General features: G+C 36.2%; 1 protein-coding gene across 1 annotated transcript; it reads right to left on the minus strand.

Moving 5' to 3' along the window:
- Positions 1-12825: 12825 nt before the first annotated feature.
- GNAI1 (G protein subunit alpha i1) lies at positions 12826-96080 on the minus strand. The gene is made up of 8 exons (XM_081079881.1): positions 95657-96080; positions 44909-44951; positions 44676-44817; positions 36619-36776; positions 33456-33584; positions 27535-27664; positions 26301-26454; positions 12826-17004 (listed from the first exon to the last, which is right to left on the minus strand). The coding sequence occupies exons 1-8, from the start codon at positions 95772-95774 to the stop codon at positions 16814-16816; spliced, it is 1065 nt and encodes a 354-aa protein (XP_080936007.1). The 5' UTR covers positions 95775-96080; the 3' UTR covers positions 12826-16813.
- Between the last annotated feature and the right edge of the window lie 48099 nt (positions 96081-144179).

Raw genomic sequence — 144179 nt, forward strand, 5'->3', positions numbered from 1 at the left:
CCTTCATCTAATTTCCCCTCCCTCCAACCTACCTCTGGTAACCACAGATTTGATTTTTTTCTATAACATTAGTTGGGATTTTTTTGGTTTGTTCTAAGTACTATGTTGAATAAGAGCAGTGAGAGTGGACACCCCTGTTCCTGATTTTAAAAGAAAAGCTCTCAGCCTTTCATTATTGAGTATGATATTAGCTGTGGGCTTGTCATATACGACTTTTATTATCTTGAGGCTGTTCCTTTTATACTTAATTTGTTAAGAATCTTTACTATGAAGAGATGTTGAACTATGTCAAATGCTTTTTCTACATCTATGGAAATGATCATATAATTTTTTTTCTTTTCATTCTACTAATGTAATGTGCCACATCGATTTGCATATGTTGAACCATCTTTGCATCCTTGGGATAAATCCCATTTGATCATGGTAAATGATCTTTTTAATGTGCTACTGAATTCAGTTTGCTAGTACGTTGGCTCTGGAACAACATAAGCATGAATTGTATGAATCCACTAAAACTCAGATTTTTAAAATATGCATTTAAGTGAGGATACACAGTTCAAACTGACATTGTTCAACGGTCAACTGTATTTTCTTTTTTTAAAGGTTCAACTATATTTCAGTTATGAATCCACATATTTGGAGGGATGACTTAAGTTATAACTGGATTTTCGATGGTGCAGATGGTGGGTTTCCCAACCCCCATGCCATTCAAGTGTCAGTTATATTTCATTGAGAATTTGGGCATCTATATTCATCAGAGATATTGAATTGTAGTTTTCTTGCTTTATCGTATCCTTTTCTGGCTTTGGTATCAGGGTAATGGTGGCTTTATAATATGATTTTGGGAGTATTCCCTCCTCTTCAATATATTGGAAAAGTTTGGAAGAATTAATTATACTTTAAATGTTTGGTAAAATTCAACAGCAAAGCCGTCTGATCCTTGACTTTCCTTCATTGAAAGATTTTTGATTACTTATTCAATCTCCTGATCAGTAATTGTTTGAATCTCTATTCCTTGCTGATTCAGTCTTAGTAGACGGTATGTTTGTAGAAATGTTTTCATTTATTCTAGGTTGTCCAGTTTCTTGGCATATACCCTGTTTGCCTGAAAATAAGACCTACCCAGACAATGAGCTCTAATGTGTCCTTTGGAGCAAAAATTAATAAAAAACCTGTCTTATTTTACTACAATATAAGACTGGATCTTATCTAACGTAATATAATATAAGACCGGGTCTTATATTAATTTTTGCTCCAAGAGGTGCATTAGAGCTGATTGTCAGGCAAGGTCTTATTTTCAGGGAAACACGGTAGTTATTCATAGGAGACTCTTAATAAAATCCTTTCTATTTCTGTGATGTCCTTATAATATCCCCTTTTTTCATTTATAATTTTCTCAATTTGGGTTCTCTTTTTTCCCCCCTTAGTTAGCCTAACTAAAGGTTTGTCAATTGTATTTCTTTTCAAAGAACTAACTCTTATTTGGTTAATCTTTTCTATTGTTTTTCTGTTCTCAATTTCATTTATTTTTGCTCTCAGCTTTATAATTTTATTTCTTCTGCTAACTTTCAGCTCAACTTGGTCTTTTTTTACTTTCTTGTGGCATAGATTTAGGTTTTTTATTTGAGATCTTTCTTGTTTCTTAATGTAGGTATTCACTGCTATAAACTTCCCTCTTAGAACTGCTTTCATTATATCCCATACATTTGGGTAAGATATGTTTCCATTTTTGTTTGTCACAAGATACTTCTATATTTCCCTTTTAATTTCTTTTTGATCCATTGACAGCTCAGGAAGTATTGTTTAATTTTCATATATTTAGTATTTGTTTTCCACCTGTTACTGATTTCTAGTTATACCGTGGTAGTCATAGAAGATACATGGTATTAGTTCAGTGTTATGAATTTATTAAGACTTGTTATGTGGCCTAACATATCCAAGAATATGTTTATCCTAGAATATGTTCCATGTTTCATGAGCTTGTGAAGAATGCATGTTCTGCTGTTGTCAGATAGCATGTACTGTGTACGTCTGTTAGGTCCATTTGGTCTACAGTGTTAGTCAAATCCATTGCTTCTTTATTTATTGCCTGGATGATCTATCCATTGTTGAGAATAGGATATTAAAGTTCCTAACTATTATTGTAATACTGTTCATTTCTCTTTTTAGCTCTGTTTCTTTTTGTTTTATTTAGCAGCTCGAATGTTGGGTGCATAAACATTTACAATTGTTATATCTTTTTGATCGATTCACAACTTTATCATTTTTAATGATCTTCTTTATCTCTTTTTACAATTTTTACTTTAGAGCGTCTATCTAGTCGGTATAAGTAGAGCAACCCCTACTTTTTTTTTTATCATTCGCTTGAAATATTTTTCAATTCCTTCACTCTCCATCTATGTGTACCTTTAAGACTAAAGTGAGTCTCTTGTAGGCAGCATATTGTTGGATCTCGTTTTCATTCATTCAGATATTCTATGTCTTTTGATTGGAGAAGTTTAATACATTTACGTAAGGACTTTCTATTGCCTATTTGTTAATTGTGTTCTGTTTTGTAGATTATTTCTTATTTCTTATCCTGCTGTCTTATTTATGTTTTCATATTTTTTGGTATCAGTATGCTTTGACTACTTTATCATAATTTTTTTTTGTAATTACTACAGGTCTTTCCCTGTGGTTACCAGGAGACTTAAATATTTTAAAATTATAACACCTTGTTTTAAACTGGTAACAACTTAACTTCAATAGCATTCCTAAACTTTACAATTTTACCTTTTCTCCCCCTCACATTTTAAGTTATTGCTGTTACAATATATGTATTTTTTATATTGTACCCAATAACAGATTGTTGTAGCTATGGTTATTTTTACTACATTTGTTTTTAACTTTTAAACTAGAGTTGTAAGCGAATTATGCACCACTACTACCTTATTATAGAATCTACCTTTGACTACATATTATTACCTGTGATTTTGCACTAGTTTCTTATGTTGTTATGAAGTTAATTAGCATCATTTTACTTCCACTCAAAGAACTTACTTTAGCATTTCCTGTAAAGCATCTCTAGTGATAGTTAACTCCCTCATCTTTTGTTTGAAGAACAATTTTGCCAGGTATAGAATTCTTGGTTGCATTTTTTTCTTGCAATATTTTTAACATATGATTCTATTCACTTTTGGCCTAAAAGAAATTCTGCCAAGAAATCTGCTCATAGTTTTATGGGGATTCTCTTATAAGTAACTTCTATTTTCTCTTGCTTGCTGCTTTCAAAATTTTTTGTCTTGACATTTGACATTTTAATTATACTATGTCTTGGTATAACCTTATTCAGGTTCAACCTGTATGGGGTCTTTCGGGCCTCATGGATTTGTATGTCCTTTTATTTCCCCAGTATTGAGACGTCATCAGTCATTATTGCTTTAAATATACTTTCTGTCTCTCTTGTTTTGGAATTCACATAATGAGGATATTGTTTCATTTGATTGTGTCCCATAAGTCCCATAGACTTTCTTCATTTTTTTTCTTTTTGTTCCTCTGACTGGGCAATTTCCAATATCCTGCTTTTGAGGTTACTTGTTCTTTCTTCTGCATGGTCAAGGCTGCTTTTGAAGCTCTCTATTGAGTTTTTCAGTTCAGTCATTATATTGTTCAGCTCTAAGATTTCTGTTTTGTTTTTGATGGATTCTATTTCTTCTTTTTTTTGGTTTTCATTTCTTTGTTGAGTTTATCTTGCCATGCATATTTTCCTAATTTTGTTTAGTTGTTTGTCTGTGTGTTCTTGTAATTCACTATTCTTTAAGAGGATTTTACTGAATTCTCTGGCAGTTCATGAATTTCTGTTTCTTTAGTATCAGTTATTGGAGCTTTATTGGTTTCTTTTGGTCATGCCATTTTACCTGAATTTTCTTTTTTTCTTTTTTTTTTTTTTGTGATCCTTAATTTCTTACATTGGTATCTGTGCATTTGAATTAGCAGTCTTTTCTTTTAGACTGTACAGGTTCACTTTGACAGAGATAGTTCTTCATCAGTGAACTCAGTTTGCGCTTCAGGATATATTTATTTGTAATGTTCTTGGGCAATGGAGCTTCCTATCAGGGTTCACTTTCATGTAAAGCCACTGTCTGAGCTCTGATGTTGGTGGGAAGAGGGAGTTGTAGGTGCTGATGTCTGAGAATGGTTGGATAAGATTGCTGCCTTTGTTCCCTGCCCAAGTGAGGCTGTAGGACGTGTCCCACAGTTGCCTGGGTTCAAGGTCAGGTTTACTAGATGCTTGGAACTGGGTACTATACTCAGTAGTAGGCAGGGCTAAGAATTAGTTTCCCTGCTCTGGATCTGGCAGAACAGTCCCAAAGCCTTTCATGGCTTATTTTGGGGGTACCTGAGTCAGACAAGACTATGCACTGAATTTCCTGACCAAATGGGGTCACCATTTTTACTCTGCAAATGGGGAAAGCCCCAGGCTGTGCTATCTGTTCAAGTACCACTGTCAGCAGGGATTGCGGGTGAGTTACATAGCTTCCTGTATGTTCTAGTTAGGATCCCTGCTCAGGAGGGCTGTAGGCTGTATTCACCAATGGGCAGGTCTAAAAATTAGGTTTTCTCCCTAAGCTAAGTGGAATAACTGGCTCCAAGACCAGAAAGGCTCTTTAATTGTGGTCTTAACTCAAGCTGATCTGTGACCCAAGTTCCCTGGCAAAACAGGGCCACTGGTTTTGCTCTGTGGACAATCAGTTCTGCCTAGCAGACTCTCTGCTTAAATGTTTCTGGGCTACACAGATTTCCAGGTGTCTCAGCCAGGCTTTCCAGTCAGACAGAGCTGGGAGCTACACTTAGCAATGGGCTGAGCTATGACTCAACTGTCCTGTCTGGGTGGGGATACCAGTCTTCAGTACCAGCAGAATCTTTATCTGAGGACCCAAATCAGACAGACCTGTACCCTGTCAAGTTCTCTAGTCAAACTGCACCACCATTTTGGCTTTACCTATGAGCAAAGGTGCTCATAGGGACTACTGCTTGGGCATTTGGGGACTACTACTTGGGCATTGCAGGTGGGAACTCAGTCTATCAATATCCAAGTGCAGGTTGTTACAAGCCCCTCTCCTTTCCTCCATCACAATCAGATTCCCTGTGGGGAAGCCCTGTAGTTCCCCTACAATATCTCTGAGGAAAGATCAGAAGTGGGGCTGACAACAAGAGCTGGATGTGTACTCTGGCTTATTTTCCACCAGAGGAACCGTAGGCTCAGGGAAGACCTCTCAGCATGGTGCTGCACTGGCCTGGGGGAGAGGCAATGCCATCAGCACGGAGCTGCTCCTCTTACCTTTCTAGCACAGTCTTTCTTGTTCTCCGTGGTACAGGGGGGTGCTTCAGCACCACCTCCATGTTCCAGGATCTTCTCAGTGCTGTCTTTTCCATGAATAGTTAAGTTATTAATTGTTCTTGTGAAGGAGAGCATAGTTGGGAGTGACCTCTGTCACAATCTTGGTGACATCACGCCTACATTTTTAATTTGCTTTTTGATTAGAGATTAACCACAATGTCCATTAAGTAGAGCTGGAAGCTGTATTTTCCTTAAGAGTTCAAATGCTTCCCAACGATCCTTGACAATAACTACACAGAAAGGGCATTTTTGCCAAAGGCTTAAGGAAAAGAGGGATACTATTTAATTTAAAAATAATGGAACATTTATATGACTTACGAAATGAATTTTTTTTTACCACATTTGAGACAATTCATGTTGAGAAAGAGCCCTGGGTTGGGACTAACAGCCAAGAATGTGAAGTCTTCTGCTGCTTAGTCAGCAGAATAACAATTGATTTTGATTATTGGCACACTTATGCCAAGAAAATTCAGACCTGAAAGATAGAGTTGGAATCTAAGAAATCAGGTAGCACGATTAAGACAGCTTCTTCTCCATGTAAGAGTACTACTCCAATGTGAACTATGATGTATTAGAGTAAAGGTGAGTGCTTTCTACTGATTTAGTGATATGAGTGGTAGAAACAGGTAGAATTACTGGAATGAAGATAGGACTTGTATTAGCAGTAGCATGATGATACGATTTAAAAAAATTGATTCCTTCAAATATTAGATTGTTTGATATAAAATACATGGATATAAATATACATGAATCTTATGTCTTCATGGGACACATAATCATTCAATCAAATGATGATTAAGTCAATATAAAACCTAGTCTTATATATAAAGTTATATATATAAAACTTAAATCAGCTTCAATAATTTAGGCTCTTCCAAACTTACCAAAGAAACTAGCCATATATCTAAAATGTGTCTTGATAATTTCAACTACAAATTGTCTTTATAATTTAATTACAAATGAAATTGCTAACTTATTCCAAAATAGTTAACTTCTATTTAGTGTACATTGAGCCTAGCAGAAAATCATCATATTTGTTATGGAACAATTTTTATATGTATATATATTCTAATGAGAAGCAGAGCTTAGATATGTACATATAAAATAGCCTTTCTCAGATTGATAATATTAAACTAATGAACTCAAATCATTAGGGAATATAGAAAGCTTAAATTATACAGATAAACAGATGTGATTTTATTAAAATTTAAAGAACAGATGTGATTTTATTGCTGTCTTCTGCCTTTATCAAAAATCAAAATATAAATTTAAGGCTTTGGAATATTTGATATGTTATCCTGACTCAGTCCTGCAGAATATAAAATTCCTGTCCTCCTCCACAGCTCCGGAAGCTATTCTTTCCGAAAAAAGTTTGGAAGCTTCTTTAATGCATGACTGTGCTCAGCCCAGTCCTGTGGGAGGGATGGAGGAAGAAAGGAATTTGGCTGGAGGAATTGAAACACATTAAAAAACAAAACACAACACAATAACATTAAAACAACAACTAATCTTGTGATTTGGATAAAGAACACTAAAGAGATGGTTTGTAAACCAGGGCTTAGCAATTTTCCAGTACCCTGGTGGATCAACTCCTATTCCATGTATTGGAACTAAAACTAAAGATACAACTAATTAAAAAAAAAATTAAAAAAAAAAAACCTCAGTTTTAGAGCATGTATTTTAAAGAGTGTATTGCTTTCTTTTATTATAGCTGATGTATTTGAAGTAAGAATGAAATAGCCTCCTCCCCGCCCTCCGCCCCCCATCCCCCACACAGACACAGTAAAGGCCATATTACGTCAAACCAAAGTATAGATTTTTGGAACTGGCACAGTCTTCAAATGTTAGCTTTTTCTCCATGGTATCTGCTTCTCTAAAACTTGGGAACTCTTCCATGGAATGCAAATAGAGTTGTTGTGGGGAAAAAAAAAAGTTTTGCTTTTCAAATAGAAACATAATGCAAGATGTTTGAATATTTTATATATTCCAGTAGTTACAATGTAAGAAGACACACGTGGAATTTTAATGATATATTTAATTTAACTCGATATATCCCAAATGTTAGTTTAACATGTACATTCTTTTTTTGTATAAGTCTTTGAATTCGTGTGTGCATTTTACACTTGCTTGCAGCCTCTGTCAGTTTGGACTAGCTGCATTTCAAGTGCTCTGTAGTCACATAGGGGTAGGGGCTGCTGTGGTAGCTCAGCTCTAGTGTTTGTAGAACAGCGGGTTAACACACATCGATTTCTTCACTGCAGGATTTTCCTACCCACTGACATGTTCTTATCCACTGGCACACTTCTTAACTTCTGCTTAGGCAACATCATTTGGGACATGCTGAGCTACACCAGGTGGAACTCTTATGTACAACTTCTTTAAGTCACTGGATTTTGAAGACATGGCTAACAAATGATTTATAGTCCTGGAGTTTACTACCATCTCTGCCCCTAACTAGGTAGTCAACATACAACAGATATTTAACCTTTTTTAATTTGTCTTCTTATCTGAAAAATGGAACTTTTACTGATGACATTGCAGGACAGCTCTGATTACTAAATGAGAGCAGTAGTAAAGCACCATGAGAGGTATCTGGCACATAGTAGGCACTCAGTAAATGTATTATGTGTGCATTTTTTCTTTATATTTTTGATATTAGAAGGGGCAGTTTATCTGCAATAAGAGATCTGACAATTACATTTGTGAACTTGCCACAATGCGCTTACGTTAGCAGCACTGTACAAACAGCTCGGTAAAGTTTCTTTTTTTACTGGGGTGATGGTTGTCAGTAAAGCTACATAGGTTTCAGGTGTACAATTCTGTGATACATCTTCTATATGTCACATTGTGTGTTTACCACCCAGAGTCAGTTCTTCTTCCATCACCATGTATTTGATCCCTTTTACCCTCATCTACCAACCCACTACCCTCTGGTAACTACTAAACTATTTTCTGTGTCTATGAGTTTTGTTTCTTAGTTTGTCTTGTTCCTTTGTTGTTTTCTGTTTTATACCTCACATGTCAGTGAAATCATACAGTTCTCGACTTTTTCTGTCTGACTTATTTCTCTTAGCATTATAATCTCAAGATCCATCCATGTTGTTGCAAATGGCACAATTTCATCTTTTCTTATGGCAGAATAGTATTCCATTGTGTATATATACCACGACTTCTTTATCCAATTATCTATCAAAGTACACTGGTTGTTTCCATGTCTTGGCCACCGTAAATAAAGCTGCACATATATCTTTACAGATAAAAGTTTTCAGATTTTTTGGGTAGATACCTAAGAGATGGATTGCTAGGTCATATGGTAATTCTATTTTTAATGTTTTGAGGAACGTCCACACTGCCTTCCATAGCGGCTGCACCAGTCTGCATTCCCAACAACAGTGGATGAGTGTTCCCTTTTCTCCACAGCCTCTCCAACACTTGTTACTATTTGTCTTGTTGATGATAGCCATTCTGACTGGGGTGAGGCGATATCTTATTTGCATTTCTGGTTTTTATTTGCATTTCTCTGATGATTAGTGAGGATAAACATTTTTTCATATGTCTATTGGCCATTTGTATGTCCTTTTTGTCTATTCAGGTTTCATAACCTTGGTGTATCAGTGTCTCACAGCTGTGTTCGTGTCGACGTGTGGTGGTGTCTTGCTGAGTGGTGTTCATTATTGTTGTTGCGTGTTTTTGTGTGCTGTCGTGAGAATGTCTGAGCTTGAATTAGAGCAATAAACAAACATTAATTTTTTTGTTAAACTTGGCAAGAGTGGAAGTGAAATCAGGGACATGTTAGTCCAAGTTTATGGGGATAACGCCAGAAGAAAATGGCAGTGTACAAATGGATTAAACGTTTTTCTGAGGGGACAGAACACATCACTAATGAAAAGAGTTTGGAGTGACCAAAATGAGCAGAACTAACAAAGACATTGCAAAAATTTGTTGAATTGTTTGTCAAAATCATTGGCTGACTGTGAGAAGCATAGCAGACAAAATAAACATCAATAGAGAAACAGGAAAATCTTAACTGAAAATCTTGACATGAGAAAGGTATGTGCAAAAATGGTCCTGAAGAAGCTCACTGATGAACAAAAGAAAAGGAGAGTCAAAGTTGCCAAGACTTTTCAGAGAATCTTGACTATGCTTTGGGCCGTGTTATCACTGGTGATGAAACAAGAGTGTACCAATACGACCCTGAAACAAAGCGTCAAAGTGCACAATGGAAGTCAGCCAATTCTCCATGACCAAAAAAGTTTTGTCAGTCCAAATCAAGTGTCAAAACGATGTTGCTAACCTTTTTTGATATCAGAGGGATTATTCATTGTGAATTTGTACCAACTGGACAGTTAACCAAGTTTACTATTTGGAAGTGTTGAAAAGGCTGTGTGAAAAAGTTAGACGACCTGAACTTTTCACCAACAATTCATGGCTCTTGCATCACGACAATACACCAGCTCACACGGCACTGTCTGTGAGGGAGTTTTTAGCCAGTAAACAAATAACTGTATTGGAACACCCTCCCTACTCACCCGATCTGGCCCCCAATGACTTTTTTCTTTACTCAAAGATAAAGGAAATATTGAAAGGAAGACATTTTGATGACATTCATTAAGGGTAATGCAAAGACAGCCCTGGTGGCAATTCCAGAAAAAGAGGTGTTCCAAAATTGCTTTGAAGGGTGGACTGGGTGCTGGCATTGGTTTATAGCTTCCCAAGGGGAGTACTTCAAAGGTGGCCGTAGTTATATTCAAAAATGAGGTATGTAGCACTTTTTCGAGGCTGAGTTCGCGAACTTAATTGAGGATGAATTCGCGAACTTAATTGTACATTTGAAATTACATATGATTTTATAGTTTTGAATGAATCCTACATTAGCAAAACTTTTCAAGTAACTAAATTTAGAACTATGTCATTTTAAATCCTCACATAGAAGCCTTAGGTTCAGGAGATCAGAGGTGGCAGTCTCCGAGGGAGGAAAGGGCACTTTATACTGTCTCTACATTTTCTCTCCACCTTGAGTCAGAAAAACTCTTTAATTATTAGTCTTTAGATGAGCTTCCCTTTCAAGAAAAAAAACACAGTTAAAATTAATTGGTATGTAAGAATGGAGTGAAATGTATGTCTAAGCCTGCAAAAATTTCTATTCTTAAAGGTCAATTGCCTTGTGAAGTAGGTTGCTATGAGAAATGGTGACTTATATTGACAGGTACTAATGCTTGTAAAAAGGGAAAACATATGTTATAATCCAGTCAAAAGCTGCAAAACAAGTCCTGCATAAATAAATGAATTTGTTCCCTGGGATGGTCTGCACTCTGCAAGCTACAGAATTGGTAATTCAGTGCTATTTATTTTTTTTGCTTAAATTAGTATATTTTTATTCATAGAAAAAGAGAATTTTAAAGCTGAAAGGACCTCAGACAGCTATTCCTTTTTCATTTATATTTTTATTGAGATATAATTGACATATATTTGTTTCATCAGTACAACATATTTAATATCGGTACATATTAAAAAATGATCACAGTTTGAGGTATGACCAAAAATATGATGTTTAAATTAAAAAAAAAATATATATATATATATATTACAATAAAAGCACATTGCCATTAATTCCTCTCAAAATACTCCCCCTCACTCCGAACACACTTATCCCATTTTTCTTGCCACTTTCCGAAGCAGTTCTGGAAGTCTTCTTTTGTGAGTGTCTTTACTTCATCCTCCATCATGACAATGCTCCATGTCACACATTGCTTCTGGTATGGCAATTTCTGTCAATAAAAACATTACAGTGTGTCCTCATCCACCTTATTTACCGGATCTGGTATCATGTGCTTCTGGCTCTTTCCCAAAGTCAAAATGACCATGAAAGGTAAACCTTTTGAATCAATTCAGGACATCAAGACAGCCATGACAGCACAACTAAAAACACAAAAGAGGACTTCCAGAACTGCTTCAGAAAGTGGCAAGAACGATGGCGTGTGTTCAGAGAGGGAGTATTTTGAGGAGGATTCATGGCAATGTGTCTTTTACTGTAATACTTTTTTTTAAAACATTCATCGTATATTTGATCACACCTTGTAAGTGTAGTTTACATACATATTTTTTTCGTATGAGAACTTTCAAGATTTACTCTTAGCAACTTTGAAATATTGCTATACAGTATAATTAACTATAGTCACCATGCTGCACATTGCATTCCCAAGACTTATTTTATAACTGCAAGTCTGTACCTTTGACCAGCTTCACCCATTTTGCCCAATCCCCATCCCCAACCTCTGGAAATCACAGATTTGTTCTTTATCTATGAGCTTATTTTGTTTTAAGATTCCATATACAAGTGAGATCATACTGTATTTTTCTCTGACTTATTTCGCTTAGCATAATGCCCTATAAAGGTCGAACTATGTTGCCATAAATGGAAGGATTTCCTTCTTCTTCTGTATTACTGCATATAGAATATAGAATTAATGCATATATTGCTTTACTGCATATATATATATATGCATATACATATATATGTATATGTGTATATATATATATACATATATATATATATATATATATATATATATATATGTATGTATATATATGTATGCCCAGGGGTGCCGAAAAATGTATACAAGTGGACACAAGCAGTTTGCCATAATCAGAAGTGTCTGGATGCTGATGGTAACCACTTTAAGCACCTCTTGTAACTGCAGAAGTCAAACCTGACTTATACTCATCTTTTGTTATCGGTATATATTATTACAATTTTAATAATTTTCCTTTCTTAAAATATGTATACTTTTTTTCGCACCCTCTGTATATCACGTTCTTTATCCATTCATCCATTTATGGACACTTAGGTTGATCCATGTCTTGGCTATTGCAAATAGTGCTGCAATAAATATGAGGGTGCAGAGTTTTTGTTTCCTTCAGACATATTCCCAGGAATGATATTACTGGATCATAATCATACAATTTTGAATTTTTTGAGGAACCACATTCTTTTCCATAGTGGCTGCACCAATTTACATTTCCACCAAGAGTGCACAAGGGTTCCTTTTTCTCTGCATCCTTGCTGACTCTTGTTTTCTTGTCTTTTTGACAATAACTATTCTAACAGGTGTGAGGTGATATCTCATTGTGGTTTTGATTTGCATTTACCTGATTAGTGATGTGAAAATCTTTTCATGTACCTGTCAGCCATTTGTATGGCCTCTTTGGAAAAATATCCACTCTGATCCTCTACCCATTTTAAAACCACGTTGTGTTTTCTTTTGCTATTGATTTGTGTGAGTTCTTTATATTTTTTGGATATTAACCCCTTAGCAGATATATGATTGTCAAATATGTTCTCCCATTCCGTAGGTTGCTTTTTCATTTTATTGATGGTTTCCTTTGCTGGGCAGAAGCCTTTCTGGTTTTAACTACTTATTTTTGCTTTTGTTGCCTTTGTTTTTGGTGTGAAATCCAAAAAAATCACCAAGACTGATGTCAAGGAGCTTGACACCTGTTTTATTCTATGAGTTTTATGGTTTTATTCTATGAGTTTTATGGTTATGTTCAAGTCTTAAATCCATTTTGAATTAATTTTTGTTTATGGTGTAAGATAGTGGTCCAGTTTTTGCAACAGCATTTATTGAAGAGACAGCCCTTTCCCCATTGTAAAATAATTGGTCATATACGCATGGATTTATTTCTGGGCTCTTTATTCTGTACCATTGATCTCCGTGTCTTTTTATATGCTGATACCATATTGTTTTGATTACTGTAGCATTGTAATACAGTTTGAAATCAATGAGCAGGCCACCTCGTTTTGTTCTCTTATGTAGTTTTACAGTTGACCCTGAACAATTTGGGCATTAGAGGTGCTGACACCACTGCAATTGAAAATCCACATAAATTTTGACTCCCCAACAACTTAACTAAGAGCCTACTGTTGATCAGAAGCCTTACTGAGAACATAAACAGCTGATTAACATATATTTTGCATGTTATGTATTATATACTGTATCCTTACAATAAGGTAAGATACAGAATAGAAAATGTTATTAAATTGTAAGGAAAATACATTTACAGTATTTATTGGAAAAAATCCACATATGGACATGTACAGTTCAAACATGTTATTCAAGGGTCAACTGTAATCTAAAAATGTATTATGGTTCAGATAAAGTCAGAAGGTGAAACTGGGGGTAGACCACTTATTTTCTGGAAATAACGCAGCATTCTTTGGCATTCTATGACAGACATGAAGTCGGAAATCATAGGTTTGAAACCTTGATCTGATCTTTCTCAAGTTAATTTTCCTCTATGGGCTTTTTTCATCTCACAGTTACTGTTGGCTTTCAGCAAGAACATATGAACTTCAGTCAGGACTTTTTCAGTAAGAGATTAAACCTGAATAATTAAGTATAAAACGAGTTTTTCAGAGGGTATGAAAATGAATGAAGGGAATCTTAGGCATCAGAACAGCTTTAGGAACATTAGGAATGGGGTTGGGACTATGACTGGTTCTGTTCAGGTCCCTTGCCCAGTGACAGGAGGACTGGTGAGGCCGAGCCTATGGCCAGGAAGGTGAGAAATGTGACTGGCAATCCTACCAGAACCATGCAGTTCCCAAAAGGGCAGACTGAAGGACAAATGCCAGTTGAATTTACGAAAGATACCACAAAGTGCTAATAAAAATGGTGACATTGACACAAATAGACATTTCCTCCCACGTTCTGGGTATTGTTTTAAGCATATCTCAAGTAGTATAATGCTTGGAGGAAAGCCCCCAGCTTTGCACAAAGCACTGTTAGGATGTAGTGTGGGAGAGAAGTAGGAATGTAGTGAAGTAGGCTCAGATGATGAAGAGCCTTGAAGGGGAGTCTACGTTATTAGGTTGCAAAAGTCATTGAGGTTTAAAAGGTTAAAAATAATTGCAAAAACTGCAATGACTTTTGTACCAACCTAATAATTTTATTGAGAAAGTCAAAGCCAATGCAAGTCAATGCAGAGAAAACAGAGAAAACAGCCACAATTCTATATTAGGATAACTAACCTGGATTAGAGAAGGGAGAAATGGGGGTGGGGTGGGGTGCAGAATATCATTAATAAGACATTTCAAGTGAAAGTTAAGCAAAGACCTGAATTCAGTAAGTGGTCCTGGGATAGAAAGGAAAAATAAAACAGAAAAAAACATGGGTGAGGCACTGGACAAGTAGAATTGTAAGAAATGGTGGTTTATTAGAGATGGGTGAGGACTAAGGAGAGTTGTAAATGGCTAGAAAGCACCCTACTGAGGGATTAAATGAATGATGGCACCGAGTGGCTATAATGGCAGTCAGGGGATTAGAACTGATTTAAAGGGAGAAGGATGATGAATTTGGTTTTCGGCATCTGGGTTGGAGCAGTGATAAATTCTCAGCAGGAGATATCAAGTAGAAATTCCAAATGTGATACCAAATCTCATGAAAAAAATTGGGACAGGAAGCAAACACTCAATCTTCTGCAGTAGATGAAACTGAAGTAAGATAGCACAGATAAAAAAGAAATGAACATACTATAGACTGATACTTAAATCCTAATGCAAAATGTGTTTAGCCAACAGGTTTGTAAAATTTTAAAAATTTAAATTTATTGGTATTTATCAGTAACACAATTACACAGAATAAAGTTCAGAAATTCATCAATGATGATAACCAATATGTGCTTCTTTGTGGCTTTTGAAACCGTATTTCTTATGATTCAAATTTATTCATATAGTTGAATTTCATACATACCTTTACAATATGGATATTATAGGTCTTCAATTGGTAAAATTAATTAAAACATCTTTCATGAAAGGCACATAAAGAATCTAACACATTTAAGAAATTTTAATAATTTTGAATTTCTTTACATTACAAAGAAAAGCAAATCCCCCAAATGAAACAGATATAAATGTAGTTTGTGTTTACCCATCCACACATATACACATACAGTAACAAATACACTTCAACAAAATTCAACAAATGACAGCATGTAGCTAAACTTAAAAACTACTTACCCATGAAGCTTATTGAAAGGCTTTTTCAAGATGAGTGAAAAAGGCAAGTAGGGTGAGGAATTTTGATTAAACAAGGTCACAAGACACATCGTGAATAATCAAAGAAAAATGACTATCGAAGTTCAGTATCTAGCTGATATGTAACACTTATTTGAGCATACATAACAATCACTGACTTTATTAAATACTATCACTAATTTTCTAAGTGTAATTGCCTGTTTCATTCTCAGAAATAGTACAATTTTGAAAAGAAATTTAAACTCAAGAAAGTGGAGGAAATTTGAATAACGTAAGGGAAAAAAGTAATTTAATATAGTGTGATAATTAAATTTGAGACTAGCTGCATACATAAATTAAAAGCTTGCATTATATCAGGAGCAGAATTAAAGATCTTTCTTGTTATCTTGCAAACAAAGAGCTATCATATATGCTAGGTACAAGGGATTTCCCAAAGGAAATACACAAATGAATGTCTCCAAATTCATTATGCTGACATATTTTTTTACGCCTAAAATCTCTCACCATCCACCTAAACTTAGTTATAAATAAAATGGCAGTTATTTAAAATATATAAAAATTAATCTGGCATCACCTTTAAGGTTAATGCATGAATACCATCCAAATATTAAAATTCAAAGTGAAAACAAACCAACTGAATAAAAATTAAGCATAAGATAGTATATCCTCAAAATATGAAAATTTAGTTTATACCAAATCTAATGTAGAATCAGATCAACATGCACTCTTAAAAGAAAACATGAAATGCACATAACGTTTAAATAACTGATTTGAAGGCAGGAATATTCAATCCTCTTTTTGAACATTAAATTTAAAGAACAAATCATGTTATTAAAATAAACTGTGCAATGTTTGTACAAATAACATTTTTATGATTACAAGTATACATATAGTCAAGATAAGGGCTGCAATGTGTCCTAATATTACTGTACTTAAAAATTTACAGGACATGAACATAAATAAAGCTGTTTGAAACTGGCACGCATGGTAATAGTCTGTCATTCAGTACAAAGTACTTAGTGTATCTGTTATTTCCAAAACCATCACACTAGAATTGTAAGTTGCCACTCTTAAAACCTAAAAGTAATGTGGAAAAGTAAAGTTATAAATAAATGTATACATACATTTGCATATTTACACTTACGCAGAAATCATCAATACACTAGAGCCTAGCTTTAACACTGTCCTGGTTTCACACTACCGGACCACCTTTCACATTTAAGAAAGGTCCTTCTGTTCACTTTCAGTCAAAAAAACAAAACAGAACAACTTTGGTCAGGTCCCAGATACATTTGCCGTATGCTACATTCTGTGTTGCTGCAAGACTCTAGTTTAGGGAGATCCACATATAAGTACTCATTTGGTTTGAAAATGCATTTTCCCATTAACTGCAAAATTCAAAAGAGACCACAATCTTTTAGATTATTTTTTATGATGACATCTGTTACAGCATCAAAAACAAACTGCACATTCTTAGTATCTGTGGCACATGTGAAGTGGGTGTATATTTCCTTTGTGTCCTTTCTTTTATTGAGGTCTTCAAACTGACATTGAATATATGCAGCTGCCTCTTCATATGTGTTTGAGCCTGAGATGGGAAAAGGAAAGAAACATAAGGAAAAAAGTTAAAATGAGTATACAACTAAGCAAAGTAAACCTTAAAATACTGAAATCAGTTTCATACATATAAAATAGGTGGACTCCATAATTGCAGTTTTCCTTCTAGAATGAGAGAAACTATTTCTTCTAAATGAAAAATACCCATTGTTTTTCTCTGTATGTGTCTCTGTGTCTATTTGTTTTGCTAGATGGATGGGAAAGAAGGTGAAGGAATTAGAAAGTACAAATTGCTAGTCACAAAATAGTCACGGGGACATGAAATACAGTATGAGGAATATAATCAATAATGTTGTAAAGATTATGTGGGGTGTCAAATGGGGACTGGACTTATCGGGGGCCCACTTTATGGACTAGATGTGTACATGCCTGCCCACTGTGCTGTACACCTGAAGCTGGTGTAGAGTAATACTGAATGGCGACTACAATTCTATATATAGTCACAGGATGTGAGGTACAGCACAGGGAAGATAGTCAATGGTACTGTGACAGCTACACACCATGTCAGAGGGGTAGTAGACTTGGGGGAGAGGGGTTATCACTTTGTGAGGGGTATAAACAATAAAAGAGAGAGCAATAGAAAATATTAATCACATCTGTCAGGAAAAAAAAAAAAAAGAAAAATGCCCAATGTTAACTAATTTTAATGACTATAAGTTACCGTTAAAAAAACTCCCCAAACCAAAAAAAACGGTATTTCATATGATCTTTGTTTTTGCCTCTGTCTCCCAAAGCCTTTCTTCCTCTCCTTTGTACTCCACATCCCAGCACTGACCCACTCATCTCTCTGACGGTGGCAGGTTATTTCAGTTCTAGACTAGCCATCAAAAAATGCTGGCTGAATACTGATCTGTATTTTTTACTCGCTTTCCTATTGCACATTCATTAGCATTTCTCACTCATTTTTATTAGAAAATTGTACAAGCGTTTAAAATGTGGTTTATCGGCTATGAGGTTACAAACAAGTGAATGTCACGCTCCTGCTTTCAGGTAACTGACTAAAGACTTCTGAGTACGAACACTCCAGAAATTGTCTGGCACTATCTAAAAATAATCGTGTGCATACTCTGTGACCCAGTAATTCAGTTTCTAGATGTGCCCTTGACAGAACTATATACATTTGTTCACCAGAAAACAATTAAGACTCTTAACAGCAGAACTTCTAGTTGTGGAAATAATCCAGCAAAATAAATTCTGGTATATTCATGAAACAAGCTGTTCTACAGTAATGAGAATGAAAGTACCATGGCTACACACAATAACACGAGTAAGTTTAATAAACATACTGATGAACAAATAAAGCCAGATACAAGAGTATATACTGTATGATTCAGCTGATGTTTAGAAAACAGAGAAGTGTGAGAAAAGTAATCAATGAGGATAAGTCCTAATAATGTTTACTGTGTGAGTGTATGTGAGGAGTTTGGTCAGTCAGACTGGAAGGGCCACAATGGAGTATCTGAGAACCCGGAAATATCCTACTTCTTGACCCGAGGGGTGAATATATCAGTATTTTCACTTTTAAAAACTCAAAATCAGATTTATATTTGTGTGTGTATGTATATATTTTATATATGTACATATATAATACTTCAATCAAATGTTCATTTGAAAAAAATGGTTAAATCTTTTGCAGTAATGACACAAAATCATTTGCCTGGCTTCCAGGTCCTCTTAATACTCAGTCTACTCAGTACAGCTGCTCCGAGACCCTCTATTCTACATGTGAGACTCATACCACGTCATGAGGACGCAATATACAAACTGCCACCTATGACAGAGCAGTGCTAAGCTAGTCCTCCAATCAGCTCACCAGTTGTTTCCATATGGTGGCTACTGTAAACAATGCTGCAATAAATGTGAGGGTGCAGATATCGTTTTGAGTCAGTGCTTTTGTTTTCTTCAGATAAATATGCAGAGGTGGACTTGCTAGGTCCACCTAGTACTTGTTTTTAATTTTTGAGAATACTTATATTATTTCTACAGTGGAGTCACCAAAATTACTATTCCCACCAGCAGTGCACAAGGGTTCTCTTTTCCCCACATCCTCCCCAACACTTATTTCTTGTCTTTTTGCTAATAGCCATTATAGCAGGTGTGAGGTGATACCTCACTGTGGTATTGATTTGTATTTCCCTTATGTTCAGTGATATTAAGCACCTTTTCATGGACCTGATGTCTATTTGTATGTCTTCCTGGGACAATGTCTACTTAGATCCCTACCCATTTTGTAATTGGGTTTACGTTTTTTTGCGATTGAGTTGTATGAGCTTTTTACATATTTTGAATATTAACCCCTTAGCAGATATATGGTTTACAAATATTTTCTCCCATTCGGGATGTTGCCTTTTCATTTTGTTGATAGTTTCCTTGCTGCACAGAAGCCTTTTAGTTTAATATAGTCCTAGTTGTTTCCTTTCGTTTTGTTGCCTTTGCTTTTGGTGTCATTCCAAATAGTCATCCCCAAGACAGATGTCAAGGAACTTACCACCTATGTTTTCTTCTAGGAGTTTTATGGTTTCAGGTCTTATGTTCAAGTCTTTAATCCATTTTGAGTTAATTTTGTGTATGGTGTAAGATACTGGTCCAGTTTTCTTTTGCATGTGGCTGCCCAGTTTTTCCAACAGTATTTATTGATGAGACAACCCTTTCTGCACTGTATATTCTTGGCTCCTTTGTCACAAATTGACAGTACATGCATGAGTTTATTCCTGAACTCTCTATGCTGTTCCACTGATTTATGTATCCGTTGTATGCCAATACCATACTGCTTTGATTACTATAGCACTATAATGTATTTGAAATCAGGGAGCGTGATGTCTCCAGCTTTGTTCTTTCTCAAGGGTGCTTTTAGCTATTTGAAGTCTCTTGTGGTTCCATACAAATTTTAGGATTATTCTTTCTGTGAAAAATGTCATTGGAGTTTTGATAGAATTGCACTGAATCTGTAGACTGTTTTGGGTAGCCTGGGCATTTTAACAGTTTCTTTCCTTTATTTGTTCTTTAATGTCTTTCATCAGTGTCTCAGAGTTTTCAGTGTAGAAGTTTTTCACCTCCTTGGTTAAATTTATTCCTAGGCATTTTGTTCTTTTTGATGCAATTGTAACTGGGCCTGTTTTCTAGATTTCTCTGATAGTTCACTATAGTGTATAGAAATACAACAGAGTGAAGGAACCAAGATGGTGCAGTAGGTAAACACTATGTTTACCATGTCTCACAACCACATCAGAATTACAACTAATCTACAAAACAACCATTATTGAGAATCACCTATAACCAAGCTGAACTGAAGCCTTTCAACTAAGGACATGCAGAAGAAGCCACCTCCAGACCGGTAGGAAGGTCAGAGATGTAGAACGGGCTGGTCCCACACCTTTGTGTGACCATTAAAGATCGGGAGAGCTATTTTGACTGTGGGGGTCCCTCTCCATCCCCTAAAAGGGCAAGAGATCCCACCCCTACCCCAGGGGTCCAGTGCCGGGGAGACAAGTCCCCATAATTTCTGGCTGTGGAGAGGGTAATTGAGTGAGACTGAGTACAGCTGTATTCACAGGCGCTCCTCTTAAAGGGACTGTGCACGGGCTTACCCACCAACATATTCATTCGCTCTGAGCTCCAATGCTGGGGCAACAGCTGGAAAGGAGGCAGGGACAGATGGTGGGGAATTTAGTAGTCTGGCTTGGGACGGGGGCTGGAGAGGCCACTTTCTCTTGGATGGAGGAACTGGTGGAGGCTGTTATTTCTTTGTTGAGCCCTCCCCTTTCCCTGTGTATAGACGCAGACGGCTGCCATATCTGAATCGTCCCCGCCATTAGTTTGCCCCACCCTGGCGATTTGAGACCTGGCCCTGCCCTCCTTTCGGGCACACACTGCTTCCAGCAGCTTTTTCATACAGACCGTCTGCCTTGGCTTAAGCTGCAGACTTTCCTAGGGTCTCTCAAAGGTTTGCAGAACCCAGACAAGCAGCATCTGGCTTGAGCGTATCCTGTACCTCTGTCTGACCAGCCGTAAGCTGGCACTAGTAGCAGCCAGCTTTGGTTTGCAGCTTGGCCTCTTAAGGCGCTTTCAAGCACAGCACGGGTTGGCAGCCATCTGTGGATTTCTTTCTGGCTCCTGCTGAGTGGCCCCAGGTGGCCCCAGTTGGGGAATGGGCTGTGGCTGAAGTAGACCCCCTCTAATGTGATCCTGGGGCTGGCACCCCCAGTAGGCTTCAAAAGGAGCTAGAGCCATAGGATCAGCCCCTATACAACAACTCTTCCACTGTCGTCAAGGCCAGTCCTCACAACCAGTAAGCCCTAGGGTCAGTCCCTCACACTGATATTTAGTTATCAACCAGGGCTCAACTACAAGAGGAAGGCACACACAACCCACACAAGAGACACACCTCGAGCGTGTGGCTCAGGTAACCAGAAAGACTGTGCCACTAAAACCCCCAGCACACCTACTACATAAGACTACTCTACTAAGACTGGAAGACATAGCAGCCCTACCTCATACATAGAAACAAACACAGGGAGGCAGCCAAAATGGGGAGACAAACAAACATGTCCCAATTTAAAGAACAGAACAAAGCTCCAGAAAAAGAACTAAGCAAAACAGAGATAAGCAATCTATCAGACGCAGAGTTCCAAACAATGGTCATAAGAATGCTCAATGATCTCAGGGAAAACTTCAACAGAGAGATAGGAAGCATAAAAATAGAGATGAAAACCATAAAAAAGAACGAGTCAGATATAAAGGATACAAAACAGAAATGAAGAATATACTACAGGGAATCAACAGATTAGATGAGCAGAGGATCCAACCAGCAAAGTAGAAGATAAGGTAGAAAAAAACACCCAACCAGAACAGCAAAAAGAAAAAAGAATCCAGAAAATTGAGGAGAGTTTAAGGGTCCTCTGGGACAATATCAAGTACACCAGCATTTGCATCATAGGGGTACCAGAAGGAGAAGAGAAAGAGCAAGAAATTGAAAACCTATGTAAAGAAATAATGACAGAAAACTTCCCTAACCTGGTGAAGGAAATACATTCAAGCCCAGGAAGCAGAGAGTCCCAAACAAGATGAACCTAAAGAGGCCAACACCGAGAAACATCCTAATTAAAATGCCAAAGGTTAAATACAAAAAGAGAATCTTAAAAGCTGCAAGAGAAAGGCAGTTAGTTACTGACAAGGGAGCCCCCATATGACTGTCAACGGATTTCTCAACAGAAACTTTGCAGGCAAGAAGGGAGTGGCAGGAAACATTCCAAGTGATGAAAAGCGACGGCATTAAACCAAGATTGCTCTACCCAGCAAGTCTGTCATTTAGAATTGAAGGACAGATAAAGAGCTTCCAGACAAGAAAAAGCTGAAGGAGTTAATCACCACCAAACCAACATTACAAGGAATCTTAGAGGATATTAGTGTGTCAGTGGGTAGGAAAATTCCTGCAGTAAAGAAACTTATGTGTTGTAAAGATCATGTAAGGTACCAGATGGGCACTGAACTTATCAAAGGGATCACATCATAGACTGTGTAGATGCCTGACCAATGCGTTATACACCTGAACCTGAAGTAGAATAATATTGAATGTCAACTATAACTAAATATATAAGTACATATAGTTACATAATGTGGAATACAACATAGGGAAGACAATCAATGGTATTGTAACAGCTATATAAGATGTCAGAGGGGTAGTAGCTTGGGGGGTGGGTTATCACTTTATGAGGGGTTTAAATGTCTAACTATTACGTTGCTTTGTACACCTGAAACTAATTTTAAAAAAAAAGGGGGAAAAATGCAACAAATTTTTGTATACTAATTTTGTATCCTGCAACTTTATTGAATTAGTTTAGCAGTTCTGTGGTAGAGTCGTTAGGATGTCCTATATATAATATGTCATCTGTAAATGATGACAATTTTTCTTCTTCCTTTCCAATTTGGATGTCTTTTCTTTTTCTTGTCTAATTTCTAATATTGGCTAGGACTTCTAATACTATGTTGAATAAAAGTAGTGAGAGTTAGATTCCTGATCTTAGAGGAAAAGCTTCAGCTTTTCACTATTATGATGTTAGTTCTCAGCTTGTCATATATACCTTATATTATGTTGAAGTACATTCCCTCTATACCCACTTTGTTGAGTGTTTATCATAAATGCGTGCTAAATTTTGTCAAATTCTTTTCGTCAAATGCTCATATGCATCTATTGAAACGATATTTATATCCAACATTTTGTTAAGGTGGTGTACCACACTGATTTTCAGATATTAAACCATCCTTATCCCTGGAATAAATCCCACCTGATCATGGTATACAATCTTTTTAATGAATGTGTTGTTAAATTTGATTTGCTAATATTTTGTTAAGAATTTTTGTATTTGTGTTCATCAGCGATATTGGCTTGTAATTTTCTTTTTTTACGGTATCCGTATTTGGTTTTGGTATCAGCATAATGCTGGCCTTGTAAAATGAATTTGGAAGTGTTCTGTCCTCTTCTATTTTGGAAGAGTTTCAGAAGAACTGGATCAATTCTTTAAATGTTACACCAGTGAGGCCATCTGGTCATGAACTTTTATTTTTTGGGAGGTTTTTGATTATTGATTCAATCTTCTTACTAGTAACAATTCTGTTCAGATTCTCTGTGTCTTCATGATTCAGTCTTGGTAGGCTATGCATTTCTAGGAATTTCTCCATTTTCTCTAGGTTGTCAAAACACATTTCAACCCTTTTACACATAAAATGTTAGTTTATTTTATTAAATCATAATAAGGTTGGTGCTCTGAAATTCTAAAGCAATAAACACTGTGTTCACCCAGAAACTAATGCAACCTCTATATTAAAAATATATTTGGGGAAAATAGCTATCACTGAGTGCATAGCTTAATTTCTTGTATATGTTCTATCTAATTACATTACCTAATCCCAAGAGCAACAAGATACATAAACTAATGAGCACATTTCTCAATCTGATTTTGTCTTAAGAAGAGAATAGTAAGGATGGGGGTGGGGTGAGATGTGACAGATATTTCCCAACACATGAGAGAACTGTCCTAAATAAAGGTTAAGTATAGATAATAACCTGGTTCAAGAACAGAGATTTGAAAAAAAAAAAAAAAGAATAGCGATTTGAGAAGAAAAGTATCATGGGTTTAGTTTGAGTTTCAGGTGCTGAAAAGCAAGTACACGTTCAATAAGCAGCTGGAAATGTAAGCTTGATGTTCTAGAGAGAAATCAGAACTGACAGCAGAATTTAACATGGTGAGAATAAATATGACTCTGAAAGGATAGAGTGCTTGCTAAGATTATAGGACTGCAGATGGAATGTGGTGAACTGCCAACATATAGATGAAAAGAAAAGGAGAATATAAGAACAGACAGAGGTAGGAAATAAGATGAATGGTTGGAGACTACGTAGGGTTCTTTTATATAAAGCAACAGCCACAGGAATTAAGAGTTGAGGCTGAAGCAAGAGGCAACTCAATCAATAATTAGGGCATGCAGTGAAGATTAAATTATAATCTTAACACCAGGAATGTGAAATAATTATATGATACTCTCTTTGTTCAAAGATTCTGAAATCAGGGATTCCTATTAACTTGAAACATAAGGAAAATTCTGGTACACACTAAATACCTGGCAAAGAAAGAGCTAACAAGTATATTCTTGCTTGCTCTGAAATCCTTGTAGGTATGTGATATTTATAGAATCATTTGGGTACTCTAGTAATATTCACACAAAATGGCTCTTTCATAATAGAAAATGACAGAAATAAACTGAAAGACAGATGAAAGTAAAGGCAAAACTGAACCGCCTTGAATCTGGATAACTTCAATTTTAGAATTAGAACTATAAATAATTTTATTCCTAATAAGCACTAAAAATATTCCTGAATAAGGTGACTTAGGATACTACGACTTTCAAAAACAAAACAAAAGTCTTAAAATAAGCAATGGCATGACATTATTTTTAATTGGCGTGTAACTTTGCAGTACACCAAAAGGGCTGTAATGAGTAGTGTGAGTATATTTATTGAAGGAGCTCCCTCACCCCCTGGTTCCCATAAGAATTTAATTAAACGTAGTCTGGTTGTTAATGGTCTAGGTGCAGGACTGAGAAAGACTTAGGTTTGAATTTGGACTCTGTTACTTCATTAAGCCCCGATGTTCTCACTAATATGAGTGGGAAATAAGAGCACTGATGTCACACGGTTGTTTTAACATCACCTCTGAAAAGGCAGTAAACACTCATTGTACAATTTACTCAATACAAGAATGACTAAAGTTTTGTTTATAATGAAACTAATTTTTGGGACTTTTGTTAAACAGGAAGGAAGGAGTGAGGGCAACTTCTGTCAAATTAGCTAAATTAACCAAACTCCTCAGAATATTTAGATTTAGAGATCACATAAACCAGTGGTAGTCAAACTCTCTCTTTTTTAGGTACAGAATTTTCTTCATTAAAGTATTTTTCAGAAATCCAATATGTAAAACAGATGAAAGCTAAGTTACTCTGTTTTAATGAGAAGTTGTGTGAGTGTGTGTGGGGGGGTGGTGGATACGTATGTACCTCTGTTCCCGGCACCCACTTTCAATAGCAGCCCAGACATTGTTCCTTTTTAGCCCAACGTATGATTTTACAGATGGGATACTGAGACCCAGGTAATTTAATTGCGCTGTTTAAGATCAAAGAGTTCATTATGGAGAAACCAGGACTGCATCTCAGGTCTCCTTTTCTCACTGCAAACCATTTTCCACAGTAATAAAATCAAAGGACCATTAATAGTCCCATTACCAAAGTTTAGATTTCCTGTGAAACCTTCCCCGACTCCCCTGAGTTGTTAGCTAATTCGCAAACTCCTTATTGGTATTGTTCCCCTTCCACGTTCATGTTCCTCTGTAGAGGCTTGTTATACACTGCTATCATTTGGTTATGAGTACATCTGTCTTTGAGATTAGAACAGAGATATGTGTCATTTATTGCGCATCACACAATACTTGACACAAGATCTGTTAACCAGATGAAGAAATCAGCATTTTAATTTTATGAAGACGGAGTCAGCACAGAAAATTATTCATCAGCTTTTTCATAAAATGAATGCTATTTTGAATAATCGAATCCAAACCTCAATTAACGACTTGTGCCTGAATGTAGTCTGATAAGTAATTTTCTTAAGGTAAGAATTACTAAGCTAAGGGATTCAAATCAACAACTGAAATCTTGCCTTAGGGAAACATTCACTTAGAAATATGTGACTTGACAAGTTATCTACAGAAAGTAAAATACCTGCATATTCTGGATAGCATATAGTGAGAGGGCTCTTTTTGATTTTTTCTTCGAAGAGATCCTTCTTATTTAGAAAAAGTATAATAGATGTATCCGTAAACCATTTGTTGTTACATATGCTGTCGAACAACTTCATGCTTTCATGCATTCGGTTCTACAACAGAAAAGAATACCACCAGTTTGTCATAATGGCAAGGATTTTGAGAACTATAACTTTTAAAAAATAACAACTGTTGTAACAAAACAGAGCTTAGTTAGATGAAAAACAGATAACATACCACAAGAGTACATTTCTGGCACACGTGCATTTTAGGCGAGCCTAAGTGTCTACATCACTCATTACTTTTTGCATTCAACCAGTACTCGCTAAGTGTCCACTATGTGTCACTGCCTGGGACTATCCTGGGGAAGGACCTTGCAATCTAGGGAGGCCAAGTGTGAACATTTGAAAGGATCTCATTACAGAGTTAACTCTAACTGAAGTTTCCACTAGAAGATTAGAGTTTTTTGAAAGTTAATAAATTAAACGAAGCAAGTGAAACACAATTAGCCCAACACTCTAAATACAAAGTTATGTTAGGGAAGGAAACCTCCAATCCTATTTCCTGCCTTTCCAGTATCCATGGTTTCAAAAAGGGCACAGATGTATGCTAGAATACCAAAATGAGAGAAATGAATGTATGATGGTGCATTGCATCTATTGCACTATAAATGCATATTCCTGATTAAAAAACTGACATTTCTACATTTTCCATAGTTTGTATTGAAGTTAATCTAAAATGACAGTTTTAAATTTTGACTTAAAAATATTTCCTTCAGATTAATGATGTACAGGAATGCATCTGAAAATTACATGGCAATCTCAAAACCTGACATGGATCAAAGATTACTGAGCTTGCAGAAGCAATAAGTTAAGAAAAAGAAGCCATGGACTATTATGGAACTAACTTTATTTTAATTCAGTACATAGATGCTACCAGATATAGAAAATGCACAGCTAAGCACACACAGGGCTGAGGTGAGATTAACCTCCTTTTTCTCAGGATCCATCTGCGTTTCTTTAATATACTTTTCTGTTTTAGTATGGAAACAGAAAAGTTGAAGAGCCCAAACTTTCAAATAATTCAGACATTAGCAAGAATTTCTCAAAAATTTTTCTCAGAAATATTCTTGGCAATGTCTTTGGCGCCTCATATTTCATGCTCCATCTTTAATCAAAAGTGGTTCTACTTGCCATTTCTTCATCTTCAGCCAGGACCAGGTCATAGTCACTCAGCGCCACACAGAAAATGATGGCGGTCACTCCTTCGAAGCAATGAATCCATTTCTTGCGTTCAGATCTCTGTCCTCCCACATCAAACATTCTGTAGAGGAAAAGTAATGAGTTTGAAATCACATTAAATGCCCAAATGCTCTGAGGAGTTCTACAGTATCAAAAGATGCTCCAAACTACCAGGGGGATGTGAGATGGGAAGAAAGGAAAAAAGGACTTTATGGAATGAAAATAATGTCAGAAATTGGTTTTCACAAATGGAAAAAAGTCTGGTTTTTTAAAATGTTTGATTATAGGGAGAGTATTTCAAAGCAAAACCCACAAAACCCAAAATACCTTCAAAAACAACACCTGCAATAACGCATGAGAACACTTAGAACAGAATATTAAAACAAATACAAATGGACTGTACTATGTGTAAACACTGAGAAATCACATGAAGCAACCAGGAAATGCAGAGAGAATAGAGTATATTCAATTTACCAATGTCATGAAACATTAGGGTCAGAGGATATGGTCCCCTCTTCCCACTATAAAATGTTGTTTTCTCTCAGAGGCGATACAAAGGACTTTGATGTGAAGGGGAAACTATTCCAGGTAACAAAAAGCTGAGCAAGCAAGTCATATTCAGATAGGGACCAACAGTTTGCCTAAATTAAAAAGTAAAATCACACTACAAAAGAAAATGTGAGAAATGAAATATAAGACAAATGGGTGGCCCTAATGAATAGTCTTATTTTAGAGTGAAAAATACTCAATGTTTATGCAATATACAACAGTAGACCACTGTAGGTTAGTGTAGAGCTTAGTAACACAATTAAACAGTATAAAGACAATGACCTTTTCCTCTTTTTCTTGTAAGAGTTTATTAAGTTAAGCAAAAGTTGAAATTTAGAGTCCGTTTCGCAACCTAGAAATAACCACTTATATAATGGAAACACTATGCAAACTGGTACATTTTTAAAGGCTCCATTTATCTAGATGGTGCACTAATTAAAACAGTACTTATTTAATTTTTAGGCAGCAAAAAGAATTTTCCCTGTAGAGTAGTATTGGCCTATAAACCAAATCTGAGGCCATCAACTAGTATGTTCACTTTTATCATCATTTCAGTGATGGTTTAGCTAGTAAATTGTTCATTAAGTTTAAGAGTGCCACATAACAAAATGATGCTACCACAGAATAAAAAGAGTAAGACAATAAAAGGACAGCTGGTAATAAAAATCAAACAAGAGAATACATTAAAATGATCACATATATGTTAAATTGCCAAGGAACACAATTTGAAAAGAACCTTACCAGAGAGATATTTTAGGTAACTTCTCTGATCAAACATCACATACTTCCTGCCCACTCAATGTAAGATAACCAAGCCCACCTTGTCCCACATTTTCCCTCTGTAATAGTTTTATGTGTTGATTTGACTGGGCTATCATATGTAGTTATGTAATCAAACATGAATCTAGGTGCTATTGTGAAAGTACTTCAGAGTTGTGGTTAACAACTATAATCAGCTGACTTTCAGTAAAGAAGAATATTCTCGATAACCTGGGGAGACTTCAATCAGTTGAAAGGCCTTAAGAGCAGAAATTGAAGTTTCCCAGAGAGGAAAGAAATTCTGCCTCAAGACCGAAGCACCAGTTTTCGTCAGAGCCTGCCCTACAAACTGTGACCTATCAGCCCCCACAGTCATGTAAGCCAATTCCTTGAAATAAACAGAACCTTCTGGAGAACACTGACTGATAACAAATTTTAGTATCCAGACTGTGGTCCTGCTGTAACAAATACCTAAAAACGTGGAAGTGGCTTTGGAACTGGGTAATAGGTAGAGACTGGAAGAAGCGTGAGTTACTAGACAGAAAAAGCCCACACTGCCATGAAATGATGGTTAGAAAGAAACATGGACATTACAGGTGATTTTGGAGAGACTGAGATGGAAGTGAAGCTGCTATCTTAGAGAATACATACATCACCGTGAACACAATGTTGGGAGAGAGATGAACGTTAGATATTTTTATGAGATCTCAGAAGGAAATGAGAACCATGTTTTTGGACACTGGAAGAAAGGCAATTCTTTCTTAAGTGGCATAAACTTTGCCTAACGATGTTCCCCTGCTGGGTGTCAGGCAGAACTTGTAACGAGAACTTAATATTCAGCTGAGGAAGTTTACAAACATAGTGTGAAAGGTGCAGCCTTGTTTCTCCCTGCTGCTATCGGAAAATGCAGTCGGAAAGGGATAAACTGAGGAACGAACTATGAAGCAAATATTGGCATGACGCGGCTACAAGCCAAGGAGACACGACTGCCAACACCACCGAAGCTGGCAGAGGTAAGGGAGGAAGGATTCTGCCCTGGAGCCCAGAAGGAGCACAGCCTGGCGGACATATTTCTAACTTCTAGCCTCCACAACTTCCAAAGAATAAATTTCTGTTGTTTTATGCCATCTAGTTTGTGGTAATTTGTTATAGCAGCTTTGCTTTTCACTATAGTAATCACCATCCCCTGAATATTAAATATTTATTTATTTCACCCCACACATACACAATGTAAAGACACAAACTTTGCTTATTTTGGTCACTTTATATCCCTTACACTGGACATTAACAAGCATTTAATAAATATTTGTTGACTGAATAAATGAACTGTGTCTACAGAATATTTTAAAACACTTTCAAACAATAACAGACTAACTTTACCATGTAAAAGATCTCTATCAGTTATGGTGTGGTTGAGCTTTAACTTAATAATTAAGTAATTTGACAGCAGAAAAAAAAGTCTCTTCAATTTACTGGACTTAGAAATGTGTGAGGATCACTCATACATTGATCATAAACAAATGAACTTTTCATCTAAGCCAGTGCTTCTCAAACTTCAGTGAGTCCCAGAGCCACCAGGTGAATGAAGGAGATGCATTGATGTGGGGACCATACTGTGTGAACCAGCGGTCGGTCCACTTCATAAGCCAGGAGCAAAAGTGACTAAGAACCAATACTGCAAATGACTGGACTGTGCACAGAGCACTATTCGTTGTTTCACACACGTTAGTTATCTTCCAATTCTGAACATTATTTAAAAAAATTAACCCAAAACAGAACAAAATTATATATTCTCCTTCATATGAAAAGATGAGATTTTTGACTTGCATCCAATAGGGAGTGATTTTGAGTTCTCTAAGGGTTTTTTTTTTTTTTTAAAGGGAGTGAGGCAAAGTGGAAGAGGATACTACTGGACATCCTGAGATGTGCTGACTTATCCTCAGACTATCGTCTGATACCACTGTGACCAAGACTGACTGGTAAAAAGTTAGTTGACCATATATGGAAATCAACCCCATAAATATCATATTGCACTCTAAAACCTATTATACTTCCATATTACCTATAGAAAAGAAATTTAAATGTCTTGTATTATGATAATTTTACAATAGAAGGGATGCTATGATTCTATATTCAGCGAAACTATCATAGTAAAATAAAACTTGATTCTTTAAAGCAAAATAATCCACGTAGACACTTTCCACAAATGTCTAGTCACAGAGGTGATAAGATATAGTTTTAAAGTGTAATTTATTGCTTCACTTTGAATTTAATTCCAATCATACCACAAAATAAGTGAAATTGAAATTTTACATCACCAGTTAAAATCAGACAATGAATTGTAACACAAAACACAAAAAATGATAAACACACTCAAGAGTTCCCAGTAGAATTATTCTAAGCACATTTCTGCCCTCATTCTTCTGAGGCTCATTTAACATATAAAAAGCAAATCTGGAACCATATGTTTGCAATGATAGTAATTTAAAATAATTCAATTCCAAAATAAGACCAAGTTTATCTGAAGTTCCTGACAAACCTATGTTTATCTTTAAGTCAGCAAGCGAAAACAGTAACTAAATACATACTGTGAAACGCTACCTCACCCGAGGAGACTAAACAGAGCAAGATAGTGGGCTTCCTGAAGGCATCACGTGAGAGACCACTTTACTGAATCCCCGTACTTGCCTGATGTTGAAATGACACCTCGAGAAACCTAGACTGGCAGTGAAAAGGACCGTCTGGAAGTGAATGTTTAAGGTGAAACTAACCAGACTGAAAGTGAATTTTACATAGTTAGATTGCCTTAAGCAGAAATGTCAGAGTTAGCATTTACCACTGCCATTTCTCACCATTTACAGAGCTCTCACGTCTAGACATTTCCTTTATAGGCAGTAACTCATTTTACGTTTAAACCTCTGTGAAGGGCAAGATGGTAACACTCTCTGTTAACAATATTCACTGAGTTTGCCCACTTACCTAATAGTGACCTAGGTCTGGAAGCCTTACTAGCTTACCCCAACCGCATACATTTTTTCAAGCTCTGCAGTCAGAATAAAACCTGAACAATTTACTGAACATATCTGAAAAATTACTGAACAATTATCTGAACATAACAATTACGTTTGCTATAGAATATGGTCTTAAAGCAAGGTAAATAAAAAGCAAAGAACATCAGAATCTAAGGAGCACCAGATTAAAATACAAACAAACCTTAAAGCCTCATTCTAACAGTGAACTTCCTTATAATTAAATCACTTCATAATTTTCTCAAATAAGACAACAGATTTAAAATAACAATATTTTAATATTCCTTAGTCATTTAATATTCTAAAAGTAGTAAGCAGACCAAGTGAAAGTAAATTATTTCAATAAGAGAAAATGACAGCAACAACAACAACAAAAATGTCTACTGATAGCTTAAAAAATGGTGAAAACAGAAAAAGAAAATTAAAAGCAGGTGCAAAACCATACCATGTATTAAAGCACAAAGTTATATGGTCATATAAACTAATTATGATCTGTATCTGTTTAAAAAGCAGGGCGATGTTTATTTTTTGGAGGGAAGCTGCTATGGAAATTGAAATTGAATTTTAGTTTTCTGGAAAACTCAATGATATAAACCACTGAATGTGGGACAAATTAGTGACAAATTACAATAATAAATGTATTTAAAATACCTACGAAGGGAATCAGAGGTATAGTTGCATATATTTAACTGTGCTTCCCACACTCATAATTGTTAGCTTCTTTATGACATAAGCTGATGCTTATTTGTTTTGGTTGATATTTGACTAGGAACCTTTTTTGAAGATGCTTTCAGAACTTCTGTTTTATTATCTTTACTGTTTCAGAGCATTAGAGTTAACTGGAGCAAGGTCTGGAAGTTTTTTGCATACATTGAAAATTGTTATTTATTGGAAAAAGAAAAAGGTAGTTCTGTAAATCTGAATGTACTGCTTATCTAAACTTCCCTGAGACTGGTTCACTATAAAATGAGCAAATGGGACAAAATGAACTCCAAGATCCCTCTATTCTGAAAGCTACTGCACTTCAGTGCTTCCCTGATCAGACCTCAGGAAGTTAATAATCAGTACACTCTACATTAAACGAACATTTTTCATCAGTTTGCATGAATAAAAATTTTCATGACAAATTTTAAAAAGGTACCTTTCTTTTAAAATAGTTCCATAAATAAGAAATGCCCTATCAATAAAACTCTCTTTCTACTTAAAAATGGATGATAACACTTTCCCAAAATATGCATTACAGCAGTATTTTCTATTTAAAAATAAAAGCCAGAAACTATTTTTATGTCAGTCGCTGTGAAAAATATAGGCAAAATGAATTTGCATGGCTATTTTTCCTTAAATAAAGATATAACTATTACTCCTAAGAATGTTTCTTGCCCTTTCACCCAAAAAAATTCTTTTGTCCAATTATCTGAGAAAATTTTTTTGGAATTCCAACTCTAAATTTCTTTAAATTTTTATTATTATGCTGTTTTTCCTACACAATGTGTTTTATATGTAAATTTATAAATCATATGCTTTGAAGCTACTCACTTAAAGTGAAGATCTTTGAAAGTAAAATGAGTTTCAACAATCCCTGTAGTTTTCACTCTGGTTCTGAGAACATCTTGTTGAGTTGGGATGTAATTTGGTTGTGCTATTCTGTCCAAGTCATTCAAATAGCTGAAAAACAAAAAAAAATATGCTAACAGTTAACATAGCCAACAAAGATCACCTAAATTAACTAGTAAGACATTCTGATGCATGCAATATTCCAAAGTTACTGGAAGTTTTTACAGTTTTGTGTAATGATGTAATATAACCAATTTAAGTTTATATCTTACACAAATCCCACTGACATGAAAATATTTATACTTCTGTAACCACAAAAGTTTTCTAACATTTTAAAAATGGTATGTGATTTTTTTTTTAAGGACAGTAGTTAGTAATTCTCGTTGTTGGGAAAGAAAACAGACTGAGAATAACATCTTTAAAAACACCCAAAATAACTGCACACCATGTGTTTGTTTCTTAAACTTCTTTACTTAACCTTTTTTTTTTTTTTTTGATGTAGCACTGTGTTTATGTTCCAGACATTATTACTCTTTTGTTGAGGATTTAGATAGTCTCAGTTTTTGAGAAGGTAGTGAGGAAACCTCTGCCCAAAGGCTGAATGGGATGTCATTCCTTTTCAACTAGCTGTAAGTTACATACGGGAAACACTACACATGATCCTTTACTCTGCATTTTACTGATTCTCTAAATGAATATTTATATTTTCCTTCTCAATGGTTTCTGTCACTCATTCATCACTCTGCTGATGATGCGAAATATGCTGCGATATAAAAATGTGGTGGTGCCATACTGTGCAATGATGTTGTGTAATTCTGTGTCATTAGAGAGGAGAGTCCATAATGGTATAGGAAGTCGAGGTATGGAGAGATTAATGTGAACCTGAGCAGTTAAAGATTCACGGATAGTGAGTGGTGTAAACAGAAATGTGAACGATGGGATAGAAAAAGGAATGTCATTCACACTAAACAAGCAGTGACATGGGATGGAGGCAGGAACAGTCACATCTTGTTTCTCAGAGAAGCACCAACTATTGCAACTTTAATTGACATTTCTCTGAAACTATTCCTTAGCCATTTGGAATGAGGTTCTTGCAAACAAAAAGGCCTCAATATTTGTTGAGAATGGAGCTGGAAACTATCCAAGCATTGAATCAATAACCCAACATATTTTAGACAGGTAAGTATATGTATCTGGTGTTGACACACAAGAATACACAGAGAGATAATACCTTGAGTTATCTGTATTGTACTTACTGAATTAAAAAGAATGTTACTATCTTATTATTGCACTAGTAATAATCCCCCAGTATTTTATCTGTGTTTTTAATTCCACATACATAATGTTATACCTTATTATAAGAAAATCTGATTAAAATAAACAGGCTATGCCAAGATTTTACTAACTGTCCCTATGTAATAACTAATTTTATTTAAAATATGCTCTGGTTACTCATAAATAAATTTCTTTGCTTAAAACTGCTATGGCTCTAATAGATTCTAAAAATAATGCACATTTATGTTTCAACGGGACTAAAAAGAAAAACAGGCATTGTGGAAAATTCCAATTGTTTTAAACGATCAGAAATTTAAAGTGTAAATTGGTGGTTGGACAGTCTTAATGGGCAACTTGGCAGCATCCCCCAACTCCAGTCAAGAATTCAGAAACCAAAATGCCCTGGAACCAGTACGGAGAAAGAGTTCTATGATTTCTTTCATTCTGGAAAAATGGCTCCACTATTTCCATCTTAAGGTCAGAACTACTAACAATGAAATAATGAAGAGCTAAAAGGATCTATTTTTCTCCATGTATTTCCAAAAACTGCACAGGAGAGAGGATATTGGTCAGCAGATGGAAGGGGGCCAGGAAGTCCCCCAACATGGGGAAACAAATTTCAATCTACTGTCCCTGAGACGTATTCCTTAATTGTTGAAATAGCTCCTCTTGTTGGAGGAGCTCATAAAATACATTATGAGTTCATAAAAGGGAGGCAAGGACCTACTCGGTGAGTCAAGGAATATTTCCTAGTAGAAGTGATGATGCCAGCTGGAGAGATGGGCTACATATTCAATAAGAAGATGTTATGTATAAATATATAAACTACGTATGTAACAATATATATGGTTTTACTTGGAAAACATTAAAAATACAGATTAAGAAATAGAGTGTTATAAAAACTGCTATGAGTTATACAGTAGCGTGTGTTATTTAGTCATTCACACTAAATCATTCATGTCATACATACCGAGTACTCTGATGTACAACAAATGACATGCCACATGATAATCACGCAGTATGGCCCCTAAGGCCGGGTTTTTTACTGTGGCAAAGCGTGGGCACTTACCTAGACCTGGAACAAACTTGGAAAGTAAACTGGGTGAACAGCACATTTTAAGACCAATTAATGCTACTCATATTTGACATATCTGAGTATGTGTACCAAATTATGGAAACAAATACTCGATTTTTTAAAAATTCTGTATAGATCACCAAGCAGAAACTCCCCGATTAGGTTTTATCACAACTTGCTTTACAAACTCTCTGGACCACTGTCTGGAAAATCAGGGCAGATTTTTCTCCCGAAAAACTGTACTTAAATATCTGCAAACAATGTCTAATGCAAGAGGGCATACAAAATTGACAATTTGCAAGTGTAGAGTTATTTTACTCAGTGAGAAAATGTCCTGGGCTCACCATGTGCTCCTTCAAAGGTGAACACGTAATTCCAAGTATTTGTCACTGGACACATAACTCTTCTCAGGAGCCATTAGTATGATGAAAAGAACCCAAATCACTCACACTCACTTTTGGCCAGTCCCAGGCAAACTAGAGATACACCCCCATTCAGCATGAACTTTGGGAAGTTCCAAGTACTTTCTTGGAAATACTGTTAACAGTCCCATGCTGCACATTTCAATTAGTTACATAAGCATGACTCTCTTGAGACACTTTTGCACACAAAGAAAATAACAACATTGCTCTCTACCAACACACAAAAAAGACAAAGTTTTCAAATACTGTCATCCTGAATATCCTGAGTTGTACAAGAATGTGTCAGCTGACTGCAATAAAATTGACTTGGAGGTGTATTTGACTTGCAAGTAAGTATTCGTGATAGTTTAGTTCTGAAGTTATGATTACTTACTATGCCGCAGAATCATTCAGCTGGTACTCTCGGGATCTGTTGAAACAGGCTTGCACACCACTATCTCTCCACAATCTCTTTATAACTCCAGCAAGTTCTGCAGTCATAAAACCTTCTTCAGCAGCTCCGGCGAGCACAAAGAGTTGGCGGGCATCATCCTGAATATTAAAAGCCATTTAAAAAATAAAAATAAAAAGGCACACTTTACAGATTAAAAAGTACGAAGTGGGGTATTACAGATGAGAAAAAGTGTAACAGTGAGTTTCCCTTATGCTTTTTTATTAGTACCATAACTTTTATTTCTCTAAAGCACCACTTTAAAAAGTTGGCTAACCCAAAAGAGCATCATCTTAAATCATGAGTATGTGTTGTGGGTTTTGTAATAGCTATCAAGGCACTGGAAGCTGGAAGAATTACTACATTTAGAGATTCTAAGGAGACATATAAACAACTATCCACTGACTGACTGTTGTACGCTGAAGATGATCACTTTTGAGAAAACAGAAGAAAAGTGTATGCCTTGCCCCTCCCTTCCAAAAATGTTTCTAAGAAACACATTAACACCGTTAGCGATTATTTGAAGATAGAATCTAATTAAATGTTAGCTTTCTGATAGTCTTTATAGAAGCAAAATAAATTCAGAGAAGGGAAAAATCAATAAACAAGAATAGTTTCACAGAATGATCTGAGATTTTCAGATCACTTTAAAGTGTGTATAGTGTGTAAACCCCTTATCCGCAGTCTCCCCTTCTGCAGTTTCAGTTACCCGTGGTCAACTACGTCCTGAAAATATTAAACTTCCCCATCCACCGCCATCGTCTGCTGCTGACATCCACTCATGACATGGCCCTAGCTCAATGATCCAGGATCACCCCTATCAGAGGAACCGCCTTCTGACAGAACATCAGAAGGTCAGTGGTAGCCTAACGCTACGTCTCAGTGCCTATGTCATTCAGCTCATTTCATCTCAGCAAGTAGGCATTGTATCATTTCACATTATCACAAAAAGGGTGAGTACAGTAAGATTTTGAGAGAGAGACCACATTCATATAACTTTTATTATAATTGTTCTGTGCTATTATTAATTATTGGTATTAAGCTCTAACTGTGCCTAATTTGTAAGTTAAACTTTATCCTAGGCATGGATGTATAAGAAAAAATATAGTACATAAGGTTTGATACTATCCTTGATTTCAAGGATCCACTGGGGGTCTTGGAACATGTCCCCCACGATAAGGGTGGAGACTGTACATTAAAATCAATGGGCCAGGAGGTAGAGGCCAGTGTTTGTTAATGCAGGTATAGGAAACAAAATAAGCACGGCTTTGGAATAGAAATAATCATGATGCATTTAGAAGACAGCATGCCAAACAATTTAAATAATAGTGTATATAAATTTAATTAAATTTTCCTTAACTTTATAGGCTACAGATATTTACAGCTCTGATCCACAGGTCATCAACCACTCTAAGTCAGTGCTGTCCAAAAAAAATGTAACATGAGCTACTGATGAAATTCTAAATTTTCTAATAGCCACATTTCAAAATGTGAAAAGGTGAATTTAATTTGACATATTTTATTTAGCCTATACACATAAAATATCATTTCAACATGTTATCAATGTAAAATAATTAATGAGACATTTCATTATTATTTCTTTTTCATACATATTTAATCTTTGAAATCTGGTGTTTATTGTATACAGACAACACATCTCAATTCAGACGAGACCTATTTCAGATACCCAATAGCTCCACTTGAGTAGCAGCTACAGTCCTGGATAACACAACTCTAGTCTATAGGTAATAACACAGTCAAAAACATGGGAGATATGACATTGCTGTCTTCGCAGAGATTCCCTTTAGCCTGACCCTTGTAGCTTTGTAAACTGGGTGGATAATCCCTAACTTTTCTCAAGGGGCATTTTCCCCAACGTACTGTAGTAGATGTTTATAAAGCGATGGCACACATTAGGATAAGGTATACAGAAGAGAAGCATTCAGTGACAGGCTAGCAGACGGTACAACCTAACAATGTAATTTCATTCTGCTGCCAATTTGTAAGACATTTTCTTTTCAGATGAAACCATCTGAAGAATAATTAAGTCTCCCAGCATGAGAACATATGTTCCCCTTTTTAGGAAGTCACATGAGAATTGCATGCAAGCAAATAACACATGTACAATATCCTTAATAAATCCCAACATAACATGGTTTCAAGTCATTCTTAGTACATTTACCTAATTCCAGTAAATATTCACTTTTCCAAATAATTACCTATACATGAAAAATTTCTAAATTTGGTCATTTTTATTAAACATCAAACATGATTTTCTCCATCTATTAAAAATACTTTTCACTCAGTGAGTTTTCAAATGAGCTTTCATTATATTTGTTCAATTGCAATAAAAGTTCTTGATAGAAAAGACTAATATTCTCTGGTATGGGTCATAAGATCACACTGTCTTCACATTTTCTAGGAAGAAGCCTGAAGAAAAGACATGAGAACCTTTGGAAGCTGTATTTATAAACTGTACTCTCTATGACATTCAAAAATGTCTCCTCTTCACGAAATGTAAAATAATCTCTTTCTCTTGAAAAACTAATTGGAATATTCATTTCCATGTCATTAGTAGGACATTCAGATGTCTACAGATGAGCATTAAGGTAATACATTTAAGCAGGAAGGTATTTTAGAAATTATTCTCCCTAATTTTTGGTTTTGTATAAAAAGAATCCAAGGCACAGAGAGGTTAAGCCTCTTATGTAAAGTTCCCCGGCTAACTAGTCACCCAATCACACATGCTTGTCAATCAACAATTAGTAACCACTGCCTCAGACAGGATAAATTTAAAAATTGCAGAATGAAAACAATGATCCAAAATTACGTTACTTAGGAACATTTAGAAAGATAAACATGAGTGTGCCAAAACAGTATGACACAGGGTAGAAAAAGAATAGGGATTACTGAAAAAAGATTGGAATTTAGTCAGAAGGGCTACAAGTTAGTAAACCAGTTTACAGGAACACTTGTGATGTTACCAAGAAAGGAATTTATTTGCCAGGCAATTACTTGTGAGTAGCAAGGAAAATCCTTGGATGTAGCCAAGTTAATATGTTTTCAAATTACTAAGATCTAAATGGTTTAAAGAATGTAAGTTCCAGTTCATATAACTGTGTGCTTTGAGAACTCAGAAAGGAGATAAAAATGCTAAGGTGTCAAGAGACACATAATATGGCCTCTTTTCCCACTGATGGTCAAAGAACACTTGACATACTCTATTTATTTAGTGACAGCACATTCTATTTGAAGCTGTCACCACTTTATGAGAATTCAGAAGGTCTGGCCACTATGGGAAAGAGAAGACTTTGAGGGACCATGGTGGCTGTTTCCTGTCATAAAAGTCAAGAAAGAGCAGACTTTGTGTTAAGGAACAGAACAGAAAAAGGAGAATTCTTAGGGCAAAATATATCAGACATTTCATTTCCATAAGAACATTTTTTAACAATTAAAGCCATCTAAATAAAAGAGAGGATGAGTGAGAGATTGCAGTTCTTAAGTACAGGCTACAATTATTATTTACTGGGTGATAGCAAACAGATTTATGAACAAGATTAAGCGCTTAAATAGAAAACCTGAAACAGAGACTAAAAAATGTGATAAAGGAGTCTTAAAACTAGAGACACATACGGATTTTTGGCCCCAGGGATGATGTTGATGTCATGGCTGATAATGTATGTATAGAGATCTTTGGTTTCAATGGTTTAGATCAATTATTTCATTAATAACATTAGCCAACAATACTGAACACCACATATGAGAACTATTTATATATTTAATCAAAAACATTTCTAGGGCATATAACCATTCGTATAAATTTAAGACAGGCTACACTGCTTTCATTACAGTTAGTGTACCCTTAAAGAAATCCTGAGAACTCTGGTGGAGTCCTCTGTCCCATGGCTTATGGTGCCTGCCAATCCCAAACGTTAAAGAACTGCTCTGAACAAGAAATACATAAATGTAAAATATTTTTCTCTAAAAACACAAATGTAATCAAAATAAAAGTGACTGAGGCAAGGAAACAGGAAGTCATTTTTCCTTTTCCCATGGCTCTGCTTTTTAAAAGGAGGAAAAAGCCTAATAAAATAATCTAATTTTAACTAAATTGCAGACAGCAAAAATTTTGACTAAATTGCAGGGAGCATGAGCTTCACTACGTCAAGAAGGGAAACAGTGATACATGCGTGACTCAAATATAACTTTTATGCATATACTTATGAATCTTATAAATGTATATATATATTCATTTTCAAGTTAATAAAATAAAAAATGTTTAAGTGTTTTTTGTATGGACAATGGAACCTGTTGTCAAAAGCGATACAGAAACATGGGACAATCAATACATGAGTTGAGGGAAATAGAAAAATACTGTTCTGGAGGAACATATTATATTCCAAATGAAGGTTAATATCACTTTGCCACATACATCAATCAAAATATTTCTGGGAATCAAAAACAATATAATCCTATAACCTCATTTTAGTTTTCAAACATAAACCAGAATACAAAACCAATTCAAACATTCACCTCAAAAAATGACAAGTAGAAATAACTAGGAACATTTTTAAAAAGAATACTGGAGAAGGAGGGCTAAAATTATCAGATATTAAAAGCCTGCGAGATGTAGAACAGTCTGGTATGAATGCAGATCAATAGGAAAAAGATCTTAAGTCTGAACTTATTATATAAAGGTGGCAAGGTAAATTAGTAGAAAAAGGTGTATTTCAAAAAACACTAATAAAGGATTAGATAGCCCTCTGAAGAGGAAACAAATAATGTAGATTATTATTCCACACATACAAAATAAATAAGTTTCAGAGAGATTAAAGAACAAACACAAGAAACAATGTTAAAATTCACTCCCCTAAAATACTTTTAAAATGGCAGGAATATTTGGTAAATCTTTGGTTGAGAGAAGATTTTCTAAGTTTAAACATAATGGAAGACATAATGAAGTAAGATTTAAAAATGGAAACCAATGATTAAAGTCAATAAAATGTGAGAGAACATTTATATAACTGGACAAAGGGTTACTGCATACTCATATGTACATAAAAACAATCAAACAGATAATGAATACAGCAAGACTCCAACAGGTAAATGAATAAGGGATGAAACAGCCCACCAACATAGAGAAACAGAAATATAGTCAATAAAGATGAAAAACTGCACAATTGCACTAAAACTGAAAATGCAAATTAAAATAAAATTGACTAATAAATTAAGTCAGTATTTTTTAAATGTAAGTCTCCTAAGTTTTGGCTACCCGGAGTGCTAAAAAAAAGGCCCTCTCATAAACTGCTGCTAGGAAGGTAAATTGATACAACCTTCCTCAAAAGCAATCTGGAAAATCTGGCAGACAGACATAAACTAATGGAATCAATTACAAAATTAAGGGAACAGAATAGTGGCCATTATTCAGGAGCATGGTGAGGCTTGGAGGAGAAAAGGAGTTTAAATCAATTCAAGGCAACAATTCAAGAGACACAACTAACACTTCCAGGTGGGTGAAAATATAAATCTAAAGAAATATAAAACTATAAACTAAAAAACTATAAACATTCTAGAAAAATAAGAGTAGTTTAAAAAATAATTGTAAGTTGAAGATACCTTTCTAACAAGACAAACACAGAAGTCAGAGTTCGGTAACTAGAAAAATACTATTTCAAAAAATAAAGGAACTATATTAAGCAAAAACTATATTTGCAAAATATAAAAACATCCCTAATATTTAAAGAGACACACTGTGAACAGGACAAGTAATTTAACAGAATTGAGTGAAATATACTAAGGAGTTCACAAAAATACAAAAATATAAAATATTCTCCAATTCATCACAAATCAGGAAAATAAAAAACTAAAACAGAAAAAAAAGAATATTTTTCACCTGTGAGATATTAAAAATTAAAATGTTAGTATCTATTTTGGTGAGATTCTCGTAGACACTGGTGCACAGTTGCTAGAAAAATTATTTGCATCACTTTTCTTCTGAAAAGCAAATCTGAGGTATTTATCAAAATTAAATATCTGGTTACCCTTCAACTCAAGGAAGATACATCCAGGAATTGGTACTTAAGAAACAGAAATATATTCACTCTTTGACTATAATTGTTTCTTACTCGTAGAATGCTTTTTCCTTGTTTTTGTCTAGAAAATTCTTACTTGGTTTCATTACCAAGCTCTAAAGTCCCTTCCTCATGTCCACGCCATGTTTAATTCATATTTGTATTCTTTAGCACAATTCCAAGAGCCTCCTACCATTTTAAAGCTTATGTAGAGGCAAAGCAACCCAAGCCACAGAGTAGACTAATCAAAACCAATGTGGGAGCATAAAGACTTTTGCATGAAGGAATTAATAACAATGGCTGAAACAAACAGAAGTAATAGGCCGATTAGTAGGGGACAGCTTGCGAGAGTCTGAAAACAGTAAAAGGTTATAGTGAGAGCAGTTGTTCCCCATTAGTCCTGAAACTAAGTCCAAATTATGTTTTCAAAAAAGCAAAAGGTGGCAGAATTCCTTGAGAAATATGAAAAAGAAAAAATAATTCATAAAAATCTGCTTGTACCCTTCATTACCTCCTAAAATGGAGGCTACAAAACCTTTCTCTAATCACATATAGGATAGGAATGCAGAATACTGTATGTGAAAAGGTTTAAATTACCATAATTGGAATTGGTGTAAAGCACAATTTATATCAATTCTTTCTCTTTTATCTAAGGGTGGTTCCCTTCTGTGTAAGACTAAGAGCTCAAAAAGCATTTGCTGAATGAATAAATTATAAGTGAACAAGTTACAAACTGAATGGATAGTAGATAGACAAAAGATGTCTGGATATGATGAAATCTTGTTAAATGTTAGAGTAACTTACAAAAAGTAAACCGGGTTTATTTTAGATTTCTCCAATGTATATTTTCTAATGTGGCCTTCATTCATTTTTTTTTAACCTTATTAAGCATGAATTGAGGCTTCATGTTAAAAAAAAAAAATCAAGCAAATACTAAGGTGACAAAAAGGAAAGTTACAGTTTCTAGACAAAACTCTTCACAGTATTAGTAAAGAGGCAGCACACACACACATTGAATACATAAAAATACAAAGGAATTATAAAAAAGGAGGAATAGTAGAAATAACACATCTACTAAGTATAAAAAGAATAAAAAGTAAGCAGGAGATTTGGTTAAAGGTTTCTGGGAAGGTCAAATTTTACATTAGTCATTAAACACAGAACCAATGAAGAAAAAACTACACACAAAAAATAAAACTTACACAGATTAAGCAAGCAAACAGAAGCTGGGTGAAAAAAAATGTCATATGGACTAGGCCAGGGCTGTTTCCAATCAAAACCTAGAGCAAGTTATTGCGCCACATAAGGAAACCCTGGTTCCCACTAACTGTGCGGCAATCTTTTGATCACAGAATCTCCTGGGTTCCAGGTTCTTGGCTGGTAAAATATAGGGTAGAACTAGCTTGTCTCCTAAGATTCTTGTCCCTTTAGCACTGAAATTCTGATCTGTGTTTCTGAATAGCCAACATGTTTCTATTCTAAAGACATGCAAACTTTTATTTTGTTCTCATTATATGAGATGAGACTGCTTTTTCAGTCTGCTTTTTAGCATTCCAAATTACAAAAAATTCTGAAGCATGTTAATGTAAGGCAGTTTACTAAACTCAGTAGTACTGACTAAAAATTGGCATGGAGATGGGGGGACCCCAATAGCACATATTATATAGAAAATATTGCAATGGTTATTGAGTTGTCCAAATCATCTGATGGATAAGCAAAGTATTCTAGCTATACAGAGAAGATTACACAATCCTGTGTATGATTTCACTCACTTCTAAAGCTTCTGACTCACTTCATTCACTATCTTTTTCAGTCATTTTATAAAATGGCCCTGAGATAGCTGATATATCTATGTCATGTAGTATGGTATGATCAGACAAGTTATTCTTTTTTACTCATCAGGCTGCTCCCAAGAATTCGATAACTTACCGCCCGAGCTGAGTCACCGAAGTCGATCTTCAACCTCCCCATGGCCCTAATGATGGCGATAATGGACTGAATGGTGTTACTGTAGACAACTGCTTTGTACTGTTTACATTCCTCTTCCGAATAACCAGCTTCGTGAATAATTCTACCGAGACAAAAAGGAGAAAGAGAACACTTACTTTCTTTTATGGAAGGATACACTTAAAGAACAAATTTAATGTCCTAAATCTACTTACTTCATTTGTTTCACAATTGTACTTTTCCCAGATTCACCAGCACCTAAAAAAAAAAAAAAGCAAAATAGTATATAATAAGGGATTGCTAACTTCATTACATGTATATCCAACTCCCCCCCCCACACACACACACACTTTATTTCTCTCTCTCATGTTGAATTTTGTTTTATATCAAAACTATCTATTTTATCTTCCAAACATAGAAAAATGCTCAAACATAAGTTCCATATGTTTATTACTTCATAATTCTTAATCCAATAAATAAAACTCAACTGAAAAAACGCTTTCGTTGTCGTTTGTGTATATTTTCCAAAACATTAAAAATATCAATATTCTGTAACTTGAAACACTATACATTAATTTTACTCAATATTTTGCTCCCGACTGGAAGATGCTTTAACTGTTTGGCCAGTTATCATAATTTAACATTTGCCTCTTGTAAAGTTGATGGCAGTAGTGACAAGACACATAAAAATAATTTTAAAATACTACATGTTAAAATAGCCACATGTCCTGTAATGCATGTTCACTCCGCATTATGAAACTGACACACAGGCAACATGATCTGCTAGCACCGGGAGGCACTGGTACGCAGGACAGAAAGACCTCCCCTTATGTTTCTCTAATGTTTTTCTAGCTTCCCTGTCATCCAAGTGACATAAATCCATTCTCAGAGCTCTCCTTCGCTCTCTGCATAGACAGGGTCTTCTCACATTATGCCATCATAACATGAAAATATCACTAATGAAATGGCCGTTTACAAAGTAGAGCCCTTTGATCTTTCACACTTGACAGCTACTATCTTTACATAAATTTGATCAATTATTCGTCTGGCTCCTGCTAGTTGGCAGATATTGAGAACATCTGTGTATAGGACAGGAAACAAGCAAGATTTGACATTTGGCTTCACATTGTCTTTGGCCAGAGCCATATATCATGGATGTAGTTATTGCTGTTTGACAGGGCTCAGGACTTTTATTATCTGGGCCCATCTTCCCATTTTCCCAGGGCCATTCCTGCAGTACGTTATGCTCCCAGCATTAGTGAACTTACAGTTCCAAGAACACCTACTGCTCATCACACCACAAATCTTCACATACTGTTTCCCTTGCAAACATGTAATTTGCTCTACTTCCTTTTGCCTCCCTGGTGATCCTCTGTCAACCATCACTTATGTCCATCAACGTTTCCTGACTCACTGCCCATGTGATCCTTGTTGCCTCTGACTTTGCACATTTCTATTTGAATTCTCAGAAGTTAACTTGCAACAGACACACAGTCAACCAACCAGAAATGTACTTGAATTTACTTAAGCTATTTATGACTGATACGATTAGATGGCAAACTTCTGAGCTCCAGTCCCTTCGCACTTTTCCTCCTCTAGCTACATACATCCAAGTCATCAGAAGCATCTGAGAACAGCTCATAGCTAAATGTCCTATTTGAAAATGGGGGGTGGGGGAGAGGGGATAATGCTTAAATTTTACTTGTGACTTGATATTCAAGAAAATTTCCCCAGACATCAGCACATTAAGTAGAAAAGCAGGAGCTGAATAAACAATGAGAACATTCTTCATTTACAGACAGCCTTTGAATCTTTAAGGGTGTCTGCCAATAAAAACAATTTCAAGATAAACAACACATTATTTGTTAATCAACAACAGCACACTTGGCTTTGTGAAAAGCCTAACTGGAGGCATTATGGCTCACACATTCCTCCGATTTCAGAGGTCCACCCAAGTAACACACCCTGGGCAGCATCCAGCAGGGCTATCTTCAAGAAGCCCTGTGTTTCTAGAGCACTGCAGACTGGGTCTGCAGCAGCCTGCTGTGAAGATGGAGCATTCTAAATCCCAGCATCCACACTCAGAGGCACAGTGAGAGTCAATGAACAGCCACCCGTGGTCTATTCTACTAGTGAAACAACTCAAAGGCCCAGAGAAAGGCTCACACGATACAAGCTAGTAAGGTCTGAGAGCCATACAAGGGCAAAAATCAGAAATCATGAATATCATTCTTACCAGTTAAACTATGTATATATACACAGGTAAGAATTTTAAAATCTTAATGACAAAGTTTTTTCCTCCTGATGTTAGACATTAACTTTAAATTCTAATTCACTTCTTAACACTTAAAAAAACTGGTGGCACAAGACACTTAGTTACTTTGCAATAAGCATCTCTTAATGGCTGTGGATCAAAAAAATCCTGAAATCTGTTTAACGTTAAACAGATTTTAAACAGTGGGGAAGGCTTTCTTACTAATTGAATTTCTACCTAATTTCTTGCTAGTCACAAGACACTCTGAGGAATATATAGCGTAAAGGAAAAAATGTTGAAAAAAGAACTCTTTCAAAGCTTAGCAATTTGTGTAATTGGTTTTCAATTTTCACTTCCATGTACACAGTTCTAATAGAAAAATTGCAAATGTTGCACGGTTATGGTTCCAACATTCTAAATACCGGTATTCTTTCCACATAGGTGTACAGGGAAGAGTTAAAGGGTGTGCTCTACAAATCAAGTCAGCACAGTCATGTTTGAGAGACTGGCAGAAAGCAGTATAATAAAAAAACAAAACAAAAACCTCAAAGTTAGTGGACATGCAGGGAAGGGAGAAAAGGGTTCATTTTCCTTACAGTACTCAGCTAGGCAGCTACAGCTTTTCGCTTAAATTCAGAGGTGAGATTAAAATGGTAGGAGCACCCTCTTTCAAGAAGAAACAAAGAATATATAACATGCATTGGTCTGGAAAGATCAAAGTACGTGACCACTGCTTGGTCACAAGGCCAGGCTGGTCAAATTGACTCAGTGGCCTGTAAAGTAATTGTCAACAAGCTGGTCACTGTGAAATGAGTGAGACTTCAGGGCAGTATAACTCCCAAAGAGCCAAGAACGCGTGGAGTGTGGTTATGGTAGGCCCTTAACTATAAAGACAAGGGTGGGGTTACTGAGGGGGTCCCCTCAGGCTTCTCTCTAAGGAGGAAGAGGCTGATAGAAAATTGCATCTCTGAGAGCAAACATTTAGCCCAACAGATGTATGAAGTGGAGCTCAGCATCTGATGAGAAGGCACCACACAGAAGGTGGAAGGGCAAAGGAGAATTCCACAGTAACAGGGAGCAAGCACTTGTATGCAGTTTGAGGTCTCATGGACCCGGAAATGGAACTTTCATCATGTTCAGACAAGGAGTGGATACTAAAAAAGTAAAGTAACCCTCGGCTAGGTTCTACTTCCTTGAAAATAATTATGCAAGTTACCATTATAAAAATAATAATCAAATTGTACCTGCTCCTGATTTTGTTGAGAGACAGTATAGGAAATTTCAAGTTTTAACTGCTGGCAAAGTTTTAAATTAAAAAAAAGAAAACTTATGATTTCAGGAAATACACTTTTTTCCTCCAAGAAGATTCTTTTTCCAATTTGCTGTTTAGGGTCATATTTATACCATTTAATGCCTGGCTTCAGGGCTGTAAATTGCCCCAATTCACAGGCTGCTCAGCAGCTATTAAAATGCTGATTTAGTCAAGTTATCTTATGCTAAATTCCTGACACTACTACTCTATATTTAAGAAATCCTACTTTTTATGTAGAATTTAACAGTTTAAACTTTTTACATCGAATAAAACTAAATTACAATTTAAATTGGAATAAAACCAAATTAGAAGTGCATTTATAGTCACTTCTGATTACAGTAGAGCTACTGTAAGATTAACAAGATCAAGGTCTTTATATTTAAGACAGAAGCAAATAAAGAGACTGTAAGGGCAAATATAAATTAAAAATAAGAGGCTTAATTATCCCGGTCGAAAGGAAAAGATTTCCCTCCCCTCTTTCTTAGAGCATTTATTTTAGAAAAATTATAATTGTATGTATTTTCTCACTCTCTTTGAAAAATATGTGTGTTCCACACTTTTGGAAACTATTTAATTTTAAATAGGCCTTTATTTATTTTTTTTTTGGTCAGATTTATAATCCAGGATGTCTTTCTAGAGGACCTGGGAGCCATTTCTTTGAAATGTAAATATCATTGAACAAAACATTTTACAAACTAATATACGTCAAAAACATGTGTGTATATATATATATATATATATATATATATATATATATACATACATATATATGTGTGTGTGTATGTATATGTATATACATACATATTTACAAAATAATCACTTCGGATACAGTGATTCATCCCCCTCCCGCGCCAAAAGAATGAGATCTAGGCTCCAATGAAATCTGGCCTTTTATGTGAACCCTATGAAGAAAAATCACTGTACTGAAAGGATGATGTGAAAGCTGGCCCACAGAAGCCACTTTCCATGATAATATCATGGAAGACACCACTGAAAGGGGCCAAAAGAGGGAAGCAGCCCTGAGAGACTGATAAAGCCAGGCTTAGAGAATCCTTAGGCCACCCCTTGAGCGTTGAGATGAAGTCCTACTTAGGGAAAACATTTACGATTTGCCATCCGAATAGGAACACTTCTGAGAGTTAAAGGAGGCACAAGCATAAACCAGGACCAACCTGGGCAAAGCCAGAAATAAATATATCACTCGAGTCATAACTGAAGACAATTTCACCTTGATGTCCAAGCTATGAGAGCCAGGTATGAGTTTGTTTTCTGTGACATGGATCCAAAAAGAGTTTGGACTAACCCTGTGCCAAGTAGTATTACTTTAATTATCTTGAGCTAATGAGGGAAAAACAAAGGAGGTTAATGATGCATTTAGACTAAGAGAAGGCCAAATGATAATTACTGTATGCTTTACAAAAGAAAGTTACAGAACTTTAGAGAAAAGATTGAGGAAATCAGACATTATATAGCACACTGTAGAGGAGGTATGCTTGATCCAAAAAGATCATTCTGCAAGTGCAATTTATTGTGGCTAATGTATCATTATTTATCATACTAACTTAGAATTTTTTCTTTTTAAGTATATATATATATATATATATATATATATATATATATATATATATATATAAATTTATAAAATTGTTCTGTTTTAAAGTTCATATACATCTTATACACATAAGGAAATGATGCTCCCAATGACAGTTATATACTTATGAAAATAATTTAGAACCACACAAAGGGACAATGTTCTCCTTCATAAGGGAACCAACCATACATTGCTTTGCCTAAAACTCAAGTCCATTCATTTGTTCTCATGTTTTTTTGCTCAGCTAGTTACAATTAATGACTAGCAAATAACATACACAAACTTTGTATATCTTTTCCTATATCAACCTACCGTTAGTTCTCCATAGGGCTCTTTCACATTTCTGAACATGTGTGAGCAAAGGCACTGACTGCCTTTGTTCTCAATCATCTTTTTCAAGGATGTTTATATAGAGAACAGTCTTAGAAGACAATGTCTCCGGTTGGAGCAGAGGGCAGGTCTGTTTACTGTACAGTATATTCAAGATAACGTATCCTGTGGGACAAGGTCAAGCAGGCTTACTGCACGTTATGAAAAAAACCTGGGGAATCCCTAAGTTTAGGGTTCCTCTATTGCAACATAATGCACTGCTTGTGTAGCCATCACCTGGCTCCCTTAGGGTAGCAGGGCTTGGTAAATCACCATAAATGCTGATGCTCTAGCAACTGCAACTGTAATAAAGTTCTCTTTGTTTCTGAACCAGGAATCTCATGTCTTCTGCCAGCATCCATGAAACTGCGGTAGATTAACTTGTTAGCTTGTAAGTAGAGTACAGCCTTAGACATTGAACAGTTCTTTCATGCTGTTTTGCTCAATTTACAATTAATTCCTAAATTTCTGGCAACTACAGACACTTCCAGCCATTGTCCCTAAACCTGCACTTAAGCTTTTTTTTTTTCCTTCCCTCAAACGGCAACTCAAGGTTTGTCCAATAAATCCAAAGAAAGAGAACAATGGTTCTCAAAGTATGATCCGAGGACCAGGAATAGCAGCAATACTTAAAATATTCTCAGGCCCCATCCAGAATTTACTGAATCAGAAACACTGGGAGTAGGCCAGCAATCTGTGCTCTAACAATCCCTCCAAGGAGTTCTGATGCAGCCACAGACTGAGATAGAAAGTCAGCTCCTTTTTTTCTTGATTAGTGATCAGAATAATTACTCACTTAGGTGTTGGCTAGCTATAAACAATATATAACTTTTATAAAATAATCATATTTCTCTCCTCTCCCCAAAAAGTGAGACAAGTAACACTGTTTTACATTTCTACAAATAGAATATTAAAAGGAAGCTGGATTCTCATATCTACTTCTGCATTTAATATGGTGCAATGTATTACTTTGGTTGAATATATGAACAAATCCATTTTAACATAATTATGTAGTTAGGGAAGCAAGAGCATTTCAATAGCACTTTTAGATAACTGTGGATAGTCTTTAATTCTGTGACAAAATTTTAAAAGACTAGCTAAAAGTTTGGTTATAATGCCTTTTATATTAACCTTTTATACTTTGATACTTTGAAATCAAATGGTCTTTCACTTGGAATGGATACTTAACCCATGTCTGATCTAGAAATTAGTTCACTGATTGCTACAGAATTGAATATTGATATAATTTAAATATACAAAAAATTGCCTTTCAATATTATCCATAATTTCATCAGAAGTAGCTTTAGGTCTTGGGAAGATGTCGAGCCCTAGTGTTAGAGACAAGTTTTCTAAACTTCAAATTTCTGTGTGTATGAGCAAAAGCTCAAATTTTATTATTGGCAACAAATACTGTTAGCTGTTTTCCTTAAAGTGACAGACTAACTCTGTCAAATCCCCAACTTGAACTAACCATAATTTATCATTCTTTCATGTAAAAATGGAATTCCAGGAAAAGAGCAACTAGTTCAATTCACAACTCAATCACACCACTGCTTTTCTTCAAGCTAACCAACACGCTTCGGGATACACAGAAGTATTTTGGATGTATTTCCCATTTGGTCACACAGAATATTGAAGAATTGTGTACCTAATGATCCAGATTTAATAAAAATAACGACTGACGACTTCTGCGTTTTTTCTCACAAGTGCACAGCAGCGGATACAATGACTACTAGTATAATCGGGTGCTGCTGACTTGACTCAGCAGTTTGACTCATTATTACTTGGGTACAATCAGAGCGAACAACAACAGAAAAGGCAAACAATATCATTGTATTATTATCACAATAGTCTCAGGGACCTCCAGGGTCTACGGGTCACTCCTAGAATCGTTGATTTAATGTCTTTCTCACGCACTGGACTACATACAAGCTATGAGGGAAGTATCACCATGATGTATCCCCAATGCTTAGTCCTATACTTAGCACATAGCAGGAGAGCAATAAACACGTATTCACTGGCTGGATGACAGAGAGGGAGGAAAAACCATGAAAAAAAGAAAGAAAATGTTTAAGTGAATATTTATAGGAACTGGGGAAAAAGGAGACTTTTTCAAAAGACCACGAAAAATAAAGAAAAAGTATGGTGGAAGCTTGTGATTGCCCGTAAAACAGGTTCTCTCCTTCTTCTATTGTAGTAAGAGTGGTGGTTTGGAACATGGCAGCTAGAGACTACGTTTCTCGTCCTCCTTTGCTGCTAGTAGTAAGCCACATTACCACTTTCTCACCAATGCCATGTGATGTGTGTGTAAAAAGAAAACACAGCCAAGAATTCTCTCTCCTGATCCTTCCTATGAACTGGAAAACGGGAGTGACTACGGTCTTCTTCCAACAATGCCCAGGGCACAGTGGGGTAATACGAAGGCAGAAACTTGGTCCCAGAATGCCCAGGTGAGGCGCAGCACCCCAGCACTACGTAACCTTAGATTTGTTACATAGGGGACCTAAACATCTATCTTCTGAGGCCATGATCAGGTTAGGTTTCTTGGACACAGAGCTTGGCCTTTATGTTGACAAATTTTTGAAAAAGTTGTCTAGATTAAAAAATACAAATATATAAACATATAGATTTATAAACGAAACAATCTATAAAGTGCCAAAACCATAAATAAAGTGGAAAGGCAAACTACAGAAGAGGGAGAAATATTAGCAATTAATGAGTATCAAAGTGTAGATTTAATTCATAATGAAGTAACATTAATTGGCAAGAAAAATACCAATATTCTAAATGGTAAAAAACACAAACAATTTATAGAGAAAAAACAAACATATATAGTATTTTAAAACTATCCATATAAATACAGTTGTTTCTCAATATCCATGGGGGATTGGTTCCAGGACCCCATTTCACACACCAAAACCCGAAGATGCTGAAGTCCCCCATATAAAATGGCCTAATATTTCCATATAACCTGTATTTGCATACAGGCGACAGCAGGGTATGCCCACACATCACTTCTTTTGCATGGAGTCAACATAGTGCTCAGTGCATGGCAAATTTAAGTTTTGCTTTTTGAAACTTTCTGGGATTTGTTTTTCCAAATATTTTTCATCCACAGTTGGCTGAGTCTGTGAATGGAAAACCTATAGATACGAAGGGCTGACGGCTAACTGTATACATATATTCATGCAAAAAAACCTACAAAGTACAAAGAAATACACTAAAAATTAAGTGTTCATATCTAAGTAATGCAATTTTATTCCTCAAAAATTTCTGTAACTTCCAAATTTTTACATTGTACATAAGTCTGCATCAAAATTATGTAATTCATTTAGAAAAATTTGGTCATAACTTTCCCATGATTAAATCTGAATAAAGTCATCTTTAATCTCGCTTCTTTCAACTCATGTTCCTATCTCATAGCAAACATAGCAAATTACTTTTACTCCGAGAAGTTTCATGGCAGTTCTTGCCTAATTCTTTCCCCCTACTTTCTCCAAAGTGGAGCCCCTTATGAACATGAGCACTAGAAAGGACCACACATATATGTAGAAAGGGGAGTCCCTGGGGTTCAGCTTTCCTAACCAAAGCCCTTCCAATTTTCAGGGAGTGTGGAGACTGAGACGACAGACACTGGGCCTCCTACTTGGCCCAATATAGCAGGTGGAACAACGACCAGGAGACTTAGGTGAGAGACTGTGAGGTCTGCACTTAGAGGCAAGTCACGTAGGCTGGCTCTAAGCTAGCCCTGCGTTCTGACACCAGACACGTCAGTGGTGCTGCCAGGAGCACCCAGGTGGGAGCCAATGCCCCGAAGGTCAAGGAGGCACGCAGCGCACATCACATCGAAGGCACTGGACTCCGTCCTTGCTACGGTGCACTTCAGTAAGTCACTGTTCCCCACACCAAGCTGGGAGAACAGCAGGAGGTAAGGGTGGCAAATGAGGAAACATTTTTATCTGAATGCTATATAGCTGCACTATTTAAATGATCAGATTGGACTAAATAAAGCTTTGGCAACATTGTGTAATTCAGAACATTTTGTATTTTTTCCCTACTAATCAGCAGGTAGGGGTTCAGCAGGAGGTCGGTTGATTTTAGGCTAAATTAAAAATAGTGTAAAATAACTCTTGTAACCTTCACTATTAACACCTAAGCAATGACTTCGAACTATATTTAGAAAGAGATGGATATTACACTTTCCTCTATTAAACAAGTTTTACATACTATCCTATTTCCCCGAAAATAAGACCTAGCCAGACAATCAGCTCCAATGAGTCCTTTGGAGCAAAAATTAATATAAAACCTGGTCTTATATTATATAAGACTGGGCATATATAATATATAATATAATGTAATGTAATGTAATGTAATGTAATATAATATAATATAATATAATATAATATAATATATTAGACCTGGTCTTATAAGTAGAGTAAAATAAGACCAGGTATTATATATTATATTATATATTATATTGTATTTATTGTATTGTATATTATATTGTATTATATTATATAAGGCCCAGTGTTATAATAAAATAAGACCAGATCTTATATTAATCTTTTTGCTCCAAAAGACGCATTAGGATTGAACTGTCTGGCTAGGTCTTATTTTCAGGGAAACTCGGTATCTCTATTACCTGATCTGAGGAATTCTCATACCAGACTTGGAAGACCATGTGTTCCAAACCTGCTGTGAGCTAATATCATTCTCGCACCACTTGAAACATTTCCTTTCAGGAAGCAGTCCAAAGCATATACAGGACATCTTACTGAACGTCGCAGATAGGTTCTGCGGCTTTAAACAAAACAACATACAAGGAAGCCAATTTTACCACAGGCGATTGATGTACACAAGAGTTAAATTCCTATGGCATCTCATCAACAGCATAACCAAACGACTGAATGAAACAAAGTTCTTCAAGCGCCTGCTGTGTTACAATTCCTCTCTTTTATTATCACCAACTCATATTAAATCAATTCTGTGTAACGCGACACTTTCGGTGTATATAGCTATACGTGTACCTGAAAAGTTTTAATTAGATTCTCATTCAGGCAACGAAAGTGATTTAAGCAAGAGAGAAAGAATGCCATTTCTCCGTCGTACAGCAGTCCCAGTGTAAGCCATCTGGGGCTCACGGTCAAGTTGAAAATGTCAGGGATCCAAGTGCCTTTCATCTTGTTGCTCTGCCATCTTCAGGACAGGGCTTCCAACTCAGGTGTAGATATCTACTGGTAATCCCACCTGTACATGCAGCTGGCAGTCAGTGGGAAGGAGAATAAGTTTGGGAAGTGGAGGAATGTGCTTTCCTTGTAAGGGTACAACACAGGAGGGGCAACCATCATTTCCACTCACATCCCCATAAACAGAACCTAGCCTCCCGGCCTCACCTGGCTACCAGTAAAGCTCAGATAGAGTCACTAGCTGTGTGGCTCCGTGTCCACATAGGTACCAAGGGACACTGGACACTGGGGTATAACCAGAAGTCTCTGCTGTACTCCATAAGCCTATCCTTTCTTTCCGTTTGCTGTCTGTTCCCCTTTGAGTAAAACAAAACAAACAAAAAAAATTTTTAATGAAATATTATGCCGATCAACATATACAAAATAAAAAAATTAGGTTTTGTTTTCATCATTTTTATTTTTTGGTTTTCCTCCAGACAACTAAGCTGGGTATCTTGGAAAGACTCAATAAACCAAGCTGTTAAAAATGACTATTGAATTAGAAAAGTATGAGACATTATTAAATAGAGAGGAGAAAATTATTTAAAATCTGGAAGGATTATTCAGATTTCATTGCAGGTATCTTTCAATTCTCTCTTGAAAGAAACAGAAACTAAAATTAAGGGGATAATTTTGAATATGCAAAAATGACAAGTCTGAATTAATTAATCATGCTAAAAAATTGGCAATGATCCTATATCAAAAGATTGCTGAATAAAGTATACTTACATATTTTTCAACTAAAAGAAAATATTCAAGGTATTTTTTATTTATTTATTTTTTAAGGATTTCCCCTTAAGGAAGTAGTTTTTAAGGATAAATTCTAATCCCATCTGTACAGAGGAAACTTCCCCAGGCACAACAACATACTCAAAATATATTTAACCTTCCAATTTTTATGCTCCTCCCCAAACTACTTTTCTAAAATGTTTAAATTTGTATCAGCTCTTTATTGCAAATTTCTTATCATGGCATTCAAAGGATTTTAGGTTTGGACCCAAATGCCTTTTATCTCACGTCTTTTACATACCTGTAATCATTCTCTAGCCATATAAACCTTCAAAATAATCCATGGAATCACACAGCCAGAATGCTGGCATCTTTGTGTCAACCATCACGTTAGACAATCAAGTCAAGGTTAAAACATGGGTCCCGATTCTAGGAAGTTATATCCAGAACATAAGGAGAGAATCAAGGAAATGAACCATCACAACATTTTTTTCTTTTATTCAAAAAATATGAAGGAGGTACCCACTGTGTAGCAGACACAACACTACACACTAAGGACAGAACGAGTGGGAGGAAGAGTTGTGGTCTCTGGTCTCACCAGCGGGAGGAATAGGTGTCAGGAAATACTTCAGGTTGGGTGGGAAGGAAAGGCTACTGCAAGGAAGTGATTAATACACGCAGACAGTTTACTTAACATACCAGCATCTGCTACTAACTCATGTTCTTATCTCATTGCTGCATTAGTAATGAGGTGCATTAAAAGCACCTAGTACTTCACTGGAAGAATTAAATTAGAAATGACAGTAAAATATTACAGAAAAGTTAATACAAACAAAATGTGCACAAGTACATGTAATTCCCAAGTACAAGAACTACAGCCCTGTTACACTTTTAATTGGTCCACTAACGTCTAAAATACCTTCCTGAACTATTGTTCTAGGAAGGACACTGATAAATGGGAGTCTGGCATAGAGGACTATAAACTACTGTACTGCATTTGAAGAAAGGCCGAGGGAGGGAGGAATGCTAAGGAGAGAAAAAGACTAGGAGAAAATGTAATGTCTAATAAATAGCTGAAGAGCCCTCTCACATGGGAAGAGAACATACACTGTGTGACACTCAAGAAGGCTGAATTAAGATCAATAACAGAAATTACATAGAAACAAATTAGGTTCAGTAAAAGGAAAAATGTATCCATAATCTGATGCCAGAATTTATAAAACATCATCTGTCAATAGGATTGTTATACCCCCTATTCCACTTCTCTACTCTAGGAGGCATGCATATGTAGTTTCACCAGATGTCATTTTACATAACTAAGATGTAAGTTAAAAAAAATGGGGCAATTCCCCATTTCCCACAGTTAACAATACGTTGACATACAATTAACATTGTGTTAATAGGGCAGATCTCATGTTAAGTGTTCTTACCACAATAAAGTGTTGGGTGGGAGGGTGGAATGGAGGAAAAGAAGAAAGGAGGGAGAAAGGGGATGAGGAGGGAGGAACTGGGGCAAATACAGAACTCTGGATTACACTACTGAAAATCGTTAATTTCTACTATCCTAATTCATGAGTTGTGTTAAAATGTAGGTTTCCTAAAAGCAACAATAATAAAAGATAACACTGAATTCATATATTCTGAACACAGCCAGTTTCTGCAAAGGGTCAAAGTCCCATGAAAACAAAAGACAAGTCTTCACTGCTTTTTCTCATCAGTTCTCTCCACCAAACAAGAGTGCGTCTGAAAATGATAAATAACATGGCAGCTTTAACTAAATCCCTGCATTTCTTCATGCAAATTTACACACAGAAACTTAAAAGTTTATAAAAAAAGAAAATAGGAAAAAATTCCTGAGTAAATATCCAGTAAATTGATTTTTTACAAGGAAATATTTATCAAAAAACAGGATAAATAATGCACCAAATCCCTCATGATTGGCCAGGACATGATAAAGGCCGTCCATCAGAAGTTACTTAAGATTCAATCTGAGGATCTGGAAGAAGAGGACTTACTCGGTCCTCCTAATTTGAACACTTTAGTTTCTACTTGAACCATTGCTCCAGGATTATGGAAGCAGAAATAGTAAACTTCTTAAATGCCAACTGGATTCTTGTTTTTCAAACTGTCTTTATGAAAGCACTACTACACTCACTATAAGAGGTACTGATTTCACTGATGTTAAATGTGAAAAATGTATTATTTTAGAGTTAATGAAATATATGTCCCCTTAATTCACCCTCACTAATGGATCTAAATGCCAGGTTAGGGCTTCCATTAGAGATTTAATATACTTAAGTTTTAAGAGTTAGACTTAAAAATCATGAAAAGCAACTCAGTACTAATCATCATTAGGGAAATGCAAATCAAAACAACAAAAAAATACTGTACTTCACACCTATTAGGGTATCTAAAATCAAAATATCAGATCATAAAGGGTACAGGGTTTCTTTTGGAGGTAATAAAAATGTTCTAAAATTCATTATAGGAATGACTGCACTATAGTGCAAATATACTAAAAATCACTGAATTGTACACTTTAAATAGACAAATGCTATGGTTGGTGAATTTTATCTCAATGAAATTCTTTTAAAAAGATAATAAAAATGTAGTGATAAATAATTATAATTAAAATTTAACAATAATATATTAAAGGCCTGATTACAGATATTCCATTTACCTCATTCCCATGAAATAAATTGTCCTGAAACTTTAACACTTGGTTCCTTGCTTGGATAAGACCAAACCTGTTCTGTTATAAATAAACACTAACATTTACTGAGTGTCTACAACGTGCCACAACTTTTTGCTTGCCTTTTTTTTGACGTTCAATATTTTATATTAATTTCAGGAGTACAGCATAGTGATTAGACAACTATGTAATTTACAAAGTGATCCCCCTGACTAGTCTAGTCCCTACCTGGCACTATACATATTAAGAGCAAACCTTTTCTTACTAAGGTTCTAAAATGGAACCTTCATTCTAGCTCCCCTTCTACTGTGCAGCATTTCTGACTACAGAGTTTGCTGAAAACTAGTGATTTTATCTAAAACAGAAGTCCAAAGAGTTTATACCTAGCACACAGGTGAGGATTGTTATAAGAGAATAATATATTTCTACTAGTTTAGTGGAATTCTAGTACTAGTAAAATAGTCTCTCAGGAGGAAATTTTTGCCTGTAGGTCTTTGGACTTGCAAAAGTTAAAAGAATTTAGGCCATTCACAGTCAATTTAGAGCTTCATTAAAGAGAACCAAGGGGGCTACCATATTGGCAAGTGGATAGAAAAGTCACCCCTAGTGCTAGATGTAAGACGTGGGACCTTACTAAAATTGTTATGGCTCCAGTAGTGATTCTTGCTCCCTATTTTAAATCCGGTAATATTTTAAAAGAGGAAAATTACCATTTTTTAAAATTCTGACAAATAGTGAAAATAAAATTAAAAGAATAAGGAAAAGAACTACAGAAAGAGGGTAATGATAAAATTATTATTTAAAATGGATAAGATGAAACCAATATAAACCAATACAGAATAAGGATAGAACAAGCAACAATAAGGAAACAAAAATAAAGCACAAGAACTGGCAACAAAGGAAATACACAAACCTTCAAACATAAAAAAATAGTCAATTGGACTCATTACCATACTAGCCAAACCAGTATGGTAAACTATAAAAATGGTGTGTGAGTACACTCACATACTGTTACTCAGAGTAGAACTGTTACAACCTTTCAGAGGGCAACAGACAATATATTTCAAAAGCCTTAAAAATACCCTAATCCAAAACACTATGATTTTTTTTTTAGCGCTCTATCGTAAAACATTTATACATTTTAACAGTAAAAAACCAGTATAGTCAATGTAAATGTCCAGTAATAGGGAGTTCATTAAACAAATTATAAGATAGCCATATAAGTATATTTTCATGTAAGTTTTAAAATTATGATGCTCTCCATGAGCCAACACAGAAAAATTTACAGGATACCTTATGCGAGAAAAAGCAGGCTATGAAACTGTATGGATAGATGAAATACATATCTGGAAGGATATGCACCAAACTATTATTCCTTGAAGACAGGATTATGAGTGTTTTCATTTTCTAATTATATATCAGTTTTGGTAAATTCTTTCTATAATAATAACATATTTATACTAAAATTATAATAATAATCTTACAACGGAAAAATAGCATTCAAACCAAGTAAATAATATATCAAGTGGTCAGGTGCAAAAAGAGATGACATATGATGGTTAAAAATGAGAAAAACAGAAAAAGGAAAGTAATATTTAAGAATAAAAATGACTATAACACAAATTAGAAAATAAGTAGACTATATTAATAGTAAGATAGCTAAGGCTATGAACAATTTTGAAAGTGAGAAGTTAAAAATCTAGTATCGTAAATTAGATATCCACATGCAAAAGAATAAAGTCGGACCTTTAACTTACACCATATACAAAAATTAACTCAAAATGGATCAAAGGCCTAAACATAAGGGATGTAATATGAAACTGGTACAAGAAAACACAAGGGGAAAGCTTCATGGCACTGGATTTGGCAATGTTTTCTTGGATATGACACCAAAAGCACAAACAACAAAAGAAAAAAGAAATAGTTAAACTGGGCTTCATCAGAATTTAAAACTTGTGTATCAAAAGATACTAAAAGAAAATGAAAAGTCAACCCACAGAATAGGAGAAAATATTTTCAAATTATGTATCTAATAAGGAATTAACATCCAGAATATATACAGAACTACACGCAGCAACAAAAAGACAAGTCAATTAAACATGGACAAAGGACTTGAATAAACATTTCTCAAAAGAAGATACACAAATGGCCAATAAGCATATGAAAACATGCTCAACGCCACTGATCGTTAGGGAAATACAAATCAAAACTGCCACGACATACCGCCTCACACCCATTAGGATGGCTACTATGAAAAAGACTGTAAGTAACAGGTGCTGGGAAGGATATGGAGAAATTGAAACCCTTGTACACTATTGATGGGAATATGAAATGGTGCAGCCACTACTGAAAACAGTATAGCAGTTTAAATATTCTAAAAAATAAGAATTAAAAACAGAATTACCATATGATCCAGCAATTCCACTTCTGGGTTTACAACCAAAAGAACTGAAAGCAGTCTCAAAGAGATATTTATACACACATGTTCACAGCAGTTTTATTCACAGTAGCCAAAAGATGGAAACTGAAATGTGGATCAATGGATGAATGGATAAGCAAATTGGTATATAGATACAATAGAATATTATTCAGCCATAAAAGGGACATTCTGATACATGCGATGTGAATGGACCTTGAGGACAGTATGCTAAGTGAAACAAACCAGACACAAAAGACAAATATTGTATGATTACACTTACGAGATACACGGAATAGTCAAACTCAGAGACAGGAAGTAGAATGGTGGCTATCAGAGGCTAGAAATTGGGAGTTACTGTTTAATGTAATGGTACAGAGTTTCAGTTTGAGATGATGTGAAACTTCCAATGACAGACAGTGGTGATGGTTGGACAACAAAGTGAATGTACTTAATGCCACTGCGCTACTTAAAATGGTTACACTTAAAAATGGTTCATTGTAAGTTATGTATATTTTACAATAAAAAAATATAAGTGTTTCTGGTGTTTGTATGTATAGGAGCTTGTTTCTAATAAACAGCACAGTAATCTTAAAATCCAGTAAATCAGTGAAAGGGGTTAAACATACAACTAGAAATGTCTTAGAGCACCTTTCACCTGCACAGGTTCGTGTAAGTTTTTTGACCTAAGGTAGAGCCTAGGGCTCCAAGTCGCTGGTCAACTTCTACTGGAGTGGGCACAGGGCAGTGATTCTAAACAAGGATGGTGCCGCTCCATGGGCAGTGTAATGAAATGTATGAGAACATATTTGGTTGTTGGAGTGGCTGGGTGGATTACTGCAACATACGAAGCGACACCATCAATGAAGCATTGTACTGTGTCCTGCACAATTTTCTAATGACCCTCTGGACACTTCTGTTGTTAAACAAAATGTTCATAATCTGAGTCTAGAACCAATTCTCATTTCCCACGTAAACACAAAGACCTTTTGCATGGCTTTAACATATACTGAGTTTCCCCAGGAATGCAACTAGTACTACATAAATGGAAAGAATGTACCTTCATCATTCAGAAATTTCAGAAAAGATGAGCTTCATTTCTGACAATCACATTCTCAGTGGCACAGCTATTGCCACTGGCATGTGTAGCAAACTATAATGATTCTACAAGTAGAAATAAGTATCTGACTTTTATAATGACTTGTAGTTGAGCATTTACATACTAAAAAACAAATTACTTTCTTTTATTTCCTTTTAATACATTAGTTAAGGTGTTATACTGATTGCTTCTTAATAAGTACATAAAGATAGGTTATTACCTACAAATTTTGTGTGTATATTATGGGACGCATTAAAATTATTTGCTACCAAATGGGGCACTGGGTCTGATAAGGATGAGAACCATTGCTCTAGGGCAAGTAAAATATGGACCTTTTCCTTTGCTAAACCCCTGATGCCATCTTCAATTCAGAAACCCAGACCTCCTTCTCAAACAGAGAAAAGAGAAGCTAACTCCATTTGCCTTTGCTGAACATTACAGACATTTCCCACAGAACGCAAAGCATTCAAGAAAGAATTTTCTTCTCTTCCTCCCATCCATCCAAGTGCAGTGCTCAGAGGCGTGATACCCACCAGCCAACGATACGGAATGTCAGAGCATCCTGAAATTAACTGTAAGGCTGGACAAGCACCACGTCCAAGTTTCTTTCCAACTCCAAGAAGCCTATGCAAATACCAATGGTTCTCAGGTGACTTAGGTTATGGAACACCCCAGTAAACAGCAACCCATTAACCCTCTCACACTCACTGGTTGTTTACAATGCCATCAACCTTACTGGCTCTCACAGGCAACATAAAGCTCCAGGTGATTTACCCCAATGGTTACATGCACCCGTCACGATAACCTTTATGGGCCTTGCACCTGGAACCTGCTGAGGAACTGTAGCAAATCCCTTTTAAGAACCACAGGTATATTTCACAAAGCATTATTTTCATCTCTAACCAATAAAATTAGAAATAGTGGGGGAAAAAATAAAATCGAAAATAATTTCATATGTATTATTGTCAAAACTCCCACATAGTTTAAAAGGACTAAAACTAAATTATAATATGCAGTTAAAAAAACAAAATTAGAATGAAAACTCAACATAAGTAATGATAAAGTTAACTTAGAATATTAAATGAATATAAATATGCAAATATTCACAATGGGATTATCTGTAAGACTCTTCACTCTCTCCAACAGTGCTCTATACAAAATCATTTATAGTAAAGCAAATGTAAAATGTATCTCTACTACTAACTATACGATTATCTATTTTGCAAAAAGAGAAATGATCTGAATAGCACACTGCACTCTCAAAAAAAAAAAAAAATTGAAAGCTCTGTTTTTCCCAATGAGCAAGTTATTATCCAACTCCACTTTCTGAAAGATTTGCATTTCTATAATCATGCTTTTATCATAATTACTTGTTTCTCACGTAAGCATGAGAGTTCCCCTCAGAACAAGAGATAATATACTTTCATTTTTACCTGCTCAGTGCCTAGCATATCTAGCGAATAGCAAGCACCATGTTTTTGTTAATGCACAAAAATAACGAACTACCTTTATAGTTCTTACTATGTGATAAGCACTATGCTAAGCATTTTGCATTCATTTTTTCCATCAATCTTAATGAGCGTTGTGTCATTACCATATTATACAATAAATGGTAAAATTGAGGCTTAAAAAAGATTTAAACAAGTCGCCCAAGGTCTCACCATTTGTAATCAGAGATCCAGGAGTCACAGGTTTTATATTAATTTCAGTAAATTAAGTACTTCTCAGTAAAGTACAAAATAATGAAGGTCAAAGGGGATGAGACACTGTCCAAGGGGTGCAGTAACTCTTATGAAGATATTTTACATATTTACTTTAATATTTTTTAATTATATCTATGATTTATTTCCAAATCAGAAAAAAAATAGGTATGAGATTCCCAAATAGCATTTGTTCTTTTGAGATAGATAACATGAACTGCTTGATAATACTCTACTTTTTAAAAAGTACTATAGTGAAAAATACCTGCAGTTATAGAATAATTTAGCTAAAAGAACTAGTAATGAAATATTTAAGAGAAAGCAAAAATAAATGCGTGACATTCAATTTCACAACAGACAGAAAAAATGCCCTGCCAAAACTATTAAAACAAATTAAAAATGAAGATTGTCATTAAAAAGAATTTATCAAGTATCTCCTATTTAAATTACTAAGATATTATACGAAGTATCCATGTTATGTACAAACACAGAGTTTTATTTTTTATACACAGTAATACACTAACCAGCACAGTCACTTTTCCATTAGCACATTCATGATGGAATGCTAACAGCACTTTAAATCACAGAAAGAGACGGCATAAGAATGACTCTAATGCAACAGATCTGTAGATGTGAAGTGAGATTTGTGAAAAGACAGAATTACTTAGCAAGAAAGGACTTGCAAAGGTCATCTAGTCGCTTTGTCAGCCTTTGGGAGCACTAGAAGACTACGCCATTACTGAGATGAAAATGTTATTTTTGGACTTTAGAGGGAGGAAAAAATCCAACTTCCTCTATAAAGCCATTCCAGAGACAAACAATATTTAGAATCATAAAATTCCTATTTATACTCAATACAAATCCTCAAATAGTTCAGCTTAAATCCATTTCCTTTTGTTTGGTCTCTGTGGAATGAGCAATACAGTTGATGATTATAATACATCCTCACATATAAAGTCTTCAGCTTTCTCTTTTTTTGGGGGACAAATACACCATCTTTAGCTTTTCTCATAGGCTTTATTTTCTAACCTATTATAAATCCTTTTCTCTGATGCCTCTCAATTACTCTTATAAGGCCAAGTGAAAAAGCAGGTGGTACACTAATGCTCTGAAATGTCAACCAGCTATTAACTCATCATTCTTGCTTCTCCAATTGCCAGTATTTTTGTAAAGTCATCCAATGAAAGCTGAACAATCATGAAGAATGTTACAGAAGAGATGGGCAAGGAGGAGTGGGAAAATCAGGTAAGCATAAAATCAATTCCTGACAATTTTGAAGATATCGCATGTAAAGGTAAATTGTAAACACTCAGAAAAATCACTAGCATGAGGAAGTACAACCGATTCACTAAATAAGGTCCGTCTGGTTTTGGTAAGATTATTAGACAGGGAAAAAAGCATAACTATACCTGAGACTTACAGTAGCTTAATCTCAGCAAGGCTTTAACAATATATCCCATAATATCCTTGTGCTCAATACAAGAACACAGTGCTAGACTAGCTTATTTAGGTGGGTTCCTATCTGGTACCTATTAAAAGAATGATTAATAAATTACTATGAGTGTGAATAATGTGCTACAAAACGCATACTTTAATCACAGGGTAAAAAAAGACAAGGAAAATCACTATCTCTAAATATATCAAAACTCAATAATGAGCTAGAACAAATTGTCTTAACATACATTCAAATGGACATAAAATACAGAACTTAGATTCAAAACGTCCATTTCTCAATGTTATTGGTTTGTTCTAAACAGTTATGTAATGAATTTCAGTGTAATAAAGTGCCAACAGTGAAGTTTGCTAAACACAAAACAGAGTGATGGAGAATCTACCCTAAACAGACTCTATTACTGGAGGACACGTAGAGTTCAAGTGAAGTCTAAGTACTTGCTGTTGTGTAAATACATCTGGGTTTTTTCCTAATAGGTCTGGACACACACACAGAGGGACCCTAGGAAGCAAAGGTGTCTGGGGGTAATGTGATAAAGATGATTACAGAACTACAACTATTTAGCCTAAATAAAAGAGCGAGGGGTTCTACAGTCCAAACATGTAAAACATTTTCAGATGCTCTACATAAGAGAACTGACACACACATATCCAGAGGAAAATGCATACAAGGCCCACAGGGACAAATGCACCTGAAATGTGTCAGCCTCCCTCGGGTGGTCTCAACGAGTCAGCACTGAGTCTCCCTTCAAGCTGTAGTGGAATTTGGCCAATCTCTAAAATAAATCAGGCTTCACAATTTTTTTTAATTTAAATTTCATGAACATTTTGTGGGAAGACAAGGAATGAGATTTACAACACACCATGCATACTAGAAACGTAACACTATTACCCCCACACATCCATTTTTCCTTCCCGTTTCTCTTCACTGAAAGTCACCGCAACTCTCTTCTATTCTGTTTTTAATAGTGTCTTAAAAACAATCAACCATGCTCAGCTACACTAACTCCTAGTATGTGGTAAACAAGGAACATGTATTGTTTCTCCCAGGTATTTTAAACATCTCTCCCCCAACCTCTAGGAGGTATTCGAAGTATTCCTTCAATCCAAGAAAGGTTTCCTTTTAGGTGGAGAGATTTCCCACCGCTAGCGAAATGGTAGCTACAAGAGCAAAACCTCTTTGAAAACACAAACCTGCTGAAAATTCCACTGATTTTGCTTGTGCAGCACCAACTCTGGAAGAAATATGTAGCACAGTTCTTTTGCTGCTGTTATGTTAACCTGAACATATAGATGTGTACCCTTAGAGATGCTGAGAAGAGCACCTGTGATTTCCAGTCAAGATGTTGGAGTAGATAAATGCTGTGCATGCTTCCTCTCATGATGACATCAAAACTACAAGTAAACTACAGAACAGCCATCATTGAGAACTGCCTAACATCTACGTGAACCAAAGCCCTACAACTACAGACATACAGAAGAAGCCACCACGGGACTTAGGAGGAGGGGCAGAGATGGGATGGGCTTGTTCCACACCCATGTGTGGTGGTTAAAACTCAGGCACCACATCAGGCTCCCCAGTCTAGGGTTCCAGTGCTGGGGAGAGAAGTCCCCATAATTTCTGGTCGTGAAAACCAGTGGAGACTGTGGCTGAGTGAGACCAGTGAGGCCACAGTTCCAGGCGATGTTCCTCTTAAAGGGCCAATGCACAGATTTACTCGCTGTCAGATTCACTCGCCCTGAGCCCCAGCACTGGGGCAGCAGCTTCAAAGGGACATACAGAGAGGAACTAAATTGTCTGTCTTCAGAGCAAGGTCTAGAGGAGCAGCTTTATCCTAGACAGAAGTGCTGGCAGAAACCATCATTCCTTTGTTGAGCCCTCCCCCAATCCAGCTGCATGTGCAGACGCAGGAGGCCTCCAAATCTGAGTCTCCATCAACATAGCTAATACCATTTGTCTGCCCCACCTTGGTGAATCCTGAGACCCCACCCCGTCCAACTTTTGGGTACACCCAAGCCACTTCCGGTGGCTTTTCCATACAAAAAGCCAGTCTTAACTCATGCTACAGACTTTCCTAAACTCTCTCAAATGTTCACAAAACCCAAACAAGCAGCATCTGGCTTTAGCATCTCCCACACCTCTTGCTGAGTAGCCAAGGCACTAGTGACAGCCAGCCTCAGTTCGCAGCTTGGACTCTTGAGGCACCTACAAGCCCAGCTCAGGTAGCAGCTATCTGCGATTGCTTTGTAGCTCATGCCAGGTGGCCCCACATTTCTACACATTTTCTGTAGAAATGTGGCTGAACTTGGCCTGTTGTGAGGCCCATCCCAGGAGGCCCCAGGGCTGGCTAACCCCATGGACAGCTTTGGATGAAACTAGGGCACCACTCGGCCACCTCCAAGGACAATGTACCCAAATTGCAGGCACCAGAGCCCTGCTAAAGTGAATCCTGCTCTATAGCGTCAGCCCCCGCACAGCAGCTTCTCCACTGTAGTCACTGGCCAGTCCTCACAACCAAACAGCCCGAAGGTCAATCCCTCCACTGATGTGCAAATGGCACCTGGACTCAATTACAACAGGAGGGTACACACAACCCACACAAAGGACACACCTGGCTCAGGTGACCAGGAAGACTGCACCACTGGGCACCACAGGACACCTATTATGTAAGACGACTTCTACTCTGACCAGGAGGCAAAGCAGCCCTACCTAATATATAGAAACAAAAACAGAGAGGCAGCCAAAATGGAGAAACAAAGGAACATGTCCCAAATGAAAGGACAAAGATCCAGAAAAAGAAGTAAAATGCAGACAAGCAATCTACCAGATGCAGAGTTCAAACCCTGGTTATGAGGATGCTCAATAATCTCACTCAGTGAGAACTTCAACAAAGAGAGTGTAAGCATAAAATTGGAGTTAGAAAACATAAAAAAAGAACAAATCAAAAATAAAGAATAACTTTTTCTTACCTTTTTTTAATGGTTGTTCAAATCTATATATAATGTATTGCTCTTAAGACCTAACTTGAAACTTCATAGGAAGTCTTAAGCCAGCAGTCCCAAAGCAGTGTCACTCCCCTAGTCACAATCCTGACATACGTTCAGAGAAACTGCTGTCAAGGCAATAAAAGGCTTAGAGTTTTCTAGCATTATAGTTCCCCAGTGTATGTGTCAATCAGTTCACCCCCGCCAGATTCTGCATGGTCACCCCCCACTGCAGAAGGTAGTTCCCTGTGCGTGAAAGTCAAAAACTTAAATGGTGGGGCCTTCTGGGATGCAGTGTCCCTGGGGACAGCGCTCGGTTCAACACTGCAGTGAGGCACTTGGAGTTTTGGTGAGTGTGCAGAGGCTTGTACTCCTGGGCTCACATCACCATCTAGAAACTAAGACTGTGGTTGAGACTTGCTGTAGGAGATGAAACCAGTTCCCCTTTCTCTTTCTTGGTGGGATGGACTCTGTATTGTGCAGCTTTAGGACACTGAGCTGAGTGCTTGTCTTTTGGGAAGACAGGACTTGCGTGAACACTTATTTCTGCATTTCATCTCATATGAAGCTGTGCACACGCTTTGTCTCCAGGTGAGACGTTTCTCCCCCTCTGCTTTGTAGGCCTTTGCTAAACAGACATCTGGAGGGCCTGTCTCCTGGCTAGTCTCTTTCTCATTCTGTAACAGGGGCTCACTGAACTTTTCTGTAGAAATGCCTAATAACCAATTAATTGTCCTGCATGTGGTTTTGAAAAGGGTGGGGTAGGATGGGGTTGGAAGCGGGTGTGGATAGTAAGTTACTGGAATGCTGGCCCCCATTCAGACTCTAGGACCCCTTCTCTTCCCTAATGCGGCTTGGGCACCTTCCTTCCTGCTTCACACACAACTCCTGGTGGCCCAGGTCAGTGACCACCAGCCTGTGGCACACGGGATCAGGGATTCTTCGCTCCTGCTACAAAAGCTCTGTGAGCTTTCCTGGACAGTACTGGAAAGGGGAATGCTATTTATTTTTATATTGTGTATGTTTTGTCATGGTCTGCTGAGTCCCTGTTTCACTTAGAGCGATGCTTACCTCAATACTTAATTCGATATTGTGTGTTGGATAACTTTTTAAAAGAACTTTTTAAAAAGCTTTTTGATCCTTGGAGTTCTGTATTTTATTTCCATATGAACTGGTTATTTTGTATAAAGTATGTTCTTGAAATAGCAATAAATAAATAAACAAACAAACAAACAAACAAACAAATAAATAAATAAATAAAATAACTGAAATGAAAAATACATTAGAGGGAATCAACAGATTAGATGAAGCAGAAGATAGAATCAACAATTTAAAATATAAGGTAGCAGAAAACATCCAATTAGAACAGGAAGAAGAAAAAAGAATTCAAAAGAATTAGGATAATTTAAGGGGCCTGTGGGACAATATCAAGTTTGATAAAATTCACACCATAAGGGTACCAAAAGAGAAGACAGACAGCAAGGAATTGAACACCTACTTGAAGAAATAATGACAGAAAACTTCACTAACCTGGTGGAGGAAATATTCAAGCCCAGGAAGAACAGAGAGTCCCAAACAAGATGAACCCAAAGAAGCCAACACCAAGACACATTATAATTAAAATGCCAAGGATTAAAAACAAAGAGAGAATCTTAAAAGCAGCCAGACAAAAACAGTTAGTTACCTAAAAGGGAGTGCCCATAAGACAGTCAGCTGATTACTCAACAGAAACTTTGTGGGTCAGAAGGGACTGGCACTAAACATTCAAAGTGATGAGAAGCAAGGACCTACAACCAAGCATACTCTCCCCAGCAAAGATATCATTTAAAATTGAAAACAGATAAAGAGCTTCACAGACAATAAAACGCTAAAGGAGTTCACCACCACCAAACCAGTATTACAAGGAATCTTAGAGGGACTTCTTTAAGACAAAGAAAAAAAATATATAAAAAATATGAATGATAAAATAGCAATAACTACTTGTCTATCAACAATTACTTTAAATGTAAATGTATTAATGCTCCAATCAAAAGATAAGGTGGCTGAATGGATAAGAAAACAAGACCCTTTCATATGCTGCCTACAACAGACTCAAGATCAAAAGACACACACAGGATGAAAGTAAAGGAATGGGAAAAATATATTTCATTAAATGAAAATTTATAAAAGAAAAAAAAAAAAACGTTGGGGTAACAATACTTATACCAGACAAAATGAGACTTTAAAACCAAGGTTATAACGAGAAAAGAAAAGGACCCAGTAATCACACTTCTGAGTATTTATCTGAAGAAATCTAAAGTGTTTCTTTGAAGGGACGTGTACATCCACATGTTCATTGCAGCATTGTTTACAGGGGCCAAGATGTGAAAGCAGCCTGGGTGTCTGTCTAGGGATGAATGGATAAAGAGGTGGTGGGAAATATATACAATGGAATATTGCTCGGCCATGGAAGAGAATGGGTTTTTGTCATCTGTGGTGGCGTGGATGGACCTGGGGGTATTGTGCTGAGTGGTGTCGGATCGAGAAAAGAAGATGCAGTGTGATTTCACTTACATGTGAAACTTAAAGAACAAAATAAACTAAACGTAAAAGAAGTATCTGTTTACTCATATATAAAATATAATAATACAAACTTCCTCATCGAGTTGCTAGAGGATTTAATAAGATACCTTAAAAAGCCAGGCAAACTCCCTGGCACATTAGCAGACACTCAATAACTATTTATGAAAGCAGCTACTTAAAGGTCCCTTAGGATACTGCCTGGCAAATGGTAAGCAGTGCATAAGTATCTGTAAATACATAAAACAACTGAGCACCTTTCCAGTGACTTTTAACCATGCTATACAATTCCATGATCTGGTGGGAATGTTGCAGAGACAATTTCAGCTTTTTGACAGGATGGACTAAGGGACACCAAAAATCTCTTTTGACTCAACTTCCTATCAGTCTATGACTCAGAGTATTTTGGATTGTGGAACTTACACTTTAGAAACAAACACAGCCTGCCTTCACAAACATTCAAAGTGATGAGAATAGTATAGATTAATTTGTATTTTTAAATTTAATAAGAACCAGAGTTTATACTGCAGAGCCATAATGCACTTCTAAAAACATGACATTTAAAGAAATTCTTTCTTGTTGACACAAACATATTAAGGAGTGGAAAATTTCACTAGCATGCCTAGTGGTAAACAGTTGACATTCTTAAACTCTCATTCTCTAAATCAATGTCTTCTAACAGATTGTTCTTTTATCATCAAAGCTGTACTCCATTAACTTCTCAAATACTTCTCAAAAACACATTCTGTTGCTGATTTAAGATCTAATTTCCTTCTCTTCATAAACTAATCTTCAACTAAGTAAATATGTGCCTTCATAATGTAGCCCCCGTTTCTTCCAACACTCAAGCACCTGACCAGTAATACAATACTTAACAAGCTTGTGAGAATTAAATGAGGTATTAATGCAACATTACTTATAAACTGCGAAGTGCTATATATGAATGAGCTTCTCCTAAACCGGATCCTTGGAACACTAATATTATGAAGAACACCAAAAGTGTTCTGTGAATATCAGCCTACATAAGGTGTGCACTAGCCTTTCTTTTTGAGGATACACAATGCAGATTACCATCAAAGGTGTGCTACTTTAAAAAAAGTCTACTAACATTAACTCAGCACTTCCTAGATGGAATTAACTGGGGAGCCATTTTACTTGATTTTTGGAAATCCAGTGTTCTGGAGAAAACTGGAAGATACCCTATTGCACAATATCAACTATTATGTTAGCTATCAAAGTATTTCTCCTGAAAAATAGTATTACTAAATGGAAAGAATATAAAAATATATTTCCTGCCTTCATTAGGACATATTCAAATTGTTTTACTAAGACATAATCTTTAAGAGATTTTCACATTGCTCTCAAAAATATGTGCTATAACAATTCAAGGTAACATTCTTTTTGAAAGTATTAACTGGTAAAATCACTCCAAGTAATACATTGGTAAATAACTTGAAGTCTTTGATTTGCAAATGGGTAGCAGAAATATTTATTTTCAAAACGTAATGATTATTTTTGAAGGCTATAACCAAAAGGGGCTGAAAGCTGTCTGATCAATTTCCAAACTCCAACTTTGTACCGAGTTTCTCCTGAACATTTAACTTATTTCATGATGGGAATACCAGAATAAATCCTACGTATATGCAAACCACCTCTCTAAAACACAAAGTTCTTGTCTTACAGAAAAACAGACTTTTATTTTTTAACTTGAAAAGGTTCTCACAAGATCACCTGGTTCATTCCTCTCATTTTTCTTAATCAAACTGAGGTCCAGAGAACTACAGAGAGGTTGGGCTCTGTGTGCTGTTGTGTTTTAATCTACGCTTTGCTGACTGCCACATGCTCACATCATGTGTAAACCGTTCTAATGTTTCCCCCCCCATTTTAAAGAAAAACCGTCTGCAGTGAGCTAACCTAAAAAAAGGGACTAGCTATAATTTGTAAAAGTCACTTGTGGGGTGTTGGAGGGACCATTTAAAAGAGAAGCAGTCATCTTCCACAGAGGACGCAGGGAAGAGCTGCTCGGTAGAGCTGTGTCTAAGCACAGATCTATGAAGCAAAGTAACAGAAGGGATTCATTTATGTACTGACGGTTAATAAGTGATCCAACCAATTCAGGGAGGTCGACATTAGCTATCCCATAATGAGCGCCTGACAGTGCCCAGCACCTGACACATTTCCTCAGAACAGTCCCCACAAGACAGATGTTTTCTGCCCATTTCACTGATGTGGAGATTCAGTTCCCCAGAAATTTAGCAAAGTGCCATGGTCATCCCACCAGTTCAAGTGTTGAAATTGAGATTCAAACAAAATTCTCCCTGCTCAAGAGTACCGTGTTTCCCTGAAAATAAGAGCTAGCTGGACCATTGGCTCTGATGCGTCTTTTGGAGCAAAAATTTATATAAGACCTGGTCTTATTTTAATATAAGACCAGGTCTTATATAATAATATGATAGGATATGATATGATATAATATAATACTGAGTCTTATATTAATTTTTGCTCCAAAAAACGCATTACAACTGATGGTCCAGGTAGGTCTTACTTTTGGGGAAACACGGTAGGATCTTGGGGTGGCCGGATGGCTCAGTTGGTTAGAGTCGGAGCTCTTAACAACAAGGTTGCTGGTTCGAATCCCACAAGGGCCAGTGAACCGCGCCCTCCACAACTAGATTGAAAACAACAGCTTGCGCTTGGAGCTGAGCCACCAGTGGGCGGCCAGTTGCTTAGAGCGTGGTGCTCGTGACACCAAGTTCACCAGTTCGAGTCCCACATGGGCCAGTGAGCAGTACCCTCTACAACTAGATTGAAAGCAATGACTTGACTTGGAGCTGAGCTGTGCCCCTCACAACTAGATTGAAAAAAAAAAAAAGATAATTTGACATGGAGCTGATGGGTCCTGGAAAAACACTGTTCCCCAATACCCATCCCCCCAAATAAAAAGACTAGGATCTTTTAGCACAGAAAAGTGAAACAGAGAACATCTACACAGAGATAACCACAACAACGATTCTTAGCCATCCAAATAGGAAATAAAGTGTATTTCAAAACATCAACAGCTGAAAAAGACAACTATAACTAGAAATGTCTTAAATGTCTGCTATGGAACACCCACTGAGCGTACTGCTTGAACTTTGAGCTGTAGTCATCCAGGATTTAGGTTTTTCTAGACATTTAAAAGACAGTATTTAAAAAATAAATAAATAAAAAATAGGGGGTGAGGAGGAGTCAATCTACACAGTCTGGCTCAAAATCAAAGGACCAGCCTCAGAGCTACGGTTCTTAGCATGGTGTCAATCAATCAAGCCCACCTGGACCTGGGCCAGAACAGGGCTCCAGGGCACTGCAATAAAAAAGCAAGCAAAACCTAAAAGGAACTGTTTCACAAAAGCCCCTGTGGAACAGAGAGGACAAGGCACCAGAAATGGTGCCAGCAGCTGTGACCAAGGACAGTACCCTAAACTTGACATGGGAAACATCACAAGAGACTCAGTGAGGCCACAAGCTAGGCATAGGGATCTCACACCTGGGCGCCCGCCTCCCAGCACGTCAGGGGTGAGCAGTGACTGAAGCTAGGCCACCTCCAACCTCAACAGCTTCAGAAGACATCACACTGAGCCACAACAAGAGTGGAGGAAAAGGATGGAGTCCATGTGAAAGCCAAGAGCAAACACAGCTGAGAGATTTCCCCCTGACAGATCCCAGGAAGGACTCCGAGCAATTTGAAAGGGATGCATTTCCTGAGAGTGACAAGAGTAGCCTGGTGCATAGTGAGAAAATAATGTTTCACCATTTGCACTGTGACATTTTATTTAAAGGTCACACTCTTAGTACAAAAAAAATTAACTACATATCCAGAAACATTGTTAAATGTTGATTTACTTATTTATATACTTAAGTATACAAATTAAGTCTGAAACACCTCAGTAAGAGTTTTAGAAAGAAACGATTTCATTTCAGTACTCAAAAGTCCTCCTTTAGCAATAAGTATACTATTAGATATTTGGGGAACAGTTTCACCTTACAGAAGAAGCCCTTAAATCTCTCACTCACCATTAGATCCAGGGTATAAGACCCTCCTCTTTCCTGGTCTTCTTCCAACAGGATGCATGACAGATGATAAGCAAACAGTAAGTGCTTACTAAATGCAACCAATGTATTTAAGACAGGAAAATGGGAGCATTGTGTGAATGAACCTGGCATCCTCCACAGCTAAGGCCTGCTCCAACAGCTCTTTTAAATGTCACCAGGAAAAAAAAAAAAAAAAAAAGTCACCAGGAAAAGAGGCAGACTTGCCTTTTCATATGTACATTAGCTTCCTAATAGTCTGCTCAGTGACACACAATTTTTTTTTCTTTTTCTTAAACATCTACCTGCATAACTGTTATCATTCTTTCAGGAACGCCATTGCTACTAAAATTTCAAAACCTCAATTATAATCACTGATCTTTAATAATAAAGACACCAGCCTACTCACTGACTTTGACACCTAAATGACTAAGAGAACAAAGTCTTGAAAACTAGACTACATAAAATATATTTAAAGAAAGTAATTGCATCGTTTTTGTTTAACCATGAAGAAATCATTTGATTTCAGAATAAAAACACCCCTAAAACCAAATTCTGAAATCACTAAAATCTTTGACTATTAGACCTACCACACCAAAAAAAACCACAACATTTTTATGTGTTACACATGTCTGATAGAAATGTAGAATTTGAAATTGGTAATACTGTCAAAGAAAATTTTGTTTCCTTTTTTAAAGAAAAAATCATTTATGATTAAAATATCAAAAAAACACTCAAAATAATCCATGTGTTTCATTAATATCAACTCTGAATGGTTTTTCCTTATTCATGTAAGGAGACTTTATTAAAAGCATTTAACTTTTACTAAGAAAAGCTCAATAATTCAAAAGTTGCATATTCCCACTTACTGAGTCAATAATTTAGTTAGAAATACAACATTTATAGACAATCCACTTAAAAATGAATTCAAGAGCAAGCTGAAAGGGAATCAAGAATAACAAATATATTATTTCATTTTTTCTATAACATGTAAAAAGGTATTTTTCGTGCAATAATGTTTCTCATTAAAAATGAAACTATATTTTATAAAAATAACCTACTTTTCAAAATATTGTATCTGTAACCTAGTAAATTGCAAATCCAAGTCTTTCACAATTAGATGCACATATAATTCTGGAGCACAGCCCAGAAAGCTATTGCTGGGGCCAAAGCTCTAGTTACAATCATCGAAATCATTCTAAGTTCTTGCAACATGGAGAAAATACCATTTTCAAGAGATAGTTTATACTTTTCTCTTAAATGTAAAATGTATTCATCATTTACTTTACTATAAATAAAGAAAACAATCCTAAAAGCGATTTAATAACTGAGCTGTTGTCAACTATGAACCTAAATAAAGTTACTCTAGTAAAGAATATAAATTAGGTAGAAGCTTGTTTATCCAACAAGTACCCAATAAAAAATAAAAGCTGCAGATAACTTCAGTCTAGAATTAATGTATACACAAGAGTTCACAGAATTGGGATCTATCACCCTATCCCCGCCACTCTTTCCAGGGCAAACTTCCAAGAGTTTGGGGAAGATGAAGGCTTTATTTCCAAGTCCTTCTGCACCAAGTTCAATCCTTAAACCATGTACTATGTCTATATCAAAGGAAAAAAGAAAGTAAAGTTAAAATGAATCTTTTGCTTCTTGAAGAGTATATTAGACATGACAAGCTTGATTAATTCAATCTGTGCCCTTCATCAGGCAGGGCTGCCATGTCAATGATGGGGTAGATTTTACATTGTATAATATTCTTTCAAAATTACTATTTCACTTACCTTGGTGAATGGGAGTCACTGATGTAGAAAAAGTCTTTCTAAAATATAACAGTCTACATTATTCCTTTGGTAAATATAGCATAGCAAGTATAATTAACTCTTCAAAGATTTTGGATATTTAATTGCATCAGTTTTTTAAAAATAATTGCATTTGAAATACTTCAGCCTTAGACATAGAAGATGTAAGAGGGGTGAGAACGAATCTATACTAACCCCAGATTATATCCTGAAGTTGATTTCTCCTACTCATTGTTTTAAAAACACAAAACACGCTTTTAATGTATATGTGTGTGATTAGGTCTCCCCTAAATCCAGTTAAAATACCTAATTATGTATATCAGTTAATATTAGTGTTTAAGTTATTCTTTCAACATAAGATATATTTGTTAATTAATTTATTCAACCAATATTTACTGAATGTATACTCTTTACCAGGCCCTGTCCTGCTAATAGGGAAAATTTCACAAATGCAAAAGCCCAAGTGAAATAACGTTAAGGCTAGACCCTTACTCTTTAGATCCGAGCGTAAGAAGGTACTGACAGGCAGTATATATACCAAGAGGGTTAAGAACCTGGAATCAGACGAGGAGATATACAAGATCCAGCCTGGCCACTTCCTAGTCGTAGATCCTTGAGCAAATTATGTACCTAAGTCTTAATTTCCTACTTTATAACATGAGGTTAACGTTATCTTCCTTAGTTGTAGAAAATTCAAGGAAATTGGGTCCATGAAAAAGAAATGGTAAAGGTAATGAAAGGAGAAAGAACAGCATATATAAAAGGAGAGAAATCAACTCAAGATTAACAGATTGACCTAGTATTCTTGCTTGTGCCCTTGAGTAGCTGAAGGGCTGAATAGTTGACAGCTCTGAACTTGAAACTGCCTCATAAGTAAGTTCAAATCCCACCCCCAGCATTTATCTTTCCTATAATGTTCCCTTTTGTTTTATTTTGCCACTAAACTCCTTGAGGGCAGGGTCCATGTTTGATGCATATTTGGACCCACCCACTTGACAGAGCCCATAGCAGATAATAGCTAACTTAATACTTATTGAATGATAGCTCCATTTCGGTCCAGATATAGATATATATCTATCTCTATATATCTGTATCTATATCTATCTATCTATCTATCTATCTATCTATCTATCTATCTATCTATATGTATCTACATGTAAAATCAGGTGACTTGGTGTGAACACTATTGAGCCTTATGATTCATATAACACATGACGCTTCAATGACGGCATTTATTCCAATAAAGATGGGAACACCACAGGAAAGAGGTTTTGCAATAATTCAATTAGAGAAAGGGGAGGAGAGAATTGAGACATCTTATGGCATTTGATTGTGTAGGCATACCGAATGCAAAGGCAGTCTATACCTGATTTATATTACAATCAGCACAGAGCAAGACATGTTAATGAAAACTATAGTTTGTAGTTTTGTTTGTCATTTTTTTGGCTTTGTGGTTGCTTAGGAATAAGAAATGTATGATTTTTAGACCTAATTATGTGTTTGCATAATTATATATATGTAAGTGATATTGCAATATATTTAATTCAATGTTAGGAATTTATAAGAATTGTTTTCTCTTTATTAAGGATCCACGTATTATTCAATTTTGACAAAAACAGTCCCAAAGTCTGCTCATAAACATACATGGGCAGGGCTGGAAATAAGACTGGAAGGGTATTCCTGGAAAGAGAAAGGGCGTGAGCATCATAATAGAAAAGCCTGGGAAGTCCTGAGAGCTGTCAAGGGACAGTCACAGGAAATACAGAAAGACAGGGAGGAAGCCCAACCAGAGGCTCTTGAAAAGCATGCTAACAAACAGGGATACTCTGTAAATAATTGGAACTACCGCAGACTTCTGAGCAGTTACTGGTAAGATCAAAAGTGTCATTCAGGAGGATGAATTTCGAATGAAGAACAGAAAGTGTGCAGGTCAGACCAGGGAGGAGGGAACTACAGTAGATAACGTGAACGTTGAAAAAAGAGGATGATGGACAAGGCAAAGGAAATGAGAGTAAACAAAGCTTGGGAAATAACGGGATGTGAAAGAACAAAAAAAGATCCCAAAAATGACATGAATTAGCCTACAACAGCAAAACTTGTTTACTTATGAAATAGTTCAGTCTTACAAAAATATCTAGAAAATAAGAGAATAAACATCTGTGTACCCAGGACCCTGGTTAAGAATTCAAACACTAAACACTCTGATATTTCTCTCCCTCACCCACTTCTCTCTCTGTCCCTTCTCAGAATTAACCAGCACTGTGAATTCGATGTTTATCCTCCCCATGCATTTCTTTATACTTTTGCTCTATATGTTTGTACCTATAAACATATGGTATAGCTTGAAGATTTTTTAACTTTATATGAATGTGTATCATTCTGCAAAGTGCATATTAAACCACATTGTCACTGAGATTTACCATACATTCACTTTCTGTGTAATATTTCATTTGTACAGATGTATATGGCATTTCATTTTTAATCTATACTCTCATTTATTCTCTCCTGATGATGAATAATTTAGATTTCCAAATTTTGCTATTACTAGTAATTCTGCAGGAAACATATTGCTTGATACAAGTGCAACACTTTCTCTAAAGTTTGAACCTATGAGTGGGATTACTAGGTCCAAAGGATGTGTGTCTTTACCAGATATGGACAAAACATTACCCAAAATAGTTCTACCAACTGATGCTCCCACCGATAGTGTATTAAAGTTGTCCAAGTCAGAAATTCGGTATTGTCTGATTCTGATAGGTGTGAAATGGTATCTCATTTTATTTCGCACTTCCATAACAATTGGTGGTATATGGTATATAGTACACTTTTTGCCCTACTTGTTATGGCGCATATGTCCTCAATGTTAACATGAATTAATCAATCTTGTTGATTATAGTCTGCATTTTTTCCCTCTGGTTTAAGAAAGTCATCTCTAATTCTGACAAAAATGTTCTTAGGTTGTATATCCCGAAAGCATATATAATTAAGTGAATATAAAAATTTTATTTGTTAAAATCACTCAAGGCATAGTTATATAAGCCAACAAGTAAAACTGTGTGTCAAAAAGTAACTACATCAAGAAACACAGAAGTAGGCAAAAATATACACAAGAAGGGAAAGTATTACAGGACAGGTTCTGATGAATCTCAAAATGGACCAGAATAATTTCTTTAGAATTGAAAGTCCTTATACTACCCTTTAGCAGATCCAAGATTGCAGATTAGAATAACAATGTGAAGCCACTTTACCCATCAGTTCAGTAAACATAATTACAAGAACACTCCGATGTTGAGAATGAAGTGAAAGAGCAGCCTCAGTACCACCTGGAAGAAGAGAAACTGAACATTTGAGGAAAAGCAAGCTATCTGTACCCGTAAGTCTTTGAAAACACTTCAAACCTTTTAACCTAGTAATTTAAGCAAATAATCAGAATACAGGCAGTGTGGCATATGCATAAAATATGATCATCATAGCATAATATATAATTCTAAAACTGGAAGATCTCAATTTTCAACATCAGTGTGACCAATAACTTATGGCACACCTATAAAATGGATACTATGTAATTACTAAACTTGTGATTTATAGGAAATGTTTAATAATAGGTAAATATGTAAGCCAAAAAAAAGTGCAGTTACATACACACAGTATCATGTCAACTACTCAAAATGCATAGAGAAAACAAACTCAAAGGTTTATTTTCCCAAACGTCCAAAGTGCATAGATAATACTTTAAAATCAGAGCATCAACACTTGAAAATAATTAAATACTAGAACAAAAGAGAGCAATACCTATAGGTTCTTCCTATGCTCCATTTAACTAAGGATATTCAAGTCAAACTACGGTATTAATGCCAGTAATTCTTGGATCAATCTCAAGACTGAACCCAAAACATATGAGACAATGAACACATACATCATCACGAACAGAATAGTTTTAAAAAGCCACTTCTTTGTTTAAAAGGCAGTAAACTATTTTCTGATCCTGGATATATAAGGGATTTGGAAGTGGCATCATACTTTAAAAAACAGCCTGACAGCCCTTTCCTTGGCTTTTCTGAGGAGCAGGCTCAGCGACCCTGCGCTATTCTCCAATCACAGCTGTCCGAACCAGAGAGGACTGAATACTTGAGCAAAAGGTAGCCCAATTTTCACCTGACAAAGACCCAGGACTCCATAGCTTGGAGCAAAAGTGGAGACGGGCAGATCAGATTTGTCTGATTTTGGAAAACTAAACTGTTTAAGGTAGTGAGTGGTGTACCAGCTTCAGGTTTCCGCTGAGCCTTCTGTGTAATGCCCTCTTGGCTACAGCCAGCTTGCGGAGCATGGCTTCCTAGCACCGAAACAGCCCTACCTAAAAACAGAAGTGCTCTGTGCACACTTACTGTTATTTACCATATCTACTAGCACAGAAGCCAATTCATTAAGAGAATGATACATAAACAATAAATATAAAATTACAAAAACAGAGACAGCTAGATGGAAGAAAAACACTGTGAATATTTTATGCCTAAGAAGGTTGCAAAATGTGTCACTTATGAAGTCTCTACATGGAAGTTGTAACAGTGGATTGCATTAAAGTAGGAAACAATCTTGGATCTATAGTCTATGATCCAATATTAGAAGAAATATAGTCAAGACGATTGCTATACGAACAGAAAAGCTCTGATTGAATGCTTCAATTTCAGGCACACACATATCAAGGTTTAGAAACTCAGAGTACACTAAACCTTGAAAATGTAGCAAATATAAATGATACATACATTATCAAAAACCAGCCTTTCTTCAATCACAGACTACATGTATTGGAAAAAATGACAAGTATGTTACACCTCTATATTGTTCCTCAAAATGTTTTATCAAATAAGCTGGCTATCTTGGTTGAAAATTTACCCAAATATTTATTAATTAAAAGTATCATAAATCTAAATATCTAATCTTAACTGTCAAACACACTATTATGTCAAATTATTTCTAAAATATGATATAATTCTAAAAATATTAAAGTTCAGCTCTTAACCTATTCCCCTGTGTATATGGATTCACTGTAGAAATTCCTCATGGCATTTTGTACCTTTATTCACAAAAACTTAAATTGCTTATATGACAGATTCATTGTGATGCTTGATTTTCTAATGCTTTGTTCTTGTTGTTTTTTTTTTGATAGTTTTATTTTATTTTATTTTATTTTTACATCCCTCACACCGTGAACCCCCCTGCCCCCATCCACCACCACCCCGACCTCACACCGAGCCATCACATTATACACATAAAATTATAGTTGGCATTCATTAATGTCCAGCCTCTGGTGTACAATGCCATGACCAGGCATCCACAGCATCCCTGAGGTGGTCTCCCAAACAGGACACATGTCCATCGGACACCCAACAAAATCCCCAAACACTATTGAATAAGTTCCCCAAAGTAATTCTCAAAAAACCCTGAGGCCATCCTGTGGTCACCAACCGCCCCCCAATCCCTTCACCCTTCCCCCCATCCCCAACTCCCTCCCCCCTGCCCATCTAACAACTCTCGGTTTTTTGTGTCCCCAAAACTGTTTCTGATTAGTTCATACACAAATTCTTTTCTTTAGATTCCGCATATAAGTGAGATCATATGGTACTTGTCTTTCTCTTTCTGACTTATTTCACTTAACATAATGTGTTCTTGTTGTTTTAAATAACATGTGCGCATTGATGAACAAAAACATCCAGAAACACCTAAATCTAACTCAAAATCTACACAAGTCTCTGAATTATAAAGCCTTAGTCTTACTGATTCTCCAACGTTAGCCTCTATTAAGAGTCTGTTAACAGTTTTGAATTTTTCAAAATCACTGTCTTTATACTAGTTACTTTTATATTAGAGCTTAAGTTATTTCAGACGTGACTACCATGGACCACATTTCTTGGCTGGTAACTTTTCAGGATATTCGTCCTGAAACACTAAGTATCTGCATGTGCACAGCCTAAGTTACTGTACAGCTCATTATTTATTATTTGCTCTGGAAGTTTTTGAACAGTTCTTGGCAAAAAGCAATAAAATTCAACCTAACATATAAAAGGCAACCATCCAAAACAAAGTTAAAATGATCTACTACAAAGGTATACTAAGACAAATGGGAGAGAGAAATAAAATCCAGAACCTAATTTTTGTATTTAAACTTATAACTAAACAAGCCAAAATAACCATATTGCTTTTATCTAATGGTTATGTGCTTAAAAAGGGTTTTTTCCTACTGAATTAATATCCGTTTCCCAAAGATTGTTCCATTCCAAATAATGCAGGCCATAGGGCTGGCATTCTACAAATATTTGTTGAATGTATTTACACATTTCATAAGAACCAGATGTCATAACTCACTTAAAGTAAGCCCAAGAAGCAAATGATACTATGATGGAAGCAGAAAGTATAGAACATTTATGCTATATTTAATCACAAAAATATTTCATACTGTGAAATGGTTTTTAATAATGTATCATTTAATTTCCTGCATTTTCAAGGTTTAGTGTACTTTAAGTTTCTAAACCTTAATATGTGTGTGCCTCACACTGAACCATTCAATCAGAGCATTTCTGTTCTTATAGTAATCTTCTGAATATATTTCTTCTGCTAATAATGGATTAGATCCAAGATTGTTTCATACTTGAATGCAATCTACTGTTACAACTTTAGTATGGACTTTGTAAATGACACAAACTATTTCATATTTTGTAGGTACTTGTCAGTGAATAGTAACAGTAACTTGAAGGACAGTTTTCTAAGATCAGAATTCCTTTTAAAGGCAACAGAAATTCTGCTGTATGTGCATATAAATTAGGAGAACTGAGGTTATATAAAAATAGCATGATCAATTATTTCAAGTACAATGATTGTAAACTTTCTAAGAGTTTGCAATCACTTTTTATTTATTTCTGACAAAGGAATTTCATCATGAACATTACCAGATGAAAATGTTCATAAAAACATTATCATAAGGTCACACTGAACCTGACCTCAATAATCATATCATCAAAAGAAAAAACGCACTTTAAAAATTCTTGCTCCACACACAGGTTATCAATAATGACCGTTTTTGATCACTCTCCAGGAAGCACGTTTCCATGCAAGATAATCAAATAGTTTAATGCACTATAAAACAAGATTCCAGATTAACAGTTAAGTTGTTTATACAATAATGTAATAGGCATTACATATGTGAATGTGCAAATCATAACGAGCGCTTACTTCATACAAGGCACTGTTCTGAATACTCTATCGATAAGGTTATGGGAGGCTTCATGAATATAGCAAAGATGAGATAAGTCTTGAAAAAGGCTCAGGAAATGGATGAATGGGAAAGACCCAGGAAGATGCTGGCAGTACGGACTGGCCTGTAGGTCAGCAGCAAAGGCATCCCCTGGGAGCCTGAGAAACGCAGAACCTCAGGCCCACCCAGACCTACTGAATGAGAAACTCCATTTAAAAAGATTACAACTTATTTCTGTGCGTATGAACATTTAAGAAGAGCTGCTTTAGGAAAATGAGGTGAGGACATGTGGAGTAGCAAGAACATACAATAAGGACAATTGTGAAAACAATGTAACTTCAGAGCAGAAATGTAAAGATAACAGAGAAAGTAATGCAAGGAACATTTTGAAAATTCATGTTTTTTTTTTAATCCTCTGCATGTACATCAATAATGGGAAAACGAGGCAGATAGGGTGCATTAGTGCCATCCAGATAAAAATGGATGAGTACAAGAGGCTTACTTTCCTGGTATCACATGGTCAGACCATAAATCTGGCAGCCACAGAGTAATCAGTGGTCCCGCAGAAACTGCAGAAGGCAGATGGGGATAAGGCAGGCAGGGAGTCACCCCTCTCCTGATCTCCTCTTCGGGACAATGCTTCAGAGGTGAATGGTATGTCAGGGAAGATGAAGAGATTGTAAAGGCAGAGGGTCCTATGTGGGATCCTGGGAGAAGAAAGCAGCCTGGTGGAGTGGTGTGGTTAAGCAGAGGGAACACCTGAGCTCCTCTTTCCCCAGCGCCCTGGCACCACCGCAGAATGGATGCAACATATAATAACTTCCCACATGCTAGAGGTGATCAGAGAAGGCAGAACACTCAAGATAGCTAAGAGCTTGGCTACCACATACTGTCTCTTCAGCAAAGGGCTGCCAGGGAAAACAGAGATTGGAAGTCCATAGCATCCACGAGAGACAAAAAAAGGGTCAAGACAGTAAGAGACATGGTCCTGGCTGTGACCAAAATGACACACCATGGACCAAGAAGGATATTCACACTTAAGCAGTGGATGCCAGCAGACAAGAAAGTAGCTGGCTGCCGGGGAAAAGGCTCGATGAAAGTCAGTGAGGCTGCCCAGCACACGACTGGCAGACCCTCCCCCTGCCACACACACACACACACACACACACACACACACACACACACACCATATGAGCAAAGATTGGAGGGCGGCAAAAAACTGCACAGGAACAAAAGGAAACAGTACGTTCAGTGTTACTGGATGATAAAATGTGAGGCAGGAAAATAAGTAAAATACTTAGAAAATGAAGTCACTAGAGATTTTGACAATTGTGCTTTAGGGCAAGTAAGTCAAGGATGGGTGGTGCCACCAACTAAGAAAGAGAAAACATGAAGGAGAAAGTGGTTGAAGAAGGGGGGGTGAGAGACAGTGCCTTCAGTTTTGGAAAAGTGTGTTAGGTAATGTAAGTTAGAAATAAATGTACCCTCCACCCTCAACCCTCAAGACTGAAAGGAAAACTGCAGCCGACGTAGGGTGGGCAGAATTCCCTGACAATGTGCTGGTTAGTATATGCTTACAAGAAAAAGTTACAAGAGACAATCTACCTACCATGAGATACAGTCAAGACACTACAGTAGCAGAACCCCAAAGACCTCATATAAATTTTTCACAAAAAGACTGTGCAATAAGTATGGTATGATGAAAGTGAGTTTTGGTAAAAACTAGAAAATATAAAAATAGAATAAACAACTTTTAAAAGAAAAATTAGAAATACTGTCTAGAAATAAAAATGTCACCATTAATTAAAAACTCAATATATTAAAGCCAGATTAGGTTTTCACTAAATAGAGAAAGTGAACTAGAAGATATGTAAGTAGCACAAAAAGGTAAGGAAATAAAAAACTGGAGAGAGGTTTCAAGAAATGTATGTTAGAAGGAGAAGCCCAGCCTAACTATAAAAAGAAACTCCGGAAGACAGAGAACAGCCACAAGATATTATCTCTGCAAAAAAGTAATTTGGTGTGGGTTACATGAGTGTCTATTTCTCAATACTTCCATATCATTGAAAAAGTCCAAATCTTTAAAATAAAAGGCAATTTAAACAGTGAAAAGTGGAAAAATAAAAATGGGAACACAAACTAGTATTTTTAAAAGTTTAGCTGAAAAAAAGGAAAGATTAACAATTATTTAAGGAGAGTATGAACAGTTTTGCTTGGATTTTATTATTGGTAATGCCGGGCACGACTTAATGTTTATGGACCAGGACACAGGAGTCTTTAAAGAAGTGAAGGTGGTCAAGAGAACCAGGGTGGCTGGAAAGGTCCTGGAGGCAAGAGGCTGAAGGAGGGGAGCAAGTGCTCAGTGCTGGCCTTCAACTTGGGGAGCACCATCTGGCAACTTTGCTGGCTGGCATCACGACTTTCTGCAATCACGACACATCCCATGCACACATTTCCGGATCTGGCTGCTGATGACGTTGCTGTGCTCAGTTTGTGTGAACTTGGCGGATCAATTTTAAATTGAATAGAAATAAACGTAATTCTTGAAATTAGATTACCTGCAGAACTACTGATAAGAAGGCAGTTTTCTTCTAACTCTTATTATATTGATCTGAAGTGCAGTTTACTTACAGGTTCAACGCCTGCTAAATACCTAGGAAGGCTGCCGTCAAATACAAGGCCACGTGCCCAAACAAGAAAATATATAATATAGATAAGTAAATTTACTTATTTAAAATAATTCTGGACTGTTCCTTAAAAAGGCAAGGTAAACAGAAGGAATTCCAGGTAATTCAGGTCTAAGTCTTCAGGGAGTCCTTTGAAACTTATTAAGTCCTTTGAATATTATTACAGATGGAGTGCTTTGTAGTTTCTATGTCAAGGTTACTGCTCCTTTTCTAGAGATGCTGCTTCTCGCTTACAAGTAAATTCATGGTAATTCTGGAGTTTTATTAGGAATCTCTTTGAGTCATCAGTACAGGGAATTTCAAAAGGTTTTAAAGTTTGTGGAAAGTAATCATAAATTCCCTTGAGAAATGGCACATTCATTTCAATCAACTCAAATAATGTTTCATAATTTACATACCAGCTTTGTTTTAATTTCAAGAAAGATAAAAGGAAAGTTTGCAGGAAATGATTGCATTTATTCTAAAAATGAGTAATAAAATGGAGAGAAAATTACTTTTAAATCATCTGTGAAGTTTTTCAGTTACTTAAAATTCACTCTCTAGAATTCCTACCACAGCACACATATTTAGCTGGTCTATTCCCAGTGGGGACAGTGTTAACAGAAATCCAAGTGGTATGAGGAAGCTATGGTGGGATCAGAAACTAGAAATTAAGATTGATTTTGTATTTCTTGAAGACTTTGCTATGTATACTCTTTGCTAAGAAGAGCCAACAAAAGGATTTAATATCTTAATATCTATGACCATAAATGGATCAAACCACAAGGAGGCAGAGAGGGAGGGTTCACCCCAAAAGAGTTTTTGTATAAATACAAAAAGTATTTATAATAACAGCTTATATTTGTTAAGAACTTACGTGCCATGTCCTGTTTCTAAGTACTACAGATGCATTAAATTCCTATGTCCCCCAGCCCTATGAGGTAGGCACATTATCTGACATTTACAGAAAAGAAAACTGAGACTTAAAGAACTGGGATAAGATGACCAAGGTCTCAAGGAAAACATTTTACTGCCAGAGTTCTGGGTCAACAGCTTTTACCAAACTGGAGGGTCTCTCTACAGAGCTAAACAAATCTTGGAAGAATAAAATTCCTTATAGAGAATGCAAGTAAACTAAATTCATAGACAGCCAAGTCTCTTCTAAATTGTAAGTTACTATACAGTAAGAACTTACAGCCAATCAGGGTCAAAAAGTAAGCTCAGAAATACGTGAAGGAAACGGAACAATTTCTAACCACCTCTGAGAGGCATGCTCCCGCCCCCCTCAATTCACAAGATCAACAACTGAGGCCCCAATATTAGAGGTCCCTTCCTAGTATCTATTAAAACACCATGTCTTCCCTCTTTGCCCATAGGAGGAATTATTATTGTATATATATTTTGTTGCCCTAAGTAGCTTGTAAATTCTCTTAAGGTTTTGATAAACCTAAGGCATAGCCTGACACTAAGAATATAGAACACCCTTTGCAAATATCACCAATGGTAATTCTCATCACATAAGGACAAGCAAAACATAAAAAAACACTGTGGTGAGCTTCTGAGCATGCTGCTGGCTCCCAAAAGCCAAATTTACCATCACATCATCATCCTATGTGATAGATAACTGTACGAATATATTTAATGCCTCCTTCTGTTACCATTTGCATTTTAAGAAAGCAATCTAATAACATGTGGAGTAGCACTGTAACAATCTTGTTGAAAACAAAGTGTCCAGAATATTCAAATATAAAAGTCACATTTCACTCCACCATTTAATTTACCAAGATTCACAATATTTTTCTGATCATGCAACAGAATTTAGCCCCCCCAAATTAATTTCATTTTTTTTTAGGAAAAAAAATGTGTTAGGAATAATGTTGTTGGTCTTGTTACTCTAACCAGCAAGATATAAAAGAGATACATTGGGCCAAAATTCACTAAAATTACCCATGGCACAAGGAAAACTTTTTCCCTTTTATGGCCTACTAGTCAAAATTAGTGCACATTCACTGAACCTGTCATTCATCTAATCAACATTTATGAAAGGACAACTATGTACTACCCCAGTAAATGATAAACAAGTCAGACAGATTCATGCTGAGATGGAGCCAACTCCACAGACTCAAGACAATAAAAATGTAAATTGACAAGAAGATTTCAAAATGGTGTAATTATGAAGGGAGAGGAAGGAAGACTAATTCAGACTGGATAGTCAGGAAAAACTTCACTGAAGACAAAGAACAGTCTTATTCTTTCACACTACGTCTCAAGTGAAAGAAACATCATGGATTCAATGTGAAGCATCAGAAATTGGTAATTTTGCTGTTATCGTGATAGTCACATAAATTACAAAGGCTTGAAGAATATAAAATTGCAGTCATTTCGCATTCCCTAAAGTTATACATGAGATATTAATAAGGATATCTGCAAATGGGATGCTGTTACAACAAATACATATATATATATATATATATATATATATATATATATGTATATACACACACACACACACACACACACACATACATATGTGGAAATGGCTTTGGAATTATGCAATGGACGAAAGAATTTTGAGGAGCAGGAGAAAATGGCTAGAGTGCCTTGATACACTTTTGGAAATACAGATGTTAACATCTCTCCTAGTGTGGGCTCAGAAGGAATTGAGAAACATGGTAGAGAAAATATATATGATCTTAGGAAACATCTAAATTGTCATGAACAGAGTGGAAATAGATATGTGAACTTTGAATGTACTACTGGTGAGGGCTTGGATAGAAAGGAGGAACATGTGATTAGAAACCAGAGGAAAGAAGGGCCTTGTATACAGTGGCAGAAGGCTTAAGTGAATTAAGTCCTTCAGTTGTTTAAATGAAGAGATTTCCAAGAAAACTGTAGGTGTGACCTGTTTTTACATGCTGGTTATAGTAAAATGGGAGAGCAAAATGATAAATTAAGAGAGAACAAAAATGAAAAGAATGCTGTTAAATCACCATAATTCTACAGACAAGAAACAGGCTAACAAAATGACTCAGCTGCAAACATGTGCTACCTTTCATTAAAAAGAAAGGATGACTCCCAGGGTGGAGTCCACGGCCCAGAAAGTGGGGCAGAGTCACAGAGGCTTATTCCCAGGCCTTGAAACCTAATGTAGTTTGGAAAGAACATGAGACTAATGACTCCTTCTTCCTTTCCACTTTCTCTCTTTTTGAACCGGAATGTCTGTAACTGCCTGTCCCATCATTCTATTCTAGGAGCAAATAACATGTTTCCTAGTTCCACTGGGTTGCAGATAAAGAAGAATTTTACCCCAATATGGATTACACCCAGAATCTCACCCATAACTGAGTAAGATCATGAGAGTTGGATGAGATTTTGGGCTTTGACTTGATGCTGTAATGGGTTAAAATTTTTGGAGATACTGGTACTAGGGAAATGCATTTTCCTTGCAGGATGGACATGAATCTTTGGGAACCACAGGGCAGACTGTGATAGGCAGAATAATAGTCCCCAAACATGCTTGTGTCCCAATCCCTGGAACCTGTGAACATGTCATACTACATGGCATTGGAATTTTGCGCATGTGATTAGAGATAAGGATCTTGAGATGAGAATTATTCTGGATTATCTAGGTGGGTCCAATGTAATCACAGGGTCCTTGTAAGTGAAAGGGAGGCAGGAGAGTGCGCTACATGAGAAAGAGTCCATCAGCCACTGCAGGATCTGAAGATATAGAAAGGTGCCATGAGCCCATAAGAGCCGGCAGCCTCCAGATATTAGTTGGAAAAGGCAAAGGAAGGGCTTCTCCTCTAGGACCTCCAGAAGGAAATATCCCCTGCTGACATCCTCATTTGACCAATGAAACCCTTTCTGGACTTCTGGCCTCCAGAAAGGTTAAAACATATATATATATATATATATATATATATATATATATATATATATATATATATATATATATATATATTACAGCATTGTTTTGAGTCACTAAGTTGTCGTAAAAAGCATTCATTTAAAAAATATTTTTGCCCTATTTCTGTTGAGGTTTTCAATTAGTATTTTACCAGCTATGACAGAAATCAGCCCAATAAGCACAAGATTAGGCGCAACTGACCTTACTTCATTAGGCTCAAATGCCATCTGGGATCTGAGCTTCACCAATGTCACACTCTGGGAAGTCACACATTGGGTAACTGCATTCCACAACATGTGACCAAGAAATATGTGACCTAGAAATGTGACAAATACATTCAGGTCCTCCCATGTGAATTTGTGGTATCTTGAATTTTCCAAAGCAGAGAGATGTGTAACAAAACAAAAATTAAGACTGTGGTTGGGTATTTAATTTTTAAAAAATTACAGCAATCTTTTTCAGGTTTAAAAATATTATCTCCTACTAACTCCTATAAAACAGGCATTATATTCCCTAATATCTTCTACTAAATCCTATAATATTGGCATTACATTTCCTATCATGGATAAATTTAGCAAAGCTCATGCTCTGTATTTATATGTAAAAGAGACCAAAAATAAAGATCAGAATGAGATGTGTCCTAACAAAAAAACAGTTTCAAGGAATAGCACTATAACGGCAACAAAACTTCCAATGAAATAACCATTGTCATTTTCTCTAATTCATCTAATTTATCAAATAATAGAATGACTGTTAGAAGTTCTTATAAATATGGAAAAAGAAATTTTAAACCAAACAATTTGCATTTAGATACCAAGCACTTATTTTGGGCCATAGTAACATACTATTACTATTCCTTTTTTTATGTTGTTTGGGTAGCTCTTTATTCCCATTGACACTGAAAAAGACAAATAATAAAGTTTATATTCTAGGTAAGTCCTACTTCTGCACAAGACATTAACACAATTAAGAACTAATGATGCACATGGCAAAGTAAATGGGTTGTTAGGGATACAGGATGACTTATAACATGCTCACACTAGTGGGGAAAGCAGGCAGTAAGACTCAGCAATACCAGAGTCCAAATATGCTTTACCATATGCCAACTGTTACTATCTGGAGGGGGAGAGCGCCCTGAGGAAAACAGTGTAAGGACAGAGGGATGCCAGGTCTAGAAGAAAGTTTTTATTCTGCAGGCCATGGAGAAATCAACAAAGGTTTCAGAGCAAAGAATTAGAATGGTACCTAAGGTTGAAAGAACAGCTGGAAGCAAAGAGCAGCACCAGGAAAGCCAACCTGGAATGAAGCTGCCAAGCAGACAAGAACTTGGAACTGTAAATCTGAGAATGAAAAACAGAAGATATCGAAAAACTCAACCCTCTTAAAACATACTTTAATACCACCTGTAGCTTCTATCAAAGGAATTGCTAATACAAGACTGGTGAGTGAGCAAGAAGCACAAAATGTTGAAATCCTAGGTTCATTTATTCAAGAAAAACAGGCTTTCTGACATCTAAGATCGTGAGCCAATTCTAAGGAAATAGCTCAAGTAATGCAAAATCCAAAAGCCCTGCAATTCCAGAATTTCTCAACCAAGAAAGTCATAGGGCAAGTATAAAAGGAGCAAAAAAAGATTTAAGGATGTAGCTTCTCAAATAGCTGGTTGGTGGCAGCAATGAAAAAATATTTACCCAGCAAAAGAAATCTAATGCCTCATCTCACTTCCATTCCACCTATAATATTTAAACCAAGCTAAAGAAGGAAGTAAGGGTGTGGATTTTTATTTGGGTTTTCTTGTGAGGATGAGTGGAATGCAGGGAAGGATAATGAGGTAGAGGGAAAGAAAAATTCAAAGCTTTAGAGTGAAATGACTTATGAAGAATTAAGTCATGAGATTTTACTCATTAACTCCTTATATCTTTGAAAATTATAAAATCATATTTTATAAGTACCCATATGTATGATATAGTCTCACTGAATCAACAGGCTAAGCCTCATGATACTTCCCTGAGAAGGATGATAAATTGTAACATCCTCAAAGAAATAACAATGAAAAAATGTTTTCTCCTGAGAGAATTAGCCATACATAATGGACAGAAAACTTTCCTTTTCAAAATAAGTTTCTCTATTTACTACTGTTATTCTAATGCTAAAGTCTAAAAACTAAACCTAAAGCCCTGAAACACCCAAACCCTGACCTAATTTCCTTTAGGTCAATGATTATATTAGGTCCTTTCTTTAAAAGGCCTAATTCACTGGATAGGAAAATACCTCGGACTGAAAAAAAAAAAGAAGTTATCATAGACACCCAGTACCAAAATCTTTTTACTAATAATGTGCATCTCGTACCTGAATTTCTGAACTCAGATGTCTAAAAACATAATACATGTCTTAAGAAAAAATGCAATATGATGAACTACTTAATTCACTGTCTTAAATGCACTTTGGAGGCATTGTGCCTTAAATAAATTTTTTAAAAAATCATCTGATGAGAAAAACAATGAAGAGGAAGAAAACCTAATGTAAATGGAATTGACATTGGACCATTTTATATTTCTAGTTGATTCAGTCGCTGTGTTTTATAGGGAATGATTTTATTGAGCTGCTTAAACATCCAAAAAAAAAAAAGAACCAAAGGTCAACACTTCACTGCTAAAGTCAAAAAATAAATGTTTTCAAACATTCCAAGGATTAAGATTTATGAAATAAGTAAGCCAGCATTCTGTTTATAGGAACCAGGGTGTTGGAACTGGGCAAAAGAGTAGAGTAAGACAGATAAGGAGGGGAGGAAGAGGAGTGCTGGGCCTACAAGACAAAATTTCTGTAGAAAAAAGATGTAGGGAAAAACAAAAAGACTAAAGGTAGAAAAGACAGCTGAAGGAATTCTCTTACCTACAGATTTTAAAAACCATTCTGAAACATTTCTAATGTCACTGGTATGGAGAATCAAAAATTCCGTTATTTCTTCCAAAAATCCCTGCTCTGCTCCACCTCTCATAACTCTCGCTATAGTTAGCTGTAGAGATGCAACTTTTGGTTCTCCATTACACATTCAACTTATTTTAATTGTGAATCTAGAACAGTGGTTCTAGGCCTGAGGTTAATTTTTGCTCCCAGGGGGCTTTTCGGGGGATATCTGGAGAAATTTTCGAGACTTACAGGTTAAGGGGGCTGCTACTGGCATCTAATCGGGAAGAGGCCAAATATGCTGTTGAACAACCTACAATGCAAACAACGTGCGCATCAAAGAATTATCCTGCCCAACATGCCAATAGTGCTAAGGCGGAGAAACACTGATCTGTTCTGAATATGAGAAAAAAACCACTCCTTGGACCTGTATCCTAGTCATCTCTCTCTGAGGGACATTGAATTAAAGCACACACCACCACCAGAGGACTTATTTTTCAATTGCTTTAAACATGGTAGATGGCTGGTTCAAACTACAATACACTGAAATAATATTATCAGGAATGCAGACATGCAAGAACTTTTTCACCCTCCTTTTGTTTCATTTTTGTCAAGCACAGCGCATTCAATTCATAAAAGGAGCACCTACATGTTTCCATACCAAGGTGTTTCTCTTCTGCGCTCAATGTACTAAAACATACACTGACCTTGGCAAAATAAAGTATTTCTCATGAATGTATAAACTTAGTAAACGGCATTAAGAACGATTTATGCTGGGGAGCGAGGATGAAGAAAGCCACGCGGGTCTTTAAAATGCAGGTATTTCAGTTTGCTTGCAAAATGACTCAGATCGTTATTACTTTCAGTCATGCCAAGTTCGCGGCTTCTAAGCCCACAAGTAATAGAGAAGAAAAAAAAAAACAGCACCATTTTTCCTGCAGTCATTAAGCCAATGAAACGGAAGCTTCCTGAAAACAGATTTGTGCAGTACTTCTTTTTTATTGTAACTGTTATACACATAAAAGCCATAGCTCGAGTGCACATGAAGATTCCGAGAAACCTTGCATCTCCCTAAACACCCACAGCGTGTGCGTGTGGGGACGCAGGGGGGGCCAGCAAACAAAAGGAAAACCTAACTCAGACAGCGACAAACCTTTCGCTGGCAATATTTCCCTAGTGTACCGCTCGGTCAACACCCTGGCTTGCTCTGTCTATGTCATCTCCCTTGAAACAACCGGAAAAGACCTCCACACAGCGTTTCACCAAGAGCACAATCCCAAGAACAAATAAAAAGCCTCGGCGTCGTCCCCGGAAAATCTCATTCATCAGAAACCACGGCAGCGCGGAGAGAAGCCCGGTGTCCGGCGCAGCCCGTCCGTCCCTTCACACGGGGTTCACCGCTGAGTTCTCGCACGGGAGCCAACGCTACCCAACTTCGATGGTTTCCCGGTCCCCACGGTGACGAGAACCAAGCACGCAGCGCAGCCGAGCTCGCCACGCACGTGTCAGCAGGTCAATGCTATCGGTGTTCCATGAACACCGAGGCGCCCCGGGAAGTTACCAGGAACGACAGACCTCAAGCCCACGGAGGCCCCACGAAAGGCGCACCGATGTCACAGAATGGGGCACCCCCGACGTGGGAAAACGCCATCCGCGACACCACGCCACGTGCGCAGGGTTTCGGGCTGGGAGGTGCGCTCATTTTCTCGTCTTTAGCAAGCTACGCTAACTTCCACGACAAGGGGCTCCTCAAGCTCCGCGGCTCGGCTGCCCGCGGGCTCCTCACCAAGGCACGCGCGGGAAGCTCCCGCGCCCCGGCCCGCGAGTCGTCCCCGGCCGGGAGGAGGGCGGCAGACCGGCGGCCGCCCCGCGGCGCTGCTCGGCAGACCAGCCCCCGCTCGGACGAGCGCCCCCGGCCGCGGTCACCGGCCCCTCGGGTTCCCGCCGCGCCCCCCGCCGCCCGACCCCGCGCGCTCACCGAGCAGCAGCAGCTTGACCTCGCGCGCCGCCTTCTCGCCGTCCTCGCGGAGGTTCCGGTCAATCATCTTGCTCCGCTCCACCGCCGCCTTGTCCTCGGCGCTCAGCGTGCAGCCCATGGTGCCCGCAGCGAGAGCCCGCCGCCGCTCCCCGCAAGTCCCGCGCGCTGTCCCGAAACACAGGTGGATTCTTCCTCTCCCGACGCCGGCCACAACACCCCCACCCACTTCCTGCAGCCAGCGAGGAAAGCGAAGGAGCACGCGGCGCCGCGCGGCTCTTCCCCACGGCGGGTTCCGCTGCTGGCGCCCCTCCGCGCCCCGGAGTCCCGGCTTCGAGGCTCTGCGCACAGCGGCTGCCACCCTCTCACCCGTAGTCGCGCCGCAGCCCGAGAAGCCCGGCCGCGCGCGGCGTCCTCGCGCCGCCGCGGCCCCGCCCCCGCCCGTCCCCCCGCCCCCGCGGGACCCCTCCCAGAGCGCGCGCCCGCGCACGCACGTGCCCCGGACAGCGCCCCCTCCGACGGGCGCGCGCGCTCCCGCGGGCCCGCCGGTCAGCCCCGCGCGCGCCCCGTGGCGGAGCCCGCGGAACCTCAAACTCTCCGCGAGCTCCCCGACCTCGCTCCCCCCGCGGGAGTGGGATAATGTCCTCCCGTTTACTCACGCCCAGGGATGTGTGCGGACCTGCCTGCCTCTTCGGGTGTATGGGTGGGAGAGCTGCCAAAGTTTGGTAGCCGGAAAAAAAGCTCGTCTGGGGCGTTTGAGCATGCCCAGCTCCGGCAGCCACGCAGAGGTTCTGCAAATGTAAACCTCAGTCGGCTGGCCTTCAGGACTGTGGCAAATAGAGGGAGCTGGAAAGGGAATGGAGCCGTGGCGGAAGCAGAAAGCAGAGATGGTGACCCCGGGAATCAGGAAAGTCTGGACAGAAGCATCGGAGGTCACTTCCTTCAGTTTGTCTTTCCTTCGTTCTGTTATCCCCCCTTCCTTGGATCATTCCCTCCTTCCATCCTCACATGGCACAGGCAGAGAACATTTCGAAGGATTTCCTCACAACCGGAGAAAATGTGAGGCAAAGTATCAAAGAGTGTATTTTAAAATGACAAGGGGAATAAAACACCTACACAAACAAATCTGCCCTACACCATAACCGCCCACTTCTAGGGTGTCCTGTAAATTTCCAAGCCAAGTTTTGAACCAATACTTAGGAATATGTTAGTAAATCATAAGCCACTGGGGATGTCCTTTCTTTTTGTAGGCCTCAGCTGCCTCGCCCATAAAATGAGATGGTGTTGATTCACGCTATTGCTCCACCCTTCTAGCTCTAACTGGTTTGGGGAGAAGCTTCTGAGGTTGCAGATGCATTTCACCCAGCAGCAAATGAATAAGCTGTAGGTGGAAGGTCTGGTTCCTGTCAGTTGCACTACACCTTTCCATTACCTTTCCGTAGCAGAGAATGTTGGTTGATAATAAGATGGGGCTGGTAGTAAAGAAAAACATTTTCTTTGATGTATTAAAAATTAGGAAGTTGCTCTTTGGTTCCCATCTGGAACTCTTGTTTTCTAAAATCGATTTGTAAAAACTGTTTCCACGAAGGTAAGGCTGAGCTGATGCTACAGCAAGTATAGCTTTAGAGTGAGTCAATAAGCCAGGCCTGTGGCTTGCAGAGATTGCTAGTTTCCTCCTCATTGGACATGTCCTTTCCTGTTCTACAAAAGTCAAACCTGCTGGGCTCTAGAGATGCAACTGCAAGAACTGCCTCAACTTTTCCTGTGACCTTCTGTAATGTAACAATAAAAGGAGCAAGCCTAAAATTGTACTTAATCACCTTCTACCCTCTTTGTATTGCTTGGCCATCTAAATGTTGGTGTTCATCAGAAACTCTGGAATTAAACTTAATTGAGTGAATTTACAACATAGTCTTTGTGTATCAGCCATATGGGGGTATCTGTTATTGTGAGTCTTTGCTATGCGCTTTAAGACATGAAGAGTGTGGGACCAACAATTGCGGGAAAAGAGGAACTAATCATGACTGAGTACTTATTGGTAAATGGCTACAAAACTTGTACTTTGGAGAAAAGAATGTGTAACAGAATTACACACATTACCCCTCTCCTTTGAGAAACTTGTCAAGTAGGTGAGGAGTTAAAATATAATACATGGATGAATAAGAACTGAAAAGTAGCTTTATATGAGAAGATGCAGTGTATGGAGTGAACAGTATGGGGAGAAATTCCAAGAGAAGAAAGTTTTAAAAAAAAGCTTTTGAAGGAAGCCATGACTCGGGGATTGGTGGGGAGTTTCCAAGGGGTATGTGTAGGTCAGCTCACAATGCCATAACAAAATACCATAGACTGTGTCACTTAAACAATAGGAATTTATTTGTTCTGGAGGCTGGGAAGACCAAGATCAAAGTACTAGCCCATTCAGTTCTCCAGTGAGGATGCTCCTTCTGGCTTGCAGATGGCTACCTTCTTGCTGTGCCTTCACATATAGAAAGAAAGAGCTCTAGTCTGTCTTCCTCTTATTATAAGGACACTCATCTCATTATGGGGAAAGGGGCTCACCTTCATAACCTCACCCAAACCTAATTACCACCCAAAGGCCCCACTTCCAAATACCATCATATTGGGGTTAGGGCTTTGACACATGAACTTGGCAAGAGGACACAAACATTTAGTCTATAATGGTACTTTTTGTTCGAGAGGAAAAAAACAGCTAAAATGGTTAATATGCAAAGTACATTGTAGAGAAAGTAATTGTTTTATAATTGAAATGAAGTTTAGCTGTGAAGAATGATAGGAAGCCTAGGACAAAGTTGAAAGGTAGCTTTAAATATTAAGGTGAAGAGTTGGACTTTATAAAATGGGAAGAAAATATTCCTTTCATTCTCCTGAGTTGGGTAATAGGTGTTTAAAAAAGAAATCTCTTACCCAACAAAACAAATGAGTTACCAGCAAGTGGATTATGTTAGTAACCCAGATATGAGGTGTAAGAGTCATTCAAATTAATAATTTACATAATTATGATGTTTGCAAAATGTGATTTAACAACCTTGTCAAGGAGGTGGAGCAGATATTTTTAACTCATCTGTTTTACAGAGAGTGAAACTGAAATACAGAGGTTAAAGCAACCTACTTCAGATTACTGTTTGATTCTCTTCTGCACGTCATATTTTAAACTATATTGAAATATAATTCATGTACCGTATAATTTATTCATTTAAAGTGTACAATTCAATGGCTTTGGTATATTTACAGAGCTGTGCAACCATCATGACAATCAATTCTAGAACACTTCATCACCCCAAAAAGAAGCCCCATATGCCATAGTCATTATCCCCTAATCTTTCCAGGACATCCACCACCCCCCAAGTCCTAGGCAACCACTAATCTACTTTGTGTCTGTTTAGATTTGCCCATTCTTGATATTTTATATAAAAGAAAACATATAGTATGTGATCTTTTGTGACTGGCTTCTTTCACTTGGCATAACGTTTTCAAGGTTCATCCATGTTGTAGCTTGTATCAATACTTCAGTTCTTTTTATTGCTGAATAATACTGAGCGTCGTATGCTAGAGAGTTAGGGACATATGCTAAATCACAAACTGGGACATATTCAGCTGAGAGCATCCAGTACTTAAAGTAACTCCAAATTGAGTCATGAGGAATAATTGAAAAACTGGGGATATTTAATATAGGAATTAGAAGCTACAAAGTGACATGACAGATATTTCCAAATGACTGAAGAGACATCATAAATCAGAGGGATTAGACATTTCCTGTCTGGATTCAAGATGGTAGTTTTAGAAGTGTTGGAAGATAGCTATAGCAAACAAATTTTTCCTTGATGTGAGGAAAAACAGTGTATAATCCACCCCACCCTCCCGACCACCCACCCCGCCCCAAAGGGAATAGGGAACTTCAGAAACTTATTCGTTCTTGACTAAGATGTAAAAATCTAGACTGGACGATCACATATTGGGAATGATCTAGAGACAGGTGAACTTTTAGGATCCCTTCCAACCTTGAGATTCTATTATATATTATTCAGAAGTTTATGGAATTAGTCTCAGACCTGAGATAAAAATTCAGAAACTTGTTCTGGCCTTCAATTTTATCCCTACAAGCAAAAGCCAGAAAGAATTGTGTACCTGAGATGTGTTGGCTTGGTGTGTTGATGTATTAGTGCAGGAATTAGGAGGAACAATAGAAGAAGACAGAGTGAGGACAACATGTCAGAGAGAAAGAGAGAGAGAGAGATTATCAGAAGCAAAGTGTATATTTTCGGCTGGCTCGGTTGGGAGCAGATGTGGCATGTGGACACCTCTCTGTTGCCTACATTGAGATTTTTGCCTTCTAAATCAGGAGAGAGTTTGGTTTGGGGAGAGGACAGGAAAAATTAGGAGAATAGAGGGGCTAGCATGGCATCTTTACCCTTCTATAGTTATAGCTATAAGGGCCCCAAACCAAAACCATTTTGTGAGATTGTAGGTAAAGGTTGAAAAAACAATGCCCACTGAATTATTACTGAGAGATATTATAAGGCAAGCAGCACTCTTTGAGTGTGCAGGTTGCAACATTGTGGGACTGAGATAAGGTAGAGGCCTTGGTCTCAGCATGGAACTACCACCAACCCGACACCAGAGCACTGACTGATTGAAAGCATCTAGAGACAGAGCTTTGGATATGGCCACCCGTATTCTTCTGAAGGACAATGCACCTTTGGCAATACTCAGTCTTCCTCAAGTAGCTTCACAGACAGTGCTCAGGACAAAAGGTAACTGGAAAAGAAGAAGAAAAACATGGAGGATATGAAGTAGTGGCTTCAATTAACAGACTGGTTTGTGAGCACATGTGACTTCGATGCCATCTTGGGGGGCTCTCGGAAATATTTGGAGAACATTTTTAGGAGGCTTAATTTCCCACTGAAGCAGGTAAGTCTTGAAGTCGTTGATGGAGCCAGGGGGCATTGAGGAATATAACAGTATGTAAGTAAAGGAGGTAGAGGTTTAAGAAAAAAAGGGTAATATATGATTTCAAATACATCAAAAAATATCCCCACGGACAAGTATAAAGAAAAAGAGAACTGGCAATAGCAGTATGGTGGAAGAAGCTCTAGGCAGGTAGTCAGATAACCTTAGACCCATTCAGAGCTCTGTTTTCACCCACCTGTCACTGTCTTTGAAAGCACCTTAACATCTATAAATTGCAGTAACCCTATCTATAAAGCTGAGTATGTTCAATTAGATTGTCCACAAGTTCCTACTAATTCTGAATTCCCATGAGTCTATCAAGGAACCCAAAGGTCAGTTTGACTGAAGTGTGATAATGAAGATGAGAGTGGTAGCTGATAAGAGAGGTGAGGGCTGCAAGGCACGTGGGGGCCACATCCTACAGAGCTGTGCAGACCCTTCTGTGATAGTCAGAATGTATGCTCATTTTTTTCTAAATTGGAGTTCGTAAACCTCAGTTTCTTCTCCCAAACTGGATATATCATCAAACGTTTTGCAATGATTAAATAACATTACACACAACACAGTTCCTGGCATATCGTGTGCTCCTATTTTTGTGACTTCCGCCTTGTCTTTTTGTGGTTCTCAATCTTCCTATTTTTCTTTTTGTGAATAGACTGAAGAAGGAAGGCATACTTTTTTTTTCCTCTCCCATATTTGTTTAACTACCAAAATTTCAAAAATCCTAACAAAGGACTATGCAAACCTTGGCCCAAGCTTGAAGCATAGGCTAGCTTCTCAAGAGCTACCTGGCTTTATTAAAGTCTATGTGTCTATTCACTACCTGGGATTAAAAAAAAATAGCTATATTGATACCTCCCCCTCAATTTGTGCTTCCTGCTGGCTCAGCTGTAGTTCTCTCACTGTAGCTTTCTGTGTAAGCTGTGACACTGACACGTGTCTCTTGTTCAGCTCAGCGGGAACTACCCCAGAAGGATTGATCCAGGATAGGGGGTAGAAGCCAGGCCACAGGGATTCAGGGAAACACTGAGTATTTTCCTGTGTTAATTACAGTTGTTAGCAATATTGTAGCAAGCATCTGTTAACTATCAAGACCTTGTCAGGCTCCGTATAGAGGAGGTGCTAAAAGGGGCAGAGTATGTTTTATATTAAGATCTTAAGAACTCTTCCTAAGAGTCAAGGTTATCAAATGGGCGGAAATCACATATGCGGAGCTTTAAGACATGAAATGGTCTGGATTTTCCATATACCCAACGATCGCAGCATGCAAAATGGAGAGTCAATCAGTCAAATGATGAAGACCAGATCCTACCCCTCCTGTGAGAGAAGCGAGGGGGTAAAATACATGCATCAGCAGAAAATCTTTGGTCACGTTTCCTTTGCCTGGCCCATTATTCCCAGCTCACTGTTACTCTCCCCCTAACATCCAGGAAGATAAATTAAATAATTTGAGTAGTCCAGAGGCTTAGACATGGAATGGGTTCCAATACACTGATTTCCATTTCTAGGCAGGCCCCCGGAGTCCATACTCTCCTTACATATCCTGCTTCTAATCTCCACAGTATCGATAGGCAGATGTCGGCAGGTACTCTGCAGAGATTCTTTCTTCCGTTTGATGCACTAGGGTGGGTAAATGGGCTCATGACCTGCCCAGGGCACACTGTTTCCACAAGCAAGTCTGATCTTACTAAGCTGAACCACTAACAATTGCTTTTTCAACAACAAAAAGTTCATTCTGAGAACAGTAGCTGAACAGTTCATCTTCCATAAGATTATTGAGACTCCTTTTTAACATCAAGTAGCTGATTAGAGGACATTTTTGGATAGCATAGGAAAACACTGAAAAGGAAAATGTAGCGATAGAAGTACTGTGAATGAAGTGCGCTTAGTGCTCATTTTGATCGTGATTTTATTGTCCTGAATTTATACACAAGTAGAAATGTGATGTGGCTGTTATTTTTATTTTTATTGGGATATAATTCGTGTATAAAATTCACCATTTTAAAGTGTACAATTCAGTGATTTTTAGTATAGTTGTAAGATTGTACAACCACTACCACTAATCCCAGGACATTTTTATCACTCCACAAAGAAACGCCAATCCTTTAGCAGTCGTTCCCGGCTCCCCATTCACGCCAGCCTTTGGCGACCACTAATCTACTTTCTGTCTTTATTGACTTACCTATTCTAGGCATTTCATATCAATAGAATCATACTGTGTGTGGCCTTTTGTGTCTGGCTTCTTTTATTCAGCATTGTTTTTAAGCTTCATGCATATTGTAGCCTGTATCAGTACTTCATTTATGTTTATTGTTGAATAATATTATTCCCTTGTACGGATATGCCACATTTGTTTTTCGATTCATTGGGTGGTGGACATTTGGATTGTTTCCCATTTGGCACTATTGTAAATAGAGCTGATATGAACATTCGTGTACAAGTATTTGTCTGAAAACCTGTTTTCATTTATCTTGGGCACATACCTGAGAGTAGAACTGATGGGTCATATGGTAACTCGCTGTGTAACTGCCAAGTTGTCTTCAAAGAGGCTGCACCATTACATTCCCACCAGCCATGTGTGGGGTTGATAGGGTTCATTTTGGATTCTTAACTATTCAGTTCTGGTGCTCACACCAGATCAGACTTTGTGTGACACTGCAATTTCAGAGTACAAAAAAAGAAATCAAGAACACTTGTGAATTGCATGGTTCTCCATTACACTTTAGATTTTTTTCTCTCACAGGTTTTTTTGTTGTTGTTTTGTTTGTTAGTTTTTAATTTTTATTGGTGAATATTAGGGAACAGTGTGTTTTTCCAGGACCCATCAGCTCCAAATCAAGTTGTGATTTTTTTTTTTCCAATCTAGTTGTGGAGGGCACAGCTCACTGGCCCATGTGGGAATCGAACCGGCACCTTGGGCATTATGAGCATTGAGCTCTAACCAACTGAGCCAACCGGCCGCCCCTCTCTCACTGTTTTAAGATTCACTGTGGTCAAACTATTCTTACTCATAAACAAAGAGCTATCGCCTATCACACGGCTGGTCATAGAGCAGGAGCTCAACATGTATATATATATATATATATATATATATATATATATAAAATGAGTGGATAAATGAACAAAAGGTAATCTTAGTGGTTTCATTAAAAGCATTTCATTAAAAGAAATGTCTTCTTGATTCTTGCCACTAAGGTATGCTACCACTGTCTGTGGTTGTCATAACAGTTGAAGGAAGTAAAGTAAACATAATGCAGTAACATGAGCCCAGGAATGAGAAAACATATAGGCTTTAGTTCTTCTCGGAGTCTAATTGGCTGTAAGACATTGGGTAAATGATTGTCTTCAGTTTCCTCATCTGTCAAATGGTAATGATATCCGTTTTAATTACTTGACAGGTTGTTGGGCATATTATAGGAAATAATGCATTTATAACTCTGAGTCAGCTGCGGCCTCCCTGCCCTAGAGATCCTTGCTAGTGAGTGCATGCTCTGCCTCTGCTTTTGCTTTCACGTATACATTCTTTGTCCTGTGCTGATTCAGTCCAGACATACTCAATTTACATATACACATACTCTTACCTCACTTACATAATGTCCACAGAGTGGACACATAACCTAAATGATACAGAAACAACTAAGGATCATGTATTGGTTATTTTTCTTCTTTAAGGTTTTTTTTTTTTTCTTCTTCTTTTTTTTTTTGGTGGGGGAAGGAGGCTGGGAGGATCTTACCATGGGGAGATTTTTAAAAATTCTTTACTCCATGCAGCTTTGATGCACAGCATTTCTTGGTCTCTTTGCCTCCCAGTCTCCTCTTTTCTTTTTCCTCTCCAATCTACTTAGGGGCAAAATCCAATGCCTTTCATTTTCTGAAGGAGAGCACCCTTAAACAAGCTTTTGTTTTTGGGATTCAGCTGGCACCCACACCCTCAAGATCTCATTTCTCTTTCAAATAGCTTGCCAAGGTGTTTTTCCTCCTCAACAAAAGCAGCTCCATCCCTCAGAGAAATTCTGTTTCTAATCTGTTAAGATAATACTTTTTTCATGCACATATGAAAGTGCTTTGGAAAGTTAAATAGAGTAGTGGATACTTAAGGGATTTTATATTCAATAACTACTTTTCTTGGGAGGGATAAAGAGTCTCTTTTTCCTACCTCTTGAGAATAGCAATACTCACCAAACCACCATTTTGTTTATCTTGTCCTTGATCATTCTTCACAGTACAGGACTATGGGTAGGCACATTTCCCTGTGAATTGTTGTTGGAAATGAAAGAGATATTTGTGTCTTTAGGTGGCTGGATCTATAAAACATATGCTCTGGATTTATGGGTAGTCACAGTTTCATTGAAGGAGAAGCAGAATAAATCTATCTTTAGATATTTAAAAAAAAATGCTTCGGTCAGAGAACGAATAGAAGAGAAGAGAGTGGAGAAGTACCTGGTTCTAATCCTTTCCAGAGACCTTGATGTGCTTCTGGTTTCAGATACCAGGGGATGCTTTAATATTCTTATAACGCAATCCTTTCTCTACTCCCCGCACCACTCTGCTTTGGCTACTTTAAGTTGATTTCTATTGCTTGCAATCATAAGATTCCTAAGAAAGTAAATATTTACAAAATGAGGCTTGTTATTGTTATAACTATTAAAATTTTTCTAAGCTTCCAGAAATATATTTTGGCATTCAAAATGTATTTATATGTTTTAGCTTTTTTGAGTCTCATGATAACCCTGTGACGTAGGTAGTATAAGATTTATTGTCCCCATATTATGTATGAGGAAATTGAGTTTCAGAGGGATTAACTGACATTGCTTTGATAAAGTATTAAGTAAGTGGCAGAACCAGAATGAGAGGACTCTTTTTCCTACCTCTTGAGAATAGCAATATTCTAGGTGCTACTTCTATGACAGAAATGAGGTAGAGAGGTGTGGTTTCTAACTGCCTTTCCAATATATGTACATAAAAGATATAACTGTTAGAAATTTAACAATGCTTAGATCCACTGATCCTCTTAAATTGTTTGCAATTGTAGGAAAATTTTAATGTAGGACATAGGCAGCAAGACCCTTGCTGATGAAGTGAACAGACAAATGAAAAAGACTCAACTACACTGCATTTAACTAAGAAAGTCATACGATTTTATTTGTATGGTTGGTAGCATAACTGGTTCAAAATTTAAAACTTTCTAGCAATGCTAACTATGGTATTTATATTTTATTTTCATATAATGACATAAAATATTTCCTCTTCTGTACCCATAATTTTTTCTATATTAAACTTGGATCTTTTGCTGTCTAGGAACCTATTAGTGGCCGGAGAACACTGGAATATGTAATTCACACAGTACTGAAACACAGAGCATGTAGTGTTTACAAAACACTTGAAAAAGCAAGATAATCCTACCCTGTTTATTTCCCCTAATGCGGAGTATATTGTAAACTCTCTGGAGACAACATAGTTTTAGAATCTGGGCACCTGCAGTGGGTCTAACAAGTTGGAGCACTGAACTGGTCTAAACAATTCCAGTCCACATTCCTGGGGCTGGCCTCGATGGGTAAACATCAGAACAGATAACACACACTTTCTCAAGAGAGCTGGTCTGAGTGACTTGTCCAGGTAGGCTCTTTGTCTTCTGAGATTTTATTATACTCAGGGCATCGTCTCAGATAGGCAAAAATGACAGATACAAGCCAGAGCTTTCAGCCCCTTATACCCACAAGCTTGTGTTTTATTGTTTTTTAAATAGCAGTATTTCATTTATCCAAAATTATAAAAGTGTTCTCAAAGCGGTGAAATTATCATATATTTTTCCAGAATATTAGAACTGACTTGATAATAAGTTTTTTTTTTTTTTAATTTTTTATTGATAGAAATCTTCATAACATGTGATTAACTTTCTGTGTTAGTAAACAGAAGGTATGAAGTATATCAGATCTTATGTTTATTATCCTAGGAACATACTTCTACTACTATCACATGTATAGGAGATGAGTGAGCTCATTTGGATCAAATGTCTTTAGATAGCTCTGATGTCCCTGATTTTAGCCACTTCTGTCTTCTGTTTGTCACTGCTCCATTGTCACTGAAAACTCTTCTTGCCACTTCTTGTGCTCCTCTTTGGAACCCTTTGTGACTGATTCTCTATCCTGTTCTTTAACCTTTACACACAATAATCTACTATTGCTTTTGCTTTCCATTATTCTTATTACTTTAAAGATTTTCTAAAAATTTCCTTAGGCTTTCTGTAATTCTTTTAAAATTTAGCAGAGAAGATAGTTGGCCTTTATAACCATCCTTTACGAATAAAAATAACCCTTAATGTGTTTGCCCTAGCATTGCATATAAAAGTGAAAATTTAGAAACCATCTAAATGTTCAGGAATAAAGAAGGTATCTAATATTCCTCACAGTGAAGTACTGAACAATCATGCAAAAAGGCTAAATATAGATGTATATTTATTGACTTCAAAGGCTGTTTGTACAGTATCACTAAGGAAGTAGTTTATAAAAGATTATGATTTATAAGAAACTTAAATATGTGTGTATACATATAAATGTATATGTATAGAAATGATATTCAATAGAAATATAATGTAAGCCACTTATGTAATTTAAATTTTCTGATAGCCACTTTAGAAAACATAAAAAGTAGATTAAATTTAAAAATGTTTTATTTAGTCCATGACATCTAAAATATTATCATTTCAACATGTAATCCATAAATATTATTACTAAGACCTTTTGCATTTTTTATATTATATCTTACAGTACATTTCAATTCAGACATTCTATTTTCAATAAACCAAAATGTGGTCACACCAAATAATAAAGTGGTGTTTGAAAAAAATGCTTTATGCTACTTCAGTTTTAATTTTAATTTTATTAAAAATAAATAAGTAAATAAGAAAACTAAAACTTAAGTTCCTCATTTGTATGAGCTACAGGTGCTCAATAACCATATGTAGATCTCCATGAGAAAAAGTCTGGAAACTATGTGATAAAATATTGAGGTTTTATTCAGTTTATAGGATAGCAGGTAATCCTAGATTATTTTTTCTTAAATATATTTGCTAAGATTTCTTTAATTATATATACATTCCTTTATAACTTTTTTAAAAAGGGGAAAATGTCCCCCTAAACTTAATATATTTATTTTATTTTTATTCTCTCAGCTCTGCTGTTGCTCTTTGTCTTCTTGGACTATACAGTTGACTTGTGAACAACACGATTTGAACTGCATGGGTTCACTAAAACTCTGATATTTTTCAGTAAATACTATAAATGTATTTTCTCTTCTTTATAATTTTCTTAACACTTTCTTTTTTCCAGCTTACTTTATTGTAAGAATACAGCATATAATACATATAACATACAAATATGTGTTAATCAACTACATTATTACTGGTCAACAGCAGGCTATTAGTAGTGTTTTGGGGGAGTCAAAGTTGTATGTGGATTTTCAACTGCATTGGAGGTAGGCACACCTAACCCCTGCATTGTTTGAGGATCAACTATATGTTGTGAATTTTCTAGACAACTAATGGTATTGGATCACTTAGATTGGGCTATATTGTGATGCCATCCAATTCCATAATCCTTGACCTTTCTCATATAACAAATATACTTTACAAATCATCTATTCATTTAGTCATACATTTATACAACAATTAATTATTATCAAATGCTACACAGGGCCGATACTGGCTTAGGCCTAAGAAAAAACAAAATTGATTTAGAGAAACAATGCCTCTGTTCTCCAGGAGCTTCTATTCCAATGGACATTCAAATGGATAGATACCTTGTTTCCCCAAAAATAAGACCTAGCCAGACAATCAGCTCTAATGTGTCTTTTGGAGCAAAAATTAATATAAGACCCAGTCTTATTTTACTATAATATAAGACCAGGTCTTTATAACATAACATAACATAACATAACATAACATAACATAACATAACATAACATAACATAACATAACATAACATGATTGGGTCATATTAATTTTCACTCCAAAAGATGTATTAGAGCTGATTGTCTGGCTAGGTCTTATTTTTGGGGAAACACCGTAGTGAACAAGAAACCAAATAGGAGGTGGGGATAAGTGTAGGGTAAAATAAACAGAGTGAGATGATAAAGAGTAGCAAGCAGAGGCCACTTTAAATGGTATGGGGGAGGAGAGGATTCTTCAAAAAGTAGACATTTGACCTGAAATATGAAAGATGAAAATGAGCCAGGTAAAGGGTAGGGGAGGGAGAAAGATCATTTCAAGTAAATAAAGGTAACATGCATACTGGAGGAGCAGGATGGAGAGCAGGCAGCTGAAGCATGGAGTATAAGCAAGAGGTGAGATGGAGGACCTGTGTTTGCAAAGGTAGATATGACTTTGATCATGGAAAGACACAGTGGGGAACAATTAGAGGAAAATAAACAGAGAAATGATGAGATCTTATTTATTTTAAAAGATCATTCTTACCACAATTTGGAGAAAGGGAGAACTGTTCATGAGAGTGGGGATTATATAAGAACTTTTTACTGTATTTTAGGAAGCACAGGAAAATAACTTAGAACAGAGCAGGTGCAGTTCAGAATTAGAACTGACATCTTGTAGATAAATTCAACAAATATTTTAGAATTAGACGAATAGGACTTGATAATTAAATGTCAGGGGTGATAGTGTAGAACAGAGAAGAAGTGAGTATGATTTTTAGTGTTTTGGTTTTTTTTGTTTGTTTTTTCCTTGAGTAACAGGCAGAGTGGTTGCATAAAGTGGGAAAACAATAAGAAAAATAGGTTGGTGTAGAGAATCATTAGCTACTTTTTGAAAATTTCAACTCAAATAGGCGTATATAAGAGTGGAATTCATGAGTTAGAATTAAGATCTAGGAAGTAGGTCTCATACAAAGAAACAATTTGGGGATGTGCAAGCACAGGAATGCTATCCCAAGTTATGAGAAAGAAAAGATAACCTAGGAAGATATGGATAATAAAGAGGAGGAGGCAAACACATCTTGGGGCTGAAGTAGCAGGAAGAATTAAATTGGAGATGAGTTTGAGGAGATAGAGAGGTAGGAGGAAAAACCTGAAACTATTAGGTCAGTGAATTCAGCAGAGAAGGTTTCCAGAAGATAAGCATTGCCAACTTGTTGAATACTGTCAAGAGGCCAAGTAGGCTAAACAGAAAAAGTCCTGTTGGAATTGGCAACTCTGAGGTAGTTTGTGACCTTGAAAAGAACAGAGTCAGTGGAAAGGGGAATAAAGTCAAATATGTGTAGTTTGATGGATAAATCGGAGAAAAGAAGTTGGAGAGAATAAGTAAAGCAACTAAATAAAGAATGTTCGCTAAGGAGAAGAGCAGAAAAATAAGACAGTAACTAGAGGAGATGACAGGTTAGATAAGGGATTTAAAAATGGAAATAATGTAGTAGAGAATATATGTATGCTGACAGAATTATTCCTGTAGAGAGAAAGAAACTGGTGATGAAGAGATGAATATATAGAAGAAGTAGGAGAGAGGAGACATGACGAAGGAACTGGAGTCCTTGAAAAGGCAAGAAGGAATGCAATCCAGTGCATACAAGAGTAGATTTGATAGGACAGTTAGTTCCTTTGTACAAGGAGGAATATAGAGAAAATAAATAGGTTTGATGCTGGGAATGAGAGGGAATTTGTCGTAGTTACTTTCTCGGTGAACCAGTGAGGTTGGCTGTGCTTCAGCTGAGTGTTAAAGACTGGCTGGCTGAGAGGGGACAAGTATAAAGTAAAAGGACGACGCGGGCAACAGGTAACCGGATGGGTGCGGGTGCGAACATTCTCACCAGGAGCAGAAGGGATGTTTCTGTTGTATTTTAAGGTCATAACAAATGAGTTACTTTTCAAGACATGAAAGATGAGGGCATCGAGCAATATGACTGACATATTTCAGGAAAATAAGGCCCCATGTAAATTTTAAAATTAGCTTGATAATAGTGATTAGAATCTAATTGATTTTGTTTCCATTTAGTTTATTTACTTTCTGTTCCACTTTTAGTGACCTGAGAAGCAGTTATTTTCTACGTTTACTGACACCTAGCCAGACTAAATATCTATCTTCAGTCCTCAAATATAATGAGCAGTCAGAACTACCATTTACTGTCCTATAAATTCAGACATTATATTATTAAAAGATTCTACATCGTATTTTCCACAAGGATTTTCCAAAATATACACATATGCGCATACATGAAAATTTCTTTTCAAAGTATTCAAATAAATGAATAAGATAAATAAACTATAAAATAATTTAAGAACTTGAAAGATAGAAATCACAAAAACATAGATTTGAGTAACCATAATAAAGAGATATCTAGTGTCTTACTACATATATGAAAAGAATAAAATTAACCAGGTTAAAATTTAAGTCTTGTTTAACACTTTAAAATGCCAAATTACCCCAGCTTTGTATGCTGTATCTGTATATTTTCAACTGGGACATTATATGGGCTGTGATTTCAGTTCATGTATGTGTGTGAATGTTTCAACCTGACAAAACAGTGTCATTTTTTCATGACCATGTAATGAATCAATAAAGAATGCAAATACTCATATATTAATTTTTAATTTCCTTAGTACACTGAATTTCAATGGATTTATTGTTTAGTTGAATTATACATTATGTTTACTGGGTAAATGGAATTATAAAATTACCTTTCTCTATATTATGTTATTGGGTTCTTAATGGATTTGCTTCGGTCTCACACAAAATTAAAATGTAGTGATAGTATTTTTCTTTCTCATTTATTAACTTGTTACTACTGTATAACCATGTTCCTGACAGATCATGACAGAAGCTGGAAATACAAAGAGTAGATCTTACAAATGCATCCCTGATTATTTTAATATAAATATTAATACTAACATTTTGATAAAAATGAAAACTCCTAGACAAATGCTAAGTAGGTATAAAGGAGGTCTGTTCCAGCCAAACTGGGACACACACACACACACACACACACACACACACACACGCTGTAGCAATAGACTCCTAATTGAATTGGCCTTCCCTCAAGCTATTTTTCCTTCAATTCCAAGCATTTCTCCAACAGAAAGGAAAAAATAAAAGGAAGAACCAGAAAGGCAAATAACAATAAAATGTCTCTTGTATTGATCAGATGAAGATTTGCCATGAACGCAGAAAAATTATGTATCTATTCTGTGGGCTTAGTATATTCTTATGGTACAAAGCTATGTATCACTTTTTCAGTCTTGATGGCAGCAGCCTTATGATCATCCATCTTATGTCTGTAGCTCACAATAAGTTTCTGATTATAATACTGCTTCCCACACATATTTGCCCCAGGAACAGAATGTGCTGATCAGCAAATATGAGTATCCTTTCTTCTTGATAATGTAATTCTTATTTTGAAATAAATTGTCTTTCTGGTTCTATAGACAGTCAAACAAAAGCACTTTGAATGTATATTCTTTCTGGACATTGCCCTATATATTTTTCTGTTACAGTCGATCTAGTAAGATTAATCTTTGTCTCTGATTCACCACCAATTCATTCATTCAGCAAATATTTGTAGAGGACTCAATACATAAAAGGAAGAAACCATCTAGCACATATAGTTAGTGAATTTTCAAAATAGGACCAAGTCCTGTGTTGCTTTTCACTTTATTAAAGGTTCTCTAGATTTGGAAATCTTCAGGTCATTCAAAGAAAGTGAATACAGCGCTCAGTCATTTGTATACTTAAGGATTTTTACGTTTGGCTCAGTGACATATTGAATATTATTGAAATTATGATTTTAAATGATAAAGAAATTAGAAAAATATATCACTAATACTCGAGATATTTTTCCTTTTTTTTTTTTTTTTTTTTTTTGCATTTTCCAACCTAGAACATTAGGCAAATAAAATCTCTTGTTTCCACCCAATTCTGGACTATTTGTTTAAACTGACTCACTCAGAGGCCCAATTGTAATATATTGGGTCTAAAGAAAATCCAAGCTATGAAAAAGTAAAGTTGAATATAACTGAGCTGTATTTCCTTGGAATATATTTTCCTTCCACACTACCTGGGAACTTTAAAGCTTCTAGCATACTAGGTTTTTACTCCCTTGAGCATTTCTGCTCACAGTCTAAGGTGCACACAAATCACCTGAGGATCTAATTAAACGAAAATTACGATTCAGCAAGTCTGGGGTGGCGCCTGAGAGTCTCCATTTCTGACAAGCTTTCTGGAGATGTAGATAAACTGCTGATCCAGGGACTACATTTGAATAATAAGGCCCTAGAAGACAGACCAAGATTCTGATAACTTGTAATGTTTTATAAAGAGAATTCTTACAGATTAAAAGCATACAAATTGTGATAAATAATCTTGATACCATGTACTGATATGTCCTTAAGTCCTAAGTAGTGGGCCCAGAATTGCCTGGGGATACAGAGCCCAAAATGAGCTTTTCGTTTTAAACACTGAAAGTTTACATTTACCTAAATTACTACAAGCCAGTAAGTTAATCATGCTACTTATTATCAGAAATTTAGGTATGGAAACCCTGTTAATCAGTATAAATGATTAATATATAGCTTATTTAGGATTCTTAGCTGCAAACACAAAACTCAGTTTGCCTACCATGCTTGTGGAAATTTTTTTGATCATGGAAAATAGTCAAGAATGCTAGAACAATAGCATTATTAATGTCTTAGGTGTGTGCTCTTGTACTCTTACAAACTATTTATCATATTATTATTAATATTTGTTACTTTTCCCCCTGGTTTAATTACTCTGTATTTAAAAGGAAATTTCCATTGTGTAACATAAATGTTTAAAAAATAAGTTTTCTCCTTTTAAAGGAAAATAAATGTAATATAAAAGTACGAAACATAAAATATCATTAATGTGACACTTTATTATCAACTACTTATGTTGAGCAAAGTGTACGAGATCTCTCACACCACATACTTCTTCTTCTACTTCTCAGTAAACCATGAAATGCCTTGGTAGTGCCCTGATGTAGTAAGAAAAAAAGGGGGCATTTATCGAAAATGGAACTACCTTATGACCCAGCAATTCCACTCTTGGGTATCTATCCAGAGAAATCCAAAACACTATTTCAAAAAAAAATTAGGCACCCCTATTATTTATTGCAGCACTATTCACAATAGCCAAGACATGGAAACAACTGAAATGCCCATCGGTAGATGACTGGATTAAGAACCTGGTACATTTATACAATGGAGTACTACGCAGCCATAAAGAAGAATGAAATCTTACCATTTACAAGGATATGGATGGACCTAGAAAACATTACACTAAGGGAAATAAATCAGACGGAGGAAGACAAATACCATATGATCTCACTTATATGAGGAATTTAAGAATAGAATAAATGAGCAAACTAAATGGAAACACGTCTCAGAGATACAGAGAAAAAAACTGAGGGTTACTAGATGGGAGGAACGTAGGGATGAGGGAGAAGATGAGGGGTTAGAAAATACAAATTAGTAGTCACAATATTGCCACAGGGATAGAAAAGACAGTTTGGGGAATATAATCAATAATGTTGGAAAGATTTTGTAGGGTGTCAGATAGGCACTTGGTTTATTAAGGAAACACTTCATGGATGATGTAGATGCTTGATCACTGCACTGTACACCTGAAGCTGAAGCTGAATAATATTGAATGTCAACTATAATTATATATATATATATATATATATATATATATATATATATATATACACATACACACATACACAGACATATATATGCAAATAAAATCTCTTGTTTCCACCCAATGTATATGTATGTGTGTGTGTGTGTGTGTGTGTGTATTATTTATATATTTACCAGATGTGGAGTGCAGCGTAGGAAATAGTCAATGGAATTATAACAGCTATATACAATGTCAGAGGGACAGTAGATCGGGGGAGGGGATTATAACTTTGCAAATGTCTATTACATTGTTTTGTACACCCAAAACGAATAAAATATTATATTTGTAAGCTAATTTAAAAAGCAGAAATTACTCCCAGATACATTCTTAAAAAGAGGGGAGGCATTTAAAAAATGAAGTTACTCTATTTCTAGGGTAATCAGAAACCTCAATTTATCTTTGAGTTTTGAGTTAAAACAGTCTCATTTACATAAGTACAATAAATGCTTTTAAGTTTGGCTAGGATCATTTCCATAATTCTTTATTTTTTATCTTAGTTTTCTTGAACCTGACATTGTGTGAAAATTTACAAAACGAAAATCCATTCAGAAATAAACATCCTTGATAGAAAACGTAAAAATCAGAAAGCCAAGTACCACATTTAATGCAGCTTTCATCTTTCATCATTAACCCATTGGGCAGGAAGGAAAGCATTACAAGGTAGTTCACCATAAGGGCAGGATTGATTAATTTGCTAGAAAGGGACATGGTTGCCACCCAATTTAGATTGACCCATACCAAGTTCTGTGTGATTTCACTTGGAAATGGAACCAGCTACAAGTAGCTATGTGCCTGAGCTAAGTACAGAAATTGTATCTGTGCCATCTCTCCCCCTTTTGGCCTAGAATACTCTTATAAACACAGTGATAAAATCAAAGAGAAAAGTTGCGAATATAAGCAGCAATGCTAAAATACTTTAAATTTTTTCCTTGAATTTGTGTGCTTCATAAATATGTCTGTAAACTTTTTTTAAACATGAGTCTTATTTTGTGTGTCTCTTGGCATTCTTGCAAACATTTGTGTCATGTTCGATTATGAATGTGCTCGTTTGAGAGGATTGAATAAATTACATGTTTAGCTGAAGAAAGCACTTTCTTTTCCAAATAAGCAGACTGACATAAAATACTTCATTAAGTAACTTATCTATATTTTACTGATTTTTAAATTTGTGTCAAGATCTTCCAGTTTATGTACAGGAGCTACACACTTATTTACCATTTATTTTTTTTTATTTTTCTGAAATAAGGCAGTGTTACCAGTTGAAGTCAAATAAAATTTCCATGCAGCTTTTTCTCACACCCTGAAAAGCAAGCACTTAGGCAAATAAAGTAGAAGTGTGCCTCACAAAGCCACATCCTCAATGGATGTCTTTAAGAGGAAGCACTTTTTTAATCGAAACAGGATACTTAGAGCCTTCAGAGATAAAATAGCCTGATTAGGCTATTTTACCAGTCTCTTAGCATCTGAAACCACAGTCTGAACCTGTCATGTATTGTTTTGTAAATGAACTAAAAATAGAAGACTGATGGGTTATGTGAAATCCATAATTTCTGTTAATGGTCTACTAAGAAGCCATGTGTTTAGGACACTTGATGTTACTCAATGATTCTCTCTCCATGTTGTTTTAAAGAGACTTCTTAGAGCACTTGTTTATTTAGTCATATTTGTTCCTATTTTGACTTTGAAGTAAAATAATAACTTTAGTTTACTATGTTTAGCTTCTATAAATACATGATTTTGTATTTATGAAAATCAGCACATGATTTTGCTTTCTAACAAAAAAATCAAGAGTTCTCAATTTCCTGTCCTTCCGCACTTAACTCCCTGGAAAAACAAAGTGGCTTCCGCCACAGTGATGTTTCTTTCTAGTCTCAGAGGCTATGCTTATGTCCAAAGCTAACACTAACACATATCGTTGTCTGGATATTAGTGCCCCCTCTTGCTCAAGAAAATATCTTGACTAATTATCTTCTCTCTCCCTCTCTCTTTCCCTCTCCCTCTCCCAACTCTCCATCCCTATCTCTGTCTCACCTCTATCTGTCTGTCTAGCCTGCTTTCCTTTCAGACTCCTTCCCTTCTGAATATCACCACTCTTATTCTCTTGTTCTGAAATAATATCCTGTAACTGCCCCTCTCTTTCCTTTCTTTCAAGACCAAACTTATTGATAGAGCAGAGCATTCTCCACTCTATTTCCTCACCTCTGATTCAGTCCTGAGCCTACTGCAGTGCGGCCTCTGCTCCAGAACTTCTCAAAGCCCCCAAGATGTCAAGAGCTCCCTCCACACAAAACAGTTTCCAGCCAGTACCTTACTCAGAGTCTGTGGTACTTGACAGAGTTGACTCCTCCTTTGTTTAACACATCCTTTCCCCGGTTTGTCTTTTGGTTTCTACATTTCCTTCTATCTCTGTCGAGTCTTGAACTAAAAATATTTAAATAAAATGATATTCCGAGCTGAACCAATTTTCAGGTATAAAAGAAAGGTGAATGCCAATCTGATTGTACAGAAATAGGCATCAAACTGCCCAAAACCTAAAATTATGTATGAAAAGCATCCATTATCTAATTAACTAAATAATAAAACTATAATTTTATCTTCAGTTACCGCATAGGATAAATTGTTTGGTTCTCCACACTTATCATTGGGTGATTAAATGACTTCCTTCAACATGGTATGATTATAGGGAATAGGTGTTAGATTCTGAACTGTCTGGGTTTCCTGTTTCTCGAAAAGGAAGGCTTAACAGGTACTAATGTGAGACAAGTTTTTAAAAAGCAACTTAGTCTTTCTGCTCCTGCTAAATTCTACATTCATCTGAATAGGGAAAAATGTATTATAATAGTTTAATACATTTAATAGGGCTACTGTATCAAAGTACCAAAAACTGGATGACTTAAAACAACAGAAATTTATTCTCTCATAGTCTGGAGTTTAGAAATTTGAAATCAAGGGGCCAGGAGGGTCATATTCCATCTGAAGGATCTAGAGAAGAATCCTTCCTTATCTTTTCTAGTTTCTGGTGGTTGCTAGCAATCCTTGGTGGTCCCTGGCTTTCACGTATCACTCCAATCTTTGCCTCTGTCTTCATATCCCTTCTTCCCTCTGTGTGTGTGTGTGTGTGTGTGTGTGTGTGTGTGTGTATGTGTGTTGTGTGAGAGAGAGACAGAGAGAGAGAGAGAGAGAGACAGAGAGAGAGACAGAGAGAGAGACAGAGAGACAGAGAGAGAGAAAATTCCCCTCTTCTTCTAAGGACACCTGATATACTGTATTAGGCCCATCCTAATCCAGTATGACCGCATCTTAAATTGATTATATCTGCCAAGACCCTATTTCCAAAGCAGGCCACGTTCACAGGTTCTAAAAGAACATAATTAGCACTGTAAATGATGTCACCCTTGATAGTGCTAATTGTGTGTGTGTTTTAATTTCAAAAGATAATGTTATCATGTTCTTTTGTGGCTTCTTATTTTGTTCAAAGCTGATAGTGTCAGTTTACCATCTGGGACCCAGTAAAAGTAAAATAATTTTGCTTTACAGGGCCTTTACCTGCTGCTATAGTTTTTTCCTAGTTGTTTCTAAGAAGAGGAGGTAATTTCAGTGCAGTCAGGTAGGAACATGGACATCTGTCAGTCCTTGAAATGACTGAAAAGACACAAATATTCTGCCTCCTTCCCAAAAGAATGGCAGCCCTCCTTACGTGTGTGTGTTTCTTTTATTTAATTACCACAGCTCCATTCACATTATCTTGTCTTGGTTTTTTTCCTGTCCTTTAAAATTCTGTCTCTTTCACCGTGCTTTACCTCACTAGCCTGATTCTGACATCCTAGTACTGGTCTGAACCTGGCTGGCCTTTGGAACCTTTGGAGGCAAACTTGCCATAACTAGTTTACACAAAGGAGGCAAGAACAAGAGGGACAGTGCTGACCTCTCTCAGCCTTACCCAGTTTAGTTCCTGTGACGTTTATAACTAACAGGCAGTATTTACAACATTCAGTAGGATCACATGTTATCTCTTCCAGTCTATACCTTTTCCTAGTTTTGTGAGGTCACAAACATTCCTCCATATTCATATCGTATGCTGGATGGCCTGTTGACATAAACATATATTTATCTATAGTAAGATATACTCTGAAGCTATGGCAACTATCAAACAAATTTGCAACAACATGGATAGACCAAGAGAACATTACGCTAAGTGAAATAAGTCAGACTGGGAAAGACAAATACTGTATGATCTCCCTTATATGTGGAATCTAAAGAACAAAATAAATGAGTAAACAAACAGACACAGAGATATAGAGAAAAAAAACTGATGGTTGCTGGATGCAAGGGGGGTGGGATGGGGGCGAAGGTGAGGGGATTAGACAGTACAAATTAGTAGTCACAGGGATGTGAAATACAGTACGGAGAATATAATCAATAATGTAAAGATTATAGAGGGTGTCCGATGGGCACTTGACTTATCAGGGGGATCACTTCATGGGCTTTGTGGATGCCTGACCACTGCGCTATATACCTGAGGCTGAAGTAGAATAGTATCGAATGCCAACTCTAATTAAAAAGTACACACACACACACACACACACACGTACACACATACTTGTGTCTGTGTGTGTGTGTGTATATATACATAGATGTATATATATGTATATATATATCTATATATATATATAGTCATGACATGTAAAGTACAGTATCGGAAATATGGTCATTTGTATTGTGACAGCTATAAAAGATGTCAGAAGGGTAGTAGGTTGGGGGAGGGGGTAATCACTTGGGGAGAGGTGTAAATGTCTAATTAGTATGTTGCTTTGTATACCTAACACTAATAAAAAAAGACATAGAGATGTTTTTTAAAGGATATCAAAGGTCCTTTCAAATAAAGGAAAGCAAGGGTATGTATGGTTACATTGGTCGTCAGGTTTGCATGTTTAGTCATTCCACAGTTATAGTGTATCTATTATATGACAAAGTCATAATTTTATCAGATTACTCAGAGATTATTAAGACCTTGGGAAATTACTTCATATGAATCAGCAGAAATGAATAAAATAAAATGTAAAAGTTTTAATTGGCCCATTCTGTAAATATTATTTCCTTCAATCCAGGTCACAGCTTGGGGAAATAGGTAACCCCCAAAGGATGGAAAACAATCCAATAGTAGAATTAATGATGAGACAACAGATAATACAGCCAGATCTCCCTCATATTCAGTTTATTAAGAAATAAAGCTGCTAAACACTCATATTTTAAGAGGGTTCATCAAGAAATTTCATATCATTCAAAGTTAAATATTCAGACAGGATTGCAATAGATCAATACTTTGCCAAGATTATATTATTTGTAATATATAAAATCATAGTAAAGAGAGCTGAGTGATTTCAGAAAACAATGTCATCATACTACTACATCCTAAGTCAGCTATTTACTTCTGTTAGTCAAGGAAACCGTGTGAGAGGTATGAAGATAAAATGACCAAGTCAACTCACTGTTTCCTTTTTTATAGACTCCATGAAATTAGTATCCTTGTGCTATGACAATAGTATCTTGAATATTTAAATAATTAAATTAGCTGTCTAATAATCAGATGATAGCTTAATAGTCAACATCAGTTTTGGAAAACTTTTTAGTTACTGTAAGAAATACTTGATAGACATTTTAGATTTGGGTGTTAATTTAGATTTGGGTGTTAGCGCAAGGCAGGCAGCTTACAAGGTGACTGTCGGGGATCTATACTTGATCTTCATGCTGTTGTGCAATCGCCTCCCCTTAAGTGTGGGCTAGACTTCATGACACACTTTTAATGATTAAAATATAGAAGAAATAATAATAGGTCACTTCTGAGTCTGGGTTATAAATAGACTGTGGCTTCTTTCTGGGGTGTCCAATCTCTCTCATTTTACTCACTGTCAGAGAAGCAATCTACCATATGATGTGCATTAGTATGGAGAGGCCTATAGAGTGAGAAACTGAAGTCTCCGGCCAACAGGCGGAGAGGAACTGCAGCTTGCAAACAACATGTAAATGAACTTGGAAATCTTGCGATGACTGTAGCCATGGATGACATAGTAACTATATAGTAACTGCTGTGAGAAAACCTGTTCCAGAACCATCCAGCTAAGCCATGCCTGAATTCCTGACATTCAGAAACTGAGATAATAAATGTTTGTAATTTTTTAATCTGCTAAATTTTGGGGGTAATATGTCATACAGCAATAGATAATTAAAAGAGTACCTTGTGTTATGACAATAATCTCTTGAATTTTAAAAAAATTAGATAACAGCTTATTACACATCAGCTGTCTAATAAAATTATAGTTTATTAGTCAACATTAGTTGCTGTTATATTACCTTGTTATATTTGGAAAAGCCTTAGTCTATTTAAAGGATTACTTTATAAATATTTTGGAAAGTGAAAACTCATCTATTTACAACTTTCCATCAAACTTCCATAGGTATTGAAATACCAAGTTCTATGCCAGAGCAAAAGGGCACCAACTCTACCCAACACTAAGAGATTGTAGTAAAGATATTATTTAGCCTCACTTGGGAGACCAAATACAGTCAGCCCTTAAAACTTAGCATATGCATAAGAAAAGGATATTCTGTATTTGGATATCAATGGTTTGGTTACTTCTGAAGATAACCGCACCCTCATTAGTTTTGATGTGTGTCCATTTATATCCAATTTGGGGTCAATGTCAATTGATGGATTAAAGAGCATTGATTTACAGACATTTTCTTACATTAATTTATATGTGATCCCATTACTAACTTTCTGTAAACCATCATGTAGGAAAAGAAAGTATTTTGGAACCAAGCAATAAACCACAGTTTAAAAATGCTACACAGCCATCTTATTACATATATTCACTTACGTTTTCAGTTCATAAATCCTTAGATTATTGATCAATGATGGTTCAGTTTAACAGCCAAAGATTCATCTTGATAATGGTAAATTGCTTTATCACTTCTTTCAAATATTGTATTACTTTAATTTTGGTGTGGGTTTGACTAACCCCAGGCAAAGAAATATACTCATTTTAGAACAACAATATGTCAATACTGTATCTCAATTTAATATGTGACTTTAATAAAAGAAAAGAATATAAATTAGAGATCATTTATATAATTTAATGAGTTTTTCACAAAACAGTGGCACCTAGTGGTCTATAAAAATCCTCTTCCTAGCTATTTCTAACTTGTTCCTTATTAGTTAGAATTCGGCAGTAATTGCCAAAAGCTGGTTCAATTGCTAGTGCAGTTCACTAAGATCTGCTGATTCAAACTTTTGCAATATTAAATTGATGTTTTATTTAGCAGTTGTGTACTTCACCTAATAAACACAATGCTATTCTTCTCACTAAAGAATTTATTCTAATATAGATCTTTTTTGTGTAGATGGTGCTAATGAGTTACTGCTTTTAAATTAGAGAAATTACTTTTGAAACATCAAACAAAAGACTACCTTAGAACAAAGGGCTATAAAAAGAGATTCGACTTTGGAAGTAATAAAATTTGCCTTTTTTATTTCTGTAGCAGAAAAGTGTAATGTAAGCTTTTTTTAGTCACCACCAGGCATTAATAGTATATGAGTATTCTCTCATCTCTTGCCTAAAAGACTGTAAACCTGACCACAACATACTCATGTTTTGAACTTTCTTAAATACTGCTCATTAGAAGAAAGAAGGTGACATTATCTTTTATTTGTTATGACCAAGTGTGGTGTGCACCAATTTGGTTTAGGAAAGGCAAATGAAATACTGTCTTTTTATATGTAAATAAATTAATTAATAACAATGGAATATTTTTATATCTAAGTGATATATATATATATATTTATCTACATGATATAATCAATAAAAATGTGAGACTGCTTTTAAATACAAGGATTTCATTTTTGACTGAGAATTTTCTGTTCACTTATATAAACATTACATGTGAAACTATCACATAGTTTATCTAGTTTATCACACAGATTGTCAGATCTTACTATCACTGTGCTCTAACTCTAAAAATGATTTTAAATAATTCTGACTGGAAATAAACTCAGAAGTGTGTTGATGGCAATTATCAATTTAAACAAATTTATATTTACATCTAGTTCCACACTTACTGTATAAAGCAAAGAGGGATTCTATAATATTTTCTTTCTCGATCTGGAGGCTGTTTACATTTGGTATAAATTCATTGAGATCTATACTTATCATTTGTATATAATATGCATATTATATATAAATAAAATTTAGATTAAAAACTAGGAGAGGCAAAAATTGATATTTTTAGAAAGTTCTTTTTTAAAATTAATTTTTAAATTTTGTTTTATTAAAGTATAGTTGACATACAATATATTAGTTTCAAGTGTACAACATAATAATTAAACATTTTTATATCTTATAAAGTGACCATCATAAATCTAGTCACCATCTGTCAGTGTACAAAGTTATTATATTACTGATTATTTTCCCTAATCTGTACATTACATCCAGGGACTAATTTATCTTGACATGGTAAACACTATTTAAAACTTGAAGGCCTAATAAAGGACTTTTTGATTGAAACAATTATTACAATCTTTTTTAAAAATTAGTATCAAATTTTCCATATCAGTAGAATTTCAACATATGTTTATTTTTATACTTTCCTTATAGGTAATAATTCAATTATTATGGAAATAGCTTATAGATCTTTTAATATAAACCTATCCCTAGAATTTAGAATTACTCATGTAGTGAACATTGGGTTGTAACCAAAGTTGGAAGTTTTAAGTTCCTTAGGTAGGCGCTTTTATCCTTAAACTAACTTTAAGGCAAGTAACATTATCACTCAGTAGTAGTAGGCTGCAGTAAAATTTAATGCCATAATAAGTTTTCTAATGGTGATATTTTATTTGTAAATCTGTGTAGATCTCACAGTTCATTTACATAAATATATTCTTCTGTTCCATTGGTACCAAAAATAGTCGAAACAGAGTTCAAACTGAAAACTTTATGAGGAAAAATATTACTTTATGATTAGATATTAAATATTCATATGAAAAGATGCTCAACATTACTAATCGTTAGAGAAATGCAAATCCAAACCACAATGAGATATCACCTCACACCTGTCAGAATGGCTTTTATCAAAAAGTCAACAAATAATAAGTATTGGTGAGGACACGGAGAAAAAGGACCCCTCTTGTCATATTGGTGGGAATGTAAATAGTCAGTAAGGACAGTATGGAAGTTCCTCAGAAAATGAGAAATAGAACTAGCATATGATCCAGCAATTAAAAGATCAGAGAAATGAAAAGATCTACGTAGATACTGCAATCCAATATTGGAAAGCATTACAATGATCAAGAGTAAATGATCCTAATTTAAGGATAAGGTGAGATGAGCTGACCTTGGGAGACACAGATGACTGCAGCCAGGACATATAATGAATGGCAGGTACAAATTGATGATACAAGTTTGAAAGCTGGGTGCTTTTAGGGAAGCGGAAGGGAAGATGAGTTGAACGTGGCAAAGAGGAGTAAGGAGGATACCTACCACTTCACTAGGCCCACGTTAAGAAGAGAGTGGAAATCAGCCATTATTTTAGAAAACTATAAATAAAGAAGGTCCTCAGGGGAAAAGCAGTTTTCCTGTAAAGCATGGTGGCAAAGTGAGGGTTCATAGAAGACATTTAGGCTATGGAAGAATTTGTTAATAACCTATCATGAATTTCAGTGGTCACAGTGAGAAGAGATGGGAAGAGTAGACTATAGGGTCAGAAAAGGCACCAGGCAGCGCTACAACCCAGATAATCTAGGAATATTGGGTTTCTCTGGTGATTGACATCAACTGGTAGAAAAGGATTAATGGGTTTAGTTTTAATATTTCCAAGGCAGAGAGTGGTGGCCAGGCTGTGCGTAGAAGGAGTGAGAAAGGTGGGAGGTCTTCTATGAGGAAAATGACTAGTTCTGGGCTCCCACTTTTCTCCTGCCATGGAAGCACAGATTTCTGCAGATTAGGGTCCTACTCCCAGTGCAACCTATTCCTCTTGGGTTTTGTAGAAGGGAGGATCCCGTCTGGGAGTGCAGCAGTCCCACCTGGAGCACGGGACATCCACCTCCTCTGACTGCCATCAACGACAAACTATAGAGGAGTGGGCTTCTTTCAAGCACACAGTCTCTTATTTTGACTTGACCTGAAGGAGGCCCAGGCAAAGAACACAACACTCACAAGAACCAGGAACTTGCTTGTGTTATGAATTTAGCAAGATTTCCCTTTTCTCTATTTCATGCAGTTATGATTTTTATCTGCAAAAGTCTGGAAAGTTGGGCAGGAGCTCTCTTTTATTCCCTGGAGATCTTCATTTTGATTGTAGCATTATGCACTACAATGAAATTATGATTTAGTGAAAATTCAGAATATCTTTTGTAATTATTATACCAGGATTTATTAGACTTTCAATGAGTTTTGACTGAACTTTTAATAAATATGTCTGTTGGAGTACATTTTCACTTTCTAAATTGATCTTAAGCACCTGTCATACACCAGTCATTGGGGCCTCAAACTGGAATACACTCAAGGAACTACAGTCTAATGAGAGAAATTACACTTTAAAAGATAATTTCATTCATCCTATTACATGATGGAGAAATGTACAAGGGTCTATGGGGGTGACGAGGTAAGATAGGGAACCCGATTTGAGATGTTTTGAGTCTTTATAACAATTATCCTCGTATTATTTTCTGCCCCAGCTCGTTAGAAGGAAGCACCGTGTTCTCTTCCTAGGGCAGCAGCTTTCTATTAGAATGATTCTCAGTTAAGTGGGATGGTGTCATCCTACAGGGAATGATCCATGATATCCAACTGGGGAGGGGACATAGATAGTTGGAAAAACCTCCACCTCACAGATGAGTATACTCTGGAGAGAGTTTCTCCCACCCTACAAAGTTAGAATACTGCTTTGTAGGGTAAGTAATTTTAGTTACAATTGGAAAAATGTGTTTCGGGGATATGGCTTGTGAAAAAAATAGGGAAAGCTGAGGTGGAGTGCACAGATTGGACAGGGGCTGTGGCCAGAGGTGAGACGGGAGAAATAGGCAGAGACTAGAATATAATATGCCTTAAATTGCATGGTAAGAAGGTTTGGATTTATTTTTCTGAAGGTTATTAGGAACTATTGATTTAAACACAATGGAATGATGTAATCAGGCATAAATTTTCAAAAGCACATTCTGGTCATAGAGTAAAGGGTGAAGTAGAGAACGTTGAGACTGGAAATTGGAAGACTAGTTGAAGATACTGCCAATCCAAACAAGCAACAATGAACGACTAATCTAAGGCAGTGGTAATAGAGATGGAACAGAGTGGAATAGAAACATGAAAACGTATGGGAAACATATAGGAAAAGAGACAGAGGACGTGATGAATGGGATATGTGATCAAGAAATAGAGAGGCAGGGCAAATTAGTATTTTTTGAAAGCCTACTATGTGCTTTCGTGGTAGGTACTTTTGTCTATGTTACCATTTACTTAACTCCTATAAATCTGAGAATTTGGGGCTGCCTCATTTTGACAGAAGAGAAACTTCATGATCAAAGAATATTTTTTACATGCCAAAGATTATGAAATATGCTTTTAAAAAGTTCTTACCTAAAGGTAGAGTGGGAAATGGGTGAGGGTATAGATGAAATAAGACTGACTATAAATTAATAATTGTTGAAACTGGGTCATAGGTGTTTCATTACATCAATCTTGCTTAAAAACAATAGCCACAATCCTAAATGTTTAACAATATGGCTTTGGTTAAATAATTATGGCATAACCATGACATAAAACAATATGCAGCCATCAAAATGTTCTTTATATTATACATCATGTAGAATGTTTAAGAATATTCAGGCATTCAAAATGTTCATAAAATATTAATAACTGTAAAAAGGTTATACAGCAGCATGCAGAGAATTATCCCATTTAAATGTATGCAATTAAAATAAAGACTCCCAAATTAGCAGTAATTATCTCTGTGGGGAGGAGGAGAAACTTGATTGTGAAGAGAAAGACATATAGAGGGAACTATAGGGCCGTGGAACATTTCATATTTTTAGATAGGAGAACCTTAAATATTGTTTTACTTATAGTTAATTTTTATCAAGGACTTGCTATTTATCACACGTTGTGCTAGCACTTTACAAACTTATGGAGCATGTATGAGGTAACTAACCCTGTTTTTAAAAGAAGGGAAATAAAGTACAGGAAGTTTAAGACACCTGAGTTAACTAGCTAGAAAGAGAGGCAGGATTAAACACAGGTCGACTGACTCCAGAGGCTTCATGCCTAAACTTAGGCTCACTGTCTCTTGAGGAAAAGTCAGAAGAGGCGAAGCGTGAGGTCCTAGAAGGAGAAACAAAAGTCAATGGAGTGAAAGCTTGAGTGCGGAAAGGGAGGCGCCTGGTCCAGAGGGGAAGTGGAGTCCTTTGGCTGCAGAGGGAAGGGAGCCTGAGTGCAGTGAGAGATTGTAGTCAAGTGGAAGTTCCTCCCTAACTAGAAAACTGTTTTTCTTGCACACAAAAGGTCTAATGTAAATATGTAATTTTTTAAAAGTTTATTTTTTCCAATTTTATTGATTTTATAAGCTATCATTTTTCCTTTTGTAGAAAATATGTTTCTATATCCTAAATACTGACAAACATTACAGAAATTCTGCATTTTCTATTCTGGAAACAGAAATTGTTTGAGTGATGTGTCTGTTCATGTATAATACCACACTCTATCAGTTCCTGTGGCTTTAATTTCCATTTTTATATTTATCCATGAAACAAATATCGAGCATCTACTACGTGCCTGGCATACTGTTTAAATTCATGGTGAGTGACACCTATTGTCCAAGCATCCCTAGTCCTTGTGAAGTAGAGGGATCAACAAAAATTCTCCATAAATAGTAAATATCTTAGGCTTTGCAAGCCACTGTGTTTTTGCTGCAAATACTCAGCTGTGCTATTGTAGCTGAAATCGGCCAAACAATGTAAAAATGAAGAAAACACTGTGTTCTCATACAAGTTTATTTACAAAAACAGGGAGCGGGCTGGATTAGACTTGATAGCTGCAGTTGCCGAACCCTGTTCTAGTCTGGCAATGCAGTCCTTTGGATGATAAATTGTTAAGTAATAGTGAACAAAATATTTTGGAAGTGACAATAGAAATTTAAGAGACTACATTTTGTTTTCAACACAGCTCTAGTCGCATGTTTTTTGTGTTCAGATAAGCTGACATACCTTCTTGTTTGCCCAGACAGTTCAAATTTATACCTGTTATGCTGGTATAAAGAGAGCCCCCTCCCCCTCTTTTTTAACTCTTGTACCCCAGATGTAGTGGTAAGAGAGAGACTTAAGGTATTTTTCTGTAAGGTGAAACTACCTCCCAAGTATATGGTATAAGTACACTTATTCTAAAGGTGAGCTTTTGAGTGCTGAAATGAAATCATTTCTGTCTGTTTCTGAAACCCTTTACCTCTCTGAAGTGTTCCAGTTAGGACAGTAAACTGTATGGTTACCCTAAGTTTAGGAGCTAAAACAACGACCTCCCTTTATAGAAGAAGGAATCAGACCTCAGGGCAAAACTATGGCAGGAAGATATAAAGAAGTTTCCATTTTGGAGGAGGTTTTTCAGAGGGTGTATCAGGACAGGGTTGGGAAGGAGAAGTAGAATTCTTAGTTAATGAGATCTTAGTCGGTTTGGGCTGCTATAACAAGTACCACACACTGGATGGCTTATGAACAACAGAAATGTATTTCCCACAGCTCTAGAAGCTGGAAGTGTTAGATCAGCGTTCTGGCATGGTCAGGTTCCAGTGTCAGCCCTCTTTGGGGTGGCAGACTGTTGACTTCTCAGTGTGTCCTCATAGGGTAGAAAGACCCAGAGCTACCTCAAGGGACTCTTCTTACAAGAACACTAATTCCATTCATGATGACTCTCTCATGACCTACTTACCTCCCAAAGGTCCCACTTCCAAATACGGTCACATTGGAGTTTAGGTTTCAATATATGAATTTCAGGGAGGATACATTCAGTCCATAACAAATAATATGTATTAAAAAGGAAGGTAATAGTTGGAGCATAGGAAAATATAGACACAAACAGTAAAGGAACGAGAGTCTGGGAGGGAAAGTAAAGATACACTGATTTCTTTGGTCTATATTACAAACTACATTATTGATAACTTGTGTCCTCTTTTTAAAAAAAAATTAGCCTAGATTCTTGCCTCATCCTTACTATGAAGCAAGTGTTCTTCAGGCAAAAGTTCATAGAGGAATTAATAATCTAACGAAGAATCTATTCTCAGAATATTTACATTCCTCTTTGCTAAATGTAGTTGGTTTTCAGAAAACAGCTAGAGTTGAGATGAACGTTCAAATTCAGAATGTTTATCCACACCAGATATTTAAAGCCACGTCCATTATAAGTGTTTCCTGTTGATTTTTAAGACCAATATTTTCTCTCTACCTGCTGCCTCCTCTCTGCCTGCAAGATCAAATATTGCCTTGGTAAAGTTTTCCTCTTATCCCTTCAGGCAGGATTAGTCACTCTAAAGTCTATCGTCCCTGATGACTGCGTTCATACATATACCTGGAAGTAGACTGGCTGTGAAGGGAATGAGGCTTAAGTTTCAATATGAGCCTCTTCCGAACCAAAGGAAGGTCCTCCCACATGTTCCTGCGGTTGTATGTTTTTGTGATATTGGCAAATATAAGATTTTTTTAAAACTCCATTTGGACAAATCACATCTCTTTTCCCTCCACCTTCTACTTCGCATTTCTTTAGTGTCTGTGGTTTGGCGGAAGCTACGGCCATTTCTGTGATCTGGCTAAGGGAATTTGTTGAGTCTGCAATTAGTAGGCAATATTTATGTGCTTCACAGTCATTTCCAAGTGCAATTGTGTTATTGTTGATGCCTAGAAGTTCCATGTAGAAATAACTTCCAGCTACCTCCGGGGTAGACTTAGCCAGTCTTGAGAAATAGCCAGATCAGAAGAAATATGGCGGTATGTAGGTGTCTTTTGGTCAAGCCTATGTGTGTGGAAGAGGAAGAAGGACCCATACAGGGTCCGTGTGAAGTTTAGTCAGCAAATTGTGTTGGGGTTTCAGCACACACATAGATAGATGCTTTTTCAAAACAAACTTCCAAACAGTTGCAAATTATGTAATAAGAAAAATTCATCAACCTCAAATGGTTATAAGTGACTCCTTACAATTAAAATCATACACAATCATTATTTAGTCTAATATTTGCTTTATTATTCAAACACAAGCTTTCTACCAACACAAATATAAACCTAAGCAGGCTCATCAAAAAATTACATAGAAACAAATTATGATCATATTTAGTGTCTTGTAAATATAAATACTGAATTATATACTGACTAAAATTGAAAATATGGAATACAAATACATAATCTATAATAATATTGTCAATATGTTGGTAACTTAGGAAGGAGGTTTAGAAGTGTATAAAATTATATCTGACTAGATATCCCTTCAGGGCCCAATTAATTTGTTTTTTGAAAGAACGTTACAAATTCACAAATGAGATCAGATTCTATTGAATCTTCCATTTTCAAGTTCAATTTTAAAAGTATAAATTCTGCCATATTTAAAACCTTTAGTAAAAAATTCTATTGTTTTCTGGACTTTAAAATTAAATTTTATAAGGTGGGAAATTGTTTATATTGAGTATTTTATTAATATTTTACAATGTTAATGCTTAAATTTTCCAATTCAAATGTTTGAAGTCTGACAATAGATTTTAAATGATTGATGTGAGTAATTTTAAATGATGTGTTTGATACTTTAAGGGGGCTATTTATTCTTCATAATCCAGCAATGTGCATGGGTGGTTATTTGTACAATTCTTTCATATTGAATGGAAGAATAGAGTTCTTTGTGTTCAAAAAGATATTTGGAAGCCTGTTCCAAAGATACAAAATTGCTCTCAGAAAACACTAAGAGAAAACAGGCTGTATTGTTCTTCCTCAAAGAGTACAAAAGGCTATCAAGTAAGTGAACTAGAGTATGGTAATTACTGAGAATGTTGATGGTACCTTTACGAAGATTAAGCCACAGAAGAGAAATGCTTTTCTGGGGATGAATCTTCTGAAAAAAATCTGTTAAGATGAGGGTGGGGAGAGGATGGGAAAATTCTGCTTCTACCTCACACAAAACAATCCGTTTGTGTAATCTACCAAATCATATTTCTTGATTTAGCTTATAGAGCATGGAAGGCACAATTGATTACTAGAGAGACAACAAATAGAAATGAGAAAAAGGAAAAACAAGAGAAAAGACAGGTAACGTGAAGTTTATAAGGCTCTATTACCGGAAGAGCTCCACAAGTCAGGATTTGAAGAAGCAGGGATTTCTGCATTCCATTTAGTTTACAAGGAAGCCTCCAACAATGAAGATGAAATAGATGCAGGAAACAAATGCCGTTGGTGTTAATTCCCTTACAGTTATCTTTGCCTGAGAGACTTGTTGGAGATTGGATGGATATGACCTAATCTTTATATTCATGTTTTTGTAACTTTAAAATGAATTTCTCTTTGCTGATTCTCAGACATCGATAATTAAATCCATAATGCAAATACTCAGAATGCTAGATTTTGAAGGAAAAAAAAAAGAAACAAAGCAAAAAGCCTTATTCTAGATTTATATATAATTAGTAATTGTAATGGCTAAACAATCCCCTTAGAATTTATAATTGTAGTTTTAGAGTGGGGGACAACTTGCAGGCATGTGAAGTACCCTTGCGTTAGCCTCAATGATATAATTTTGATGACTGTTATTGATGAAAAGATCAATGTGGCTGGCTTTTCACTGGGTTATATATTATGGGGACTATTTTAAATTACCCTGATTCTTTTTTACTTTTCCATCCCTCCATTTTTGACAAAACCAGGTACTGTGATGTGAAATTTAACCGTTTTACAGGAGGTTTGGCCATAGACTGAGTGTATTACCTGAAGTGAACAACCTTCTGCAGTAAGTGGTGAGTCTTAGAACCCATGGGACAAGAGCTATGCACAGAGTCCCTACCTACAGAGTGAAGATCAGTTGCCACCAGCGTGAAGCTGCAGACATGTCTGCATTTTACAACCTAGGCCCACCTGCTTTTTGGACCAGAGTCCAATGTCCGTCTGAGAGGACGGACAAGAGGCCTGTTCTCTTCCTTTTGAGGAATGTGGTTTACCATTGTGACTTGATCAACACACACGCAATGACTCACATCACACATCCAAAACCCACATTACACAACTTTTAATAACACTGTTCTTAGGACAAAACCCACTCACTCTAGTCAGCCCTTCTCCAAATCTGGTCCAATTCCTTGTTGCAATATTTTCTGTTATTGAGTAGAAAAGACTTCTCTTGTGCATCTAATCTATTATAGATTTATACCAATCTGTCTTTTGAGGAAACTCTTGGGCAAAAACACAAAGATGTCCTAAGAATAAATAATGGTCATCAGACATAGGTCAACCTAAATCCAAATTTAAGTAAAACAGACTTTCTAAATATTCAGGGGCACATGTAATTTACATCATTTTGTGGATTCAAAGCCTCTGATTTGAAATCAGGTCACCAATAATCAGGACTTGTAAGAGAAATGCATAGGGAATTGCTTTACCATTCCATGTCTAAAGGATATCATCAAAGGGTCATTTTTAAGAACAAAGTAAAGAACTTCTCTAAAGATATTTTAGTATCTATTGTAAAGGCAAAAACTACTTACAAATTCCTCAAATCCCATTTTTTCCAGCCCAGATCCATCAAGTACCTGATAAATCATATTTGACTCTACACAACTGAGCCACTTAAAGGCTGAATTCTTATTATCTTTGTGTTCTCGCGTCTAGTCAGTGCCCAGCTGAAATATTTTATAAAAACCTGAGTGAAGAAATGAAAGTATTATTATATTTATCAGTTAAAATTCAACCATTTAACAGCTTCATGATAAGCATCAATTATTTAGCCAATTAAAGGCTCAATGTCATCATCTGTACATTTTTAATCCAACACTACCTGCTTGACAAGTTATGGGAATGTTTAGCACATTGTAAGTGAAAGCTATTTTTATTATTGTTGTTTAAAATAAATGGTATGAATCTGATTAGAGGTAAATTCATAAGGCTCCAGTCAGGCAACAGAGAAAGCATTTAGGAAATCTGTAAAATGACTTACTCCTATCAAAGAAACCATAGGCAGGAAACCCCACAGAAACCATCACAGACATGATGGCAGGCCCTAAATGGGACTCTCCTGAGGTTAGTAGGAAATATCATTATGGCCGATAATATCCAAATATGTGAACTTTGTTATTATTGTATAGCAATATGTTTATCCTTTTATATTAGTATACAAAAGACATGTTGGGGGCTTTTTTAAATGTGGACATATAGAAAGACTTTCACTTGCAAACAAGCCTCCCAGCCCAGGTCTGTCATAATCTTTCAAAATTTCAGACCATTTTTTTTTCAGGCCAATTTTAGTCAAAATATTAAAATTTCACAGATGGTAATATATTAGTGATAGGTGCACGCTTTTAAAAACACATGCTAGCTTTGCGCAGTGGCAGTATCGTAGCCAATGAGGTTTATCCGAGGCCCGATTATTGCTCATTGAAAAACACATGCTGACAAGAAGATTTCTTTATGTCAAACATAACTTCCTTCCTCTTCCAACCTCATTCCAGTTTTCTCTTAGAAATGTCCCATAAACATGTAGGATAAAAATAGATGACTGAATGATGGTTAAAGAACAATGTTAATGTACCTAATGAAACGGAATTGTATACTTAAAAAATGGTTGGAATAAAAAATTTTATGTTATGTATATTTACCACAACATAAAAAAAAATGATTACTCAGTATAGAAATAATAGATTCCTGTCTGATTGTGCTAAATAGTGAAACCTGTGTTTATTTTTATTTTTTAAGAACTGGATTAGTTCATGAGGGGTACAGAAATAACGGAGACCATCAATATCTCCCTTCTTTCTCTTTCTCTTGAACCAGAGCTCTCATCAGCTACCCCTGCCCACTCCTCTGAGTCCAACTTCACAAGATTAAGAAATTGAGCTTCTGTTTTTTTGTTTTGTTTTGTTTTGCTTTGTTTTGTTTTTAAGACTTAATCTGTGTCCTTTAATTGCTGCTGCCTGCCTTTGGCTGAGATGAAAGAATGACACTGTGGATGAGGGGTTCTTTCAAGGTCCTATGACACTTTGGTTGGTATATGCTAAAACAATCCAAACAGATTTAAATGCGAATATTTTTGCTCATCAACAGCTGCAGAGATGATGCTAAGTTTACATTTTTTTAATGTAAAGAAAAACTTATGTTTTAGTGAAAAACTATGGATTGTCTAGATCCTAGAGGATACTTCTTTGGGTTTTCTCATTCTGATGCTACAAAAGCTATTTTGCAAGTATGCAAAGTATGAAGAACAGATAACAATGCAAAATAGTTCTTCTCTATGGATATACAAAGTTTTTCCCGTCTGGGTAGAAGTTCAATTGACTTCACTCTCTTCCCCACCTTGTGGAAGAAAAACAATTTTGCATCAATCTGCATATGTACTTCAATATTTCCGATCTATAAATGTGTCTAAGCTTTGGATTTTCATCTGAAGAAGTTATAACATCTGCTTGGTTCTCTCATTAATTATGAGTTAAATAATGTCCTTAACATCTATTCATTTTATATCTGTCTGAGAATCATGATTTTATCTTTTTTGAAAATTATCTGTTAATAAGGACAAGTAAATAAACATATTTCTTTTCCTTCAGACATAAGGGAGATAAAAAGAGCAAATTTTTAAGTTTGTCATTTATAGAGCCCTGTTTACCAGTTAGGAGAACGTTCACATTAGAAAGTTTATTCTGTTCACCACCCAAAGTCAGTTCTCCTTCCATCACCATATAGTTGACCCCCTTTTCTCTCTTCTACCACATCCCTCCCTCCAATGAAACATATAGATAATGTATTGTAGAAAGGTACATTTGAAACCTATATAATTTTATTAACCAATATCACCCCAATAAATTTAATAAAAAATAAAAAATAAAACAAAGATTTAAAAAACGCAGCAAAGCACCGCTATTAGAATGAAAACACACATCTATACAAAAACTTGTACACAAATGTTCATAGTAGTATTATTTACAATAGCCAAAAAGTGTAAAGAACCCCAATGTCTATTAAGTAATGAATGGATAAATAAAATATGGTACATCCGTAGAATGGAATATTAGTCAGCAATAAAGGGAATGAAGTTCTGATACATGGTACAACATGGATGAACCTTGAAAACGTGCTAAATGAAAGAAGCCAGTCACAAAAGTCCATGTATTTTGTGATTCCATTTCTATAAACTATCTAGAAAAGGTAAATCTATAGACAGAAAGTAGATTAATGGTTTCCAGGCACTGGAGGGGGTGTGTATGTGGGAATAAGAGATGACAGCTAATGGGTACGAGGTTTCTTTTGGGGATGAAGAAAATGTCCTACCTATAATTGATTGTGGTAATGGATGTACAGCTCTGTAAATATACTACAGGCCAGCAATCTGTACACTTTAAGTGGTGAATTATATGGTATGTGAATTATATCTCAATAAAACTGTAACAAAAAGCTAACAAAAAAGAGTTTATTCTGTAATAAGGATTGTGTTGTTGACTGAAGCTTATACATATACATATATTATGTATATATAGTATGGCTCGTTTTCTCAAATTTATGTTGCTTCTGGAGCCCTTCTTTAGTAAAAAGTATTCACACTGTGGCTCATATGTTACTAAAATTCCAAAAAATTATGCAAAATGAATCACAGGTAACATTTTTTTTTGTTCCCACAAGGAGGAAAAATAAGTTCCACAGTCAATAAGCTACCAAGAAAAAAAAAGTGTAGTGCAGATTTTGACCAAAATTCAAACTATTTTCAATAAAATATGATTAGTATGTTTCAGTTCTAACTAAAATACCATGCTGCTTTTTTAATATAAAAATTTATGGATGGTACAAATATTTATGTGCCATGTGTGTAGAACACACGAAGGAAGAGACATTTTCAAAAACCATACATTAGCTTCTACAGTGTCTTTAATAAATACTTTCAGGATGGATTAAACATTTTCTTACCAATGTTAAAAAAAATTCAAGTTACTATTGAATATGTCAACAAGAAAAAATCTGCAATGTGTATTTCTGCAAAAGCAACAGAAATCTGTTCACCTGAATATCTTGAAAAATATTCAAAGGCTGGCCAAAGCTGCTAAATATTTCTAGTAATTGTATGCTTTTAGCATGCTACATAAATCAAGATAGGTGGAGACACTCATTGAGATAGTAAATATTGAAGATAATCTACAGTGAGTTTGGTCATTACCAGGCTATTTCATTTCTCCTAATTTCTCCAAGATAGGTGTATTAGTCAAGGTTCTCTAGAGAAACAGAACCAATAGAATTTATATATAGATAGAAATAGAAATCTACATATCTATCTGTCTATTAATTGGGAGGTTTATTCTAAGGAATTGGCTTATACAATTATAGAGGCTGATAAGTCTTAAGATCTACAGCTGAAATGTTGGAAATCCAGGAAGAGCCAATATTTCAGTTTGAGTTTGAAGGCAGAAAAGCACTGATGTCCCAGCTAAAAGCAATCAGGCAAGAAAAGTTCCCTCTAACTCGAAGTCCCATAAGGCTTTTTTGTTCTATTCAGGCTCTCAACTAACTAGATGAACCCCACCCACAATAAGAGGGCAATCCCCTTTACTCAGTTTACCAATTCAAATGCTCATTTCATCCAGAAACACCCTCGTAGAGGGACTCAAGATAATGTTTGACTAAATGTCTGGGCATCTTGTGGCCCTGTCAGATTGACACATAAAATTAACCTTCACAGTAGGTCAGCCAGAATCAGAGCCCAAGAGACTGTTAACACGTCCTCTATAACAATATGCTCACAAAGTCTGCCTCTCCAGATGAAAAAAAGGCCTAGAATATTCACTTGCACACAGAATTTTCCCAGTCAAAGTTAATGTCTGGATATTCTAAAATGTGTTGATGATTTGGGCTGGAGGTCAGTAGGTTGGGTTGATTGTGTATTTATTTATATTTGATTTTGTGTGGAGAAGGTAATGTTTGTTGTCCTGTTACACTGGAGTCTCTGGAATTTGCTACTCCAATGATTCCAGAAAATGTCGATAGATAAAATAGTACTTCAGATAGAAAATAGTGTAAAGGAAATAAGAAATACACATTGCCTCATAAATGGAGAATCAGGGAAAAAAAGGATATATAATATATTGATATAAACAAGGCTGAAAGAATGAGAATCGATATTTACATTACATCTCATATAATATTATAGATAGCATTCTAGGAACTTGTCATAAATTGGCTCATTTAATTCTCATAATAACTCTATTTGGTAGGCTTTGTCATTTCTGCTTCATAGATAAAGAAGCTTCTAAGAAGCACGGTTGGAATTGGTACCCTGTCTGGTTCATTTCAAAAACACTGTGTTCTTCCCATTTTATCACATATCCTCATTTTATCTCCAGAATCCATCTTCCTCCTCACTTCTTTTCCCTTTGTCAAAACATCAAATGCACAAATCATATAAAAGCTGAATATTAATAATAAATATTAATTTATTATTTTTCTGTGTCAGAATCCTGCAAACTATTCTTTAATTTGGAATATTTACCATGCAAATGTATTTAATCTTTAAAATGTGTGTGTGTGTGTGTGTGTGTGTGTGTGCATCTTTTTAGTAAACTTGGTTGCTATGAATAGAACCTGACCACCACTAGATTAACTGCTGAAATTAAGATTCTTGACTTAAAAATTGAGGAGCAGAATTTGTATCCATGGTGACTCTATGAATGTGGTAACACCTGGCAAAACTCCCTCAGAAACATCTTGTCAACTTCTCTTAGAAATGCACACAAAAAGAGAAACAGGGTAATGAGAAATCTACTGAAAAGCAACTCATGAGTAACAGAAAATGAAGAGAATACAACTAAACACATATTTGTTTCACAAGTGCAAGTCATTGTGATACGTTTATACAAAGACACATGTAATATCTTGGGGTGACTCTGTAAGCATAACTTCACAAGTATAAGTAATTAAGTGAAAGGTTATTGATACTTTCATATCGTATGCATGTATGGCAAAACTGATAATGAGTTACTTCCAAGTAATTCTGACATTTACTAATTGTTTTTATTTTTAAAATTAATGGCAACTCATACATTACCATTGTCTGCTGTTTACCATATATTGTTTCTCTTTAAACCTTGTAGGATGCTGAATTATATTAAGAGACATTCCTAGACTAAAACTTATTTTATTAATATGTAGTACTCTTAATGTATTACTAACCTATATTTGACAGCATTGGACGTTTAGGTGCAAATTCATACATGAGGATGGCTTGCTTCTGGGGTTTCCCCCTAAATTATTAGTTGCTCTTTCAGCTCCAATGTCTGCTCCTTGACGCCTCAGACCTGAAACGTTTCTGCTTTTTGCTTCCTAAGCTGTGTAGGGAGATACACCTGGTCAGAGACACAGAGGTGCAGCAATCTCACATTTCAATAGGAGCAGATTTGTCTTACAAGAATACCAGTAGCTCCACCTCTAGGTTCTGCCTACTTTTTCACCAGGTTCCCTGGATTTCTCCCATGCACACATAATTTAATGGTCAGCTGGGAACTTGAACAGGGTTTATATTCAGATTCTGTGGCAATCTCACTTCCAAAAATGTCCCTGTAAAATTTCCTGGTGCTCTGTTCCTGTGAACTCCACTGTCTGCCATCTTGAGCTGTGAAGGTTGCTGTTTTCTATCTACTGATCAGAGTTGAGAGAGGTGGGACTGAATAATGTTCCAGGAAGAAAATCACAAACTCAGAGTTCTAATGAGGTGAAATAGCAATCTTTAATGAATGAATTCCTCAAGATTTTAATTGCCTTTCATCACTTTAAGAGCATTCCACGAGTTGCTTTTAATATTTCTTTTCAGTGTTTATGATTATTCTCTGTGGAACAAATTACTTGGCCTCTTCATGCCACCATTACCAGAAGTCCTGCTGTTTCTTGTTATAAATACCTTGATCTAAGTTTTTTAGCCCAAAAGGTTTATGAAAGTGATATTTTTTATCACTTTATTTATAGTGCTATTTATAAATATAATGTGGCCTAGTTTGTCTCTTTGTATGCTACTATGTATCTTATGAAGAATTCCATTTTTATTTTCATATTGTCATCTTTGAATTGCATTCTAAAATAACTTTCTTATCTATTTACATTGAGTTTTTAAAATTAAAATAAAATGAAAAGCATATACTTTCTAAAAGGTACTTTTTACCCTGGGCTTTATCACTTTGATTCTTTCTACATTTTTTTCTGGTTACCTGTTTTTGAGAACCTTTACCCACATAGAGTTAATGTGTATCTATCTCATAATTCTACCAAAAATATAGTTTGTGGACTTATTTTTCATTTTTGGTTTATTTTCCGCTAGAGAAGGGGAAATATGTTAACTTTTTACAGGCATATTTGCATGGGACATCCTGATACCTTTTAGATACTTCCCTTTTATCTACCTTGAAAGATCATGAAATGGTTTCTCCTTTAGAATTTCAGGCCATGGGTTATCTTTTCTCTTAAATTTTGGAGCTCAGAGTTCTACTCCATATAAAGTAAACTTTTCTACCACAAACAGTTTAAAAAACCTGTTTAAAAAGGAAAGGAGGGTTCATATTTAACAATTTTTTGAATAGTGTTTAACTGAGTTAATTATTCTTTTCTGTTATTTATATAAAACCTCTAAAATTAAAAAAAAAAATTAAAAACAGTTTGGTTATGATGCCTTGTGAGACAGCGCATTTTCTCTAAGTGAAAATGTTTAATAGGAGCTTAAAAAAATCAATGATCAAAATATTTTAAAATAAACATCAGCATAAGGAAAAAGCTTAGTATGGATGACATCTAAAGTCCTTTTCAACTTGATAATTTTGTTGTATCTAAAAATCATTTTAAAATTAAGTGTAGCTCTGATTTCAGAGTAGATGGTTCATACCAATGTTTTTAACTTTGTGTGCTGTTTGTAAATTTATTGTGAAGATTGGCTTTCCTCGATAATATAAATTACAGATAGTTTCATGTGAATAACAGCAAATTTAGAAAATTTTACAGAATCAAAATCTAGTAAACATCTTTATTTCAATTACAGTAACATTGAACAACAACATTTCAGGCTTTTCATGATATTTTGCATCACAAATGCTACTTTGCCACCTAGTGGTTCATACAGATGCTATTTTTTTAAGAAAAAAACCATAAAATTTTAGTCTTCTTCAGTAATATATGAAGTAAGCACTATCTTATACTACAAGATATTTACTACATTAATATTTAAGATGAAATAGTTCTAGGGATCATTTAGTTTACTTTTTTGCATTGTATCTTGGTAAACACATATCTCAAATATTATTTATATTAAACATCAAACTGGTTCAATTTAAAATTATTAGCTGAAATGTTCCTTTGAAAAACAATGTTTCTTGCAAGCTATCTTTATTTGAAAGATTAAAATAATTACAAGTCAGATTATTAAGAAATAAATTTTAGAGAATGGTAAAATCAAATCTCCCATAGAGACATAAAAATGAACATGTGTTAATTTTATTCAACCTCATGATGAAACTGTTGAGGTATAACAACTAGTTAAAAGGAGAAATATGAAACCAGATGCATTTATAGTTAAATGATTGTGCAAATGGAAGCAAAATCAATAGACTCTCTTCCAGACAGAATTTGCATGTCTACAGACAATGATCATTTGCATTGATATCCGCTATCCACAATTTACAGAATTATAAAATAGCTTCCATAGAATCAGATCACATAATATTCATAATGGAGAGCTGTAAACATTCATGTTTTCCACTGAAAAACAAATTTTCCCCTACACATTATTGAAGTTGTCTCTGACTTGCAGATTTCCTCATATATGGGACTATTGAAATTTGTATTATCCCTCATACATACATATAGCTCCATGATTTGAAATTAGAATTAGCAGCTGGGCATACATACCAAGTAATGCCTAGTTTATTTTTCTGTTGTTTGTTAGGCATGAAGTCTATGAGTAGTTGTCTTCTCCCCATTAGGAGAGTTTTAATGAATAGCCTCATGTTTCTGAAACAGGCTGAGAATCACTAGTTTAGAGCAGCCAACTTTCTACCCCATAGAACTTTCATCAGGATTTTTAAGAGTGGTGTCCCGTTCAGCACAATACAGGCAGTGAGAGAACGAGAAGGGGCAGCGAAGGGTTAAGAAAGAAACAGAAATCAAGAAGTTTCCTAGGAGTTAACCCCACATACTCACAAGCATAAAGCAATAAAAGATCTTCTTTAACAGGACAATATACACAACACAAGAATCACCTTTGGAGCACACGTAGAGGAGAAGAACGAAGTAGTGCAAGTCAAATATAAAGGACACATACTACATAAGATAACCCAGCAAGAAATAAGAACTCTAGGGGATCTACCTAATACAACAAAGAAAACACAGAGAGTCAGCCAGAATGGGGAAACAAAGAAACATATCTCAAATAACAGAACAGAAGAAACCTCCACAAGTGGAACCAAATAAAACAGAGGTAACCAGCCTATCAGAGACAGAGTTCAGAACACTGATGATAAGAATGTTTAAGGAGCTTAGAGACCACATAAAGAAGGATGCAGAAATTATAACGAACTACCAGTTAGAACTAAAGAACACAATTACCGAAATTAAGAACTCACTTGAAGGAATTACCAGCAGGTTAGATGAAGCAGATGATCAAACCAGTGACTTAGAAGACAAGTCAGAAGAGATCACCCAAACAGAACAACAGAAAGAAAAAGAATAAAAAACAATGAAGATAGTTTAAGAGACCTCTGGGATAACATCAAACGCAACAACATGCGCATCATAGGAATATCAGAAGGCGAAGAGAGGAAGCAAGGGATTGAGAACATATTTGAAGTAATAATGTCTGAAAACTTTCCTAACCTGATAAAGGAAACCAACATACAAGCCCAGGAAGTGCTGAGAGTTCCAACCAGGATAAACCCAAACAGGCCACACCAAGACACATTATAGTTAAAATGGCAACGCTTAAAGACAAAGAGAGAATCCTAAAAGCAGCAAGAGAAAGACAGAGGGTTACATACAAGGGAACTCCCATAAGACTATCAAATGACTTTTCTACAGAAACATTGAAGGCCAGGAGGGAGTGGTCAGAGATACTCAAAGTGATGGAAAACAAAGGCCTACAACCTAGGTTGCTTTATCCAGCAAGGCTATCATTTAAAGTAGATGGAGAGATAGAGAGCTTCCTGGAAAAGAATAAGCTAAAGGAATTTATTACCACCAACCCAGCATTGCAAGAAATACTAAAAGAACTTCCTGTAAATAAAAGAAAGAAAACAATCTAACTACAAATGTAAAAATGGCAATAACTATGTACATATCAATAATCACTTTAAATGTAAAGGGATTAAAATGCTCTAATCAAGACACATGGGTGGCTGAGTGGATAAGAAAGCAAGACCCTTGTATATGCTGTATACAAGAGACTCACCTCAGATCAAAAGACACACACAGGCTGAAAGTGAAGGGTTGGAGTAAGATATTTCATGCAAATGGAAATGAGAAAAAAGCTGGTGTTGCAATACTTATATCTGACAAAATAGACTTTAAAATGAAGAACATATTAAAAGACAAAGATGGGCACTATATAATAATAAAGGGATCGATCCGACAAGATGACATAACCCTAGTAAACATCTATGCACCCAACATAGGAGCACCTAAATATATAAAACAGATACTGACTGACATAAAAACAGAGATGAACAATCATAGTAGGGTACTTCAACACACCTCTGACAACAAGGGACAGGTCTTCCAGACAAAAAATCAATATGGAAACAACAGCCTTAAATGATACATTGCACCACGTGGATTTAATCAATATTTTCAGAGCATTTCACCCCAAAGTTGCAAAATATATGTTTTTCTCAAGCGCACATGGAACATTTTCTAAGATAGACCATATGTAAGGCCACAAAACAAGTCTTGATAATTTAAGAAAATTGAAATCATACCAATTGTCTTCTCTGACCACAGTGCTATGAAATTAGAAATGAACTACAGGAAAAAAAACCTGGAAGACACACCAATTCATGGAGGCTAAATAACTTATCAATAAATAATGACTGGGTCAAGCAGGAGATCAAGGAAGAAATCAAAAGATATCTCGAGACAAACAAAAATGAAAACACAACAACCCAAAATCTATGGGATGCGGCGAAAGCAGTCCTAAGTGGGAAATTCATAGCATTGCAGGCCTACCTAAAGAAATAAGAAACATCACTAATCAATTTATCTTCACACTTAAGGGATCTGGAAAAAAGAACAGCAAAACAAGGAAGGAGATAATAAAGATCAGAGCGGAAATCAATGAAATAGAAACCAGAAAAACAATACAAAAGATCAATGAATCCAAGAGTTGGTTCTTAGAGAAGGTAAACCAAATTGACAAACCTTTAGCCAGACTCATTAAAAAGAAGAGAGAGAGGACTCAAATTAATAAAATCAGAAATGAAAGAGGAGAAGTGACAACAAACACTGCAGAAATACAAAAAAAAAAAAAAAATTACTATGAGCAACTATATCCAAACAATTTGACAATCTGGAAGAAATGGACAATTTTCTAGAGGCGCACAACCTTCCAAGGCTAACTCAGGAAGAAACAGAAAACCTGAATAGACTGATTACCACCAGGGAAATTGAATCAGTAATCAACAATCTCCCAAAAAACAAAAGCCCTGGACCAGATGGCTTTACAGGTGAATTTTACAAAACGTTCAAAAAAGAATTACCACCTTTTCTCCTCAAGCTCTTCCAAAAAATCCAGAAAATGGGAACAATCCCAAACACTTTTTACGAAGCCACTATCACCCTGATCCCAAAATCAGACAAAGACACCACAAAAAAAGAAAACTACAAGCCAATATCGCTAATGAACACAGATGCAAAAATCCTGAACAAAATATTAGTGAACAGAATTCAGCAATACATTAAAAAGATCATACACTATGATCAAGTGGGATTCATCCCTGGTATACAAGGGTGGTTCAACATCTGCAAATCAATTAATGTAATACACCACATTAACAAAATTTAAAATAAAAATCACATGATCATTTCAATAGATGCAGAAAAAGCATTTGATAAAATCAAGCATCCGTTTATGATAAAAATCCTTAAGAAAGTGGGAATAGAAGGATCATATCTCAACATAAAAATGGCCATATATGACAAACTCACAGCTAACATCATACTCATAGGGGAAAAGCTAAAACCATTCCCCATAAGATCAGGAACAAGACAAGGTTGTCCACTTTCTCCACTTCTATTCAACATAGTGCTGGAAGTTCTAGGCACAGCAATCAGACAAGAAAAATAAATAAAAGGCATCCAAATTGGTAAGGAGGAAGTAAAATTGTCATTATATGCAGATGATATGATACTATAGAAAGAGAACCCTAAAGACACCACCAACAAACTATTAGAGCTGATAGATGAATTTAATAAAGTAGCAGGATAAAAAAATTAATATTCAGAAATCAGTTACATTTATATATACCAACAATAAAACATCAGAAGGAGAAATTGAAAAAGCAATCCCATTTACAATTGCTCCAAAGACTATAAAATACCTGGGAATAAATTTAACCAAAGAAATAAAAGATCTGTACTCAGAAAATTATAAG

The sequence above is a fragment of the Rhinolophus hipposideros genome (assembly GCF_964194185.1).
Source record: "Rhinolophus hipposideros genome assembly, chromosome: 18".
NCBI classification, from domain to species: Eukaryota; Metazoa; Chordata; class Mammalia; order Chiroptera; family Rhinolophidae; genus Rhinolophus; species Rhinolophus hipposideros.

Coding starts and splice junctions, on each gene's coding strand:
- GNAI1 (XM_081079881.1), bottom strand. CDS start 95,774: ATGGGCTGCACGCTGAGCGCCGAGGACAAGGCGGCGGTGGAGCGGAGC. Junction 44,818..44,908: donor ACAATTGTGAAACAAATGAA/GTAAGTAGATTT, acceptor TTGTCTCGGTAG/AATTATTCACGAAGCTGGTT. Junction 33,585..36,618: donor CTGAATGATTCTGCGGCATA/GTAAGTAATCAT, acceptor TTTGTTTTTCAG/CTATTTGAATGACTTGGACA.